The sequence below is a fragment of the Rhinolophus ferrumequinum genome, chromosome 17 (assembly GCF_004115265.2).
Source record: "Rhinolophus ferrumequinum isolate MPI-CBG mRhiFer1 chromosome 17, mRhiFer1_v1.p, whole genome shotgun sequence".
In the NCBI taxonomy this organism is placed as follows: Eukaryota; Metazoa; Chordata; class Mammalia; order Chiroptera; family Rhinolophidae; genus Rhinolophus; species Rhinolophus ferrumequinum.
This window is the reverse complement of record NC_046300.1, coordinates 18,046,100-18,156,017: the sequence shown is the minus strand read 5'-3', so window position 1 is coordinate 18,156,017 and position 109,918 is coordinate 18,046,100. Positions and strand designations below refer to the sequence as shown.

Genomic DNA, 109,918 nt, shown 5'->3' with positions numbered 1-109,918 from the left:
GTATCCTGTAGTTTTTGCAAATAGGCTAAATGGAAACTTTGTACATATATATTGATTCATTCATTATTTATTATTATTCGTTAATATAATAATAAGGTTATGTAATTGTTGGTGTATTGGCATGCTATTAATGTTTGTATATCGATCCTATATCCACCAATATTGCTGAACTATTTTGTTAATTTCAACAGCTTACCTATAAGTAGATTTTCTTGTGAGGGAATGGGAATCAGGTTATCGTCACTCACCATTTTCCTTACTATTTCTTACTGTAACAACATAGAGAAATTTGGATTTATCAGAGTTCTAGGAGGAAGCGTGGCTGAAAGCTAGAGAAACAAATGGCTTGATGGGACTGTTCCTCTTGAAAGAAGCAGCCAGTGCGGGGGGGATTGCCCACCAAAAGCTCTGTGTATAGACAGTAAGGGTGTTTGAAAGAACTGTGACCTGACGAACTGGTTGGGGCGTTATGCGAGGGCGGATGGCTGCATAATCGGTGATGTGATGCCCTCCTTTGTGTCTTAACGTGTGTTTAGTAAACATGGAAAATAATCACATGCATCGTCTCGTTAATATTTTGGCAGGAACCACTGGGGAGGTAGAGTTTTGTATCAGGACATGATGCAGGGACAATAGAACTGAAGCTGCCATGTAACCACTGGTACGAGGATCCAAACAAGCATGAGGAAGTGGAGTCTGCAATCCCGGTGAGGCACTGGAGCGGCCCAGCCTCAGGAAGGAGAAGTTAAGCCAGGTATTTTAAACCTTTAAGGGTAAGAGAGCCCCTAAGTGATATTTGGGTTTTCATTGACAGCCCTCTGATTAGCTTGTTCCCCACGTGGAGTACACACTGTCAAGACAGGATTGACTTACTTTTTCCCCAAAATTTCTCTTTTCAAGTTTTGAGTTTGCTAATTCTTTGGCTTTCCTTGAAATTAGAGTGTTTGTGATCTGAGGGGCATAAAAAAAATGTCACCTTCAAATGAGCTCCTCAGTGGCTTGTCATAAGGGCAAAATTCCTTCGTTAGCTTCATTTCCTCAGGGCCCTCTCTACATATAACAAATTATGGCCTTATGTTACCTGAGGAAGTAATCAACTAATAGTGATGACAAATTAATGTTAATTTAGATTAGTTTATCCATTAAACCCATTGCTATCAAAAAGAACACAATAGGGGAAGAGCTTGGAATCTAGGTTCAAACTACCTGGCTTGAACTCTAACTCCTCTACCTACTAACTCTGTGGGATTTGGGGCCACCACTTAACTTCTGTGTGCCTCAATTTCTTCATCTACAAAATGGAGATATGAATAATAGTACCTACCCCATAGGGTGGCTTTGAAGGTTAAATGAGTTAACCTTTGTCAGGCACTTGGAACAATGCCCGCCACATAGAAAGTGCTACTTATTATCAGCCATAGTTATTATCATTAAAGGGAAAGCAACACACTGAAGAAATGGCCCCAAGGACCGCTCATTTTGAGGGAATAATGGGATGCGGAAAATCTACCCATAAGTATAAGAATGAAATCAAACAACGGAGGGAAGGGACATTTAGAGTAAGAACATGGGCTTTAAAGAAGAGGTGCCAAATAGAAATATTTTATCTTTTGAAGTTTTACATAGAACAGTGTCTAGATGCTTGGTGTTGGTGCTTGGGGAATTAGAAAAGCTCTTCATCATACATGCTTCCACAGTGGTCAGCTTTTGCTACAAGAATGCTGTGTAAAAAGGTACTCCAAAACTCAGTGGCATATAACAGTAAGCATATATTAATTGCTGTCAGTTTGTAGGTCATCTGAAATTGGTTCCAGACTGTGGGTCTGTTCCATAGGCCTCATTCTGTGGTCTAGGCTGAGGACTAGTGGCTACCTGGGCCAAGTTCTTCTCCTGGTGGAGATCAGAAGCTTCCAGAAGCCTGAGTATAGAACTGACATGCTGCCAGCTCTGCCCGTATCCCATTGGCTAAAACAAGCCTCGTGGCCAAGCACAACATCGTGGGATGGGGAATACTATTTTCCCACAGAGGTAGAGCAGGGAAGGGGGTTCATATATACTGGACATAAATTTCGCTTTTCACACTTTCTGTCCAAGATTTTATAATTTTGACTGTGTCTCTTCTCAGCCTTTGTACTGAATAATTCCAATCTCTTTCTTCTCTCCTGATAAAGAAGTCACTCCCATCCTGCTCTGCTTTCCCCTCCTCTCTCTTTACTTTGTTAGTTGTGACCCATTTTGTTGGCTTTCTTGATTATATGTACATATTGAACTGTTGGACTTCAAAGTAAAGTTGGAAATAGATTCCAATACCCTTTTCTGGAATCCAGATGAATAAACTAAGTGGAAGGAAACTAACATTTTTGGAATCAACTACATGTCAGTCACCAAGCTAGATATTCTTCATACCATGGTAGGTATTCTTTACACACTGTCCCTTTCGATCTTCACAGATCAAATACCTCTAGGGATTAGGCAAGCAAATGAATGAAGTGAGTGGGCTATAATTTTCTCACTTCAGATATAACAACATTTCACAGCAGAACTGTTTATTTTATTCACAATCAGAAGGAACTCCTGTTGAAATTTAAGCCCCATTTTTCAGTTAATAAGTTTTTCAGCAGGCATTTTTGTTCTGTACCCATCATAATTCTTCCTATGGGCCACTTTAGAATAGCATGTTACATTCTCTTCTTTTTACACAGACACATTGTGCACATAAAACATTTAGAAATATTCTCTTCCACAAAGAACACTGCTCTCATCATTTTCTTTAAATACATAGCTCTCGTGATCTATATTTAATGTTCTCATTTTTGTTAGGGATGTGCATGCAGAGATCATTCACTTTCCTCTTGATTATAAAAAACCTATTACGTGAGAGTGACGCCAAGTGGTAAGTGACACTTAGCTGTATTGACAGGGTGTACTAGAGGAAATGGTGCAGGCTGCGATAAAATAGAGAGTTAATGTCCATCCAAGATGGGGAACCAAATGGGAAAGCTCTAGACAAACTTTGCCATTTAGGAATTTAAGCCCAGCATTGCTAGATCTTCCCTTCCTTAAGACAAGTAAGAAATCCATATTTTTCATGTAAAATTTCCCAATTTTTAATGTCACCAACTATATTAGTCTGGATAGACTAGGCTATGCTGTAGCAACAAATAAACCCAAAAATATCATTGGTTTAGCACATTGTACAAAGTCATATGCAGGTCAGCAGGGTTCTCCTCCATGTGGGGACTCTGGGAACCAGAATCCTTTTATTTTGTGATACTGTCATCACACATAGGGATTCCACAGTCACCAATGCAGGGTAAAAATTCATCAAGCTGTATATTTAAAACTAATATGCATTATACACTTTAATATATGCCTATTAATCTCGATAAAAAGGTCAAGAATATGCTTGTCAAAAATAAAATTCAAATGTTTCTACACTAATTCTAATTTTTATTTTTAGTAAGATACAGCTAACATATCTTTTATTCCCTTGCATAAATAATATCCACCAACAAAGTAATGGAAAATAAAGTTTTAGCATCCACACACCACACATTTGTGCAGGTTGGGGATATTAAAATTGCCACCATCATAAATGTGGCTCCTCATTCTGTTCATCTGGCGAGACCACGGCAGTAAGGAGTCTGGAAGTTTTTCAGAGGCTGAGGTGGAGATGGGAGGACACCTGACCATCACAATGAAACTTTTATTTCCAAGTGACCTGGGTGAATATCATCCAAGTGATCCACCTTATTGGAGCATGAAAATGTAAGGAATTTTGCCTGTTCCCAACTAATAGAAAGATCTACGTTGATTCAAATGAATGCATTTGATTAAAAAACGAAAGAACAAAAATATTAAGTAGCGCAACCAATTGTGTCTGACATTCTGTACATGGAGCATAATATCTGGAATGACGGAGATATGAATCTACTGACCTCTAAGTCATTCTCGGTCCTTGCTCTCGGTAGAGAGCTCGAGCCAATGTGTGCATCTCTTCCCAACTCCATGTTCAGCGACATCATATAGGTAGCTTGAAATTGGTGATGGTGGGAGTATTGCACAAGGGATATCAGCAAATGCCAAAAATCGGTGTGTTGTATTCAGAGAGCCAGCTTAGCAGCGTATCAATGTCTACCTGCCTCTCATGGTGGGGACATCTTGCCATACTGAATATGCTTCTAGTGTTTAAAAGTATGCATTTTTTTCATACAACATGAAGCCTAATTTCAAGTCAACTACTTGATCTTGTGCTCAGTTGAAGAAACAGCTAGCTGTTCCTACATTGCAAGGGAAGCTGGCTTAGAAAACTGGTTTTGTGTCTATAGCTCCGTAGAGTAATATGTATGTCTAAAGCTACATAGTCACTGATTTCAGGCTTTTTCCAAAGGTTAATTCAAGATAGTTCAATGGTAACTGTGATTTAAGACCATAGCTGCTGTGCAAGCTGTGGCTTCTGAGTGCACTAATTGCTGTACTGATATGCAGGTCCCACAGCAGCCAGTGATTCATTTTGCTGTTAATCAGTGGAAGTCTAGGCCAGATTTAACTAGCAACCAGCGTTGCATCTTGATACACTAATCCAAGAATATTTCTTTGCTTTGGTCAAAACATTGTTGTGATAATATGATCTGCTCAGAATTTACTGAGAATCATGGTGATATTTTAGGAGGAGTATTCACTTTCCTGGAGGTAAGGGTTTTGGGGTGCAGTCTAGAACTTGTATCTAACTAATTCTAAAATCTTGGATAAATTGTTTTACTTCTCTGGGTTTTAGAGTCTTCATCTGAGGGATGAGAGAGAGTAATAGTGGATAATCTCATGTCCCTTCCAGCTCTGGAAGGAATATTTATTGAGCCCATGTTAAATGGGAAATGGTTAAGAAATTCCTTTCCCCTGTCGGTATACAATTCCCTCCACTCTGCACTTTCTCCTCAGCTGGGTGCATCCCATGTTCTCACTAGTTTTCTGCAATTATGCAGTCTCCTGTAATGTAATGGTAGGCTTGTTCTGAAGCTCAAAATCTTCTTAGAAAGGGGTGGGTTGCAGATGGTCACAGCTAATGGATAATCTGCTTCATTTTAAACAAGCATTGAGAAGGTCTCATGCTTCCTGTGGAGGCGCTGGGCTGGTTTGGTACTCTAGTGACATCTGCATAATCTTCACTCAAAAAACTCTGTGTGACTTGAATTATAATCAACTGTGGCATCCGTGGCTTCTTCCACAAAGCTGGGGTTTTTTGACTGCATGTTAATAGATAATTCAAAAGCCTGTGTGTTTTCCAAACGCTTGTCAGTGGTCAACTCTAGGTCAGTGGTTGACACTGGTAGGTTATTGGTTAACTCTAGATCAGCGGTGGACACGAGTAAGTGGTAGTGGTAGTGGCAGTGGTAGACTCTCGATCAGTGATCAAGTCTAGATCAGCGATCAGTTCCAGGGGTAGTTTGGGAAAATCACAGACAGGAAGAACAGAGCTCTCCTGAGCCTGGTGCCGGTGGAAAGGAGAGGCGGCTCACAAATGTAAGCAGGAAGATAGACAGGCCCTGACTCTAATCCAGATTTCTACTCCTCTCTTCATCTTTTCCACTCTGCACCCCTTTCTTTCCCTCCCTGCATACATCCTCATATGTCCTGTTACGTTACCTTGAAAGCCCATCACAGAACAATGATTTACTTTGCCAAGTCGAAGAGAGCACCAAGTCATTGCATAATCTCCTCCAGCATTCAGAGTTCCTGAGCAGCTGCTCTGGAGGTGGATGAAAATAACCCACTTCGGTTTCTATAACCCTTCAGGGATGAGAATGTTATTTTTAGGGCACAATAATTTAAAAGCTCATGCCTGCCTGGGGGAAATGCCTTCATAGCTTTAGGGAAATTAAGTGTGTTCTGTCTTTTGTTTTGCTGCCAGTGTCCAAAATGAATTCTTTCTTTGTAGTAACAGGAAATAATTCACTCCTTACTGATATGAAGGGTTTTTAACTGATGTTAAACATATCCAACTTAGAGAGTTTCAAACCCAACTAAGAAGTCCTAACCACTGGACTTTTAGGGCACCTTCATGCTTTTTGGCCTGGGCAGATGAACTTAATATCCCTAATACCACCTAGGTTTAGGGGGGATAAAGGTGATGCTTTTGTTCTAAATGGCCCTAGAACATTGTCAGGTACACAAGGAGTGAGGTTCTATTAGTTTGGATTCCCCCAAAAACACACCTAAGGCAAGGATTTTGATGCAAGTAGTTTGTTCAGGACCACAGTGAGGGAATGGCTAAAGGAGAAGGAAGGGTGGGGAGCCAGTAAAGCAGATGTTAATTAGCAGTTGGGCCTTAATCCTGCTGAGGACTCTGCTGTAACATGCCTCAAAACTGTCCCACTGAGGGATGAGAGAGTTGAGGTATTCATATACCAGCTCCCATCCCTCAATGATTGAAGGTTGCTCCTGGGACATTAACTATCTGACACTTCTGGCCTCACCTCGAGGGGACTGAACAACCCTAGATCAGAGAAAGTCCTCAAACAGAGAGACATCGGAAGACCCCAGGCAGGCAAAAGACATATAAGTGGGGCCCTGACAGCAGCTGCTACAAGAGTCAAAGTCAGATTCAGAAACCAGCCATGTGTTCCTCATGTAAAATATAGAGTATGTTTTTTAGAAAGGCTATTTTTGCCTTGCAAGGTCTGTTTGCCTGTAAGTAAGGTAGCAAAAAAATCCAGCTGTAGCCATGGCTTTGGAGCAAAAGCAAATTGGAATTGAAGCCTTCACCATTCGCAATTCCCATCCCCCTTCTCCAACTGTACTCAGAGTAAATGAGGTCACCCTCTCCCTGTAGAGTCAGCACAAGTCTGGGCAGAAGATGACGCCACTGACACTCAGCAGAAAACAGAGACAGCAGTACTTGGCAAGAAACAGGAAAGAACAGGGCTCAGACTGCATCATCTACATATAGCTCATGCAGGACAATGCTGATTACCTGTGATGGCCATGACAGTTAAATCCAAGGAGGATAAGATGTCCAGCGTAGTGCTTGGTACCCACATTAGCGCTCTTGCAGACGAGGAAGGAGGCCCAACTATGTACTGTTCCAATTCTTCTCTTGAAAAGAGAGAACACTTTCGTTTTCTTTTTTTGTTTATAAAAATAATGCATACTTCTGGTAACTGTAGAAAGCTTAGAAAATACACAAAAAAAGGTAGAGAAGGAAAAATCAACTATAGTTCCATTTTCTGATCTTTTGTAAATATATAAACAAAATAGACAAATTTACAAGTATATATTAGAAATAAAATTCAGATCTTTTATCATACAGAGGGTGCCAAAAAAATGTTTACACATTTTAAGAAAGGAAAAAATTATTAAAATTGTAATAATAATCGCTTCTCGGCTTTTTGGCTAAGATCAAGTGTAAAATTATACTAATATATACCAATAACAAAAGGTGAATACAAGTCATGTGTATATATTTTTTTGGTACCCCCCGTATTCTATAGGTCATTGACAGTTCTCCAAAATGTCCTTGTCGTCTGAATCGTGTTCCATCACCTGGATATACCATAAACCATTTGGCCATTCTTCTATGAATTTGTGGTGAACACTTTTGTGCGTACCACTTGACCTCTGAGAATTTTGTCAAGATGTACTCTCAGGTGTGGGATGACAGAGTCAAAAGGGAATGAAGCCAAACGTCTGGGGACAGAGTCAAGGGGCTGCCTCCTACCAGCGCTCCCTGGTAGAAATCTGTGACACACCGAGGGAACTCTCCTTGGCTGTGAAATTGCAGCCAGGCCTGCCCACATAGAGGATCAGAGCCCTCAGGCTTGCAGGAACCCGAGATGATTTCCTCCCACACCCTCTTGGTTGTTTTTCAGATAAGCAAACCGAGTCTCAAAGAGGTTAAGTCACTTGCAGTTTTTGGCAACTATTTACCACTCCTCTTGGCACACATGTAAACAAGCCCTTGACAAGCTCTCTAAGAGCAGCACAGACGGGCCAGACTTGGTCAGGCCATCAGACTCCAGACTTAGATTGTTTTTAGAAATTAAATTACATCATGACACAGAAGATGGAATGACCAGATGATGGCTCCCCAGCCAGAAGGGAGGCGAGAGATAAAATACCTCCCTTCCTACATGTGGAAGAATCACAGGTTTGGTGGGGTGCCTAGGAGCAAAAAGAAACCAGAAGGAACATAGCCTATTGGGTCAGACTGAGTCAATGAAGACCGCACTGGGAAAGGCAAAATGCTTTTGTGAGGGCAGCTAGTTCTTTCCTTGTTTGTTGAATGGAGGCTTGGACTCCAGGTATGATGTGTATTGGACATTGTCACTTCCGCGATGAGGCCCCTCCCCAAGGACTGTTTGAGGCTCCCTTGAACTGAAGAGATTTGTGAGTAAATGACCTTTAACCCAATGAGAATCCTCCTTCTACAATCTCTGCTAATCTTTTTAGGTGTTAATATTTAGCATTACTTTGTACTATCCAGGTGCCAGTAAATGCAACTGGCCAGACTAATCAGCAAAACCTTTTTAAATACCGTGTTTCCCCAAAAATAAGACCTAACCGGAAAATATGTCCTACCATAATTTTTCAGGATGACATCTGAACATAAGCACGAATGCATCCAAAAATTAATATAAGACCCAATCTTATTTTTGGAAAAAATTAATATAAGACCCAATCTTATTTTTGGGAAAACATCCACCAAACCCTTGCTTCTTCCCCCTGCTGGTTTGGTGGAGATTTCGGTTCTGGCAAGGAGTCAGAAGTGACACCCTCTTTTCAGTAAAAGGAACCTTTTAAAAATTAAATATTTGACACAGGGCACAGAAACAGTTTCTCAGAGTTGCACTCTGCCACAGGATAATTTGCACTTTATTAAAGGCCTATAATGGACGTACCAGTGAGGAAGGTGGTCAGCCTTCTCGAACTTCAGAGGACAGATTCTAGCTCAGTAGGTCTGGGGTGGGGCCTGGGTGCCTGCGTGTTTAAGATGCTTCCAGGAGATGCTGCTGATTTGGAGACCACACTTAGCAAGGAAATGCGAAGCAGCAAGGAAGGTGGGGACAGGCTGCAGACATCTACCTTCCTGCAGCTCTAAGGGGCAGCAAACGACTCTCAGTTTTTCTAGGCTTTTCCTTGCAGTCGAGAGCCTGAGCTTTGGCATCAGTTGGAGCCGTGTTCTAATCTTTGCTCTCCACCCACTGGGTGGTCTTGGGCATATCATTTAATCTCTCTGAGGCTGTTTCCTTTGTAAAAAAGTGAGTGGGGATAATACGTGCCTCGCTGAATTGACCAGGAGATGTCGTGACACAGCGTGTGTAATGGCCTAGCAGAGTGCCTGGCATATTTAGGTCCTCAGTCAATGGTGCCATGTCTTGCTATTGCAAGGATAGAACCGACAGACCTACAGAAGCGCCTGCTGTCTTCAGCTTTTCCATATTCAAAGTGAGAACGTGGCTTTGTTTTCACAGATCAAAAGTTAATAAACGCAGTGTTAGTGGGTGTGCACCCCATGTTCAGACAGTTTCTCTGCTTTCGTGGGTACATTTGAGGCACCCTAGGGCAAAATGAGGTAATGCTTTGGCATCGTGGAGAGGCCTTTTTCTCATTCGCTTCACACCCTCGGATGTTAAGGTGTCTTTCATAGGCCATTTTTCTATTATTAAATTCATGTGACACCTTTCTCACAGATCCTTCTTAAATGATAGAAAATGAAAACATTTCAGTTTTTATGGGTTCACATCCATTTTTCTTCTCATACACACACAAAAGTATTTTCTTTGTGTCCACATGCCCCATTGCTAAGCCTCTGGCTTTCCCAGACTTCCTAATATAGTGGCAATACCTGCAAATCCTTTAAAGGGCTTATTCTGTTTGCTTGACCTTTCACCATTACTGCAAAATAACTACAGGCTGCTCTGCTGACAAGCAGGAGATAGAACTCCCCGACCTTTTTTCTCTGGGTTTCTGCCTGTTTTAACGGCTACATTTTATACTCACATGTTGCCTAACTGATGACTCAACAGAAGCCACCACCAGCAAAACCAGTTGTTTTGTGCCTGAGAACACCCTTCTGCTGGCCTGATTTTCTATGGTGATGGCAAGAGCCTGATTTCTGGAGGTGAAATGTCTGGCTTTCTCTCTCAAATACTTGGAAAGGATTGTAGCAACAGCGTGTATGGTTTTATTCATTAACTTAATATCCCCAAATTGATTTCTCCTTACTTATAGAACTGATTCATTTAAACAGTGTAAAAAAAGACTATATCTTAAGTGCAGTTAGTTTCTCTTCATTTAGGCAAAATTCTTAAACTGCAATTGCCACAATTTCTAATTTAGATCAAAATTGGGCAGTGGGAGGTGTAGAGGAGAGTTGTTCAGAAAGAAAGCAAATAAATGGAGTAAGGCTGAATAATGATTTGGGGAAATCAGAGATGGTGCCCAAATGGTTCACTTCACTAGCTGTAAATATGGGGTCACCAACCTGATAGGTGTTTTAGAGACCTCCTAAATTCAAGTTGAATTAAGGTTTTTACCTTAAAGCTATTTAACACTAATTAGTATATTAAATATTTTATATTTAGGAAACATAGACTAATTAGTTGGGAGGAAGATTTGATGAAGAAAAAGTATAAACAAAAGCAAGAGGCATTTAAATTTGTTTTTCCTCCAGAGATCACACATACCGTGTTTCCCCGAAAATAAGACCTAGCTGGACAATCAGCTCTAATGCGTCTTTTGGAGCAAAAATTAATATAAGGCTTGGTCTTACTTTACTATAAGACCGGGTATAATATAATATAATATAATATAATATAATATAATATAATATAATATAACATAATGTAATATCGGGTCTTATATTATATAAGACCGGGTCTTATATTAATTTTTGCTCCAAAAGACGCGTTAGAGCTGACTGTCCGGCTAGGTCTTATTTTCAGGAAAACACGGTACTCAGTTGATATTGAAGAAATTCAGCCAATCTTAATCAGTCTATTACCTTAATTTCCCCATTTTCAAGCCTGCTTATGTACCCAAATCATATATCCTGGGTATGCCAAAAAAATGTATACAAGTAGACCCTTTGGTTAACATTGCTCAAGCAGTAGTTCGCCATAATCAGAAGTCTCTGGACACTGATGGTAACCATTTTGAGCACCTCTTGTAATTGCAGAAGTCAAATGTGACTTGTATTCATCTTTTTTTATTGGTATATATTGCGTATTACAATTTTAATACAGTTTTCCTTTCTTAAAATGTGTATACATCATACCGTGTTTCCCCCAAAATAAAACCTAACCGGAAAATAAGCCCTAGCATGATTTTCCAGGATGATATCCCCTGAACAAAAGCCCTAATGCATCTTTTGGAGCAAACCTTAATATAAGACCTGGTCTTATTTTCAGGGAAACATGATATATACCTGATCCCATAGAAGAGCTCTGGAATGTAAGTTATGCTGCAGTTTTTTCCCATCCAGAGGCAAGGGAGCTGGGCTCTCAGGTCCCAGCACTTCTTAGGCACTGTTTAAAAGCCTCAGTGGGCAAGGATATAAATAAGTCCTCAAGCACATCTGGCTTTCTGTGCCGGTGGCTGAGCAGCTGCCGAAGAGCTACAGGTTCTGGCTACTGGAGGTGAAACCCCCGGAAAGTGGGGGTGGGAGGGAGATGGAACACTGACATTGTCTGCACCAGAGGATCTGGGGCCGTGGTTCAGAAATATTTCAACATTTTAATAACCAATACAGCCAAACCAGTGTGTGCCAGCCCTAAATATAATGCAGTGAAGAGTATGGCAACCAGAGAGGAGACTGTCTGAACAGTATTCCATTTCCTTCAACCAACTAGCTGGATGTCAGTAGAAAGCCACAGTTATCTAAGTAAGGCATTAGTTTCCATAACTATAAAAGATTTGAGCTAGATGATTTCACTTCCAATCTTCTATGGTTTCTCTCCTGATAGCATTAAAACTTCTTTATTGTGTCTAAATTGTGCCTAAATTTTCAGATTTAAATGTAAATAATACACGTATTGGACAATTGGCTTTTTCCTTTGTTTCGAGACTCTAACCTCACCTTCCTATTTGTTGATCTCTATTTGGAGGAATGCCCCACATGTTTGGTGTTGATGGAAAGTAGTGGCAGCTTCCTAAAGAGAAGATCTTCCCTGATCACCCAACACAGACAGGAGGCCTGAACATTCTGAATCAATGAGGTGTTCTTTCCTAGAGTTTGGAATTTGGAGTGAGTGACATCTGGAGGTGGAGGTGGTTTGGAGGTCATTCCTTACAGGTACCGTGTTTCCCTGAAAATAAGACCTAGCTGGACAATCAGCTCTAATGCGTCTTTTGGAGCAAACATTAATATAAGACCTGGTCTTATTTTATTATAATATAAGACCGGGTGTTATATAACATAATATAATAATATAATATAATACCAGGTTTTATATTAATTTTGGCTCCAAAAGACACATTAGAGCTGATTGTTTGACTAGGTCTTATTTTCGGGGAAACGGCAGCAGTAGCTGATACACTCTTCTGGAGTGTGGCTGCCAGTGGGGTTCCTGATGCCCAGCCCCCTGGAGGCTTTTGGGCTGTACCTTTACCATGCCTGGCCATACAGGCTTGATCCCCTGACATCCTTCTCCTACAGTACCCTTCTGTTTAGTTTCCACTGTTTGCAGCCAAGAACACTGACTAATAAAATACAACAAGTTCACACTATCAATAATATGTTTAACAACTTCAGAAAGCCTTAGGTAGTGGGCCACTCGTAATGGCACAGACAGTAAATCCTACTATTTTTACTCCAGTATCAGTAGTCAACAGTTAGAGTCTTTTTCCATCTCTAGAGGTTAAATGCCTTGAAGGTTGGGACTGTGGACTCTTCCAGGGGAGTAGACTTGTGTCTAGCAGAGATGCTTGCACAAATGAGGCTTTTGCTAATGACCAAATGAATGAAAAGTAACATGTGATGGTACAGACAAAAGAAAAATGGAGAATTAGCATGCAACTTTTTCTAAAACTCTACTGTGAGATTTGATACACAAGTACCTGAACTGACAACTGTGTTACCGCAAGGATTTTTTTTTTTCAAATATTGATGACAACACTCTTTTATGTACCCTGTTTCTTTGCCCAGCTTTTAATCCAATAATAACTTGTCTGCTTATGTGCAGTGACCTTGCTGCCAGGCATAAGGGTGAATTTCTCATGTCTATTATTTTAGGTGATGTTTATGTGCAATTTTTTCTTTAGCTCCTTGAGGATAAAATATCTTAACAACCATAAGATCATATTCTAAAACAGCTAAAAATCAGTACCTTCAGAGGTCTTTCATCCATCCCCACTTTCAGCAAGATCCAACAAAAATATCCCAAACAGATGAAAACCTACTTGCTTTGAAGACACACAACAAAGAAACTGAAAGAAAAAAAAAACAAACTGCAAAACGTGTGCCAAGTAAGAGAGAGGTAGGTTTCTGTTTATATATTTTTTAAATCATAAAAGATGAATTCATTATTATCCCATGATCTCTTACGTCAGAAACTCAGGCATCTGATTATTCTATGAAATCAAATTGATGGCATTCTTGGGGAGATAGTTGCCTGGTAACTCAGACTAAATTGTTGTCTTTAGATTTCTCTGGAATCGTGTGCCTATTTTGGTTTTTCTGTTGAGCTCATTTATTTCACTACAATAAAAAAATTGAACAATTTTGGGGTAAAAATTTCACTCATAAGAAAGACTTTTCGTCCAGAAGATATTTTTATTAGGAAGTACATCTGTATTCGTGCAATTGAATTGCTCTATTTTAAGGATTGTTACATGAACATATAAGAAAAGTAATGGAAAAAAAGGAATCAACATGTAAGGAAAGGAAAAATGCCCACTGAGAGGAGGTCTCAGATTGAGAGGTATATAATTTTGAGGCTGAAAAACACTGTCTTTCTAAGAGGAGAAACTAACCAGCATCTCATATAAGATTGAAGTATAAATTACCCAGTTAAGAGATGCTTTGTAAACTCCTACCTCTTCACTGAAGAGAAAAGCAGTGCAGGTAGGTTCTTACCTGCCAAGCTCAGAAGCCCTGAATTCTCCTGAATTAGTGATCCAGTCACAGATTTTTTTTTTTACTCTGCGCTAGACAAACGAAAGTAAGATAATGGTACTATTTATGATTCTTTAGGTTATAAGTAAAAGAACCTGAGTGAGAGACCTGACACAAAAGGGAAATTACAGGAGCACTGACAAAAGGCTAACCAAATAGCTTGGAAATGGGTAGGAACCAAGGTGTTGGAGGCTAAGAGGCAGGGACCACAGAAAGGTCGAGAAGGAGAAACAGACTGGCAGGAGCCTGTGATGTGATAAATGAACTGCAATGAGCCATTCTCTCTCTGTATTATTCACTCGACATTCCGAATCCCTGGAGAGAGTATCAAATTGGCTGAGTTTAGGTCACATGCCTGGGTCTGTTGTACCAAGGCAGTGAGAGGAAGAGTCTACTGGAAGGAGCCTCCGCAAACCCCTTTCAGTTTCCATGATGGAAGGGCAGGTACCTAGATTTACTGTCATATCAAGACTGTCCACAACAGAGTGGCGGGGAGGTCATTTCCAAAGAGAAACTCTGGAGCTATTAGGAAGGGAGAAGGAATGCTAGGAAGCCAAAAAATGTCAAATGTTCACCATTGTCTGAAATTGGGTTCCCAGAAGCAGAGACTGAGGCAAGGATTCTTAAGAGCGAGACACACTGAAGTTGTGCATTCAGGAGAAACTTCTAAGAGGGCGAGGGAAGCAGGATAGATCAGGGGAAGAGGCTCAACAAAGATGAGGTTTCAGTTGAAGTCTAATTTCAGCCTGATCCTGTAGGGAGTTCTGGAATGTGACTGATACCACAGAGCTGTTCCCTTTTGAAGCAAGGGAGCTCAGTTTTTGCATCCTTCTATCAGACAGTCACTGGCTGCATTATGCCCTGAGGGGAAATATAGCCTCCCAGATATTTCCCAGTAAGGTGGCTCCATTGACCAAGAATAATTCTCCAGAGAAAGGTACAAGTTGGAGCCATGAACAGCAACACTTGCAATAGCTGGGGATGAAGGCACCAGCATAATACAGAGGATCAGGGCAGGGCACCAACACTGGCTACACCAGCACAAAAATACAGGCAACGTACTTGGATTTGATTTACTAAGTCCAGGGCTTCCCATCTGGAGAATCATATAAGAATCCTGGGCCCACCGTTAATTCTACAACAGATCCGATGAAAGGAATTGATTATTTATTGTGTGACTATGTCACACAATAATGTAATTAACATTATTGTGTTAATTACATTGTGCTAATTAATTGTGAAAATAATGTAATTAACAGAAAGATACCAACAGACAAGCTAAGAAGAGGTAAAATTTTCTTTAAAAGAAAAAGATGTGGAAACATGGATATATTTAAAGGACAGAGGCTAAAAAGAGAGGAGATTACAGGAAGGAGATAACTGGGGGAAAAAGAAACTAATGGACAACGCATTTGAAGAAATGTATCAAAAAAAATTAAAGAAGCCTTATAGACCGAAAGGGGAATTTATGAATAAAATAATTAGTGATTTATACATGGAAAACTAAGCAAACAAAAAAAGAGGCTATTGTTAACACCAAGAAAAACAAAAGGTTGTAAAAGAAAGGAAACATAACTATGATCAACAACATTTACAACATGAGTAAACAGCATTACTCATTGCATTATAATTAAAAACATTAATATGAGTAAACATTCTACATTTTCAGTGATCTAAATATAATATGAACAAATAAAATTTGTAAGAGCTATCTATTTCTATCGATTTATCTATCTATATTTATATCATCTATATCTATATCTATATCTATCTATAGAGAGAGACAGAGACAGGGAGAGACAGAGAGAGAAGTATTAAGGGAAGTGGCCATTAAATAGAATTTGATTCTCATCTTTCATCACGGGAAGGTATGCTGGGTATTTGCCTGTTTGCTCTCTAATTCACTCCCGGCCTTTCCCCTCTTGGACTCCTATTGCACAGGGCTACTTCTGTAAACTACTCAGACCTTGATGACTGGCTTCTGGCTGAGTTCAGCTCATGGAAATGCTAGGAAATTGGAGGGTGGGAGTGAAGGAGAAGCCAGTATATGTCTTCTTCTAACTCTGTCTGCCTTGGGCAACATCTCTGGTGGTGGCTGTTTCTCCTCTATGGCTTCAGCTTCCTCTGAACAGTCTCTTCCCTCTCCTGCCAACCTCGCTTGTTGCTTCCTCTGATGGCCTCTGTGAGCACTGCATTCTCCCACTGACCTGCTGGCTCTGGAGGTGATAGTGGTTTCCTACAGTTGCCAATCTTAGGATTGCCTCCCCTTCCCCTGGTTATCCTTCCAGATCTTCTGATCCAAGGTTTCTCAACCTCAACACGATTGACATTTCAGGCTGGATGATGCTTTGTTGTGGGGGTTGTCCTGCGTATTATAAGATGATTAGCAATATTCATGGACAGACTCTACCCACTAGATACCAGTAGCCTCCACCCAGTTGTGACAACAAAATGTCTCCAGACATTGTCAGAGCGTTGGGAAACGTTCCCTGAGGAGTTAAATCACCCCCAATTGAGAACTACAGTTCCAACACCTTTACAGCTATATTACATTTTCTCTACTAAGTAATCTGATGAGGGTTTTATTTCTCTGACTTGAAACTGATTCAGACAGCTATAAATGAGGTCTAAATATGACAAATCAAATAGTAACATAATAAGCATATTATTTAGAAATATGCAACCAATAAAAGAATAAACAAATAAAAGTACTGAATGCAGTTGTTTCTAGAGAATAGGATCAGAGGGCAATAGGATTTTGAACATTTTACTATTATTTTGCTATATATATATATATATGGCTGATAAAAACAATATATAGCTGATAAAAACAAAATACTAGGAAAAGAGAACATGAAAGATTTGGCCATTCTATTACCAGGTAGAAAGTTCCAGAGAGAGGCTCAAAATTCTTATTCTCAGAAGAAATTAAAGACATGCTTATTCTGATCATTTGTTTCTAATCTCATCTAAACCATGTTCCCTTTTATTTTACCCAGGGGCAAGTGTGGCAGTCATCTAGCTTGAATCATATGTTTATTTCTTTTTCAAGATTATTCCAAGCTGCCTCCTCCCTAATGGTTCTGGGTGGAGAACTGGCTTACCTGGTTGTAATTATGTAGTAGTCAGAGAAGACAGGAATAAAACATTATAATAAAGATTATGTGAACACTGAAATAACAGAGTCCCTGGATCTACATGGGTTCTCTCCCTTCAAAAAAGAAGGGGTGGAGGGAGCTCAGGTCTTGCTTTGCTGGTATGTGTCAATGCTCCTTGTTTTACTAGCATGTCTTTCCCCAATTTCCATCCGCCCCTATCTCCCACATATTATAATCTTTAGCTCCAACCCATCTTTGCCTCCCCCATCCATAGCAATTGAAACAATGTCTTAGGACTGAATCCCTGATTTACTTGACTGACTAATTGTGATTGTGTTCCAGTTGTTTTGGAAATGCATCCATCTGACATATGACCAAATAATAAAAGCCAGTTTTCCACTCTCCAAAACATAAAAAGATGGAAATATATGAGCATATAAATAAATATATATATACAAATATATTATTTTTGTATCCATATGTTTATATATTAAATACATATATGTATGTTTTAGTATACATTAGTATCACCATATATATTTCCATGTAAATAGCTTTTTTCTGACTAAAAAAGTAATAAATGCTAATCATGAAAAATCAGACAATACAAAAATATTTTTTAAAGGTAAAAACCATTAATACTTTTACAATCCAATGATGTCTACTGTATGAGTCAGAATTAATTTCAGCTGTAATTACCAGGGGATAAAATATTTTTAAATAGTAAATAAGGAAGATATTTCTCTAATATAAGATGTCCAGGGACAGACTGTCTATAGCTTTTATGGTGGCTCCAAAGTCATCACAACCCATCTATTTCTAGCTCTCCACTCCGCCATACTTAGGGTATGGCCCTCATTCTCATGGTCCAAAGTAGCTGCCAGAGCTTCAGCACTTACATTCACATTCCAGGTAGCAGATTGAGGAAGGAAACAAGAAGGGAGGAAATGGCACATACCAGGTATTTTTTAAGGTATTTTCCCCACAAGCTGTCATGCAATACTTTTTATAACTCGTTGGCCAAAACTGAGTCACACAGCCACACGTAGCTTCCAGGGAAGATGGGGAATATAGAACTTTTAGCTAGGTAAGGAAACGACATCAGTGGAAATGACAGAATAAGGACCTCTGAAAATCCACTCCTCTGTAAAAGTAAGTAATGAGAACACATGCAAAAATTATCAAAACCTTTTTCAGAATGCTGGCTATAAATCGAAGTCTTACAATAATCCGAGAAGCATTTATTCAAGAGAAGTGGCTGAATCCTGGTAAGAACAGGGAGTTTTGTGGCATGTAAATTTACCCTATTCACATCTCCCTCTCCCCACTTGGAATAAAAGAGAAAATATTACTACAGACCTAACATAAATAAAAAGAATTGGAAATACTATGAACAGTTGTATGCCAACAAATTATATAACCTAGAAGAAATGGACAAATTCCTAGAAAGACACAAGCTAATGTAACTGGCTCCAGAAGCAATGGACTATCTGAATAGAACTACAAGTAATGAGATTGAATTAGTAATCTGGGCACCAAGGAGCCAAGTTAAAGATCAGGGTTCTTACTACTAAGGAAGAAGAGAAAGATTACAGGGGGCTCCTGTCAGTCTCTGCACAGCCACTATTAACACTTGGGTGCCTTTCTCAGAATCGCATATATATGTAACTTATCACGTGGACCATTTGGTAGCCTAAGCAATTAGGTTTATTGGAAATCAAAAACATAAGAACGTTTCAAAGAAAATCTAAGTTTACTCACTCACCAAGTTTACTACCTTGACAAATTGGTGATTTGTCCATAAAGAGACAATTTTTTGTGTGGTTTTTTTTTTTTTACCTTGTTTCCACCAGGGTCATGTGAAGGCTCTCTGAGCGAGCTCATCTAATCCCTAGCTCCATTTACCAAATTGGTGCTGATTTCTCTAGAACTTCATCTCCAGCCCAAATCTTTCTCTTAAGCTCTAGAGCCTTACACCCATTAGCTCCTGAACATCCACAGTTGGATAGTCTGCAGGTTTTTCCAATCCAACATGGCTAAACTGAGCATGGTCTTTCTGATTAAATTATTAAATCCCTTTCTGAGGTACGCGTATGTGACTAAAGCTACTGACTCTGTCCATGTGCTGTAGGTGGAAGCTAACATACAATTGTTAGGTCAAACCATATGAAATTGCCAGATGTGCAGGGCAAACACTGGAATATCTGCAATTTTTCATGGTTTAACCTAATTCATCACACCCTAGGTCAAACCATTTTAAAGTAATTTATAGACATCCTGACAGATTGTCTTAGGTAATATAGAATGCCATTATACTTAAGTAAAAAGTCATTTTATTTATAAAAGATGTCATATTTATGAAGTCACTTTACTTAGAAAGCTTCATTCAGGAGTTCAGTTTGTCACTACACTTATATAATTAGAGAGATTTTATTGGTAATGTAGCCCCCAGTCAGTGACCACCCCACCAGGAGTTCTTCTTCTAGTTTCCCCTGATTCTGCCCACAGTGATTCTAATCTCTAACAGAGAACTGGAAAGAACTGAAAATGGCATGAAGAGAAAAGACAATCATGTTGATGAAATCAGTGACTTTAGTTTTTGACACAATTCGGGTCAATAGGTTTTAGTCAGATGTTGGCTATAATCTCTCAGGATAAAATATGCAAAATGTGATTTGTGATACATATTTCCCTTGTTAAAAATAACATTGAGGTGAAATTTACATTATATGAAATTATTTTAAAGTGAAAAATACAGTGGCATTTAGTACATTCATAATATTGTACAATCACTACCTCTATCAGGTTCCAAAAAATTTCCATCGTTCTAAAGAAAATTGTTCATAAGCAGTTTCTCCTTGCTCTCCTCTCCCCTGTCCCCAGCTCCTGAAAACCACCAGCCTTCATTCTGTCTATATGAATTTGTCTATTTTAGATATTTCCTATAAATAGAATCAAACAATATGTGACCTTTTGTGTCTGGCTTTTTTCACTTAGTATAATGTTTTTGAGGTCATCCATACTGTAGCATGTATAAGTACTTCATATTATTTTATGGCTGAATAAAATCTCATTGTATGTATATATCATAATTTATCTCTTGATCTGTTGGTGGATATTTGGGCTGTTTCCATTTTTTTGCTATAATGAATAGTGCTACAATGAAAGTGTACATGTATTTGTTTGAGTGCCCATTTTCAATTCTTTTGAAACAATTGTGAAATTGTAAGGTCATATGGTAATTCTATGTTTAACTTTTTGAGGAGCTGACAGTTTTCCACTATGACTGAACCATTTTGCATTCCCACCACCATGTATGAGGGTTCCAATTTCTCTATATCCTTGTCAACAACTTGTTATTTTCTGATTCTGTTTTTTGGGGGTTTTTTGGGGGTTTTTTTTAGATTTTATTGGGGAAGGGGAACAAGACTTTACTGGAGAACAGTGTGTACTTCCAGGACTTTTTCCAAGTCAAGTTGTTGTCCTTTCAGTCTTAGTTGTGGAGGGCGCAGCTCACCTCCAGGTCCAGTTGCAGTTGCTAGTTGCAGGGGGCGCAGCCCACCATCCCTTGCGGGACTTGAGGAATTGAACTGGCAACCTTGTGGTTGAGAGCCCACTGGCCCATGTGGGAATCGAACCGGCAGCCTTCGGAGTTAGGAGCATGGAGCTCTAACCGCCTGAGCCACCGGGCCGGCCCCGGGTTGTTTTTTTTTAATAATAGTCATCCTAGTGGGTGTAGAGTGGTACCTCATTGTGGTTTTGATTTGCATTTCCCTAATGACTAATGATGCTGAGCATCATTTCATGTGCTTGTTGGCCATATGTACATCTTCTTTGAAGAAATGTCTATCCAAGTCCTTTGCCCATTTTAAAATTGAGTTGTTTGTCTTTTTATTGTTGAATTGCAAGAGTTTTTAATTATATGTATATTCTGGATACTAGCTCTTTATCACGTAATTTCTCCCATTCTCTAGGTCATCTTTTGATTTTTCTGATAATGTCCTTTGATACACAGAAATGTTTTTATTTTTTTATTTTGTTAAACTTTTATTTATTTTAAGTGTGTTTTTCCAGGACCCATCAGCTCCAAGTCAAGTAGTTGTTTCAATCCAGTTGTGGAGGACACAGCTCACAGTGGCCCATGTGGGGATTGAACCAGCAACCTTGTTAAGGGCACCACGCTCTAACCAACTGAGTTAATTGGCCACCCAGAAGTGGTTTTATTTTGCTGAAGTCCAATTTATCTAATTTGTTGTTATTCGTGCTTTTGGTGTTATATTTAAGAATCCATTGCCAAATCCAAGGTCATAAGTATTAATCCCATGTTTTCTCTTAAGGGTTTTATGATTTTAGCTCTTACATTTAGGCTGTGGATCCATTTTGAGTTAATTTTTGTATGTGGTGTGAGATAGGGATCCAGATTCATTTTTTTTGCATATGGATATTCAGTGTCTCAGCACAGTTTGTGGAAGAGAATATTCTTTGCCCCACTGAATGGTCTTTACACCTTTGTTGAAAATCAATTGGCCATAAATACGTAGGTTTATTTACAGACTCTCTATTCCATTGATTTATTATCTATCCTTATGTCAATATCACACTATTTTGATTACTGTAACTTTGTAGTAAGTTTTGAAATCAGGAATTTGAATTCTCCAACTTTGTTCTTTTTCAAAATTGTTTTAATTATTCAGTGCAGGTAATTTCCCTTTTGCTCCAAAGCCAATTTCTGCTTTCATCCAAGTTTGTGACTGTTTCTGGACCATTATGGGTGCCTCTAGTCATAGCAGTATTACTTGGAATAATGCTGGACCTCCAAACAAGATATTATTCCTCTAAATAGAAAGAGGCATATCTGGGTCTTTGTGAAACCATATTTGTTTTATGAGGGGAAAAAATTAAGTCAAATGAGATTTATGTTTCCGTTTTTTTGGTTGGTATCACATAGGTGAAAACAATTCATGTATGGGCTAAAATAATTGTTTAAATAGAAGACACAGAAGTCCATTTTGTCTAGTCTAGAAACCATGCTAAGGCTAACATGGTGGACACAAAGTCAAGATTTGAACAATATCTGTGCTGTGCAAGGGTTGTAAAGGCATATGCATCTGAACAAAAATCTTATGGGTATACTTTTTGTTTCTTTTGCCCCTCCCTTTCTATTGCCCATCTTGCCTTTTCTTCCTAACTGTCTTCCTGATCCTATTCTCACACCTCCCTCTCTGAACATCTTTCCATCCTCCTTCTCATTTCTGGCCTCCTCTTGCCCTGCCTTCTCCTCCTTGCCCTTCAAAATTCCCATCCCCTCACTGACCTCTGTTTTAGGAAAACAAGTTCATTAAATTGATCCTCAGAAAATGGTGTCACCAACTCCCTCACTCTTACCACCAAAATACTCTTAGCCCAGAGTATTTATTTGTTAGCCCAACAAGTAGCCAGCAGGTGAAGTAATTACAGGTTGTCTAGGAAAGAAAGCAATTTGAGTCCCTCTGGGTTTTCTGTAAAATTGCTTCAAGGAGATATGGTGCATATATTTTGAGATGACCTCGGGCTCTGTTTCAGTTTGCTCTTTTTCTTTAGGGCAGAACCTGGTCCATCACGTCTGGCAGGAGATGTTTTAGAGGAGGCTCTAGGTTGGTTCCTTCTGGTCCCACCTTAGTCACGTGCTGAGCCTTTCCTTTTGCCTCCTTAGTGGATCCGTCTGGACACCCAAGTTTTCACTTTCTGCATAAGCTATTGTGCCAGGTGTTGTCCACACAGGGTCGTTTTCTCTGAATGATCAGCGTGTTTTGTGTTATCTGCTGCCCATGATTGGCTCCTCATCGACTCCCATAAGAAGGACTCTGACATTGATGTAGATTCCCGTCTTGTGGCTCCCCAGGGGTGAGGAGAGCTGCCTGCAGTTGGGGATTCAATTGTTTCAATTTCCTACCCAAAGCCCTGGTGGTTCACAACCAGCTGCCTGGGCTGGTTTAGGCCACTACGCCTTTTCATTTCTCAGCGACAATAACCCTTATCCACACTTATTAGGTTCCGTTTCTATTTTTTAAAATCAGTCCCTGTATATTTCTAGTAGGTATATTAAATCGTGGCCCAGTAAACACAACTCGCCTCGATTTTAAAACAGTTAATTATCTGACCTCACCTACCAAACATCACTTAACTATAAAAGGAAAGAAAAGCCTGCAGCTTTTTCTTCCCTAGAGAAGGAAAAAAACCAACAAAACCCATGATTGTAATAAATATTATAATAGCACAGCAGCAGCATTTAGGATTTTAAAAATTATATTAAAGTTTTTTCATGTCTGACTTATTTCACTTAGGATAATGTCCTCAAGGTCCATCCGTGTAGTAGCATGTATTAGCATTCCCTTTCATTTTAAGGCTGAATAATATTTCATGGTATGTATATATTGTATTTTGTTGATGGACATTTGGGTCATTTCACCTTTTGGCTATTGGGAATAATGCTGCTATGAACATGGGTGTACAAATATTTGTTAGAGTCCCTGTTTTCAATTCTTTTGGATATATCTAGAAGTGGAATTATTTGTTCATGTGCCAATTCTATGATTAACTTTTTTTTTCCTGAGGAACCACCATACTGTTTTCCACAACAGCTATGCCATTTTACATTCTCACCAGCAATGTACAAGAGTTCCAGTTTCTCCACATCTTCATCCCTTGTTATTTTCGATGTTTTGATAACGATTATAATGGGTGTGAAGTGGTGTGTCGCTGTAGTTTTGATTTGCCTTTTGCTAATGATTAGTGATACTGAGCATCTTATTGGCCATTTGTGTATCTTCTTTACAGAAATGTCTATTCGAGTCCTTTGGCCATTTTTAAATCAGTTCATTTGTTTTTAGGTTGTTAAGATGTAGGGTTTCTTTATATATTCTAGACACTAATACCTAACAGATATGATTGTCAATTATTTTCTCCCATTCCATGTGTTGCCTTTTAACTCTGACAGCGTCCTTTGATGCATGAAAGTTTAAATTTTAATGAACCAATTTATCTACTTTTTTTTCCTTTTGTTGCCTGTGCTTTTGGTACCATATCCAAGAAGTCACTGCCAATTCCATTGTCATGAAGCCTTTCCACTATGTTTTCTTCTATGAGTTTTATAGTTTTAGCTCTTACATTTAGGTTTTTGATCCATTTTTAGTTAAGTTTTGTATGTGGTGTAATGTAAGGATCTGACTCCATTCTTTTGCATGTGGATATGTAGTTTTCTTCTTCTACCTTTTTAACTTTTTATATTTAACTCTGGCTTATTTGGAAATGACTTTTAAGTTTAATATTAAGGGTTTAAACTGATTTTGTTTTCAAGTTGCTAATCCATTTTCCAAAGCAACATCTCCCCTTTCCCTAGTTATTCTGTAACATCTTTATTGAAATATATTTCATATGCCATACAATTCACACACTGAAAGTGTACAGTTCAGTGGTTTTTAGTATAGTCACAGAGTTATGCAACCATTACGACAATTTTAGAACATTTTCATTACCCCCAAAAGAAACCCTGTATCCTTTAGCAATTACCCCCACCCCAGGTTTCCCCAATCACCCTAGCCTCAGGCAACCACTAATTTTTCTGTCTCTGTAGATTTGCTGGTTCGGGACATGTCATACAATAAGAATCATGCAATATGTGGGTTTTTGGTAACTGGCTTCTTTCACTTAGCATAATGTTTTTAAAGTTCATCCATGTTGTAGCATGTGTCAATGCTTCATTCCTTTTTATAGCCAAATAATACTCCATTGTATAGATATAACACATTTTATTTAGCCATTCAGCAGTTGATGGATATTTGGGCTGTTTCCACTTTGAGGTTATTATGAAAAATGCTGCTATGAACGTTTATGTTTAAGTTTTTATGTGGACATATGTTTTCAGTTCTTTCGAGTATATACTCGGGAGTGGAACTGCTGGGTCAAATGGTAATTCTATATTTAATCTTTTGAAGAACTGCTTAGACTGTTTTCTAAAGAGGCGGTCCATTTCACATTCCCAGTCATAGTGTTATGATTTCTGCACACCCTTGCCAACATTCATTATTATCCTCTTTATTATAGACCTTCTACTGCGTGTGAAGTGGTATCTCATCATGGTTTTGATTTCCCTGATGGCCAATGATGTGGAGCATCTTTTCTGTGGTTCTTGGTCATTTGTACATCTTCTTTTACCCAATTATTTTTTATGTCTTCTTTATCATACCTACCTGTTCCATTCCATTTGGCGGTCTATTCTTTTATCAGTCCACACATTTCTTTCTTTATTTTGTATGTTTTAATATCTGATAGGACTACTCTTTGAACTCCACCCCCCTTCATTTCCTCTACTTTTTCTGAATTGTCTTGGATAGTCTCTCTTATTAATTTATTGGGAAGAACTTTAGAAATTGACACATAATCATGCTAACAAAATAAAGACAACTTTGTTTACAACGGTATTCTGATGCACTTCATATGTATTCTAAACCTCCAGTGGTGATTTATACTAGAAATGGTGCGTATGTAATTTATGATTTTAATGAAATATTGTAGTGGCTTTAGCTTTAGAATAGCAATTGACACCCATGAAAATGTTAACTTGAGTCAGCTGATGCTAGGAGATAATGCTTGATTTATAGTAAGAGGTTTCATCTAAATATTTCTCCTACTTGTCCATTAGAGTGGGTAATTGCTTACTAAACTTGTTTCTTTGCATAAATTCCAATTTTCCAGTATCTGATTAATCTTGACAATTGGGATTCTCCATGGAAACAGTGGAGCAAGATGCTACACCTTCCAAAAAACATAAAAATAATGCTCTCTTATTTGTTGCCTAGCAGCAGTACTCCTTTTTATTCACAGAAATTTATTTTTGCTGATTAGTGTGACTTTGGCAGGGAAAGGGAAAGATAATATTGTTCTCTCAACATTCAAAAATTGATAAGTCAGTTTAATCTTATTTTTTAAGACCCAAGTGAGGTTTTCATAACCCTAAAGAGCACAAAAAACATATACACAAGAGCATAACGCATATTAAATATAAAGGCAGAGTGAGTACGATCAGAAAGGAAGCTTCATTAAGGATCTTTGATGACAAAGGGTTTTTGATTAAGGGACACGCTGGATGAAGCTGCTGCAGTTCTCAGGTGGTGTGGATTCACATGGCATTTATAAGGCTCAACAGTAGGTCTCAGTCCACATTTCATTTTATCTTCCATTCTGGTTGGTCCCTGTGGTAGACAGTATTTTTTGTTCACGATTCTTCCTTCCCCACCCTTGACATGGTTTACTATGGATGGAGTACACTTCTCTACCTCATTCACTTTGGGCTGGGTCTATAGCATGTGGGTAGATATAACGTATGCCATGTCTGACCAGAGGTTTTCTATAAATTTCTGACATTTGGCTTGACCTCCCGCATTTCTGCCATTTGCCATAAAGAGAGAATGCCCCAGGTAGCCATTTCCCACCTAACCTGGCTCCAGGAAGGAGAAACAAGTGGAGCAGACCAAATTCTAAGGCCAAGACAAGCCTGGCCAACCCACATGCAGTACACAGACCAGTGAGAGAAAAATAAATGTCTGTTTGGTTGTTTGCTATGTAATATTATTGCAGAAAAACCTGACTAATATAATCATTGAGAAACTGTTTCTGTCAATGCTTACCATGAGCAATGATACAGACTTTGGATTGTGCTCTCTGGCTTCCAATTAGCTGATCTCCATCTTTCCAGCCATCAATCAGATAGAGCAAAGTCTATTTAAGAAACCTACTAGCTTATCTTGAAGATGCTAAGTGTGTTCTTGATGTTGAGTTTTTTGGGGTGTTTTTTTAAGTCTGTATTTATAAAGTAGGGACAGATATTCTAGGAATACTATTACTGGAAAACTCAGTTTACAGAACAGCTTGTAAGTTCTCAGGAAAATTTCAAAAGTGCACAATGGCAGCCCCAGAATTTCTGTATAGGTAGGCTGAATAACAATCTGGAAGGGAGCTGGGGTGAGCAAAATGCTTGACATTGCATTTGCATAAGCACTTTAATATAATTGAGAAAATTCCCAATTGGCCATATTAAAGAACCAGCTGGAGGAAAGCTGATGAAGATTTTGTGGGAATCCTAAAGCCCCAGACTCCTAGGTATTCCCTGGCTCATACTAATGTGTCTAGGGCTTATATTAGTATATCCATAAATACACAGAGAGGACGGGAAGGATAGACACCAAAATGTTCAGGGAAATGGTAAATGACAGTAGAATTCTGAAGAATCTTTACCCTCTTCTTTGTATTTTCCATATTATTTGAATCTTTTGCACTGAACCTATATCATATTTCCCACTCCCAAAGGAAGTTCTTTTCCACGAAGTAAAGAAAAAGAATCCTACTGACCTCTCCTTCTTCCTACATCTCATTGTAGTCTTCTACATGGTATTCCTCAAATCCCCAAATTTCAGTTTTCCTACTATGTCTCTTGTCTTTTCTCTTCAGTCCTTTTCTGAAAGCAACCCAATGTAAAAGAAACAACAATAGATGTTTTAGAAGGCGCCCTGGCCGGGGTGTGAAGATTCTAGTTCCAGCCCTCAGCGTCTCTGTTGGACCTCAGCCTCCTCATCTGAAAAGGGAAGGATTGGCCTAATGAGAGATTACCAACTCAAATGCCCAGAGGAGCCAGGACCAAGGAGAGAAGCAGGTAGCCTGGGGGTGGACGTGGGAGGATGGAAGGGGCTGTGTTGGACTGGAGGACACCGGTCCAGTCTAAAGGTGGTGTCACTGCCTGGGCTTGCCAGATCTTCTGATTTCTCGAGAGGCTGAAAGTCAGGTTTTTATATGAAATCTCCTGATTTTTGAATGTCGGCAAATAAATTTTAAAACATGTTGTGAATTCCTTGCAAGCCAAATTAATCTCACCTACGAAGCTATCAGGCAGCTGGTGGGCTGACGCTGGGAGGGATGCTCCTTAAGGCTTCCTGTCTCCCTCTGTCCAGGCCCCACTCCGGCGCCCCCTAGTGACGGGGAATGTCATGGTTCCCCCATAGCTGAAAAAGGGCTGTTTCTTAAAATTAAACAGATAGATTGAGGACATTCATTTGCATGCCAAAAAATGTATCTGATTAAATGTCCTCTTAGGTGTAATTAAAATACACCAAAACATGATTTACTCAAACAGCTAACTGGGAATACAGGATTACAAAAAGCAAAGAACATTTATTATTGACCCACATTCCAAGCACTGTTCTGTTTTAAAGTATTATTTCACTTAATCTTCACTGTGATCCTATGAATTAAGTAATATTACTACCCTGATTTTATTAGACAGGGGAATTGAAGCCCAGAGAGATCGTGTAACTTATACAAAATAACACAGCTCATTAGCGGTGGAGCTGGAATTCCAAAGCAGGAAGCCTTAATCAAGAAGGTATGCTCTTAAAATAATTACTCTAAATTGAAATTAGGCTTTTCCCCTAAATCCTCAGCAGAATGCAAAATGGGTCCCAATTTTGAAGCAAGAATTCATGGTTAGATTTTCACAGGATTTTTCTTTTAAAAATAAAATCTGGCTACCTGAAAATGAACAAGATTAAAATTTGAAATAAATGAGACTTTCCGGATTCTGACTTCTATACCTAAAACATCAAGGATATCTAAAATTTGTGGACTTTCCTTCCAGAAAGATGGTTTGGCATCTTTCTTGACTATTATCTTTCTCTCAGACTGCCTCCACCCCCTCAAGTCTGTCAGCAAATCCTGCTGGCTGTACATTCAGAATATATCTAAGTACAACCATTTGTTACCACTTATACTGCTATCATTCTGATCTAAACCCCCATAATCTCTCCATGAATTATTTAATTAGCCTCCTTTCTGGTCTCCCTACTTTCATTTTCGCCTCTTAAACTGTGTTCTCAACATGGCAGCCAGACTGATCACATTAAAGTCACGCTTCTGCTCAAATCCCTCCAATGACTCCCCATTTCTCTGAGTGAAAGCTCAAGTCCTTATAGTGCCCAAGAGGCTCTGTAGAATCTGGACTTTCTTTACCTAACTCATCTCCTAATACTCTCCCTTGCATACACTCCTCTCCAGACGTTCATCTTTGCTATTCCTAAAACATGCCAGTATCTTAGAGCTTTTACAACATCTATACCCCGTCCTTGAAGTGATTTCCCCCTGAGATATCTATACGGCTCACTCCCTTTTCTTCTTTAAGTTTTCACTCAACTATCACCTTCTCAAAGAGGCCTAACCTGCCTACCCCATTAAAAGTGCAGTCCCTTTCTCCCCTGAACACTTTGATCTCACTCTATGTTTTTTCCCATGGTAACTTATCACCTCTACCATACCACAGAATGGTATATCTATTATGTTTATTGTTTATTGTCTATATCCTCCCAGATAGAATGCAAGCTCTATGAGGACAGGGATTTTTGTCTATTTTGTTCTCTGATGTATCCCCACCATCTAGAAGGACCTATGTTAGGACTTTTGACATTATCTGTAGTGAATTGCACAGTTACATTGTTTGGGATCATTTTGTATTAAAATTATTAAATTCATTAAATGTAAAAACATGAAGTATAGTACAAAACATACTTCATAATATTTGTCACCTTATTTGGGCATTTCTTTGTATCTATATGTATATCCTCAAAAAATGATTGCCTGGGCCTTTCTTGATCTATGACTCTAAGAATTCTGGTGACAAATAATTATTTTGTTGTAAGCCAAGTTTATGCCCATTATAATACTTATAGTTTCCTAGACCTCAGGATAGTTTTTTAAAGTTACTTACTACCCTTTTAACTCTTCAAGTTGTGTACCATGTGTCTGAATTATCTGTTCAAAAAATAAATAACAATTGAAAAGTTGTACTGCCCCTTTGAATTCATAGGAACCTTCCAAGTCAACAAAATGAGCATCATTGATACCAATATGTTTTCGTCACTTGATTCCTGGTAGTCTTATGAACAATGCTGATGGCTTCTTTGGAAAAGTGGTCTTAGTGTAGAAATTAAATAAGAGAAAACCTCAGGTCGTGACCATGACTTATAAACAAAACTATTAGTCAACATGTAACATGCATCGGAGGGAATATAAGTGTACTGTGCAATGAATTTTTAGAAACTAAACTCACCCAAGTAACCAGCACCCAGATCAAGAAACAAGATTTCGAGCACCCCAGAGAGCCTCTTATATTTCCTTCCAGTCACTTATCCTTCTAAGTATAACCACTCTCCTGACTTCTAATTGAATAGTTTTGCCAGTTTTTATATTTTATTTAAATAGAATCATACACTATATGCTGTTTAGTTTTTTATTTATTTTGCTCAGCATTGTTTGTGAGATTCATGCATTCTGATGTCCGTAGTTGTAAATTGTTAATTTTCATTGCTTTATGGTATCGCATTGCATAAATATATCATGATTTATTTAACTATTTGACTGTTGATGAGTAGTTGAGTAGTTTTCAGTTCTCCACTATTACAGATAGTGATTTTATGAATATTGTAGCTCATGTATATTATGGATTGAATTATGTCCTCCAAAAAGATATCTGAAGTTCTAACCCCTGGAACCTGTGAATGTGAGCCTGTATGGAAATAAAGTCATACTTGATCAGGGTGGGCTTTAATCCACATGGCTGGTGTCCTTATAAGGAGAGGAGAGACACAGACAGGGCACACAGGGAGGAGATGACCATGTGAAGATAAAGGCAGAGATTGGAGCAACGCATCTACCAGCCAAGGAAAGCTAAGGATTGCTGGCCATCACTAGAAGCCAGGAGAAAGTCATGGAACAGATTCTCCCTCATGGCCCTTAGAAGGTACCAACCCTGCCTACACTTTGATTTTGGACTGCTAGCCTCCAGAACTGTGAGAAAAGAAAATTCTGTTCTTCTGTTCTACCACTTAGTTTGTGGTACTTTTTTACAAACCCTTAGGAAACTAATACAATATCTTTTGGAGAATTTACGCTAAACAGTTACCAGTGAGTGATTTTACACTGACACCAGTGTGTGTCAGTTCCAGTTGCTCCACATCTTCACCAGCACTTGGTATTATCAATCTTTTTTATTTTAGCCCTTCTAATGAATGTGTAATAGTATCACATTGTGGTTTTAATTTCCCTAATGACTAATGATATTAAGCATCTTTTCAAATGTGTGTATTTACCAACCATATATCTTTTTTAGTGAAGCGTCTGTTCAAATCTTTTGCCCAGTTTTTATTGGATAGATTGTTTCTTTATTTCTTTTTTCTTTTTTTAATTCTTCTTTTTTTTCCTAAAAATGCTATCTCTGTGGTAGTAGCGTCCAAGCTAGTCCCCAGTGATACCATCTGGTATTTATGTCTCTGTGTAATTCCCTCCCTTTGAGTGTGGGCTCTATTCTAATGAATAGTAGATGGCATAAGTGATACTGAGATGAGGTTATAAAAAAACTGTGGCTTCTGTCTTGTTTGGGTACTCTTTAGCTCTTTCTTGGGTGTGCTCTCTCTTGCTTGGTAGCTGTGTCTCTCAGTGCTTAGGCCCAATGCAAAGTTCTGGCTATCCTTCTGGGAAGCCCACTTGGGGAGAGAGGTCCTGGAAGAGGAGGGGGCATGTGAAGAAGAACTGAGGCAGCTCTGGGGATGAGTTATCTTGTAAGCATCACTTCCGAAGCCAACCAATGTTGGGTCCTCCTCCAGTTGAGTCTTGAGGTGACCCAGCCAATAGCTTGGTTGCATCCTGTGAGAAATTCTGAGTGAGAATCTCCTAGATAAGTTGCTCCCTGATTTCTAATTCACAGAAACTGTGAGATAATAAATGTTTGTTGTTTTCAGTTGCAGCATTTTGGCATAATTTGTTTACAGTAAAATTAACTAATATACTCTCCAATTTCACTCCCCAGAGGTAATCAATATTAGCAACCAGATGCTTATCATTCTATCCTTTTGCCTATTTATATGCCATAATGAAATATATGTATATATGTGTGTACATACACACACAACTTTTTTCTCATAAAAGTAGATTCACATAGTACATATTTTTGAGTAAGTTATAGTCATGTGAAAAACCATGGTCATCTCTCCATGTCAATACATATATATCTAACTCATTATTTCTGAATTGCTATATAATGTTCTATTCATTTTGGTGAACATTTAGGTTGATTCCAATTTTTACATATTTGTCTCCTTGTGTATACTTCTGTTCATTCTTTCTTCCTGAATAGGGTGTTTCTTATTATTGAGTTTGGAGAGTTCTTTATATATTCTGGATACAAGTCCTTTATCAGATAAGTGTTTTCCAAATATTTTCTCCCCAGGCTATTACTTGTGTTGTCTTTCTCTTAACAGTAGCTTTCAAAGAGAAAAATGATTTAAATTTTGATGAATTCTAATTTATCAGGTTTTTGTTGTGGATTATGCTTTTGGTTTTATAGCTAAGAAATCTTTGCCTAACCCAAGGTCAAAAGATTTTTCTCCTATGTCTTTCCTATGATCTCTTCAACTGTCAATTTCTCAAATCTTTTCCAATTATCTCAGAATGAAATCACATTTTTCAACTGCATAATGTTCTTCTGCCTTAGCCTGAAAGAAAACAAAAGAATCCAACCAAACATATAAATTCCACTACTTAGTACAAGTAAGAACATATTATGTTGACTAGAATTATAATTATAATTTGAGTCTCAGCAGGATATGAATTTAGGTCTTCTAGATAGAAGCTAAATTAGGGCATTATGGTTGTAATAATCATTTCAGTTGCAAATGACAAAAACCCAAGCAAAAATAAAAGTGGGAGGAGATTTCTGGCTTTAGAAATATCTGGAGCTCAAACAACAGCGTGTCTCCTCTCTCCACCACTCAATTCTAGTTTCTTCTGGCTTGTTTATACTGTCAAGAGGGCTCTGCCAACTCATGACAAAAATGGCACCTTCTGGCACCACAAAGCAATGGGGAAAAAGTAGTCGTTTAGTAAAAGATCTTGGAAAAACTGGCTCACATTTTGGAGAAAAATAAACTGGATCACTACCTAATACCACATACAAAGATGAGCTCCAGATGGATTAAAGACCTAAATATGAAAATTATATAAACTTAAAATGAGAAAATGTGGGCGACTGTCTATGTTGAGAAGGACTTCAATGAAACTCAAAAGCACAAAACCATAGGAAAAAATTTGACAAAACGAATTACCTATTTATGTTCAATGAAGAACACTATGGGAAAAGTTAGTGGACAAATAAAATAGGAGATCATTGTAATGTTTAAAATCAATAGGTGACTAAGATCTAAAATGTACAAAAGATTCTTGCAAATGAACAAAAAATAGAGGAACCCCAACAGGAAAATGAGCAATTTATATAAGCGACAACACCAAACAAGCTAACAGGTGTGTATATATGATGGGATGCTCAAACGCAATAGTAATTAGAGAAATACAAAATAAAACAGCGTTGAGATTTCACTCTACACCTTTTAAACTGGCAAAATTAGAAAGATGGATAATGTCAAGTGTTGGCTGGGACTGGGGGTATAGGATTGTGCAGGCCGTGCTGGCAGGAGTGGTGCAGACATTCTGGAGAGCAATCGGTCATTCCTTAGTGACATGAAGAATAGACATACCCTATGCCACAGCATATATCCCTGTTTATCTGTCCCAAAGGCATTTTCATACTGGCCCACGTGGGAGCAAGCATAAGAGTGTTTATCATAGTCTAGTTTGAGTTGACAGGTAATTGGACACAATCTGAGTGTTCACACTGTGTGAGTGAATAGGCAAAATATGGTGGAGCAGCCTGCAGCTGCCCCAGGGGAAGACAGCAAGAGAGACACAGGGCAGCTAAGGCAAGGTGGTGTCAGGTTACTCTTGCTCACAGCAGCTACTGGAAGAAAAAAATGGGTCAAGAGGAGGAAGAGCTGAACAGCCACTGCCCAGAGGGGACAGATTTAGTAACTTCAGGTGAGCTTGTTTTCATCTGTGAGAATGTACTCAGAGCTGTGGATTTTTAAAGCTTTTATTTTTAAAAGAAGCACCAGGAGCTTTTTTCCCCTAGCACGTACAAGCCTTCACAGAGAGAGCAATGATGCTATATCTGTACAGAGGCTCCAGCTTAGACCAGCTCCGCAAAGCAGGCAGTGATTCCCAGGATACCAAACCCCTGTAGCGAGTTCTTGTCTCCATAAACCAAAACACAAGTACCCGGTGACTGTCTATATCTAATTCTTTAGGGATATTGGGTTCTACCCTCCCCTCCTTGTATTTCTGGATATATTCAGAGGCAGCCTGTTGTTGAACAGCATGAACTTGCCTGAGTTTGAACCGGCTCCATCCCTTACCAGCTGGGACCTCTCTGCACCTGAGATGTCTCATCTGTGAAACAGATCATAACCCAACCTATATCATAGGCTTTCGGTGAAGAGCCATGAGTTCATGCTGTGAAGTATTTAACCAGTGCCTAGCACTAAATAAGGGCTATAAAAATGTATATATTGGCCATTATCATGGGATTTCTCCTTCTTGGTGTAGATTAACCCAGATCTATTCTATATCTACCAACATCACCTAACGTTTGGTAAGAATCCGGTTCCATTGCACATATGCAATCAAGTCCAGCTGCCTTCCTTGGATGGGAGGAAAATCTAGTGTGCATGTAGCTCTTGAGGATGTAACAAAACCAGAACTGTCGCCTTTTAAAAATTCCCCGCAGGGTGACAAAATAATAAATACCGTATTAATATTACTCATTTTTTAAAAATGGGGAAACGGAAGCACCTAAGAGTGGTATAAATAATGAAACTCACACCGCTCGTTCACCCCAGGCATTTTGCTGCTATAGCCACTCCCTCAACCATTCTCTAGAGCTAGGGTTCTGCTGCCTGTGCCCCTGTCCCTGCCGGGGCTCTGCTCTCTGAAGCAAAGCTGGACGGGGACTGTGTTCTCAGGCCTTTGCTTTGAAATTGGCAACACCTGGATCTACAAAGGCCCTCAAGCCCAAAAAGGATGAATTTAGTAGGCAGTGGTATTAAGATTTTAGGCTCGAGCACCCAGGCTGGCAGCTTCTTGTACTTTCTCCTAAAAACACTGTCACTGCAATAGCCCCAGCCCAATTAAGACTGCTCAATAATACTGATGATAATAACAAACGTTACAGAGTACTTACGAGGTGCCAACCCCCTACCAAGGGCTTCACACGTATTATCTCATTTAATCTGCTAAACAATTAGATGGATATTATTATTACCACCCCTCTTCCCATTTTTCAGATGAGGAAACAGGCTTAAAAAGCGGAAGTTAAGCACCTAAATAGCCAGGAAGTAGTGCTGCTGAGCCCCAGTCAGTGGAGTCCCAATCGCTTGCTCCTGTAGCATTTTACTTCCAGAATATCTCCTGAGCCTCTAGTTTCACCATAAGTCTGCACCCACCATCACCAGGACTACAATAAAAGGAAATCAAATGATGGGCGTAATGAAGACATTGAAAACACTGTTTTATGTTTCCAGAGCTGTACTTGTTCCAATCTGCACCCGAGTGGGAAGGAAGAAATAGTGTTAACCTCTTCATTAGTCTATCCTCCCCAACCAGACTGATTCAACCCCATAAACAATAGATATAATTACACTGAACAATTGTGTGTTTACATCTATGTCTAGACACAGAGCCTACATTTGAAAACAAAAGAGAATTTACCCTGCTATTTTCTCCTTCTTTGTGTCAAACTTTTTCTCAGCCTGAATATCTCTCTTGTGACCAGATGTATATTCAGAGTATCAGGACTTTTTTAAAAAACCTTTTTGTAGGGGAATCAGTATTAATTTAGGAGTAAGATAATAATATATTTAAACAGTCTGTAGTCTGATTAGAAACAAGTCATTTTAAACCACAGAAGATTTAGAAAATCATGAAAGGACCCTAAAACCAGTGAGTGAAAGTTTAATGAGGAATATGTTATTTACATAGTACCAGAATATCTCCCCACAAATTACATATGAATTGTAAAGGGGAAAGTAGTAACTTGACAGTGACAAGAGCTGGCAGATACCACTTTATCAAATGATCCAGGTTAACACCACCAATATCAGGACAAACTGACATCAGGAAAACTGACAGCAGGCGCCTCCTGAAATGATGCATTGAGAAAAATACAACATCATTTCAACCCCCAAGTGTTTAATCTGAATCTAATCATGAAGAAACGTCAAATAACTCAAATTGAGGAACATTTTGCAGAATAACTGACCTATATTCTCCAGAGGGGTCAATGCCATGAACACAAAGACAGACTAAAGAACTGTTTCCAGACGGAAGAAGAGCAAAGTACAATTGAATAGTCTTTAGTATGTTTGCAGAGTTGCGCAACCATCACCACACTCTGATTCCAGGGTATTTCATTACCCACCACTAGCAGTCAGTCCCCGTTCCCTTTCCTCCCAGCCCCTGGCAACCACTGATCTACTTTCTGTGCCTGTAGATTTGCCGATTCTGGACATTTCATATGAACAGAATCATACAATACATGGTCTTTTCTGACTGACTGCTTTCACTTAGCATGTTTTCAAGGCTCATCCATGTTGTCATGAGTACCGGTACTGCCTTCCTTTTTGTGGCAGAATGGTATTACACTGTATGGATAGATTACATTTGTTTATCCATTCATCAGTTGAAGCACATTTAGGTTGCTTCCATTTGGGGGCTATTAGGAATAATGCTGCTATGAACATTTATGAATAAGAATTTGGGGGAACATATGTTTTCAATTCTCTTGGGTATATACTGGGGATGCCAAAAAAATGTATACATATAACTTGTATTCATCTTTTGTTATCAGTATATATTGAGTATTACAATTTTAATACAGTTTTATTCCTTTCTTAAAATGCGTCTACATTTTTTTGGCACCCTATATATCTCGGAGTGGAACTGCTGGGTCTGGCAAACTCTATGTGTAAGTTTTTGAGGAACTGCAAAATGCTTTTGAAAGTGGCTACACCACTTTACATTTCCACTGGCAATGTATGTTTTAATTTCTCCACATCCTCACCAACATTTGCTATTGTCCATCCTTTTTTTTATTATAGCTATCCTAGTGAGTATGAAGTGGTATCTCATTATGGTTTTGATTTGCATTTCTCTAATGACTAATGATGTTATCTTTTCATGTGCTTATTGACCATTTGGATATCTTTGGAAATTTTTCCGTTCAGATCCTTTGTCCATTTTTAATTTGGGTTGTCTTTTGTTGCTGAGTTGTAAGATTTCTTTATATATTCTGGATACTAGACCTTGACCAGATATATGATTGCAAATATTTTCTCCCATTCTGTGAGTGGTCTTTTCATTTTCTTGATAGTATCTGTGGATGCACAAAAATTCTTAGTTTTGATGAAGTCCAACTTATCTGTTTTTTTCTTTGGTACGCTTTAAGTGTCATATCTAAGAAATCATTACTTAATCTAAGGTGACAAAGATGTACACCCATGTTTTCTTCTAAGTTTGATAGTTTTAGCTTCTTTGGATCTTGAAGGCAAAACTATATCATATTTGTGTGTGTTGCTCCAACCCACTTGCAATAAAGAAACCAGTTTTGAGTGGGATCCCAGAGCAATCAAATACTATACAGCATAATATTGCAATAGCTATGTATGGTGTCAGATGGTCACTAGACTTATCAAGGTGATCACTTCATAAGTTACATAAATGTCTGATCACTATGTTTTACACCTGAAACTTACATAATATTGCACGTCAGTGGTAAGTGAAAAAAATGTTTTATTTTAAAAGAAAATTCTATGCAGCAAACCCAGACTGTGGTACATGCCACCCTGCCACTTGGGCCTTTTGACACAGCATAGCATTTGAGTGTTCTTTGGTAAATAAAAGTACCAAAGACTCTGGTGAGCCCCAATAGGAAAATCATAGCATAGCAGGTATGTTTTGGGAGCAAAGCCATAGCCTCTTCTTGTACTAACTATTCTCCTTTCAAGAAAGTTTCTGGCTTGCCACTAAGCCCTGATGGAGACTGAATGCTCTGGGAAGTCAAGTGACACTATGAACTGAGTGGTCTCTGATCTGTCAACCCACAGGGACAGGCATGTGCAGCAGCAAACCATCATCAAAGGTAGTGGTATGTACCAGATCAGATTGGAGCAGGTCTAAAAGGCATATAAGCAAGGTGCATGAGCAGGTGGCTCAGACTTGTTTAGCACCTACTTCTCCTTTGACCCCCATCTGCATTGCTGTCCGTCCATCAACCCACACCCATGGAGAGGTTCTTATGACCAGCTTTGGAGGAAGAAGTTTGTACCTGGGTTACAGATAGGTCTGCACAATATGTTGATGAATGGCTGGACTGTGGAAATATAGTATATTTCCCTAATTATAGTATATTTGCCTTATTACAGGAACTTCTGTTGGCTAGTGCTGGCTAGATTTTGCTGATTGCATTCCTCATGGTATATTTAACACATTCCTCTGCCCTCTGTATGTCCTGCAGTTGGATCTAGAGGTTCAATCTGCTTTGGGTTTGTCTTTTTGGCAAGACTACCTTATGAGTCATATTGTGTTCTCCAATTAGTAGGCACATAATGGCTGGTTATCTCTCTTATGATCAGTTATTGATGATCAATGAATACTCTAGCAAAAATATGAAAAGGCGTGTGCATAAAACTACTCATTGTGGCACAAAGGATTAGAAACCACACAATGTTTATGAGAGAACACATGAGACGTCCACACAATGGAGTACTGTGCAGCTATGTAAAGGAAGGTTTCTCTAAGGGCTATGAAATGATATCTTACATATTGTTACACACAAAAAAGAAAAATGGAGAAAAGTGTGTAGAGTATGCAATATTACATCTATGTGGAAGGAGGGCCTCAAATATACATGTACAAATTATACATATGTGTGACATAATTTAAAAAATAAATATGTGGTCTCTGCCCTCAGTTCCTGACACAGAGCTCCTAAAACCCTTGTCATTTGTTGAATGATGGGAAAGTCTTTTGTTCTAAGAAGCAACTCTTGGAAGGCGCCTGGATAGCTTCAGGATGGGGGGCTGGTCCCCAGAAAGAATTAGCCATGATTAGAAGCTTGGAACTTTGAGTTCCACCAACTCCCATGCTCTGGGAGAGGAGAGGGGCTGGAGATTGAGTTAATAATCAATTATGCCTACTGGATGAAGTCTCCATAAAAATCCCTTTAGATTTGGGTTTGGAGAGCTTCCGGGTTGGTGAATGAATGAATCCACATGCCAGAAGGTGCTGCATCCCAGACTCCATGGAGACAGGAACCCCTGCACTCAGGACCCTTCCAGCTCTCGCCCTGTGTACATCTTCATCTGGCTGTTCACCTGCATCTTTTATAATATACTTTATAATAAACCAGTAAACATATTATCATAACCTGTTTCTCTGAGTTTTGTGAACCCTCCCAGCAAAGTATCAAACCTGGAGGCGGAAGGGCAGGTGGTGGAAACTCCTGACTTCATAGCCACGCTGGCCAGAGTGTGGATCACCCGGGGACCCATTACTTGTGACTGACATCTGGAGTGTCTAACTCTGAGTCGTTAGTGTCAGAACTAAATTCAATTATAGGACACCCCGTTGGTGTCTGGAGAGTTGGAAAATTTGTTGGTGTGGGGAAAAATGACTCACACATTTGGTGTCAGAGGTATTGTGAGGAGAGAAGCGATATGTCATCAGTCTATAGTCAAATCTACAGAAACCCTAGACTCCCTGCTTTCTCAGTCCTAGAACTAGTGAGAAAGAGCACCTCTCTGCTGGGGATGCCCTGCTGATAGTATGACAATTTAAAAGTTAATGGTGTCCACTTTGCTACTGTGGGGGAAGAGACTGCCTGGGAATGAAGCCCGTCAGAAGAAGACAGAGGTAAAGGATGAAAAGACATCTTCACCTATATTTTTTGAGCCACTAAATCTGGTCAGCTCCATGTCTGCATCTTTTAATCATGAAAACCAAAACAGTTCCTCTTTGCTTAAAATGCTCCAAAATCCTAAGCTAATTTGCTTTGCAGCCATGGGAATGCTGCATAATAAGGTATTGGGCAAGTCTTGGGCACGACTTCAAATCCTTTTCCAGCGGTGTTCTGGAGCTGGCGCCTGCCGGCTCATAAGGGCCCACTGTGCACATCTCTGCCCAGCTCTGTCTTCCACGACATTGTGTCGGTAGCTTGAAGTTGGCCAACGTGGCAGTATTTTTCACCATGGATATTAGCAAACGTTGCAAATCAGGACGTCTTCCCTATCTTTGAAAGCTAAGCATTTATTCACGCACCACTATCTTAGATTCCCCTTTTGTTTAAGCCTTGCTGTAGTGACCACCTACACTCACTCAGGTACCTCACCAAGCTTTTCATTTCCTGCCCTGGACTCTCTAAACCAGTTCAGCACTTATGTGTGCGGGAAGCTAATGCCTCAAGGAGCAACCTTTGATTAATAGCGAACAGGACCTGGTGGATAAATGTTCTTCTCTTTGATCCCCAAGTTGGACACTGTTTGTTTGTATGTTTGTTTGTTTGTTTGTTTGGTTGTTTGTTTGTTTTTGAGAATTTTTGTAAAAGTTTATTTGAGCCAAACTGACAACATGTGCAGGGGAGCAAGATCTCAAATGCTCCTGCAAGCTGGAGAGTTTGGATATGAATTTCATAAGGCTTCTCAGAGGATTGATCAACCAGACACCCTTAGGGATAGTCAACTTGATAATGCATCTTTGATTGGCTTTTCCTCCATCTCTGTTTTCACTCATGTCTTCTGGGATCACATTGCCAAATAAATGACTTGCGCATAAGCTTTAATGGTAAACTCTCATTTCCGGGGAACCAGGCTAAGATACTCAGCTTATATAAATATTTTTTTCTCCAGGTTATAGCATTAGCTCATCAACGACACACAGTTGTGGAAAAGGGTATCAACAGAGCCATTTCATAATGGAGCTGGAGCCACCATCCCAAAGGAAATTGCCTTGCACATCTTACTTCTCAAACTTCAAACCTTTGGAATGTTTGAACTAGGCAAAGAGCCTCTGGACTGGGCCAAACCAACATTATATTCTAAACAACTGCTTGTAAAGCTAACAGGAAAGCAGACATCCTGCGTATGAGGACTGAAAATATAGGACATTCTTGAGAATTACCATGTTTCCCCAAAAATAAGACCTCGCTGGACAATCAGCTCTAATGTGTCTTCTGGAGCAAAAATTAATATAAGATCCGGTATTATATTATATTATGTTTTATTATATTATATTATATTATATTATATTATATTATATTATATTATATTATATAAGACCAGGTCTTATATTATAGTAAAATTAAAACCGGGTGTTATATTAATCTTTGCTCCAAAAGATGCATTAGAGCTGATTATCCAGCTAGGTCTTATTTTTTGGGAAACACGGTAGCGCCACTCTCTGTAGCTAAAGAACATCTTAGTTCATTTGCACCTGTAGAAATTCCTTCCTTGGCTTATTGGCACTAATAGAAATTCCTTTCTTCTATTCACATAATTATTTCCCTGCCCTTTCTCATAAATACCCCTTGCCTTTACCTCATAATCAGAACACTGCTTGGGTTTCTGCCTGAATCAGTGCTTCCTGGATAGCTATTCTTTGATCTCAAATAAACGCCCTTTGCTTCCCACTTTGGTTTTTCCTTGTTAAAGGTATCACAGTAAAGAAAAGGAATAAGATTCATTGCAGATTTGTGAAGATCTCCTGCAGAATTCCTTCTTTCATATGTACATTTTCTCTCCAGGCTGCCCACTCCAAATCTCACTCCACCATCATTTCTTGCAATGTGGTCTTAGATGAGACCACCCCATATACTAAGCCATAGCTAATTATGTCAACTGGAAGCCCCAAGTGGACACAGAGAGCACATGACAAAATTGGAAGATCACAGGGAGAGAGAGAATTCAATTGCATTTCCACGTATCAAAATGTATTTGCATGTGTATGGACAAGAATCATTTTCATTGCTATCAGTTATCTACAATTTATAGACTGGAAAAAGAGCTCAAAGACAGTGAAAGGCAGACACTCTACAGAACTAGATAACCCAGAAGGGTATGTTTAGATAATGTCCGCCTATTTTTCCATTGGAGATACCCAGGAACCACTTTTGCTCCATTTCCGTGTCTTTCATATTTTTCTCTACATTGTCTAGTTGAACCTCTTTATTTCACAGATAAAGAGGAGGAGGCCTAGATGAAAATAGCAGTCATTATAATGTATTTGCCACAAAGAAAGGCAATCATGTGTGAAGCTCAAGACACTTGCTTCTCCAGGACAGGGCTGGACCTGTGCTTCCGATCTTTTACTACTCACATCCTCCTTTCGTCACTATATTCCTTGATTTCCGCATGGACTGTGACTTCTCCCACTGACCTGTTGCTTTTCATTTCCTAATAGCATCAATTGGCCAGACTCCTTCTTACCCTGGGTCCAGGTGACAGTCTAGTTTGCCTGGTGACGTCACATAGCTAACCTCAGTCACTGCCATTTTATTTGCCAAACTATGAATAAACCTAGAACTTTATGTTGTTTCTGCACTGTGTGTACAAGTTACTAAATACAGGTAAACCTGAGGTTTGTGATCAGAAGGCAAGAATTGTTTTGAATTCCACACATCCAAAGGAGGTTGGTTTAACACTAAGTATCTTTTCACACCTTGCTGGTTTCTCACTTTCTGCTTTTTCTCAAAAGAGTTAAACAGCATGCAAAACAGTGGGGAATTCCCATATTAGTTAGCAGGGCTGCTATGTCTCACTCACTAACCTGTCAATCCTCCCTCCACTTTCCTTACTTGAGAATTCTCTGCATCTTATAATCTGCCAGGGGCAGCAGTCCTTCACAGAGTGGCCAGTGTGCAGTACAAACAGAGGCTTTGACACGCACCGCAGGCTGAAAATGCTTGGAATCAAGAATGGCAAGGACATGAAATAAAGCAAATGCCATGACAGGAAATCAGATAGCAAGCCTCGTCAGTTTGCCCTGGGACAAGATACAGGGAGAGTGGCGTCAGATTTCCCAGCATTTGAGGCAATCAAGCAAGGTTCAGCGGCATGCGGGGTTTATGAAATATGGCTACAATCACCACAGGAAGTTAAACAGTAGCAAGCAGCCAGAATAAACAAAGTTAGCCACAGCAGATGATATCTTGATTTATTTCCATTTTCATGACTTGCTATAAATAGTGTGGCCTTGGCCTCCTTGTACCATCTAAAGAAAAGGATTTGTGGTCCTATTGTTCTTCCTTCTGTCTTATTGGTAAACGAAAGGGCAAGGTGGAAGGCATACTCCCAGTTGGCAAAGTTCTGAGATTAGACCAGCTGGACTGAGGAGGAGACACATGAGACTGGCATTTTCCTGGTGAGATAAGACGGCTCAAACAAAGGAAGCTGTCTTAACCTGCCTACCCTAAAATACAGTATAATTTGTGATAGGGTGCCACCTAGTGGTCAGTGGTAAATTTATGTTTTCAAGTTCAGGTTATAATACAGGTGAAGTCACAACGGTCTAAACTGGTATATGTCTGTAATGTGAACCACATATGTGAGAAGTGCGTGGAGAACCGGGGACCATGAAGGGCATTTCCAAGGCCAATTCTGAGGCTTAGTATGACAAGGTCTTGGGGCAGGTGGTAGCAGTGGCTATGGAAACGGGCAAAAGCCATCAGAGGCATTTCCCGAGTGTGGATAATGAAAGATGATTCTAGGCTTTGACCCTATAGCTAGGCTATTCATCTGGTCCAAGGCTCTGTTGGATGATCCAGAGACTCTGGAGCACTGAGCCTTGTTCTAGGACGCCAGCTCTGACTTCAGGAACGTTTTGGACCAGGCTGGATTTACCTGAGGTAGGGAGGGTGATGAATGAAGACTATTCATGCTGAGGGGACTTGAATGGTGCCCGATAGTACTACTGTATATTGTTTCACCCAGGTTTGATGAGGGTCACTGGCCCAGCACATATGCTGCTCTAGGCTGACATATACACATGGAAGGCTGAGCCTACGAGGGACAGTTCAGCTTCCTGAAGGCCCAAGGTGACCCAGGCTGACCCAGATGTTTCCATCTGCAACTCACCACCACCACCAACACACACACATCTGTGGTGAGGTGTTTTGTTTTTAGGTTCTGAAGCTAGCACTTCACTTTATCCCAAAGAATGTTGCAGATTGATGAACTGTTTTCTGACTCTGCTTATTTCCTTCGGGATCCCCTAGGTATATAAAATCTATTTGCTTTACCCAATGGGGTAACTGGGCGTGGCTCTCTCAGTTGGAGCCAATTGTTGACATTCACAGTTGACGGACAAGTAGAGGGTGACAATGAGGCTCCTGGAGATTCCTGTGTACCTCGGGCAGAACGGCCTCCTCTTCGTTATACTAGGTTCAGAGAATGTCAACTAGCATGGATAGTGCAGGGACATTTAAACAGTTGCTTAACCTCTTAATTTACAATGGCCCAGCAGTCCTAAACACAAAAAGAACTTGAAACAATTCACAATTTGCTTTACAGGTACAGACCTGCCTAATAAATTGGAATTCCCAAAGGAGGATGAACCAGAGTGAGAAACAGCAGGTCCTGAAAAGAAAAATGACCGTTAAGAGTGAAACCCTGTTTAATTTACCTAAAGAGTATCTGCATTTGGTTTTTCTTCCATCGGCACCTTCTATTGATGTATGTCTGCACACTTGTCATGCAATGGAAGAGAAGTTACATGAATAATGATGTTGGTTGTAACACTGTTTATAACAGCAAAAAATTGGAGAATATCTCAATCATTGTGGAGGATTGGTAATATACACCAAGACACATCCGTACCATGAACTCTTAGGTAATTATTAAGGAAAAGGTAGAGAAAACAACAAAAAAAGGACAAAAATATATGAAAAATAATAGTTTTCAAAACATTGGGCATTAGGTGATAAAGGACAGTGATCCTAAGGGGACTTTTTAATATGGCCTCTCTGCCTCATGGACCTCGCCTTGTCCCTTGTTCTCTCTGCTCAAGCCACACTGAATGTGTGTTCACCCCTCACACTCACCATGATCCCTCTCACCACAGGTCCTTTACACCTGCTCTTCCCTTTACCTTTTTAACTTCCACCCATCCTGCAGATCTCAGCTTCCTCAGGCTTTCCCTAAGGAAAGTGCATATCCTCCAAACATGTACTCTCACGACAGCTTTTTTCTGAACCTTCTACTTCTCATTTGTCATAATATATATTCAAATATATACATACACATACGTATGACTCTTTTGACAATGTCTGTAGCCTCATTGGTCTATAAGTAGACAGGGTCTATGTTCCTTTTAATTCTCTATTGAATCAACACCCAGCACAATACGTTTCACAACTATTTGTTAAATGTGTAAATTAGTGAATGCAATTCTTATTTGGGGTGATTTTCAAAATATGTAACAACTAATATGGCATGGGCTCTCTCATTTAGTACTAGAGTCAGCTGTAAACAACCAGTATGTTGATGTTCGTACATGTGAACATCAACTACATATTAGCCCTGCTATTACAATACCGAAGGTTCTGATATAAACTTAATGCTTTCATTCTGATCTATTACAGGATTTACATGGGACTTCAAAAATAAATTTAAATGACATATGCAAAAAATCAAATCATATCTATTTGCTTAGTCTGATTTAGACAGCGAACCAGTTAGGATTCATTTCAGCTGCATGTGATAGAAAATCCACATTAACAATGAACAAGCCTTGCATGTGACAAGGTTTTACTGTCACACAAACACACAAGTGCAGTCTGGAAGCGGTATGGAGCATCTAAGGTGTCATCAGGAACCCAGGCTCTTTAATCTTTCCAGTCCTCCATCCCTCTTACTCTTGTCTTCATGGTCTTGAGGGCGTTGGAGTTCCAGCCATCACATTTACATTCCAGACAGTAGAATGGAGGATTGGGTGAAAAGAGAGATGAGAAAGTATGACTTATACCCTGGGGGGGAAAATAGGCAGCAGTTGCTACATGTGAGCAGCCAGATGTCAGGTTTAACAAACAAGGCATTCAAAGCAGCCATTTGTTTTGTGTCTCAGCCTGTAGACAGTGATGCTATTGGCTAGAAATGTCTGGGAGCACTCACCATTTTCCTCAGTTTTGAGGCTGGCCCAGCCCAGTGGTGGTTATGATGTCAACAGGCCTCTCAGCAGCAACCATCAGGAAATTTTGAAATAAAAAGGTTTATGACTCATTAGTCCTGGAGAGTACTCAGCACACCTAGGGGCCACATACAAGGTCACAGTAGAGACAGAGAGCATGGACTAGGGGTTCTGCCTTTATGGGGGTTGGGGATGAGGTGCCTAGAGTTTTGTGGGTTCATTCTTTATTGGTGAGTTTAAAACATAAGAATGGGAATTAAAGTGTGAAGAGGAAAACAGGGTCACTCCAATACTAGCAAACTGAATTCAGCAACATATAAAAATTATGCACCATGGCCAAATGAGATTTACCCTAGGAATACAAGGTAGGTTTAACATCTGAAAGGCAATTCTTGTAATAGTATAATATATCATATCAATAAAATGAGAAACAAGAACCACATAATCATTTCAACAGACACAGAAAAGCATTTGGCAAAATCCAACACCTTGTCATGAAAAATACACTCAACAAACTAGGAATAGAAGGGAATTCCTTAACCTAATAAAGCACCTACAAAAAATCCCAAAACTAACAAAATATTTAAATGTAAAAGACTGGACGCTTTCCCCCTAAGATTTTTATTAGTTTCAGGTGCACAAAACAATGTAATAGAGATTTCACCCCTTCCCCAATCTATTGCCCCACTGAAGGATGTCCCCTCTTTCTATTTCTATTCAAAAATGTACTGAAAGTCCTAGCAGGGAAATTAGGCAAGGAAAAAAAAGGCATCCAGATTGGAAAGGAAGAAGTAAAACTCTCTCTATTTGCAGATGATATGATCTAGTATATAGAAAGTCCTAAGGAATTAACTGAAAAACTGTAAGACCTAGTAAACAGGTTCATCAAGGTTGCAGGATACAAGATCAGTATACAAAAATCACTTACGTTACTATCTACTTATAATGAACAATCTGAACTGACATCTGCTGACACATGCTACAACATAGATGAATCTTGAAAATATGCTAAGTGGAAAAAGCCAGTCACAAAAGGTACACATTGTATGGTAATTCTCTTTATATGAGATATACAGAATATTTAAATTCTCAAATGGTCAATTTGAGACAGAAAGCAGATTATTGATTGCCAGGGGCTGGGGGTTAGGAAGAATGGTAAATGACTAGTAATGGATACAGGGTTTCTTTTGAGTGTGATGAAAATGTTCTGGAATTAGTGGTGATGGTTGCACAACTTTGTGAATCTACTAAAACACCCCAAACTATACTCTTCAAATAGGTGAATTGTATGGTATGTGTGAATTATATGTCAATGTAGCTATTTTTTTTAAAAGGATGAGCAAGGATGAGCAAAGAAGCTGGTGAACATGAGAATATGTCTAAAACACATATACAACAACAACAGCTAAATTAGGGGATGAAAAGCATCATAGAATTAATATAATTATTGGGGTTGTGTGCTCACACACAGAATAATTTTAATTTCAAAAAGATGAAGAACTGCAGTTGATGAAAACATATTGAATATATAAAAAGCCATAAGTTCAGAGTAATTTTTTGAAAAGGAAATAGTTCTGGAGATTGCTGGAACATCAAACTTATTCCTCTGAAAACTGATAATTATAGGGAGAGGACTAAACATTCATCCTGCCTTTCTGTAAACTAAATTTCAGTGTAACCAAATATCCCTGTGGATAAGGAAAAGTTTTTCAGTACAGAAGAATTCTAGGTAGGGCTGGGAGTAGGGTAAACTGAGTGGGTGCCTAGAGAATGAAATTTAAGAAGGCACTCACATAGCCCTGATTCTAGTTAACAAATGCATGAATATCCAAATGAGAAAATTATTTCAACCATTAGTGAAATAACTGGTTCAGACAGTGGCCATTAATGCTTCTAAAACCACTAGGAGAAAGGCTGATAGAAAACGGATAAAAATCAGGCTGTCACTATCTGAATCCAAGGATCAATGTTAACGTCACAAAAAGTGAGACAACCAACCTTCTGTGCCTTCTAATGGGGTTGCAGAACGTACACCTAGGAAGAAAGCACCACCTAGGAAGAATTCTCAGGAAAAAATTTTTTGACTCATAACATAATCAAGCCTTTAGAAGTAACCTGTAGTCCACAGGAAATATTGAGCATAAAGGATGCAGTCACAAGGAAGCGATATGCCAGGGATCTTATACTGGATTCTAATTTCATCAGTAAGTCAATGTAGGGAATAATAAAAGGGGAGCGAACTGTTCTAGATTAAGAGAAACACAAGTAAAATGATCTTGCTTGATCCTGATTCTAAACAGAAATTACCCCCCAAAAAAAATTTACACTGTAGAGGTAATTTCAGTATGGTTTGGTGATTGAATGATATTAAAGAAATATTTTGAATTTTGTTAGATGTGATAATGGTATTGTAAGAAAATACTTGGATATTGCTTTTTGAGTTGCATGTCGAAGTGTTTAGAGGTGAATGATATGCTATCTGGGATTTGCTTTAAAACACTCCAGCAACAAAACATAATAAGGAGGACGGGGTAGATAAAACATGTATATGGTTAAATGATGCTAGGGAATGAACACATGGGATTTATTATACTTTCCACTTTTGAGTATGTTTGGAAGGTTTCACAATAATATTTTCCCAAAAAAATATGGGTACACCTTTATTCCAGAGAAACTCTTTTAACTGTTCACAGGTTTAAGAGTGAGCTCAGCAGCTGTGTTTGTAAAATGAAAATTGGAATTGACGTCAATGTTTGTCAATAAAAGAAGAGATAAATAGAGGTAATGTGACGAGGTTGTCTGTCAGCAGCCTTTCCCAGTTCCTCCCGTTTAATAAAATTCTGATTATATTTATTCCTCGCAGGAATGTTTTGTGGATGCATCATGATAAAGCCAAAACATGCATCGGAATCTCTTTTTGCCAGTAATTGCCTCGTGGTGGGCAGGCAACCAATTTCACGGATGAGATCTTAGGGGACATTTTGGTGAGAGGCGTCTAGGAAAGATTCACCATACTTCTTTGATTCTAAGACACAATATTTCTGTCATCTCTAAAATTGGCAGGCTTCTCACAACTGATAGCATCTCACAATCACTGTCTGACAGATGGCTGTTGTGTGTTATGTTTGTCATTCCCTGTGTATGCACGAGTTTGATCTGAAAACCTACCATTTGTGACATCTTCTGGTAAGATCTAGAAAGTGCCAGAATTAAAACCTGCAGAATGGGCCTTCTTGAGACAACACTATGTGAGGAGATGCTGTAGTGCCAGTGGTACTGAAGTCTCAAATGATATAGGCATTAATTATCTCACTGATGAGAAATCTGCAGGTAAGCTCTTCCATTGCTGAATCAGTGACTCAGCAATGCCAGGATGCAGTTCGACATTCCTGGGATTCTTTCTGTTTTCCCCAGTGGGCCCAAGATAATTGCCACAGCTCTGAGCATCATGCTCTCGCCTCACCATTTTCAAAGCAGGAAGGGGGAGAAGGGGGCAAAGATGACGGCTCTGTGACAATGTGGACAGGCCTTGAGAGTATTATGCTAAGTGAAATACTCATATGTCAGACAGAGAAAGACAAATACTGTATGATCTCTTATATGTGGAATCTTAGGGGGAAAAAAGAGCTTATAGATACAGGGAACATATTGGTGGTTGCCAGAAGCAGGAGAGGGGGTGAGGAGCACAATGGGAGCAGGTGGTCAAAAGATACAAACTTCCAGTTATAAAATAAATAAGTCATGGGGATGTAATACAGAGCATGGTGACTAGTAGTACTCTACTGCATATTTGAAAGTTGCTGAGAAAGTAAATCATAAAAGTTCTCATCACAAGAAAAAAAATATTTGGAACTATGTATGGTGATAGACATTGTGGTGATCATTTTGCAATAAATACAAGTATTGAATCATTATCTTGTACACCTGAAACTGATATAATGTTGTATGTCAATTGTACCTCAATAAAAAAAATTAGACAAATTAAAAGAAAAAAAGAATAGCCTAAGAAGACATGACGCATTCAATATAATGTGGTATCCCATTCCTGGAACAGAAAAGGAACATTGTTCAGAAAATGGAGAAGTCCCCCCGTAATAGTAATAGTACGGATCAAGGTGGTTTTTTGGATGTGACGGATGTACCATAGTAATTTAGTAACTAAGATGTTCACAACAGGGCAGACTAGATGGGGAGTATACAGGAATTATGTATCATCTTTGCAACTCTGTAAATCTAAAACTATTCTAAAATAAAACGTTTTGTTTTTAAGCGGGAACCGCAACAGTGCTTTCTCACAGAGTTGTGAGAAATCAATGAGAGACTAAAGCCAAGTGCAAGGTTCAATGCTTAGCACATAAATGTCAGGTGTGGTTATTGTGATTTTATGTAAAATAAGGAACAATTGCTTGGACACTTAAATATTTTAGTCCGGATAAGCAAAAGGCAGTGGCACGCAGGCCCCTCCCACCCTACCCAGCACATACCCAGAGGCGCAAGCGCGCGCGCACGCGCACATGCGCAGTGGGTGGGGTCGGGAGGACGCCAGCGTGGGGCGGAGCCAGCCACAGTTCCCACGCCGGCCGCGGCCCCCGGAAGTAGTGTGTACCGTGACTCGGGGTGGAGACTGTAGAAGGCGGGATGCAGTGGCGAAACCTTGGTGGAGACGGTGCTGCAGTTGCTAGACGACGTGAACCAGCCTTCGTCACTTCCTCAGCCCTCGGTCTGCCCACTCCGCTGGCCGGAACCCAGGGGCCTGGAGCAGGGGTGGGCAGAGTCGTCCTCAGAGGTCCAGGATAGCAGCCAGCCGGGCAGCTGGAGTCGAGGCCACGCCACCTGCGGGGAAGAACTCAAGCCGAGGCGGGAAGATGGCTGCAGACAAGCCTTCAGGTAAGGCGCCCGCGCCCCTCTCGCTGAGACGGCGGGACACGCGAGGGTGGGCCAGCCCTGCGCGCGGAGGCGGCGGGGCCCGGAGTGAGGACTAGGGGTAGAGGACTCGAGGGCGACTTTAATTTGGGCGTGCATTTCTCTCCCCTCTCTGGTCCCAAGGCCGTCGCTGAGGTCTGATAGCTTTTTTACCCAAGTGCAGCTACTGACCGCTTTTGCCCAGTTTCCCAGACTATCGCTGGCTGAAAAAGCTTGCATTTATTTGGCCGCTTCACAGACTTTTTCGATTTCCTAATGGGGATGGCAAAGCAAGGAAAGTTCACCCTGGAGCAAGCACACAGCTGCTCAGGCTAAGACTCACCTGGGCTGTTTTGGCCTCATCAACCTGCCTCTGGTCAGGTACATGCTATGTATAAGCTTCGTGTAAACCACTTATTTAAATAGACATGAAGTCATAGTGTGTGGCTCTGGTCTGTGCTCTCTAACATCCTGCGTTTAGAACCTGTTTTCCCTAGTTCCTCATGACTAGCTAATTTGATCTCATTGATTTTGTTTATGGATTACTGCCCTATTCCTAGAATCTTTTTCATTAAGGAATATAAAATTATTTCCAGCCTACCTCTGGGACGGTGTGGTGTATGTTTCCTAAAAGAAATTAATGTTCTCTGTGGCATCCACAAAGTTGGAAGTGGTCAACACTTAGACTTTACAGTGAAATTACTAAAAAAAAAAGGAAAAAAAAACTCAGTGTGCTGTAGGTTGTCCTAGGTCCGGATCTTAGTAACTGACAGATAAACTTGAGTTGATATTTTAGTGAGTCCATCCTAATACAAGTACAGATGAATAAAATTGGTAGAGAATCTCTTCAGTAATCAGCTGAAAAGAAAAAAAACAACAGAAAAAAGGTTTAGAAAGTTGAGGCTAATGGAGTGTGTTACAGAAGTTTAGATAGGCCGGTCAGGGAAAGCCTCTGGTGAGGTGACATTTGAGCAAACAGCTGAATGAAATGAGGAGTAAACCATAGGGAATGGGGGGGTAGGGAAAACGCTTCAGGGAATAAGCCTGACCTGCCCAAGGCTGGACCAGGGGAACCAACATCTTCATTCTTAATGAAGACAGTGTCTCTCTTCACCAGATTTGCCATTCCATACCTACTTGCCTATACCATTGCACTTGCCTGGAATGACCTTTTTAGGCCTAAAGCCCATCTAATTTTCAAGTCCTTCCTCAGTCATAAAGCGCTCTTGTACTTGTTCATTCATTCATTCGCAAAGATTGAGTGCCATGTGTTGCCTTAGATGTTGAAGAAATGAATATGACATACTCCCTGCCCTTGAGGACCTACTGTTCAGTCTGCCAGAGACACATCTAATGACACTCCCATTCAGTACAAGCTATGTAATATATCTAGGAGAAGAATAAAGTCCACAGTGACTTGTGGGCTGTTTTTTTTTTTTTAAAGATTTTATTGGGGAAGGGGAACAGGACTTTACTGGGGAACAGTGTGTACTTCCAGGCCTTTTTTCCAAGTCAAGTTGTCGTCCTTTCAATCTTAGTTGTGGAGGGTGCTGTTCAGCTTCAAGTTGTTGTCCTTTCGATCTTAGTTGTGGAGGGCGCAGCTCAGCTCCAGGTCCAGTTGCCGTTGCTAGTTGCAGGGGGCTCAGCCCACCATCCCTTGAGGGAATCGAGGAATCGAACTGGCAACCTTGTGGTTGAGAGGACGCGCTCCAATCAACTGAGCCATCTGGGAGGCAGCTCAGCTCAAGGTGCCGTGTTCAGTCCTAGTAGTAGGGGGCAGAGCCCACCATCCCTTGCGGGACTCGAGGAATTCAACTGGCAACCTTGTGGTTGAGAACCCACGGGCCTATGTGGGAATCGAACCGGCAGCCTTCGGAGTTAGGAGCGGGGAGCTCTAACCGCCTGAGCCACCGGGCCGGCCTGCGGGCTGTTTCTTTGGTTGGTTTAAGTTTATAGGCCATATTTTAGGAAACTTCCTATCTTGATAATAAGGTTGAATTCTGTGTTAAGTGGGTGAGAGTTTAGTGTGGCTCTCTTGAATCTCTCTGCTCCTCTCCATCCCCATTTCAATTGTACTAGGTCTGGCCTTTATCTCTCATTGTGATCAATTTCACATTAAGCAGCCTCTTGACTGATGTTTGTCTCTTCCTGTCCAATCCATTCTTCTTACTGCTGCCTTTTCATTTTATTTCTGAAACACTAATTGGATCATACCATTACCCTGCCTATAAACTTTCTAAGACCTTACCATCTTTTGTGCATCAAAACCTTACTCCTTAATGTCATTTGTGAGGCTCTTCACAGTCTATTTCCAGCTGAAGTTTTTATATCAACACATCTAGCTCTTCACGCCACAAATGACTCTCTTGGAAAGCATTGTGTTCCTTTGAGCTTCTGGGTAGTAATGCCCTTTTTCCTCTTCTGTGTCTGAACACTCTCCTCATTCAAAATCTAGTTTATATGCTCCTTCATCTCTGCGCTCCTGGGCCCAGGGCCCTTTTCATAGAGGGTCTTATGTGTTTGTTTTTCATTAGGTAGAAAAAAAAAGCCCATGAAAGAGTTTAGGAAGGTAAGTGACCTGACCACGCTGGCTATGGTAGAGGGTGAGTTGAAGTGAAACAAGACTGGAAACCCAGACACTAGCTAAGACTAGCTAATGTTGTCATATTTATATATTCAGTAAATATTCACCAATGGCCTGCCCTGCCAGGCACTACAAAGTCTCTGTTGTAATGGAGCTTATAATGTGGTATGAAGGACAGGTATACGTGTAAACAAAATAAGAAATAATTATGATTTCAAGTTGTGATAAATACTGTGAAGAAAAGAAAAATGAATAAGAGGATGGAGGATAACTGAGAGCAAGGACTCTATTTTGAATAGATGGGTTAGAGAAGGAAGAGCTCTCTTAGATGGGACATTTGAACAGAGACCCTAAAGAAAGAGCCAGCCATGTGGGGGAAGAATTTTCCAGATAGGAGGAGCAACACATGGGGAATGTTTGAAAACAGCGAGAAAACCCCTTGAGGAAAAGGGATTTTCGTGTTAGTTATGCTCTCTCTCCAGCGCCTAGAACAATGGCTGGCTTATAGGAGGCACTCACTACTTACAGGAGCATAAGTGAGCAACGGAAGCATGGCAAGAGATGAAGTAAGAGATGTGGCAGGGGATAGTTTATGTCAGGCCTTGTAGGCCATGGAAGAAGTTCAAATTCATTCTAACTAATGAGAAGCCACTGGGAGATTTCAGCAAGGGCATGATGTGATCTGATTTAGATTTTAACTGAGCCAGGTGACAATTGATAAGTTAGGAGATGGAGTTTGAAATCAGGCAGTCTAGGTTCATTCTAGCTTGGTATTTGTGAGACCTTGGGAACATTTTAGGAAACTTTTTAAAGTCTCGGCTTTCTGATGTGTAGAAAGAGAAGGATAATATCTACGTCACAGGATTGGTAAAGGGTTAAATGAGATCATCTCAGGCCCTGGTTTTTAAAAACGATGACTAATACTACTTTAGGGTAGTTAGTGGTAGGATGGAGAGGAAAGGCAGACGTGAGCAATGTTTAGGGAGAAAAACTGGTAGAATTTGTCACGGATTAGATGCAGTAGGTGAGCAGAACCTTTCCTTGGAAAAGGTTCTTAGTTGAGCCTCAGTTTCTTCATTTGTAAAATAGGGATCCTAATAGTTTTCTAATTCCCAATAGCCTTCTAATTTATTTACTTCACAGGGTTGTAGCTTGTGAGGATCAACTGAGGTAGGTAGAGTGTGTGTTTCAGCCCTCATCCTCTGGGAAGCAGAACCCAATTAAGGTGCTAACTTTTTATTTGGAAGGAGCAAGCCCAGGGTAGTGAAGGGAAGGAGAGAAGGAAGTAGGCAGAGCGAGCGCAATACATTCCATCCCTGGCTACTGTTTCACCTTGAGCTAGGAAGACACACAGTGGGTCACTTACATGAGGATTTTTCTGGAAGGTTTTCGAAGAGAAACTACACTTCAGAGTAGTGTAGTCCATATAAGAGAGACAGAAGGGATGATTTGTCCAGCGTCCTCCTGTTTTCTGTTTCCAGGTGGTCAAGACTCCAGGTGGGAACTAAGTTCCTTGTGCATCTAGGTTGTGTGGCTTCTCAGTGACTGTCAGCCAGCAGTTTTCACATCCTGAATTGTATATTTCTACCAAGTCTTAAAGCTAGGGGTGTCCCAGGGTGGATGGGGTGCCAACCAGAGACAAAAATTGAAGGGGTAGTGGAAGGTTCACAAGGTTTGTGTCCCTATATACTAATAACATATAAAAGTGGTATGAGACCAATATCATTTTTGACTAAGGGAATACCAGCAATGTTTTAGAATGATTTATTTGACTTTACTTTTGGTAGTTATTTGAAAGGAGAAAGTGGCTAGAGTTAGAAAACAGAATCTTACATTTGAATTTATCTGAGAATTTGCACTATGAAGATGGCAGTAACAGGCTTAATAGGAAAAGGTTGATGCTGTGCATGAGGGAAAGACAGGACCAGGTGAATAAGACATTCAGGCGAAGAGTACTTAAACAGGGCTTTGAAACTTTGAGCCAAACTGACTGTAAAAATGGTAGGAGGAACAAACAAATGGAAAAACTTGAAGCCAAGGCTATTTTTATTTTATTTAAAGCAATAAAAAACTTTTTTTTATTATTAAGCGTATATGGTAAAAAGTATGAAGTCCTCTATGTCCCCACTCTCCATGTAACCCATACTGAGTTTGTGTGTTCTTCTAGGCTTTTTCTATGCCTACCCAAGCTCACATTGACTTAAGTATATATAGATATATCTATATATCTATATATATATGTATATATAGAGAGAGATATATTTATATCTCTCTCTCTATATATATATGCAGATGAGGAAATAAACTAAGCAGTACTGTCCTACCATTTCTTTCAATGTCCAATAAGGAATCTGTCCTTTTTTTTGTTAGTGTCAATTTTACTTTTTAAAAAACATCCTTGATAGAATCACACAACTTCATGATTAGATATTATCTTTTCCAGGTCCTTGAAAAATGTTGTAAAGATTCAGTAGTATAGGTTGGTGTTTCCTGTTTTTTAAATTGAGGTATGATTGACAGTGTATTAGTTTCAGATGTACAACATAATGATTTGATATTTGTATATATTGCAAAATGATCACCACAGTAAGTCTAGTTTAGTTATCATCAATCACCATACATACACATAGTTACAAACATCTGTGCTCATTTGATAGTTTTTCAACTTTTTATCACCAATGATTTCAAACATCCAAAGAATTGAAGCAATAAAATGAATATCCATATAACCGCCACCTACTTCAACAATTGTTACATTTTGCTGTTTATTACCTCTATCTCTAGCTACAGAACCATTTCTAAATAAGGTGTACACATCATGATTCTTCATCTTTAAATATTTCATCATATATGTCTTAAAAATAAGGACATTCACCTGCATAGCCATAATACTATTATCATACTTCAGAAAATTAACACTTGAATGTATCAGATTTCCCCAGTTGAACCAAAAAATGATACTTAAAGCTTTAAAGAATCCGTGCCTTTCGAATTAAGATCCAATTAAGGTTCATCTATTTTATTTTGGTATGGCTCTTAATTCTTTTTTTTTTTCCTTTCCTTTTTTTTAATGAAATGACAGTGATTTTTTTGAAGAGACTTAAGTCACTTGACTTGTAGAACATCCCACATTCTGGATTTGTCTATTTCTTCCTGGTATCCTTGAATTGTTTATCTCCTGTATTTTTTGTAAACTGAAAGTTAATTTTACAGGCTTTGTTAGATTTAGGTTTAACATATTTGCAAGATACTTTGTAGGTAATCTGTATACTTTTTATAATGTACATATTGTCAGTTCACTATTAGTGATGCTAAATTTGATCACTTAAGACGGTGACAGGAACATCTTTTTCCATTTGCAATTAGAAATAATTATGTGGTATAGATAAATATCAAATTATTATGTTATACCCCTGAAACTAATATAATGTTATATGTCAATTATATCTCAGTTTTTTTATAAAACAAGTAATCTATGGTGTAATAATTTGGTTATCATGTAAACATTTACTATTGATGATCTTTACCTTAATCACTTATAACACTGAGTGTTGCAAAAATGTGTTTTTCCTAATTCTATTACTGTGTCTACATTTATTAGTTGGTATTCTGTAAAGAATAGATTTCTCGTATCTACTGGGGGTGAATTGTATTTTTTCCCGGAAAGGCATGTTAAATGCTAAAAATTTAATTCATCCTTTTCATTTTACCAGTTTTCAGGTTAGGGAATTGATGTAGTGATATTTGATATTTTAAGTGTTTTTAATGTTTAAAAATTTAGGGTAATATTTTGGTCTTATGATTCCAATTTAAAATGTATAATTGATTTATAATAGAAGTTGAAACCTTAATATATTTATATTATTGGGCACTGACATTATAGAGTACCTGAGTTACTGTTTTCATAAGTTTAATTTTTTAGATTTATAAGTTTTAAGAAAAATTTGTCTTTTTAAGTCAAACAATTATACTTCATATTGAATGTATTAAAATTATTTGAAGTAGTTAAAATTTATGTTTGAAAGTGTTTAACTTTGTAAATGAGATCACACATTCATCACAGCCCTTTAAAATGAAAACTCCAAATAGAATAAGATGTCTAAATTGAATGGAAAAGTTTGAGGAAAATCTAGGCTTTTTGAATTTGTAACGTTAATCAAGTATTTGAAAACCAAAGTTAATCTTTTTTCTGTACGTAAAATCTACTCTCAGAGTGAAAATAAAAATACTCATTGGTAGAGATCTGCTTGGTCTGTCTTACCCAAAGCATGCGGATATTCTTGATGCTTGATATGTTGGTCCTTTATTTCTGCCGTGCTCTACAGGGCGTTCAAGTCTGTAGTACTGCTGATCACGTTATTTCTCTGAGTTGTATAGAAATCAGCCATTAGATGTAGCGTTTTGATAAGTCAGATATACTTGTTCCAAATGATAGAAAACCACAAGTGAGGTGTGTTAGCCTTAGCTGTATGGTGACTTTGGTGAACCTGAATTATTTTTCTTTGAAATAGCATCCTTATTTAAAATTTTTCTTCACGAAGGCGTCGACACGATTTTGTGAATGTAGCAGTAAATTTCCTTAGGCCTTAGCTGTCCTTTTTTTCTTTGGAAAAAAATTTCTTGAACATCATTGGAGCTGTATTTTGAAAAGTGCAGGTTATATGGAAGCCCCCCTCCTCCAATCAGGTTTGAATTATTAATATTCTGTAATGGAATGTGTCTGTGCTTTCCGTTAACTGATTTTTTTCAGTTTGGGGAAAGCAGTATGTTTCTTCTCTCCTTCGTTCAAACCTAAAGGCAATTGTTTGGTTAGAAATGAAGACTGTTGCCTTAAAGAGCATTAAGGTTTGTGCGCCAAAGAGCTCTGTACGCCTAGAAAGTCAGCCATGTCCAATTGGCCAGGGTAGAAGGAAAGTCAAGCTTATGGATGAACGGTCATACACTCTTTCCATTGGCAATGGAGAATACTTTTGGACAAATAAAGACACATTGTGGAATTACGTGCAGACTCTCTCTGGTAAGAAGTAAGCAGTTACAAAAAAAAATGAATGTTTTAAAAACATTTTAAGAACGGGTTATAGAAAGAATACCCATTCCTTGAAGAAACTTGAAAAGTGGAAAAAGATAACAAGGAAAATAAAAATAGTAATCCCATTGAAGTTTGGGGTTTTTTTGGTTTTATCTTGATGTAAAAGAGTGTAGGTACAATAAGGGTTGGTTAACATGTAAAGGATATTATTATTGGACTCAATTCTCTGAAATGTCTGTAGAAATGGGATTTTCAGAGTCTCTTGTCAACCTTAGAGCCTAGCTTACATATTTACTTATTTATCTTAAAGCCAGTTTCCCTCCTTTTCTGCAATTTTAGGAGACTTTTACAGTTCCTAGAGGATAGCAGAGCAGTGACCATTTGAGCCAGTCTGCTTTGAGTGGAAAGTAGATAGAAGCTTAAACTCTTCATCGCTAAATTGTTGCGTTTCCCTCTGCCCTATATTTATGCTTCACTCTTTGACAGTTGGGCCCAGAAGTCCCATTAAAGCATGTCAGGGTGTATTTTAGAAGATGCAATGGGGATAGCTTGATGGCAAACTAAGAATTTTTGTCATTTGGTTTAAATCTACCTTTCTTTTAAGGGAAGATAGATTTTTTAAATACTTCATGTTTCCTAAAAAAAGTTGAAGTACTTATGTTTATTATTAAAATTTTTATGATACGTATACATAGAGCTGAGGGTTCTGCTTCACTATAAACTCATACTTTGCTTTTGGGGGTCCTGAAATCCTCTGTCCCATTTTTACACATTTTAGAGTAATGGGTCGCTAGCTGCTGTTATTGTGCAGCTGAAAGTTCTGCAAAACAGATCTACTGTGTAAACAGTAGTTTTGCAGTCAAGGTCATTGTTATTTTATTGGCTTTCTAAAGAAAAAGCTGTTTGAATACTGTCCTTTTAAACTGGTAACCTTTCTCCATTAAACTATGTATTAGTTCCTCCTCCTCCCTATCAGGACTCAGTTCTCATTTATATGTATGCGAACATGGGAATGAAATACTAATTTATCTGCTAACTTTTAAGTATCAGAAGTAGCACTTCTAATAAACCCAACTACCAAAATGCCTTTTTGTGGGGCAGATCTAAGTCTTGGATCAGTTCACTTAAACACAAGTTGGGTGCTTAGTGTGAGTGGTGATGTGCAGAGTGTACGATCCAGGGGTTCCCAGTTATCGAAGGAGCTGTCCCATAATCAGTCACCCCAAATCTAAATTCGTTGTTAATTTGTACGTTGAAAGTGCAGAAATAAGTATATTGAAAAAAATAATAATAACTGCAAGAATCCTCCGTTGTTTTGGCAAAAGGATATGGGGAAGGGAGCTAATAGTTAGCATCTCCAAGCAAATAGTTAGGTGGCCAAGGGCAGACCGGACTGCAGATGTGGCTGATTCTAAGACTTGTGCTGTTTTCATCACGGCATGTTGCCTTCTTCAGAGAGGGGGAACTTGGGCATCTTTACTTACTGCTGACACGTGCCAGGCCAGGGCTTCTCTGCTGAGGACTGGTTCCTTGAAGGCTCCTGGAATGTAGATTTCTAGGCAGTTACCAAAATGCCCACGTTGTTAAGTGTATATACAGTTAAAGGAATTCTCACACACCCAGAAGCCTCCCCTTATGCATCTTACTAGGCTCCTGAAGGTAACCATTCATTGGACTTCTAAAACCTTCTATTAGTTTTAGGTAGGCATTTAAAAATACAACTTTAAAAAAGTAATGTATGTTCAGTATAAAAATTTAAATATTAAGAGGAATATGAAGGAAAGTAAAATCTCTCCCTCCATCCTACTCCCTAGAGATAACCACTAAGAATTTGATGCCTGTCCTTCCAAACTTTATTCTGTACGTATTCAGAAATACATATCTATGTATCTATTTTTTAAAACATGGAATTCAGTTGTGTAAAGCTGTTTGCAATCTGTTTATTTTTTATGACAAGATGTAGATTTTTTTTCATATCGAAGCATGTTTACTCAACTATAACAATTCAGTGTGTCATTGTATTCCTATACTATGATTCAGTTAACAGTTTTCTTAACTGAAGGATATTTAAGTTATTTCTAGATATTCACCATTACAAATAGTGCTTCAGTGAGCATCTCCATGTACTTGTACACGTGTATTTGTAGGATGAATGCCTAGAAGTGGGACTGATTGGTCAGAGGCTATGTATGTAGCCAGTTACTTCCTAGGAGGTTGTACCAGTTTACACTCATACCCAACAGGTGTCATAATGGAGTAGTTTTAGACTCGTTCAGCTCAGATTTTTACATTTATGTTGGGGTCTGTTTTTAAATTAAAAAAGAAAAAAGAATCTAGTTCTTAAAGTAGTAATTGTGGGGCAGGAATCATTAATCTTAGAATGTATATGGACACTTACTCGTGTTAAGGAGGCTTTTGTGTTAATCTGGGCTTTTGGATTTCTAAGTTTATGAACGCTTTCTTTGCTTGGAAATTATCTGAGTTATCAATATTGTTTTCTTGTTGTTAAATGTTACTGTGTTCCAACTGGGTTATAAACTTCTAGAAGGCATTGTACATGTACATATAATCTTGTGTCTCCAGGTCCTGCTTTTGGTATATTGCTGGGTGCACAGATCTAATAGTTTTAAAAGGGTACAACATTCTCAGCCTGAATGTCCTGATGGACAGAGCTGTGATCCTTACGTAAGTAGTGGTGGGTTTTCATTGTACTACTTGTATTTGACCAGGGCTAAGGGAAACAGTTCTTTGTCAAATTTTCAGAGAGTGGCTTCTTACTCACTCATAATACTAATTAACTGTTGTAGTTGAGAGAGTTCTAACTGGCAATTTCATTAGGAAGAAGACAAGAAAACTAGGAACACATTCATCGCAAAACTATTATTTCTAAAGAACTGTGGAACTTGTATATTTGCAGATCAGGGAGCAGAGAAACAGGAAGGGACAGGTCAGTCCTCTGGGATCACTGATCAAGAGAAGGAATTGTCCACCAATGCTTTCCAGGCTTTCACGGTAAGAGATGAGGGTCTCTTAATTAATCTGTTCCATTTTTAGGATCTGTCAAGTATGAATCGTTTCACAGTGCATTTTTAAATTTATAATTTTTGTTCTGTACTAATTCAAGAGTGCAATTCAGAGAATAGGTTTAGTTTTAAAACATTTTAGAGTTTAAATACGGTGAAAGGAATGGGAGTAATTTGAGCCATTCCCAAGTTTTTATGTTTTCATAAATATATTTTAACTCTCCTCCTTCCCAAATAAAAAATAAAAAAAAAATTAAAAATAAAAAAATATATATTTTAACTCTCGGTGTTGTTTTTAAGTCATTTAAATATAGATTTGTAAGTATGAGGGTCAATATTTTCATTTCACTACTCTCTTCAGTTCTTTTTCTTGACTGCTTTAAAATAGAACGCACAGAGTTTGTCAAAACTTTAACTTTTCTGATATTAAATGATATGAAAAAAACCTTATTTGATTATCAGGTTACATACATGTAAGCAAAGAACTTGATACTTGGGTATTCGGAGTATATTTACTAGAAATTAAAATTTGGAGTAATTAATCACATTACCTGTCTTTGCTAGCCTTGGCTATTATACCCTGCTAGCCATATTTACCAATATATACTAATATACATATATGATTACAACATACATAGATAGTTTATATTTATATATATGTCTTATAGTTATGATGCCCATGTATCAGTGTTAGAGTTTGATCCTTAGGAAATAAATATCCACAGTTTCTTTTCTAGTTTTATTAAGATATGATTGACATATCACAATTTCTTAATTGATATAAATATTGCTTCATCTAGTGACTTTAGTGTATTTGGGGGAATTATGTTTGTCATTTTTTTTGAGGAATTTTGGGGAACAGTGTTTTTCCAGGGCCCAACAGCTCCAAGTCAAGTCGTTGTCCTTCAGTCTAGTTGTGGAGGGTGCAGCTCAGCTCCAAGTCCAGTCGTCATTTTCAATCTTTAGTTGCAGGGAGTGCAGCCCACCACCCCATGCAGGAATTGAACCGGCAACCATGTTGTTGAGAGAGCACGCTCTGACCAACTGAGCCATCCGGCTGCCCTGTATTTGTCTTTTTTAAGAGTTTTAAAATAAAGACAGGTGGGAAGAAAAAATTTGAGATCTTGCTTTCCTGGCAATTGTCATTAGTTTTGGCTCTAATAAACTCTTATAAAAATTTTTTAAAAATAAATAAAGATGAGTGAAGTGTATTTGGATTGTATAGTTCTTAAAGCTGGTGTGTAGTTTTATGTATGTGTGTTTTTATTTTTGTTTTAGGCTGGAAATTATGATGCCTGTCTGCAACACCTTGCTTGCCTACAAGATATAAACAAAGATGATTATAAAATAATTTTGAATACAGCAGTAGCTGAGTTTTTTAAAAGTAACCAAACAACAACAGATAGTTTGAGACAAACACTCAACCAGCTGAAGAATCAGGTAATACACAAATGAATTTAGCAATAATTGTGGTGCTCTCTATAAATTGTTAGACAAAAATAGTTAAGGAAAATTAACGTGACTGCTTGTCTAATAGCATAATTTCTAATATATCTGAAACATCTGTTAGTATTTTATTTATATAAAATTTTTTCCAGGAAATGAAAGTTATATTGTATGATTTTATTTTCTATTGGGTTTTTAACTTGAACAGAATAGATTAATATACCAAACTTGAATAAGCTTTGGAGTTTTAAGAAAGAAGTAAAGTACAAATATATGAAGAAGCGTAGCTGCTGACATTGATTTATAACTGCAAAGGTCTGATTATTAATCATGTCAGCTAGCTTTAGCGTTTCGGATCAGGAGATAAGTAAGTAAATAGAAGATATTCTATATTTGGTTTAGGACTTGTCCTTTTCATTGGTCTGATCATAATGGCAACATTTCTCGAATCACAGGGTAGACCATTGATACTCAAGAGGGCTAATGACGACGATGACGACGATGATGATAGGATCAGCTAGCAGACATTGAGAGCTTATATGTAACGCAGGCCCTGCTAAGAACCTTGTATAGAACATCTCACTTACTCTTCCCAGGAACACTATGAAGTACCTACTGTCATTTGTCTCATTTTACAGATGGGAAAGCATAGGTACAGATAGTTTGTATAAATTTTCCAAAGACAAAGCTTTTACGTCATCAGAGCTATGTGAACCCAGTTCTATTTGACTAGGGCTTGTGCTTTTTTAATTACTGTTTCGTGCTGTAGAAGGTCTTGAGACCTTTTTGAGCCCCTTTCCGGTACTCATGAGTACCACTGTGCTGTAGATACATATCTAAACTATGATGTAGTTAGATATAAGTGACCCCTTCAGACTCTTCATAAGTCTTTGTAGGAATAAAGTAATTTTTCAACCCTATTAAAATTCTTCAATGAAAATGAGAATAATAGCCAACATTTGTTCAATGCTTACTTGATTCCAAATTCCACATTAAATGCTTTTTGTGCCTTATCTCATGTAAGCCTCACATTCAACCATTGAGATAAGTACTTGTTATCTCAATTTTGAAACGGGGGTTTAGGGAACCTAATAGTTTTAATTTATACAGCCAAGAATTGGGGGGAGGACTTGAAACAGACCTTCTGACTCTTGAGCCTGTTCTTGTAACTACCTCAGTCTTAGTAAACTTGTACGTTGTTGTGTTTTATCATTACACTATTATTAGCTGTGACTTTATCTGGATCTCCAGAATCAAAGGAAAGATGATGATATACCTCGTATACATGCCCTGTGACCTCCTAGACAGTTTCTTCCAGGGAAATTCATTTGATTTTTGAGCACAAATTCATTCTTAAAACTTTTTTTTTTTTTTTTTTTTTTTTTTTAAGAATAAGAGGCTCCTACAAACTTAAGCCAAAAAAACTGCTTTTTGAAATCCTTTCACCAGCCTTTATTCTTAATAAGGTTGGTTTACTAACGCTGACCCCCAGTGCCTTCCAGCTCTTGAGTTTCCTAGAAGTGTTCGTACTTGCGTCTCCTGGCTTGCTCAAAATCATACTTCCATTCAGTCACATGCCCTGGGCATAGTGACACATCTTTTCAACCTATTCCACTTTCATTAATGTTTTTTCTCATTTACTGAGTCGGTTTTGTTCTGGCTGGAGTAATTACTAGATAATTTTGGTGACTTATAGAAAATGTGGTAAAGTTATTCATGTCATAAGTTCAACCATTGTTGAATCCAAAACTCCTTAATTTATACAAAACCCTTCTTGCTGGCTAAGAATTAACCCTTCTTTAGCTCATTTTTCTCTTTATTACATAACTACTAAAAAGTCATTCTTTGAAAATTGAGTTTCTCTACTTGAAGAGACTATTTTTAATCACTTGAAGATAGTGACTTGGTAAGTGAAGGACCCCCAAACTCATTGAGATGCACGTGCTGTTGGTTAGCGAGGACCGATTGTTAACATTGAACCCCACTGTCAAGCTCTCCACATAGGTGATTGAAATCTTCAGAAGTCAGAATACAAATCACTATGTTTCGGGAACCTTCCGGTTCCTTCCCATTAGCCAAACCAAGGTTGTTAAGTCAATCCCTGTGTATCAAAGTTCTGCTTAATTTAGGGAAATGTCAGTCTTAGAATTAATTACTTAACACTGCTCAACAATATATTGCAATCTTCATAATGGGAAAGAAAGATTAGTTTTAATACAGGTAGAATTCCAGTTTCATGTGTTACATGGAGCTACAAAATGGTTGCAAAACTTGATTAAAATTTGAATGCCAATTCACTCACTCGTTAGCCTGAAAGCGCACAGTGGGATAATTTTTTTCTTTTGGTATCATATGTGCATATTAGAGTTCTATTAAAGCCATTAAAAGCCAGTTTTCATCGTTGTGTGTGACATTGTGTATTTTTGTTGTTTATTACTTCAAAAAAACCTATTCTTTTTATTATGGGAACAAAACCTGAACATAACAGGAAAATCAGAAAATACGCTTCCTAGCCATATGGCTTTGGGCAAGATAATTAGCTTTTCATGGTGGTTTCCTTATTTATAAAATAAGAATGATAATATTATCTATGTTCTCAAGGTGAGGATTAAATGTGGTGTTTTCTGTGAAAAAGCTTAATGTACAAGGCCTGGCACATAGTTAAGTAGTTAGCTATTGTCTGGTAATGTTTAAATTTTTCTTTAGTTTTTACAAAATGCAGTAAGATTTATGTGTACATGCTGTATAACATTCTTACGCGGAAGGTCATTTTGAGTTTTGCCCACTCCCCATGTAGCCTCTTGCAGCTCATAAGGCTACAAAGTGGGAATCCAACTCAGAAACCATGTTGACAGTTAAACATTGAAGATGTCTTCACAGTGGCAAGGGAGAAAATCACCTTGCTAGGTACTTAATAAAGTCCCATCAAATTGTTTTACTAAACAGAACTTTATTATGAATAGAATAATTTTTACTGTGTGAGAGTAATTAAAATCTAGAGGTCCTGTTGAAAATGTGTAAAAATTCTTAGTAAGAAATGTTGGCCTATGGTTCGGGGGGGAGGCGGAACAAAGGGAGGGGAAGAAATGTTGGCCTGTGTTCCAGTTTATTGATACAGATTTCTTTCACTTTTGCTCTTTATTTTCTTAGTGCTGTTAGAGCGTGATCCCTGTTGATTGTTTTATAGGTCCACTCAGCTGTTGAAGAAATGGATGGATTAGATGATGTTGAAAACAGCATGTTGTATTACAATCAGGCAGTCATTCTTTATCATCTCCGGCAGTATACAGAAGCCATATCAGTTGGCGAAAAGCTTTATCAGTTTATAGAACCTTTTGGTATGTTTTCTGTCAAGTCAAAAATTTCCCTATCTTCTCATACTTACAAAGGCCTTTGGTGTTTTACCTAGATAACCTAAATCGGAGAATTACATGTCAGTAAGAAAGAAAAAGAACGGTGTCAGATTTTCTTAATCGTTAGAAAGATAAAAATTATATCACTTTTAGATGAATCCAGGTTTTCTCTTAGCACACCCCACCTCAATTTTTGGTAACTATTAGAAATGCCATTACTAATGTGAAAGACTTGCAGATTTCTTTTTTTCGTTGCTGTTTAAATACCTGATCTTTTTCGTTGCTGTTTAAATACCTGATCCTTTCTTTCTTAAGTAATATATTTATAAAGGAGTGTTTTGAAATGTCAGGGGACAGTGTAGTATTTTGTCTACTGCCTAACTGAAATAGAGTAGATAGTACAGCACTGTGTTAGCTTTTTTGTTATCTTAACTAGCTTACAATTATCATCCACAAGTGTAAGAAGAAAGGTAAGGGCAAAAGGAAAAAAGGGGAGCAAATAAAGCAGCAAAGCTGGACCCAAGAAATGGTTGTTAGAGAGGGCTGTTGGTTTCCACCCAGCAGGCAGATTTCAGTTGTGAGTCACATTTTTGTCTTTTTCTCCATGGTTATTTTAAATTCAAAACACTAATGCAGGTTCCTGATTTATAAACACTTGATTGCTGATGTGGTAGAGTGTTACGGCTCCTCTGTGATGCTTTGGGAAGAGTTACAGGGCCCCCTTTTGCTAACAGCTGGTTGGACAGCTTCCACTGCGGCTCCAGGGAGGCATTTTAAGGTGCTTCTCTTCTCTTCCCAACCATGAAGGCATGGTGGCTGGGCAGACTGGGCGGGAGAGACATCTGTGGTGGTGAAGGACTATGTAACGAATGGCCGGTTCCTTTCTTCTGAAAAGCTAGAGTCAGAATTATACTTCTAGGATGGCACAGGTGTGTTTTCCTGTAAAGCTGGTTTTTAGAATTTTCAGAACAGTTCGTGAAATCCTGTTAATCCGTACTATGGTATAACAGCATCTAGCATCCAACTAGTGTTCAAACACATTTTTCTTCTTTGAAAATTATTATTGTTAGTGTTTGTCTAACTATACTACTTGAGTTCTTACATAAAGAACTTTAAAATAAAGTTCTTACATAAAGTTCTTTATGTAAGAACTCAAGTAGTATTTATTAAGTATATATTTAGTATGGGCCAGACACTGTTTGGGAATCTGAAGATAATGCTGTGAATAAAATAGAAAAGGTCTTTACCCTTATTAAGGTTACATTCTACTAGGAGAGAGAGTGACACCATAAATATATTGTGAGGTAGTTAAATGCTCTGAAGAAAATCTAAAATTGAGTAGGGGGACAAAGCCTTGCTGGGGGTGTTATTTTTAGATAAGGTGATCAAGGAATGCCTGAGATAAGACAGTATTTAAAAAGAGATGAGGTGAGGCTTGCCAATCTTTAGAGGAAAAGCCTTCCAGCCAGAGGTAACAGTATGTGCAGAGGACCTGAGGTGATATTGACTGGTGTGTTAGAGGAATAGCAGGAGGGCCATGTGACTGGCGCTGCCTGGGGAAAATGGTAGGGAGGGAACTCAGAAGTAGCCAGGGGCCGAACAAGGAAAGCATTGTAACCTGGATAAGGACTTGCAGTGGGTGGGAAGCCCGTGGAGATGTGACCTTTGCTCATTTAACTGCATTGATTTTAGTTTTAAATAGACTCCACTCTGGCGACTGTGTAAGAGCAAGAATGGAATCAGGAGGACTTGTTAGGAGGCTCTTAAGGGCTTCTGAAATTTTCTGTTCTTGATTATAGCAGCCTTCTTTTAGACCTTATTTTTCCTTTTATCCTCTCTTTTAAAAAGAACAGAATTAGTGTTATGTCACACCAGATTACCCTTGCTCTCTTGGTTGGGCTCTTCTTCCTTTGAAGTCCTCGTCTTTATAGTTTCCTCTTGGCTATTGCAATTTTCTGATATACTCCAATCCACACCTTGCTTCTTCTGTCTCTGTAATCAGTTTGTTTCTTTTTCCCATTTCTGTGCCTAGAAAGGAAATCTATTTCCTAGAGTCATAGACCTTTTTAGAGTTAAAAGGAACCTGAAGAGATCACCTGGTCCACCCCCCTGCCTTCAGGCAGGTAAAGTATTCTCATTCTACAGGTCGGCCAGCTGAGGTCTAAAAATTAGTTCGATGATGTGGAGAAGGGCACACACCTCTAGTAAGTAGCTGAACAGTTACTGGATTTGAGGTTTCCTTCCAACTAAAGTAATACTCCTCATTTCTTGTGCCGGTGTTTGGTAGTTATTTTGCCACAGGAAGTTTGGTCACTAGAATCCCTGAAATGAGAGACTGAGAACATGCCTGATAGAATGGCATTGTTGACTTTGCAAATTGCTTCCTTTCATTACTGTAGATGATAAACATTCATTTCAGTAAAGACTTAGGCTTTGCTCTTTAGAGTTAGGCGGGTGGGGAGACGGTCTGAGCTGTTTGCTTCACTTTAAATTGTGACTTTTCCTGTTTTCTTTTTTCCCCCAGAAGAAAAATTCGCCCAAGCGGTGTGTTTTTTGCTTGTAGACTTGTATATATTAACCTACCAAGCTGAGAAAGCTTTGCATCTTCTTGCAGTCCTAGAAAAAATGATTTCACAGGGTAACAATAACAAAAATGGGAAGAATGAGGTGAGTGTCGTGCGGTGATCAGACTAAAATTTAAATAATGATTAACATTTGTAATTAAATATTTTAACAGATTTCTTGAAATATACTTCACTATACAGCATGGTGACTATAGTAATAATAATACTGTATTGCATATTTGAAAGTTGGCTTAGAGAGTAGATCTTCAAAGTCTGCATCAAACACACACAAAATTTTGTAACCTCAATTGTTTTTCCTCCCCGTCTTCCGCGTCCTCCTCCTCCCCCCCACTCTGGTTCAAGCCGTTGTTTCTTAGTCTAGTTATCCAGGACAGGCTCCCTGGCCCATGCTGGTATTATGAGCCTCGTGCTGCCCCGGCTGAGGCAGTATCCGGTAACACCCCTCCACCCCCTCAGCAGCTAACGGCAGCTCTCGCTGGCTGCTGTCCACTCATGCTGGCCATTGGCCGCTCATGGCAGCACACGGCAGCTCACGCTGGCTGCTGGCCACTCAGGGCAGCACACAGTAGCCCACAGCAGCCCATGGCCACTCATGCTGGCTGCTGGCAGCACACAGTAGCCCACGGCAGCACACAGCAGCTCACACCGACCTCTGGCTTTTCACGGCAGCCCAGCTCCAGGGAGAGCCGTTGTTCACAATCTTAGCTGTAGAGGGTGCAGCTCACTGGCCCATGTGGGAATCGAACCGGTGACCTTGGCGTTAGGAGCATGGCACTCCAACCACCACAGCCACCAGGCCGGCCGTATAACCTCAATTTTTAAAAAATTGTTTTAATAAATAAAAATCAAAAGAATTATGCCTACTCTCAGGAGGTTCCACAAGCTAGGTAGAGAAAAACAGATGGATTAAAGTTTTGATTAATGACAAGAAAGAAAGAGAAGGGAGGGAGGAAGGGAAGGAGGAGGGAAGGAAGATGGGAAGGAGAGGTATTTAATTCAGATACACAAAATGTACTGTTGTACCATTTACCTAGTGTACAGTTCAGTGGTTTTTTAGTATACTCACTGAGTTGTACAACCATCATCATGGTCTATATGCCAGAACATTTTTATCACCCCACAAAATCCTATATTCCTTAGCAGTCATTCTCTTTTCCTCCTTCCTTCAGCCCCTGGCAACCACTAATCTACTTTTTGTGGATTTGCCTACTGTAGACATTTCATATGTTATGGAATCATACCTTATGTGGCCTTTTGTGATTAGCCTCTTTCACTTAGCATAATATTTTCAGAGTTTACCATGTTGTAGCATATATACTACATTCCTTTTTATGGCTGAATAATATTCCATTGTACGGATATGCCACATTTTTTTATTCATTCATCAGTAGATGGGCATTGGGGTTGTTTTGTATTTTTGGCTGTTATAAATAATGCTGCTATAAACATTTATGTACAAATTTTTGTGGGGGCATATATTTTCAATTCTCTTGGGTGTATATATATAAGAGTAGAATTGCTGGATCATATGGTAACTACATTTAACCTTAGGAGAAGCTACCAGACTATTTTCCAAAGTACCTGCACTGTTTTGCATTTCTACCAGCAACTTGACGAGGGTTCCAGTTTCTCCAAATTCTTGCCAACGCTTGTGATTATTATTTTTTATTGTAACCATCCTGATGGGTGTGAAGTGAGATCTCGTAATAGTTTTGATTTTCCTAATGACTAAAGATGTTTGTTAGCATCTTTGCATATGTGAGATACCAGTTTTACAGAATGTAAAGGTTAGAATTAAGACAATAAAATTTTGTAATCTGGATAAACAGGGTGGCTTTCACTAGGGAAAATTTTGTCCTTAAAGTTCTTTAAAAAGAGCGCACGTTTATGACAACTGAGCTTCACCATGCTCTGATAAGAGACTTGGTGCACACTGAGAGTATATTTTAGTTATGTTTAATTTTGCTTGTGCTTCTGGTTCCCGTGGGATGGTCCTTCTTCCTGTTCCCGCCCTTTTGTTAAAAAAGGAGTATTTGTGGAAAATAGATGCTCAGTACCTTTCTATCTGTGTAAGTTCTTGAGATTTAAAAATAAACATCTAGCATTGCTTTTTTCGATTTAACAAGTATGTATATATAAGAGTTCAGTTAAATAATCTTAGCATTATTTGTAAACACTGTAGTAAAATATTTCATTTTTATATTCAGTACTTGTAGTACTTGGTGAAATACAATTCAGTCAATAGGTGAGGTGCTTGTACTAAGTGCTCTACTAGGTACTAAGGTGACCAAAAATGTAAACATTGCAGTTCTGGCTTTTCAAGGAACTCAGGTCTGTGGAAGGAGAAGGAGTAAGCAAATCTGTTCAGGGACTAGGAGGAAGGAGGTTAGGGAATGTCAGAGAAGTTTGGATGTTTGCTTTGGGCCTTCAAAGATGTAATAGTTCAACAAATCAGAAAAGAAAGGATGGAGCAGGGTAACTGTCCTGGCAGAGGAAACAGCACAGAAGGTGTGTGGGTGGTGTGCCGCAGGAATTCTGGTCATCTGAACTGAGCGATGCAGTGGACACCAGCAGGAGAGGAAATTGGCGACCCAGTCTTTGATTAAGATGATAATGCAATATCAATGTCATATTGTGAAGGGTTTTGAACACTTTTCTTGGAATTTAGAGTGTGATGTTGGCAGTGTTTATACCAGAGAAAGTTTTTAAGAAGAGAATGGCATGACCTCTTAACGGGTTTTAGAAAAAGAATCTTGAGTTTTGTCCCAGTAATAATATCCATGCTTTTTATATCTAGTCTATCATTATGCTCAACGGCAAGCTTCTCATCAATAGTTTCCTGTTACCCACTCCACACTATTAAACCAGAGTCTCTGGGAGGGGGACCTGTGATTCTGAATTTCGCAAATGCTCTCTAGGAGATTCACATTAGCTCACTTGGAGACCAGTGATTTAAATTATGGTCACAAAGACTTAATTTTGGTTAACTTTGTTTCACCACCCTATAGACTGGTAATAACACCAGCAAAGACGGATCTAATCATAAAGCTGAGAGTGGAGCTCTAATAGAAGCTGCGAAATCAAAGATACATCAGGTAGTGTAAATTTTAAGGTTATACATCACATGTGTCTACTTGTAGTTTGAATGCTGAAGAATGTGACAGATCATTGAAAGCAGTAAATCATTTAAGGCATGTATATTTATTTGGCTTGAAGTGTTGTAGTTCAAAGTACATTTAATCGTAAATATATTTTGATTAAGATGATAATGCAGTATCACTTATTTACTGTATAGAAGATTGAGAGAAATGGCCTGGGGTTGTATTTGGGTGATACAATCAGTTTGTTGGATTTTAAAATTCATTGTTATTAGGTTGGTGCAGTTTTTGCAATTATTTTTAATACTTTAAACCGCAATTATTTTTACCCCAACCTAATAATTTGCCACATGCAGGTAAGAATTGATAGGATCTTTGCTTGGAACTTAAGTATAAATTTTATTGTACCATGTTTTTAGTTTTTTAGAGTGTATTCCAAGAGTACAGTAAAAATAGACTGAAGTAAGTTTAAACTTGTTTTTGCAAATAACTGATATAACCATGTTGTACATAGATTGGGTTTAATTTCCTTAACTAGAAAGTAAAGCTACTTCAGTATGTGTAAGTCCACCATAGTTCTTACATACTAGCATTTTTCTGCCAACAGTATAAAGTAAGAGCTTATATCCAAATGAAGTCTCTGAAAGCGTGCAAAAGGGAGATCAAGTCAGTCATGAACACAGCTGGAAATGTAAGTTTCTTAACTTTTTTTTTCAATTCGTGGCTTTAATGTCCTAAAACTTTCTTATTTGGACAATATGTATTTGAATTTTAAATAATTTCTCTTAGTCTACTATAGTGTATATATACTACCAGGCATTAACCTTGATAGTGAGTTGTGAAGTCGTATTCATGTTGTGTCCTACAATTTAATGTAATATGTTTCTCACTTAAAATTATAGCAAGCATTTCCCCTTGGCATGTAGACTTCAAAACCACCATTTTAAATAGCTACTTAGTATTCTGTGAGTAGTTTATCACAATTCACTTAAAACATTCACTGTTACTAGACACTTTAGGGGTTTTTTTGGATTATACTCAAAACATTTATTAAAGATTAACAGTCAAGTGTAGCCCAAACCTGCCCTTCCAAATGATCTTTGTCTTGACAATACCTTCAGTTTGTTTCGTGCTAGAGTATTTGAGGTATAATTACTCCTTCCTCCCACTGCCTTCACCCAACCCGCCACTGAGAGATAATTTTTATGATGGTAGTGGGAAGAGAGAATTGGGAACACTCTTGAGGCTTTTCGGAAAACTATTAATTAAAAGTGTGAAATCATGAGGAGATATGGTTTGTAGTAGGAACAATTCAGGAAAATTGACCCTACAAATCTCAGGCAGGTTCCACTTCAGCCACTGGGTCAGTATTCAAGTGATTTTTTTAGAACAATTGCAGCCTGGACCTGAGGAGGAAACTTGAGGCTAAGAGGGGAAAAAAGGCTTACGTAGCCAGACAGCCATTATCAAACTTCTTTGAGATTAAAAAAAAAAAAAAAAAAAAAAAACAACACATAATCACTGCTTTAGAGGATCTCATAGTCAAGGGAAGAGACAAAAAGGAAAATAAATCATTGTAATGAAAAGTAATAATCGTACCTGAATCAGAAAGTCCTGCCACCTGGAATAAGCTTTGAAAGCCCTTATTTCCTCAGTGACCAGGAAGCTGAGTAAAGTAGAAAGGAGGATTTAGAAGGAAAGCCTGTAACTAAACTAAAAATGAATGAGACCAGGATTCCAGATGTCCTCTTGGATGATGTTTGGTCTCCAGATCTCTGCATGATCTGCCACCATGAGGATTCTTAGGACAAACGAAAGGTGTTCTGCAATCCAAAAGGTGATCTTTGTAACAAGCAGCTTAGCTCTCAAAAATAAAGCACTCTTAAAAAATTTTGGGTTCATAGAGTGACTCTTTGTTTTCTGACTTGGAAAGGTATTTGATTAATTGTATCTCTTTGTGTTCTAATGAAGGTGCATTTGTATCCTAAAAATAAGAATCTCTCTAATACCCATTAAAATGAATGCCCTAGTTTGTGTTGTCAATACAGTTTCCAGTTAGTAGTGTAATAGATACAGTTGATAAAATGCTGCAGACTATATTCTTCTAACATATATGTTGAATGTGTTTTTTGAGGTAGACCGTTAATCTGATTTATAAGGTGCAGTCTGACAGGTTCCATTGTTTTAGGTTGTGAGAGCAATGAACAATTCAGAGACTAATTTTTGTGACCATGACTTAACGGCTTCCTTTGTGCTCTTGAACTCAGGCCAGCACGACAGTATGAGTATGATCTCATTAGACATCGAAAAACAAATTAAAAGTAACTTATATTTTCTTTACAGTCTGCACCCTCTCTGTTTCTTAAAAGCAATTTTGAGTACTTAAGAGGCAATTATCGAAAAGCCGTGAAGCTACTTAATAGTTCAAACATTGCTGAACATCCAGGATTCATGAAAACAGGTAAAAGAAAATTATGACATTTTAGTGTTTTCTTCCTGGCTCTTCTGCCCTTTGTGGTTTGGTTTTATATCCATACTACTCTTCAAAACAATCTTTGCTAGTTTTTTAAATGAAAATGTTTTATTCTGCTGCAGAAAATTCCTGGAATTTTACTACTTGTTTTCACTTTAGAAGAAGCCTCACTTCTTTTACTTTTCTTTGACCTCACTTGTTCTTTCTTTCATTTTGTTTTTTAATATCAGCTTAGAAATTATGTCTGGGGCATAAGATCCTTGGACTTTTTGCTTTATATAAAATGAGCCCTTTTAAGGAAATGAGATGGTAATGTTTTTTACTTTTCCCTTTTCTCCCATAAGAGCAGTGGAAAAATATGATGATTTCTTTAGACCATTAATTATAAGAAAAATATTTCTATGAAGGTAGGAAGATAATTACTGTCAGCTATTCTTGCCTCTATTTAGAACATTTTAGCGAATTGCTTGTATTACTGGTAAAATTTGTGGCTGTCAATTAAGTTCAGATCATTGCTGTTTTGTGGGGAGGAAGGAGGAAAATCAATTTATTCAAGAAATGAGGTTAAACTATTGAAAATGTACCAAGTTTAAAATGCAAATAATGAATACATTTTTAAATTTGTCTTAATTCTATTCCATATACATGCACAGAACACACATGCAAGCATACTCAAACCTTCCCCATTTCCTCCTCCAGTTCAGTGGCGTGGTAGAGGACGGAGAAAGGCAGTTTGTCCCATTATAATTCTCTTGGGGATCCATTTGTTCTAAGTACCCATTTCTAATTCTACTAAATTTTAATTTTTGATTTTGTTATTGTCATGGCTTCCCCTCAGAGGCCCACAAACACCCAAACACTGAAACGATCTCTCTGAACAGAGAGAAAATTTTAGGATTGCCTTGACACAGATTTCAGAATTGATATTGGCAATCTCTAAATTTGGTGTCAGGAGCAGGACATGTAGTAGACTACTCAACCGTTACAATGATCTAATAGGAAAGATTTTTGTATAATAGTTGTGTATTTTATATATTGACTTTTTCATATTAATTTTAATATTTTGAATTTCCTTCCCATATATAAAGTTCAGTTTGGTTGCTGATAAAATACTAGAGAAGATGTAGGATAGCATTTTTTTTTAAATCGTTCACTATTCAGAAGCAACTTCCTTTAAATATTTTAGTGTGTTTCCTATTATCTTTTTTCCTAAGCATAGTTTTTATCTTCTTAAAATATTATCATTGCTTAATTTTAAAATATATCAAAAGCCAACCTTTAGTTTTTAGTATTAAGCATTGAATGTCCTAATTATAAATTTTGTCAATCTAGTCATACATTTTATATCATTGAGGGAAAGATGATGGACTATCAGTAAATTGTTTTAGAATGTTTGAGAAACCATTTAGAAAAAGGAAACTAAAGCTTAGATTGCTTTCATTACACCAAAATAAAATCCAGGGAAATGAAGGATTAAAATGTTAAAAAAAAAAATCATAAAAGCAACAAAAGAAAACTTAGATGAATATTTTAATTTTGTGGTGGGGAAGCCTTGATTAAACATTATCCAAATCCAAGAACCATAGCACTTAGAAAAGATTGCTAAATTTGACCACATGAAAATATAAAACATTTTATGATTAAAAACATAAATATACACACACACATTTGACAAAGTCACAAGACAGATGACAAACTGGCAGTGGGGGAAATATTTGAAACAGATGTGACAGAAGGTTTCTATAACAGGTAACCAATGGAAAAACATCTGTAACCAAATTTTTAAATGTGTAAAAAACAAAAAGGGACAGTGTACAGGATAAGAACTACAACTGCCCAACAAAGACGATAGATGCTTTGCCATAGTGATATTTAAAGTGTGAACTAAAAGAACAGGTGAGACTTACAGTTTAACAGGCAAAAGCAGGATTTTATATATCCTGCTCTCATATTCGTCATTTAATATAGTTTCACTATTTCCATATATACTTAACTTCATTCTTTCCACTTTCTACATAGTATTTTGTTATGTGGATGCAATACATGTACATTTACTCATATTTTTGGTTTTGCGTTTTTTATCTTGCCTACGGTTATTAAAAATTTTTAAAATACCAAGAAGGCTAATCAAATCATTGTGCAGGGTTGGTTTATCACCTTTAATAAAAGATTTTAAAAGAAAAGAGAGTTTACAAAATTTTTAGGTGTTTCCTAAATTTCAAATGCCTTGTAAACTGTTCTATAGGGACTAAGTGGAATTGCTTGTAGAATTAACTCATGCCACATAAACCTAATTCTTGTATGATGTACACCAACAATAAAATTTGTGGACAAATGTGTGTTTTTCTCAGGTGAATGCTTGCGATGCATGTTCTGGAATAATCTTGGTTGTATCCATTTCGCCATGAGCAAGCACAATTTGGGAATTTTCTACTTTAAAAAGGCTCTGCAGGAGAATGACAATGTCTGTGCACAGCTCAGTGCAGGTAGCACTGATCCAGGTATGCCCTTGGCTGGGGGACAGTTTGGAGTTTACTACTTGAAGCAAAGTGTGATTTAAAGGAGCAAGCGTCTGGTCAAAATGCATGCCATGCATACCTACGTACAGTTAACTCTGATGCTCCCCAACAGGTTTGACTCTCGGGGGGTTTTAGTAGATAAATTATCAAAAAGATTTAAATCACTTTTTCATGGATTTGAAAATCAGGAATCCCGTATGGTAATGTTAAAAAACAAAATATTGTGCTAAAATTTCTTGACTATGCCAAACTAGTTTTATTATAGCTTCTTTATTTTTAATTTCACCAAATATTTTAATAATTCAAGAGAACCCCCTTTGTCCCCACAATTTGTTTTTGTTGTTTTTATAGCTTCTTTTTGGGGTTTCGCATGTGGTACTGTTGACAGCACCTGACAATCTTGAAGCAAATTCCTGGAATTTGTTCCTTTAGTTTTCGTATTATGTAGATCCTTGATCCGAAATGCTTAAAATCAAGCAATCATTTAGGTTTTTAAAATAAAAAATAAAAAAACTATTTAATTGACTAAAATGTATCCAAAATCACAAGTAGTCTTATTTTATTATGGATTGTGAAACTTTGAATAAGTGAGTGAATAAGTAGTAGTTGTCATAGGTATAGTACATTAATTTTTATCTCCATAGTCAAGTTCCCTGACACCCTAACAATAATTAAATAGTTCTGGTTAAGAAAAAGCACACGATGATAAATTGATTAACCAAACTGAAAGTAGAAAGAGTGGAATCTTCTTACAGGCTCTAAAAATGGAAAGGCGGGGTAAGGTTCCGAGGAGTGGGAGTGGATCCTATCTTTTCCCTTTGCCTTCCTGGAACATTGTTGCCTGAGGAGCTTCTCATTTGTTGGCGAATGAGACGAGACATCTCTGGCCCCTCTAGCACAGGCAGCTGCAGTGACTGGAGGATATTTGTGGGGTTGGGCTGGCAGTCATCATTGGTGAGAGCTATTAAACTTCAAATTGGAGTCATTGGTATTAAACAAGGTAGTGTTTAAGTACTTAGTGGAATAAGTGTTTTCAGTGTAACTTATTTTTATGTCTAATGATTTATTCTCATCTAATGTTATCATTAGGTAAAAAATTTTCAGGAAGGCCCATGTGTACATTATTAACCAACAAGCGGTACGAGCTGCTGTATAACTGTGGAATTCAGCTTCTTCACATTGGAAGGCCTCTTGCTGCCTTCGAGTGCCTGATTGAGGCTGTTCAGGTTTATCATGCAAATCCCCGCCTCTGGCTGCGGCTGGCTGAATGCTGCATTGCTGCCAATAAGGGGGTGAGTGCTGCCTGGATATCTTTTTGAATCCACCCCCCTCTCCCACCCCCACTGTTACATGGAAAGCAAAAAAAAAAAAAAAAAAATACTTGGAAGCATACAAGACCTCATCCCCTTTTTAACTCTCAGGGAGTTTATAATCTTTGGTTCTTTAACAGTTGGATAAAAAATTTAGGTTTATAAAGTCGTTTGTTAATATTCTGCTTCTTGATAAGCATGGCACCATGTATCAGAAGTCACATTAAAGAACTGAAGCCAATAAGAAGGTCATATCTGTTGGGACAGGGGTCTGCTGGCTGCTGGGGCCGTGCCATCTACCTAGGGAGCATGGAAACAACTGCATTTCCTTCAGTGCCGGGGCTTTACTTTTGAGTCAGTAAATGGTTTAGAGTTCATGATTACCAGGCCGTTTGCCTCTGACGCGTGCTTGTCCACAGTGGCTATGACAAATAGGGCCGTTCACGTCAGTGTCTGTGCCTAGATTATCTCCAAATGGCCCTTGCTGTGCTCTTCAGGTGTGTGGAGATTGGGAAGGTATAGCATGAAATTTTGCCTGGTGTTACCTGCCATAGGTAATATAACATACTTAGGAGGAGCTCTGCTCCTGCTGCTAAACAGCACTAACTGAGACATAACTGCAAGAACTAAAGGGTTTAAAGAATTATGTTTGCCTGGCAGTTTGAGTACACCACTGCCTAAAGAGAGATGAGTGTTATCTTTGAAAGGTTTTAATGATTTATTCCATTGTGCTTTTCCTTTTACAGGACAACGTTCCTATTTGATAATTGTTAAAATAACCAACAAACAATTCTAGGCAGAAACTATACTTTTTTAAAATAAAAGGATCTCTAGGAGTTGCTATTCTCTTTAATCCATTCATGAGTATAAGTGTGGGAGGCCTTGATTTTGTACAGTTATTAGAAACCAGGGAATTACATTTTCCTGGGAGTAGACATACAGTAAGGTTTAGTATTTTCTTTTTACATTAGTAATTTTTAGAAATAGTACTTTGAGGATTGTCTTTGTTCTGTGGATATTGTTACTAGGACACACTCCCCCCATTTTCTTCTACAAAGTTCTAAATTTGTAATTTTTGAAATACGTGTAAAGATGACTTGGTGCCGTAACTTGGTGGGTATCAGATCACTCAGTCTATGCTACTAATGGAAATTTGCCTTAAGTACTCATCGTCTGTCTTTGTGTATTCTCTTCCTTCTAAAAATGATCTGAGGTGACCTAAAGGACAATGAAAACAACCCCAAAGCACTCTTGAAATAAAATCAGAGAGCAAAATCCCAATAGGAGAAATAGTAAACTCCAAATAAAATTCTATAAAACTTATTTAGTCGCCACAGAAGGGATGTTGAACAAAGCAGTTTGTACCCTGAGAAATACATTTGTTTTTGAATTAAAAGAAACAACTTGATTGTTAAATTGGTGATGCTAAGGAGATCATTTTGTCCTGTTTACCTGGTACATGTTGCTTTATACATCTTTTGGCAGAAGCAGGACTTATGCATACATACCAGGGTACTGTCTAATGTGTGAGAAAATAATCTGCTACATTATAGAAAACATAGGCTCAATTGTAGGGGGAGTATTTAACCAATTTAAGAAAAGGTTATTAAAAAAACACATAAAGGGGCGGCTGGATGGCTCATTTGGTTAGAGATTGTGCTCTTAATAAGAAGGTTGCCCGTTCAATTCCCGCATGGGATGGTGGGCTGCACCCCCTGCAACTAAGATTGAAAACGGTGACTGGACTTGGAGCTGATGGGCCCTGGAGAAACACACTGTTCTCCAACATCCCTAATAAAAAAAAAAAACAATTAAAAAAAAAAGAAAACACATAAAATCTACCATTTATTTTTCTGAGTTCTAAAAGTCAGATTTGTTAGTGCTATTACTGCCAAGGCACTATAAAATAATAACTTAATTATATATGATTCTTTCACATTAAGACTGATCTGGCACACTTTCTGGCTATTGGTGTATTATTAAATGTATGGTTTATTATCGTGGATTTTTAATTCCATTGCATCAGTGTTTTCATCTGTTGCTGCGCCAGAGCTAGCCATCTTGTCAGCTTGCATAGCCTTAAAGGTCAGCGAAGAGAGTATGGATGAATCCTTATAAACTTATCACCACCACTAGGAAAAGAAGTTGGAATGGAAGTCCTTCCAATAATGATTCAGAATATCTCCTTTTTCTTATTTTTCATTAATAATGCATGGCTGCCTCCTTGACACAAAATTGGTTCTCAGCAGAACGGTTTTACTGTATTTTTAAGCATTAAGTTACATATATTTTTAAAAATGAATATACAGTGAATCCTTGTTTTATTAAGTCATACATGGAAACACAACCATAATAAAGTTACATTAGTAAGCACTAAGTTGCAGTGCAAGAAACATTGTTTAAGAAGGACTTTTTGCGGGGCTCTTACTGCACTGGCTCTAGTTTGTTCCTATGTAGGAGAATCTGGATGACTTTATAAAATAACTAGTTGAGATTCCACCTGCAGGTAAATCAGAGGCAGATAGTTGAAGGGGGAAGATAAATGGCCCCATCAATCTTCCTATAACAAGGTAATGTATCTTAGTGAAATACCCTAAAACTAACTCTCTGCGTGTACACACACACACACACACACACACGTCACTTTTACTCTTTTTAGTTTAATGTTTACAGAGTTTGGGGATTTTAATTTCCTAGAAGGCAAAATTGTGCCCATGTAAATCTTAACATATGTAGCTTGTTAGAGTTTATATGTTGTTGACAATTTAATAAATACTTTCAATTAAAAAGGAAAAGATCTGTGTTTTCAGAAGTGGAGCTGCTTCCCTTTTTCACTGTGTTTTTATGGCTCTTTTATTTTCTTTACTCTGGTGTCAAAATGCCTGTAATATGCAGCATGGTGCCTGGGGTGTAGAATGTTCTAAAAAAATAGTTCTAAATAAATGCTTGAGTCAATCTTAAATTCTTAAATTACCTTTTTCATTAGAATTACCACATATTCATAAAATACAGCACATCAGACTTTCAGCCCTATGTACTCTTTAATGATTAATATATTTCCTTTATCATGTATTTCCTTTATTATCCACATTGATGGATCTTAAGAACTCTCTCAGAGTAACTGGAAAGGTATTAGAGCATTTTTCTTACCCTATTTTATAATTCCATTAACTTAATTGGAAATTATTTGTATTTTATAGACTTCTGAGCAAGAAACTAAAGGTCTTCCAAGTAAAAAAGGAATTGTGCAGTCTATTGTCGGTCAAGGCTATCATCGTAAAATAGTTCTAGCATCACAGTCCATACAGAACACTGTATATAAGTAAGTATTCTGCAAAGAGAACATATATACATTTAACACTTTCACATAATGTTGTTATGTATAAAAATATGCTTAAGGCTTATTTCATAGGAGGAGCTACTTTGTAACTAGGTTTTATTGCTATTTCAGCATAGGTCCATAGTGACTGTTACCCGGCATGTGATTTTGGTTTATTACATCCATGGGTGCTGAAATTGTTGGCCTAAGAAACCTTGGTCCAGTCAGTGCCATTATTCAGAATGTCCAGAAGAGGGCATCTTGATGTTTTCTGATTATAGTTTATCATTGTTACTTTTCATTTAGGTATATTCTCATAGTCCCTAAAGTGAATTCTCAGTATTAGCAGAAAAAAGGACTACCGTGTTTCCCCGAAAATAAGACCTAGCTGGACAATCTTACTATAAGACCGGGTCTTACAATAATTTTTGCTCCGAAAGATGCATTAGAGCTGATGGTCCAGCTCGGTCTTATTTTCGGGGAAACACGGTAGTACATAAAGCATCCAAAGGTACGTAAAGCTGTTATATGTAAGACCCTTCAGACAACTTTTAAATGTGAACATTTTTATCTTGTATAAGGATTCCAATTTGGAGTTGTCATTATTTTTGAAGTAGTAGGCTTTGTAAAAAAATTTACTGCTTTTTTTTTTCCTTTCTAAAAAATAAAAATTGTTCACTACCATCTATAGTTTTTCCAAAATTTTAAAATAGTATCTGGCACACAATATTTTGGTCCTAATTTATTTCAACTATAATGCAGATTTTTTTTTAAGACCAGATAAAGCATCACTTTTCCACAATTTCAAAATTGTTACTAATTTTCATATTTTTGGTTTTTTCTAATAAAGCTGACTCCGTTTGATATATCAAACCAATAAAAAGTTATATAAAATCTCAACAAAATTATAAAACTAGATAATGCTGCTCTTTCAAAACAAAAAATAAAGGCATTTTTTTAAGTAAAAAATCGACCAAAACAAGCCTTAAATATGAAAATCTACTTTCTTCCCTTGTTTCCAATTCTTATTATACCTGTCCTGGCACTCATTACAATTTTTGTTGTTTATAAATCCTCTGTTACATTAACATTGATATTACAGATAAACTTCAAGTTGTCTCCCTTCCTTGGTCCCATTGCTACGTACATGTATATAATGTATATACTTGCAATCGATACTTTTTACACCTTATACATAATATTTGGGATTTGGGTTTTTAGCATTCTCTTATAAGTACTTATATTAAAATGTCTACCTAGCACACAGAGCACAGTTTTCATTTACACTTGTACTTGTGTAAGTGTACACAAGTACACTTACTTGAACAAGTGTAAGTGTTCATTTACACTTGTACTTTATTTGTGATGATAGAAAAATATTATTCATTTTTATGTTATTAGCTAATTTGGTTTTGTTCTTTTAAGTGACGGACAGTCTTCAGCCATCCCAGTAGCCAGTATGGAGTTTGCAGCCATTTGTCTGAGAAATGCCTTGTTGCTGTTACCTGAAGAACAGCAAGATCCAAAGCAGGAAAATGGGTCTAAAAACAGTACTCAGCTAGGTGGGAATACCGAGAGCAGTGAGAGCAGTGAAACTTGCAGGTATGAGAGCAGTGAAACTTCCCATGGGACCTCAGTGGGAAGGACTTTATTAGCAGGCCTCCTCGTCCTTTGGGGGAATGTCTAAAATCTTCAGCCTGAATGGTCAAAGTTCTCTATTTTGAATAATCAGAAAGGAAAGTATGAATGTTTTAAGTATTTGTGAAAGAGAAAAATAGGTGAAGGCTAAGCCAGAGGAGAACCTTGAAACAAGAAAAGTGGAAAGTAACAGCTTTTCATTAACAGGAGGAATAGTTGCAGGAAGTCTTTAGTTGCTATCAGAGACAGCATGTTTTCACTTTTACTAAAGTAAATACTTGAATCCCAAAGCTTCTCATTTGTTATTATCATTTGCCTTTTCTCTTATACGGTAAACCACTAACCTAGAATATCTGTAGTCTTCTAGTATAAAATATTATACAAATCTATAGAAATTGGGAGATCTTATCTAGTAATAAATAAAACAAACACTATTTTATATATAAGAAGTTCTTTTTACACATGGCCCCTTTAAACTCAAGTCTCCCGTCTCAGCATTTTTTCTTGATTATAATAGAAATATGTGTTTAATATAGAAAATTTGAAACAAAATTGTGGAACTTTTTCTTCTCTACCAAGGGGTTATGTGTTACTGTAATTGATAAAAGGCAATGAGAAGAATGAGAAATGTGTAAAAATCTTGGAGTGGTTTTCTTTGTATAGTAAAGATAGTGTTTTCATTTAGAAGTTTTTAAAAGCAGTGTTGCGTACTGAGGAAAAGAACATATATAACTTTAACATGTTAGTGATGCCAAGTTATGAGCATCTTTCATTGTTTTGGCTCTTTTGCACTTTTGTCAGAAAAAATTGCATGGGTATGGGAATAGGGAAACAAAATTCTACATTTAAGTGTTTACTTGTTGCTCTTCATAATTAAGAGTCTGTCTTTATTTAGCAGTAAAAGCCATGATGGAGATAAATTCATTCCAGCTCCACCTTCTTCTCCACTAAGAAAACAGGAATTAGAAAACTTAAAGTGAGTATCTAAACAAAATGATTTGCATTGCATCTGTTAAAATAAGCACATTGTTTTTAATCTATCTTCTGTTAATATTATAAATTACATTAATGTCAAATGTGAAGCCAACTTTTCAATCTTGTGACGAACACCACTAGTCAGAATGTATTTTTTACAAATTAATTGGATTCAATTTGTTAATATTTTGTTAGGAATATTTGCTTCTAAGTTCACAAGGAAGGTTGGTCCACACTTTCTTTATGTCTTTGGTAAGGTTTTGGTTTCAAGGTTATGCTGAACATATAAATGAGTTGGGAAGTGCTTCTTCCTCTTGTTTTCTGAAAGAGTTTGTATAAGAGAAATAGTATTTCTTCTTCAAATGTTTGATAGATTCACCAGTGAAACCATCTGGCCTAAGCATTTTCTTTGTGGAAATTTCTTTTTTAATGAATTCAAATTCTTCAATAAATGTGTGCTATTCAGATTTTTTATTTCATCTCTGTCAGTTTGACTAAGTTATATTTTTATCTATGCACATTATATGCCCCATTATTGTTACTTTAAACGGTCATGTGTATGTTAAAGAAATTAAAAGGAACACAGTAGTCTTTTATGTTTAGCCACATAATTACCATTTCCTGATGATTTTAGTTTCCATAAGGTATCATTTCCCTTGAGTTTAAAGAGCTCCCTTCAGCATTTCTTATAGTACAGGTCTTGTTTTGCTAGGTTTTTGGGGTTTTTTTGTTTTTTAATCTAGAATTGTCTTTATTTCATCTTTATTTTTGGAGGATAGTTTCATTGAATACAGAATTCTAGGTCGGTAGTGGGGTTTTTTCTTCCCCTTTCAGTCTGCTGTTTCAAGATGTCACTGCATTATCTTCCGGCAGCCATTGTTTCTGATTAGAATATGTAGGTGACATTTTTCCCTCTTCAAGATAAATTGTCTCTGTTTTTCAGCAGTTAGAGTATGATGAGTCTAAGTCTGATTTGTTTTTAATCTTTCATGGGATAAGTTGACGTTTTAAGTCTATAAGTTTATCTTTCAACAAATTTGGGATATTTTTGACCATTATTTCTTCATACAGTTTTTGGAACTATGCTTGATACTTTTTAAGTATCATTAAAAAGAAGCATTACTTTTAAGAATTATTTCAATACTAGAACTGCAAATTAAAATGGAAAGAACAAGCCATTATTTCTTACGTTTTTAGGCCTATTAAGTTGCAAAAGAGTGACAAGAGTACAGTTAAAATGTTTATATATTGCTGGTAACATTACAAACTGATGCATTACTTTTGGAAAACATTTCATTTATTCACAAACATTAGTGCTAGTCCTGTGGGAGGTGCAGAGGAATCAGAGGTAAAAGGAAAAGCACTGCTCAAAAGCAGATGGCAAAAACTTAGGAGAAAATGATATTAGTTAGTAGGTTAGTTATTAGGTGGTGAGATTTGGAATGTCTTGTGATTTATGACCCTTATAAGTAGAAAATGACCTCACTTTAAAATTTTGCATTTCTCTCAATCTGCTCAAGGTACTCATTCTGATGCCATAGTTTATTGATCACCTGTATTTCTTTTTCTGTGAACTGTTTGTAGAATCTAATATTTTCATATTGGGTTTTTCATCCTTTTCATTTTTATCAGAGTTCTTACATACCGTGTTTCCCCGAAAATAAGACCTAGCCTGATAATCAGCTCTAATGCGTCTTTTGGAGCAAAAATTAATATAAGATCCAACATATTATATTATAGTATACCCGGTATTATATTATTTTATATTATATTATACCTGGTATTATATTAATTTGTTATATTATACTATACTATACTATACCCGGGTCTTATATATTAATTTTTGCTCCAAATGGCAAATTAGAGCTGATTGTCTGGCTAGGTCTTATTTTTGGGGAAACATGGTATTAAGAAAATTGGCCCGTATCATTTCCTTTACTTTTTTTTTCCACTTCATTGAGTGTTTAGAAGAAAGTCCGTCTTGCCTCTAAGATTTTAAAAATAATTTATCCGTGTTTTCATCTAACACTGTCACTGTCACACTATAACAACCACCAATCTAAATCGAATTTAGTTTATATAAGCAAATAAGATACGGATCTATCTTTATGTTGTATAATTTTTCATCATATAGTCCGTTGATTAACTTTTGATTAACTTTAACTTTCGAAAAAGCATGGAACAACTATAAAATGCTAAGATTTTGTGTCTAAGCAGTTTAAAATTACATTTTTATAAAACAGCATGTATACTTCTGTTTGCATTAAAAAAAAATCTGGAGGGATCTATATCCAAACCTTTATAGTAGTTATCCCTGAATGGTGGGAATAGCTAATACTTATTTTTTTACTGGATATCTGATTTTTCTGGTTTTTTAAAAGTGAAGATATTTTATTAATATTACTGATACCCCTCCTTACATACCGAATGTCTTTGGAGGAAAGACTGGCCAGCAGATGTGCCGTTTTCGGATCATGTATTGTCAGATCTGTGTGTTCATGACCGGGCACTGCTGTCAGTGAGCTCAGGGCTCCAAGCATCCTGCTCAACAAAGCAGCAATTTTTTATTCGTTTTATTTTATTCTGTCCAAGTATACCCTAAATTCCCACTTTGCAGTAATGCCGTCTCTATCTTGGGTGGGTGGGTGTGCATCCATCCATATCCCCACAGTGTACTATTGTCAGGAAGAAAGTAGTAATCCTCTGATTATGTAGAGGAAAATCGTAAATCTCAAATTTAGTTAGAAATGAGGAGTTGATCATTTAAGATTTTGAAAGTAGGGTTTTGGTTTCTCAAACTTGACACAGGTAATTTTTTTTTTCAGTTATTCTCAGTTATATTAATATTTCTTGAATTCTTATTTCTTGTATGAGTGAGTCATAAGATAACAAGAAAATAAAAGTAATGACAAATTACCAGTGAAACAATGGCAAAAACAAAATATACAGAAGAATATTGCTGTTGAGTGAAATAAAACTGAGTTTTTACAAAGCAATCAAATTTCACCCATATAACTAAAATACTAAATTTTTGTCCTGACTGGAAATGTGTAAAAACAAAGCAGATTAAGTAAAGCTAAACTGTATTTGGTATAAAGTGAGCTGATGAGGAAGAGGTGGATTGTAAAGCTCAGCCAGGATAATATTTGCTTGCTTTAACTTGCCAAAAAATATACCATTTCCCCCATTGTGCCTAATGTTTTCTAGAGATGTCTGTGTTTATGGAGCCAGCAACACTTCATATTTATTTAAGGGTTCATATATTTTCATAGGTAATTTTATATAAAAATCCAAGTACAGGCATGTGCCACATAACATTTTAGTCAACCACAGACTGCATATATACAGTGGTCCCATAAGTTTATAATAGAGCTGAAAAATTCCTATCACCTAGTGACATTGTAGCATAATGCATTTTTCCAGTGTTTGTGGTGCTGCTGGTGTAAACAAATCTGCACTGCCAATAGTATAAAAATACAGCACATACAATTATGTATACTACGTAACACTTGATAAAAAACTCTGTTACTGGTTTATGTATTTATTGTATTCTTTATCGTAATTTTAGAGTACTCTTTCTACTTCTTTAAAAAGAAACTTTGCTGTAAAACGTTATGCCAGCAAGAACCTCCTACATCTTGTGTTTACTGTGTCTCTTGATGGCATCATTTTCTCTTGTGCTTGATTTATTCTCACTCAAGTTGTTTTGTACAGTAACATGCTGTACAGGCTTGTAACCTAGGAGATCAAGCTGTACCATACAGCCTAGGTGTGTAGTAAGCTGTACCACCTAGGTGTGTGTAAGCACATTCTGTGATGGTCACACAACGAAATCGCCTTACGATGCATTTCTCAGAACATATCCCTGTGTTAAGCTTCGCGTGACTGTAGCACAAAAAGTTACATGGTGTAAAATAAATCTTGTCCCATCCCAGTTCTGTTTCCTCTCCCCTGACGTACAACCACTGACCATTTTTTGTCAGTGGGGGGTACCAAAAAAATGTATACACATGACTTGTATTTATCTTTTGTTACCGGTATATATTGAGTATTACAATTTTTTTTTTTTTTTAAATATTGGGGAAGGGGAGCAAGACTTTATTGGGGAACAGTGTGCACTTCCAGGACTTTTTTCCAAGTCAAGTTGTTGTCCTTTCAATCTTAGTTGTGGAGGGTGCCGTTCAGCTTCAAGTTGTTGTCCATTTAGTCTTAGCTGTGGAGGGCGAAGCTCTCAACTCCAGGTCCAGTTGCCGTTTTCTAGTTGCAGGGGGCACAGCCCACCATCCCTTGCGGGAGTCGAACCGGCAACCTTGTGGTTGAGAGGATGCGCTCCAACCAACTGAGCCATCTGGGATCTCAGATGGCAGCTCAGCTCAAGGTGCCGTATTCAATCTTAGTTGCAGGGGGCAGAGCCCACCATCCCTTGTGGGACTCAAGGAGTTTAACCAGCAACCTTGTGGTTGAGAACGCACTGGCCCATGTGGGAATCGAACCGGCAGACTTCGGAGTTAGGAGCGGGGAGCTCCAACCGCCTGAGCCACTGGGCCAGCCTGAGTATTACAATTTTAATAAGTTTTTTTCCTTTCTTAAAATGCGTATACATTTTTTTTGGCACCCTCTGTATGTTCTTCCGGTGAGATTTCCTGTGCCTATTCCAGCATATGTATTTATGGTGGGGTTTCTATTACACTAGCAATCGCATAGTGTCCACACTGCTCTGTACCTTACTTTCCCATTGGACAACACTGTATATCTTTAGAGATTGCTTGACATCGATACAAATCTCTGATTCATTCTTTCTAATGGGTGCATAGAATCCCATTATATGAATATTACGTAATTTATGTAACATTGCTTTATATTTAGCTGTTTATGTTTCAGTCTTTGCTATTACAAATCATGCTGCAGCGGATATCGTTTTACACAATTTTTAAGGGGAAGCCTTAATGAATGAAGGTATTTGAAACCATTTTTAAACTTGATTTAATTTGTTTTTAAACTTGATTTAATTTTTACAGATGTATTTGAATGAGTACTAATTTTAGGATTGCTTAATTTATGCATGCAATTTAAGAAGTATATTATCCCATAATCGTTGAACAGCTGCAGAGTTGTGTTAATTAACTTTATATTCTGAAAAATGACATGAAAGAGAAGGGTATGTGCAGCGTGGCATAACTTCTCAGAGTGTTGTACTTTTCATGGCATAACTCTTTGCTTTCCACATGTCCTAGTAGGCAGATTAGTGAGTTTCAGAGAAAATAAAATTATTTCCCCATTTTTGTGGAAAGGGGCAAAGGATCTCCATAGGGAATTCCATTATCATAAAGTGAGGCGAAGATGGGTTCGCTGGTATATATTAACCTTTTTGTCTTATGGAGCAGATGGGAGAAAGGAAATGGAACAAGATGGAAGGAGCCTTAGGGTAGGTTTATAAAAAAAAGTGCTATGCAAGACAGTAGCAACGGTGATGTGGAGACAAATGGTGCAGGGGGAAGGAGTCGTAAAAGATCTGTGTCGTAATTTTTAAAGCTATAAAAGCTCACAATGCTGTTGGGTGTGTTAAAGGGCAGCTCTGTGGCAAGGGCCAGCTGTCCCCTATAGAAGGAAGGAGCTGAGCACATTGATTCTTTGAAGATTGGGGACTTCATAGCAATTGCGTCTGTTTCTGACCTGAATTCTTTTATGTGATTGGAAATATGTGTGGTTAGTACATAGTTTCCTTTTTATGGACTATTATATTTGACCCCGTGTGCTCTATAATACCCAAGACACCGATGCAAAACCTCATTTCCTATTTCCAGCATAACTACTATGCAGTAAATTATCATGACTGTTCTGATGGCCGCTTCTCACGGAATGGGCTCACAGCCTCTTGAATATTTTCAGTTTTTTTCATGTGTACATAAATGAAGGTGGTGCCAAAAAAATATTCATTCTAACCAGGTTACAAGTATGTTTCCAGAAGGCAGATGACACCTGAAGCAATTGGGAAATTTTGTATTAAAATCAAGGTAGGTTTCAGAAAAATATTCTCCTAATTAAAACAGAAATTTGTCCCCAAATCAGGAAAATGTCTCAGAAATTAAATAGTTTAAGTCTGAGGCTCAGATTAACTTGGAGGTACTGATTTAATGAATCACGAAAGGTGTATGTGTGTGTGTGTTTTATATAATGACACTGTTAGAATATTGCTTCAGTTGCTGAACCACTCAGCTCTGCAAAGCCATCAGTTTCATTCACGTGCGAGTATTCTGCAGCCTTGAATTAAATAAGTGCTCTGATTTTGAGTTTTTAAAATAAAGGTGGTTTTATTTCTAGGTATTTACACAAGAGAAATGAGAACTTGTCCACACAAGAATTTCATAGCAGCTTTACTCATGAGAGAAAAAAAACTAGATACAGCCCAGGTATCCATTAATAGGAGCATGGATACCTAAATTGTAGTCACTCTATATATCAGGATACTAGTTAATTATAAAAAGGAACCCAAGTCAACATGTTTTGCATCTCATTTTGTGTTTCTTTCACTTAGTGTAAGGTACATACAGTATAATTCCTTTATACCATTTGTGTGACAAGCAAAACTATACAAAAATAATTTATATTGATAGAAATCAGAACACTGGTTGGGAAATTAACTGGAAGGAATCATTCTAAGGTGACAGAAATGTTCTGTATTGAGTTGGTGGTTACATATATATATATATTCAAACTCATCAAATTGTACACTTAAAATGATGTCTTTTAATGTATATAAATTACACCTCACTTAAAATTTTTAAGGTATTTTGAAATTTTACAAAATTAATACAATTCTAAATATATCCTTTTGGGAAATATAATTTAACCACTAACGACTGAAAAATGGTCAGTTTCCTTTACATATTATTTCTGAGGTGGCATGGCATTGAAAATTGGTTTCTTAAACCGCCTTCCCCCCCCAAAAAAAAGAAAACTCCTCTGCTTGTATTAAACATGTATTTCTCAGATTCTAAGGCTGCAGTCAGTTGTCAGTACCAGATCTATTCATCACACGTGGCTGCTGAACACATGTGGCTGGTATAAGGTGTGCTGTTTAAGTGTGTGATACTGGATTTCAAAACTTCCTCCCCCCAAATTGTAAAATACTTCAGTCATTTTTATATTGATTATATGTTAAAATATTTTGACATACTGGATTAATGTAAATATATAAATTAATTTTGCCTGTTTCTTTTGACATTTTTTGATTGTACCTACTAGAAGATTTAAAATTACACTTAATGGCTGCAGTTGTATTTCTGTTAGAGAGTGCTGCTCTGAGGTTTTAGAGCTATGTTTGAAGTGTTTGTATTTGTTGATACACGGTTTCTACAAATGTGTGATATTGATACTATGCCAGTTTCCTCACATGCCACAAATTTTAGCTGAATTGCTCTTCATAAAAACATTTGTCTTTAACAGGCCTGATGTCCAAATGAATCTTAGAATGTAGACGCTTGTACAGGATTGATAGTTTGGCCATATGTTTTGATTTAATTATTAATGTTGCATGCATTTGGAGATAATGATTTTCTTATACCGTGATTGATTTTAAGGGTGTACTGTTAAGATTTTATTTTTTTAAAACAGTCAAACGTTTATTGACTTGTCTACTGATACCTTCTATTTTTAAAACAGTTTTATGGAGATATAAAGTGTACAACCAGTGGTTTTTAGTGTATTCACAGATAGGTGCCACCACCACTACAGTCAACTTTAGAACATTTTCGTCACCTCAGAAAGAAACCCTGTACCTTTTAAGTGTCACTCCTTTGCCCCTAGTCCCCGGTCCTAATTAATCTACTTTCTCTATAGATTTTCCTGTTTTAGACTTTTATGTGAATAGAATCATGTAATATGTGGGCTTTTAAGACTGGCTTCTTTTATTTAGAATAATGTTTTCAACGTTCATCCAAGTTGTAGCATGTATCATATTTTAAATAATATTTCATTGTATGTGTGTATATATACACACACACACACACACACCACATTTTGTTTATTTCATTCATTGATGGATGTTTGGATTGTTTCCATCTTTAGGCTGTTATGAACAATACTGTTACAAACATTCATATACAAGTTTTTCTGTACGCATGTTTTTATTTTTCTTGGGTGTATACCTAGAAGTAGAATTGCTGGGTCATATGGTAAATCTGTTTAATTATTTAAGGAATTGTCAGACTTTTTCAAAGTGGCTGTACCATTTTACTCCTACCAGCAGTGTATGAAGCTTCCAGTTTCTTCAAATCCTCACCAGCACTGTTTATTGGCCATCTTTTTTATTGTAGTGGTTATGAAATGGTTATCTCCTTGTAGCTTTGATTTGCATTTCCTTGAAGACTAATGATGTAAGGAATCTTTTCAATTACTTATTAGGCATTTGTGTATTTAGCTTCCTTAGAGAAATGTTTATTCAAATCCTTTGCCTATTTTTTAATTGGGTTATTTATACTTTTGTTATTGAGTTGTAAGAGTTCTTTATTCTAGATAGAAGACCCTTATCAGGTATATGATTTGCAAATAGTTTCTCCCATTCTCTGGACTGTCTTTAGACTTCCTTATTTTTATTATTTTTTTTAAGTTTTATTTATTTTAAGTGTGTTTTTCCAGGACCCATCAGCTCCAAGTCAAGTAGTTGTTTCAATCTAGTTGTGGAGGGCGCAGCTCACAGTGGCCCATGTCGGGATCAAACCAGCAACCTTGTTGTTAAGAGCACCGCACTCTAACCAGCTGAGCTATCCAGCCGCCCCGTCTTTAGACTTTTTTGAAGGTGTTTTTGAATCACAGAAGTTTTTCATTTTGATGCAGTTCAGTTTATGTATTTTTTCTTTATTTGTGCTTTTCATGTTATATCTAAGAATCCTTTACAAATCCAAGGTAATGAGGGTTTACACCGATGTTTTCTTCTAAGACTTTTATACTTTTAATGCTTACATTTAGGTCTTTGATCTATTTTGAGTTAATTTTTAGATATTGTATGAGGTAAGGGCTCAACTTAATTCTTTTATATACTGTTACCTTATTAGTAATAAAGAAATATGTTCATAGGATTAATGCGGGACTACATATTAACTTTCATGGTTGCGTTGTACTTAACTGTCATGGATATGTCCTGAGTCTTCCATGTTACTTATTCTATAGGACATCTTCGTTGTTCACTCTCTAAGGTTATGATAGTAGCAGAACTTTCAATTTCTAAAACTAAAATGGAGGCTGCTCTAGAATCTGGAAGAGTGTAGCAGAACTGGTAAAGGGTAGGAAATAATGTTGAAGCCAACATGGAAAATGTCTGTATGAGAAATTAAAATCAAAGCGTACAAATAATGAAATTTCGATTTGTCTTTTTTTTAATAGGCTTAAAATGGATCAAAGGAAATGTTCAGACCAAATTTAATTAAGCCCAGTTAAGTTATTCCACAAATATAAATTATGAAACCTTAATTATTTAGTTCATTTAGACTCTGATGTGACACTCAGTAAATTATTTCCCATTCAGTTAAAAGGGACCTCCCGTGGCCCAATGTTTATAAAGTAAGATGAATATAACCAATGGTTGATAACATTATAGACAGTTTTAGTGTACTTAAGGAATCATATATCTTTTGGTACCGTGTTTCCCCGAAAATAAGACCTAGCTGGACAACCAGCTCTAATGTGTCTTTTGGAGCAAAACTTAATATAAGACCTGGCCTTACTTTACTATTTTATTTATAGTTAAAAAAAAGACCTGGTCTTATCGAATATAAGAACGGGTCTTATATTAATATTTGCTCCAAAAGATGCATTAGGCTGATTATCCAGCTAGGTCTTATTTTCGAAGAAACATGGTATTAGTCTAGTGGTTCTGTTGTAGCTCGTGAGACATACCTAAACCAGGGTTATTATTAGCCAATAATCTTTTGAATATACTGTTGTACTTGTTAGAGACCTAGTCCCATTTCAGTCTTACAACTGAATGTAGTCCTACTAAAACATGTCTGTCTAATAATAAACTCTACCATAGAAGGAACCTGCTTGTATGACATGTTATCAGCAGTTTGTTTTCACACTGGCATGATTCACATCTGCGTCTCAGGATTTCATTTAGATGAACTGGTGATCAGATTGATCACAGGCCAGGGTTAGAATAATTCTTCAGTGGTCTGCCACTCTGTGGAAACCCCACGAGGCCTCTGCTGACATTGAACAAATCATTTAAGCCCTCTGGGCCTTACTTTTCTCTTCTGTCAAATAAGTAAATTGGATTGGGTGATGTTAAGGGCCTGACCATGTATGAAATGCCACGTCTGTGACTTTATGCATTTTATTTGCTGCCTGGGGTAGGACTGGGTTCTCTGAGATGCTAGATTTACTTAAAGAGAAAAACTTTTTCACCTTCTTTGTGCTGGGCTTGTTTGTGTTGGGTTTGGGTGTGTTTGTCAGATTCTTTTTGCACAGAACTGTTATTAGAAAGCAAAACATTTTCAGAAGATATGAAGTGAAAAACTTACTAATTTAACTTTACATTTTCTTAAGAGTTGAAAGTTGACAACTTTAACGTTTTCTAGATGGTTATAGATAAATGAAAACAGCTTGAGGGGTTTTTTTTTTTGTTGTTTTTTTTTAATCCAGTCTCATATTCAGTTTGTTGGAAGAAATTCCCTTATTGGATTTTTGCAGCCAGTTTTTCAAATAATGTTTGCTATGATACTGCTTTGTAAATTTATTTTCTTTTGACAATTGGTGACTTTCTAAATTTACCTGTTTTAACCTCTTTTAATAAGGGTTAAACTATTTCAATTCTTGGTTTAAATTTATTTAATTAACAGAATATTTGGCTTGACACATTTTAATGGCCAATCTTGTATAGCTTGTTGCTGTAATTTGGTGCTTTAAGGAAAGTTGTTTGGGGTCTTTTGTGTTTTTCTTTTTTCCTTCTTTGTCTTTTTCATTTCCAAGGGTTGGTGTTCTGTGTCCCTAGAGCCAGCTCCTCCAGCATGTGGAGGAGGGAGTGTGGGTTGTGTCAGATCTTCCACTGCAGCGTGGGGGGATAGAAGGTAATGTGGCTCTTCCCTTGAGGTATAGTTCTTCCAGTCTGCTGAACTGTCAGATCCACTGAGTGGTTGATAAAGCAGATTGGACAGTGACTCGAGGAAGTAGTGGGACGGGTGGGGTGGGGGTGTCAGTATTTTAAATAGCAACTATCAACAGTAGAGTGATTTTTCCAGGGGCTTAGTAGATAAAGCCATGCATCTTTCTAGTGTTCAGTCTGTGAGAATTACCATGTTTCCCTGAAAGTAAGACCTAGCCGGACAGTCAGCTCTAATGCGTCTTTTGGAGAAAAAATTAATATAAGACCTGATCTTATTTTACTATAACATAAGACCGGGTCTTATATGATATGATATGATATGATATGATGTAATACTGGGTCTTATGTTAATTTTTGCTCCAAAAGATGCGTTAGAGCTGATTGTCCAGCTAGGTCTTATTTTGGGGGAAATACTGTATGCAGAGTGCAGGATAGTTTTCGAAAAAGAAAATGAGGATGAGTGAGAGGGTGATGAGAAGTGAGCTGGGGTAAATTGTAAGGCACTAAGGGAAGAGGAACATAAATGTTAGTCTGGGTTTCCTGCAGTGAAACTTGCTTAATCCCAATGTTTCTTGATTAGAATGCCAGCCTTAAAGTTTTGCGTTCACATATTTAAATATTTTTTTTTTTATAGGAGGAGTGTTTTATTAGCATCTTTTACCCTGCTGTGATTGGATATGGTGTCTTATGGGGAAAGAGACAGAAGTTTAGGAAAACAGATTTTTACCTTGTACATAATTATACTTTGAACTTCCCGGGACACAGAATCATGGTGCAGATCTTACATGACTGATTTCTGGACCCAAAGTGGGCTTGACAGTGGACTAGAGCAGTAATAGCCCCCCTACTGTCGGGAGAGGCCAGGGCAGGCTTTTCCCAGCCTGCCTGAGGTAAGCCTTGTCCTGGACTCGAGGACGAAGAGTGCTCAGGGTGACGCCCGTCCTGTGAGCCAGGAAGGAGTCCACTTGGTCAGCTAGGTGGCCTGCCAACAGGACATGGGGCTGCTGCCCGGAGAAGTCAGTTGAAAACCTGGAAAACTGGTCTTCAGCCAATACCTATTAAACACCTATTGCAGATGGTGAGAAATTGCTCTGGTCTTTGTGTAGGAAACAAAAGATGTGGGCTTCTGCTTTTAAGGAGCTTATGTATTTCCTCCATCTTTGGCAAAGTCATAAATGAAAATGGATATTAAACTTTGTGGTTGTCATTCATTATAGGCCCTGAGTTGATGGTCTTCTTGGGCCTCTGGAAACCTGATATTGGGCTTTAAAAGTCTTTTTTTCGTAAGCAGTACATACCTGGCTGATCAGTAAATGTACATTGCCATTTTAAAATAAGCCAAAACAGGAAATTAAATTACCCTAATCTCACTACCTGGAACTAACCACTGAAGTGCTTCTGAAAATGGGAGCTAACTAGCCAGTGCCTCCCTCCTTTGGGCCTGTGAGTCTCCTGTCAGGGCCAGAACCCACCCCAGGCCATGGCCACAGGTTGGTCTTGCTGGTAAAAGCAGCTCTTGGAGATACAGGGGAATTGGCAGTGGGCCTGTCAGGAAGATCCCTTTGGAAATGACACTACCTGCCTGCCCTTAGCATTGCTCTTCTATGAACAGGGTTCAGATCTGAAATGATGTGCTCAGCAACAGAATTTAAACTTCCGATGTTTGCTCCCTTGTTAAAAAGACAGGTGAGAGCACATGTGTATGCACAGTTACGTACATATTAGGAAAATCATATCAGAATCTTTCTACCTTATCTTTAGGCTGATCTCTTGAATTCACCGAGAAGCAGTATCACAGAATAGGAAGAGCAGTGACTGGGAGTCTGCAGGATTGAATGTTAGCCTGACTAATCACACACTGTAAGCTAGAGAAGAGTACATTTAATTACTTTGAATTGCAGTTTCTACATTAATAAAACGAGGAACCGCATGACGCAATGTTTTCAGTCTAACCGTTGTAGCCTAAGGCCATAAAATCTCTCGTTCCTTTTGTCTTCTCTGGGGTCAGTCTACTTTTCTGTATTGTTAGAAGCTGAGGGGCTGTTTTTCCTTTCGTGGATAATTTCCTAAGGTTCCAGCAACCAGGAGTGAGCCAGTGAAGAGGAAACAGCAGAGTACTTCTAACCTGGCCGCGCTCTGCTTTTACTAGAAGAGCCATTTCTAGTCGAGGATTTCAGTGTTAGAAAACGCTGATGATATGATGGGTCATATTCTTCCTTAGACTGAAATTACAGTCCAAATACACTTAATGATATACATATGTATTGTAATTTGTAAACATAACTCAAAACCCTGTATCTAAGTCAGGTCATTTGTGGCCGGCCATTCAGACCTCATTTCTATTTGACAAGGGTTTATTTTAAGATTGCTTTGTGGAGTGGTTGTTTAACATTCAAGTGATCTATTAGTGTCAAGTCTTTAGCTAGACCTATTTTTTAAATGAGCTGCCCGTTAAGCAGAAAACCAAATAGAAATTTAAGTTTCCAACCCAACTTAGCAAAATCAGTGTAATTTAAATTTTTTACCTTCCCATGTATTTTATTCAGCCTGGTTTTTTTCTTGAATATTCATTTAAGATAATAGTACCTAGGTGACTGAAATTCTTTTAGTTATTCTTGATACTGTTGCTTAGCAAGAACTACAGGCTTCTTAATAGGCTCAGAGAAGAACACTGCAGTAGCTAAGTTAAATGGATTTTTTGTAAGTTAATTGTGTTTCTTCGCAAAATCACAAAGATGTGTAGAAAGAATAACGTATGCTTCTATAGCTTTATTTCTAGGATGTTTAAAAAAATGTCCTACAGGAGTAAGTTCTCACTAGGCTATTAACCTCATTATTTTTTGAAAGGCTAAATGTATAACTCCATTTAGTTGAGATGGGCGTCAATTGGATGGAAGCTAAATATGACTCAGATAAACAGCTACACTGTGCTTCAGATGGTAGTTTTATACACATCATCCTAATTCTTAACCATTAATATTGTGGCTCCTCTCTTTTTTCCTGGTGTCCAGATTGTCACAGTTACAATTAGGGCATTCTTTCCTATTTGACAAATACAACCATTGTCAATTTTGTAATTCAGGTTTTCAGCCCTTTCTTTTTTGTGTTCCAGATGCTCTATACTGGCCTGTAGTGCTTACGTGGCCCTGGCTCTGGGTGATAACCTTATGGCTTTGAATCATGCAGATAAACTTCTTCAGCAGCCCAAGCTGTCAGGATCCCTTAAGTAAGTGCGACTCGCCCTTTGTGTCCCTGGTTTGTCTTGTGTAGAGGTTTTCAGTTTGGGTGCATGTTGCTTCTCTTTACTCCCCCAGTGGAATATATGTTATGTAGGGAAAGCAACTGATTGAAAAATGTCTTAATTTGGTAATTTTGTGTTTGACAGTGACATTTTTGCACTTGTTGCGCCTCAGGATGAATGGAGATGGCATTTGCTGCACTCAGCATTAGGAGGCAGAAACTTGGAACTCAGTGGGGTCCGCTGCTAGGTTTCACTAGAACACGTCACTGGAACATGTCACATGTTAGTCACAGCATAAGAGGGGTCCTCAGAAGACTCACATTAGAAAAGGAGTTTGGTCATCATGATAAATCTGCTTTGAGGAATGCAATTTCAATCGACAAAAAAAGAATTTTTAAATATTTTTTCAAACTGCTGTACCATTTCCTGAGTACATGAATTTTATCCAAACTCTCCAGATACCTCTTCGATATTAATGTCACTGTCATTCCAAAATTTTCAAAAGCACATCATCTTGTCTTTTATGGAATCGAATAATTTGCAGCATGCTTTGAATCTTTTTATCATGCTGATGATAGAAATTTTATCCAAAGCCACAGATACTCTGCATAATATGAAACAGGTTTTTTTTTTTTTTTCATCCATCCTGTGGGCATATCTTTATACTCAAAATCTCCAAAATAAAACTATGTACTCTTTTGCCTTTTAGTGGTATTTGTTTATAATACGCAGTGCTTAGAATAGTGAGATCATACTCTGAGGAATGATTCTGTAAATGTTTAATTATTTTTGTCTTTTAAAAGAAAAGTATTACTTTATATAAGCATCTAAAATGAACATTGATTAAGGCTGTTTCAGGCCAGCGTTCCCAAACATACCTTGTGCATCCAGTAACATAAGAGACTGTCACAATTCAAATATTAGGGAGCTCCCCTTTGAGAACAACTTGTCCAGTATTCAGGCCTGGGTGTGGTGACCCTGAGTTCCACTTCAGGGCAGTTGGGTTGCTTCTCAGGCGCCTTCCATCCTCACCACTGTCCTGCCCTGTGAAACACCATTCGGGAGCTGCAGCCGCTGCCGCTACTGGCCTTGCAGTGTTCAGATTGTGGTGTGCATGACCATTATGAGAGCAGTGTTTTGTTTTTCTTTTTAACAAAAATGAAACATAAATTCTTGCTGCTTTTTTTAATCCTTTGGTTGACATCGTGATTACTATTCTTAAATAATCCCATGTAGATTCTTTACCTGGCATTTGTTGGATGGTATTTAACTTCATCCCTCCAAATGTCAAAAGAAACGAAATTCCCAGGTTAGGGGTGATTTCTTAGCCTCCTTCTGAGGGATCGGTCAAGCCATGTCTGGTAATTTCCTTTTTAATTTTCTTAAGGAACCTATCCTAAGCATTGGTTTCTTAATCTGCCTTCTCACTGAGGATAAGCAGGGCATTTGGAAGCCTAGATACCTTAGCAGCTTTATCCCACTGCCTTCTATCTTCTATACACCTAGTCAAGGATACCTGGGCTTTGGGTGTCATGAATGCGTTCTCATTTGTTTAAAAAAAATTTTGTTTTTATAAATTCACAGAAAACAATTTGAAGTAGTTCTTTTAATTCATGTGTTTGTATTTTGTGATCATTGGTTTGTGGATATTGCTTTAATGAAATCTTTAAAATATATCAAAATATACTTTCAGTTACTGATTTTTATTTTAATGTCATTTCTGGTAGGGTGTTTGATAGGAGAGCAAAGTAAGATGTTATTGCAGTCTCAGCTAGTTAGAACAAAGAAAGAAATTGCTTAATAAAGAGCTTTGGAGTGGTTAATATGCATAAATCCCAGAAAATGTTTAAATTGAAAAGAGCCTAAGATTTGAGGACCCAAGATCCATGTGGACACTCAGTTGTGTCAGGCTAGCCAAAGATGAGTCCTGAGTTGGCCCTTTCAAAGGAGGAGTTAGATATTGGCTTGTGTAGATGAGACCTAGCTTTGAGCCCAAGAAGGCAAGGTCGCAGGGGAGCAGTGGGTGTGCTCTGCCCAGGACACTGTCTGGTACAAAGAGGCATCTGTGGGGGAGTGAGAATATTGATTGGATGTAGGAAAGTGGGACCAAATTGTGGAGAGCTTTAAATCTATGAAAGTTTTGTTCTTGTGCAGAAAGAGTCATTAAGATTTTGAGCTAGGTTGTAATATGTCTAAGTCTGTTTTAATTTTGAAAAATCAATCAGGTGATCATGAGAAAAAGGGCTTAGAGACTGGAAGAAGCAGGCTATTGGAAGCCAGAAGGATGCATGTCTGCCCAGGGCCCGTGGGCATAAAATCGCTGAAGACTCTGATTCTGAGGCCCTGCTTGGTGGGCATCCTTCCTTGAACCGGCCTCTTACCTTAGACCCTCATTACCTTCTTTTGTTAATGTTATTTTCTATAGAAATAGAATAGCATAAATTGACCAATTTTGAAGTGCTTTCTTAATTAATATGTGTAATTTGTTCCAACTTACTACTAATATAAAAATGACCATGGTATATTTTAAGGTAGTTTTAAAGAGATAAAATTTAAGTGATCCTTAATCGATCCATTTATAAACTTAGGTTTCAAATCAAGGACTTGAAACATATGAAACATACACCAAATCTTACACACCAGGTATTGTTGTGATGACCTACTTTTTAGTTTGGAATCTCTTTCATTCTAGGTTTTTGGGCCATTTATACGCTGCGGAAGCCCTCATCTCTTTGGACAGAATATCTGATGCCATTACGCACTTGAACCCGGAGAACGTCACTGATGTTTCCTTAGGGGTCTCATCAAACGAGCAGGACCAAGGTCAGTGAGGACACATTTGATCGGAACTGGTCACCATTTCCACTGCCTTCCTGTTGTATCGCAGGATGTGTGGAAATTTAAGGGCACAGTTGTGAAGGGAAGGAAGTTTTAGGTTGGCTGTCTGCATTTTTGGCTGTACTTACATTGTAGTAATTGTTTGCTGAGTAGACCTAGCAGTTGATTACCACATGCTCTAAATTCTCATGTTTGAAAGGCTGATTGATAGTGTTAGAACAATTCATTTTGATTCTTATACTGTATTTTTCTCTTTGGAGGGATTCCACAATCCAGAGGAAAAGCAAAATACTTCATTCAAAAGTTAGCTTTAAATCATGGCTAAGTTTTTTTTTTGAAGGACTGAGACTGGCATTCACTTTATTCAAGGTTATTTCTCGGGCATAAGATGGTAGGTGGTGGTAGCATTCTGCTTTTTAATAGAACCTTTTCACTACAAGAAAAGTAAATACTGTGACAGTTGCCTTGATACTAGATTTCCATTTCATAAAGAAAATTAGGTTTTTAGAATATATACTCTGTTGTCCTGTCTCAGATTTATTTTCATGTCTTTTGTAGGATCAGACAAAGGAGAAAATGAAGCAATGGAATCCTGTAAGTGAGAAGTTTTGTAAATACTTAAGTAGCCTGGCCAGCGTCCCAAAGATTTAGACGTGAGCCTTCTGTGTCCTTCATTTGTCAGCCTGAGGAGCAGTGCTGCGCTTTTTCGAGGAGGCCGTGGATTGGGTTGCTCCCTTGCCCTTGGCCCAGCCTCTTCACCAGTGTCTCTGCTCTTTCTCCCCAGCTGGGAAGCGGGCTCCCCAGTGCTACCCCAGTTCCGTCAACTCTGCCAGGACCGTGATGCTATTCAACCTTGGCAGCGCCTACTGCCTAAGGAGCGAGTATGACAAAGCCCGAAAGTGTCTGCATCAGGTGAGGCTGGAAAGGGCGGTGCCAGATCCTCTTAACAAGCAGCCAGCAAAGGGTGTGGAGTTTGGGTTTTGTTGTTTTGTTTGAGACTCCTGGTCAGTTGGTTAAACATTGCAATATTACTTTTCCAAGTTTAAAAATATCCTTGCGAGGTAAACAACTGATCAGTATTGCAAATGAACCTACGCATTTAATGGCGAGTTTTTTCTGATGATTTTAACAATTAAAATTTCAAAAGATTGGAAGCCATCTAAATAAGGGACTACTTAAATAAATAATGGTGCATCCATATAACTGAACACAATGCAGCTATCCACAACGTATTAAGTGAAAAGAGCAAGATGTAAAACAGTTTCTGTATAATCCTGTATATACATAAAGGATCACTGAAACTGCTAACACTGGTTTCAGGGGTGGCAGGATAAGTACTCTGCAGCTAGAACACTAAAATGGGAGGCTTTTCACTAGATACTCCTATACTTTTTAATTTTGAGTTGTGTGAATCTATATCTATTTGGAAAGTTACAAATACAGCTTTCAGAAAGATGGAGTTCAGAAAGCCAATACCAAATAAACTCCACATACTGACAATGTATAACTAACAAAATAGACCTCAGAATTCAACCATCATTAGCAGGTCTCAAGGAAAATTCTGATGGGGCTTCTTTAGGTCACGTGCCCATCCCTGGACCAGTCAGGGCAGGGATCCTAACCTGCAGTGGGTCACACGTCCCGTTGTGGGTAGCCCCAGAGGGGTTTCACAGAATCGTAAAGGGGTGACTCCTCCAAAGGATATTAATCCGCAGTGATCAGTAGAGCGCTCCCCGCTGTGCTCAGCTGTGGGAATAAGTAAGTGGGCATGACAGAGCCCTGCCCCCGCGGGCTCACAGTTAGGAGACACCTTCCTAAAAGGGGAATCGCAAGGTCAGAGGTGGTACAGAGTTTAAGGGCTTCTAATACAGAAAGTTTGTACCAGAGGGCACGTTCACCTGCAGCACATGAGAGAGCCCACAGCCCCATATGCTTGTCAGAGTAACTGAAATTGAAATTAAGCCTATTCTCAGGAGATAGGGTAGCTTCTGGAAATCTCCCTCCTATGAAGGCCACCGTGTGTCTCGCAGTGATGAAGCTTACGCTGTGGAAAATAACCAGGAGTGATGTTTACTCAACTTAGTGGCATCTGGTCAGCATTTCTGATCCAAATCAGAAGAGTTAAGTGATGGACTATCAAGGGAAAGACATATGATAATTATCTAGGAGTTGAGTTAGCTGGGTAAGAGTTTAAATGTTTCGCTGTTCTCAGTGGCAAGGCGAGGGTGTTTAACAGCTCTTCTGAAAGTGCTCGTGGACTCCAATGACTGTAGCAAACAAGGCTTTTGCTCTAAAGTTACAGCGTGGACGGCCTAGCTCAGGACCTGGTACAGCAGGTGGCCATGGCGGCTGCCACTCCGGGAGAGACAGATGGGGTCAGTCCTGGTTCGGAGCTGAAGGGGGTTTTGTTTTGGTCCCCTGGTTTTTAGGTTAATCCAGTGGCTGGACCTTTGTTAATTGGGAGGCCTACCCTGCCTGGGAGGGCAGAATAATGATGTATAGGCTTGGAAAGGGCTCCCAAGTAGATGTTTGAGAGCTTGTCTGCCCACCGCTCACCATTCTGAACAGCCAGTAAGCAAAATACCATGAAGTCTCATAATAGAAAAAGCTGCAGGCTGTGGTCAATGCAGAGAACAATAAGTAACATGTGTTAAGTAGCCACTTGGAGGGAAAAAATGGAGATTTTAATATTCACAAAATGCTGTAAAGGTGATCTTGCCTGTATAAAGTTAGGCCCAGAAGTATAAAATCGCGTTTTCTGAACTGAGTTGTTATACCTCACAGATGTGGTGAGAGGAATAAAAAGTTCCCTGCTTCATTCATGAGGAACTTAGGAGTATGTGCTCTAGTCTGTCAGATTTCTTCTAATGCTGCGAGGAACTGACCTTGGGCAAGTGTTTGGTCCCCCAGACCTCTCCTGCATTCACACCTCGGCCTGCAGTGCCCTTTCTCCCCATTTTCTGCCTATCAGCTATCGGCCCTGCAAGGACCAAGCAGGCTTCCCTTGCCCCAAAACTCTCTGCAGAAAGAAACTCTTTTTTCTCTCTCTCCATGTTCACAGTACTTGCCCTTTCCTCTCCCCCTAGCACTTTGGTCAATTTGTGTGGATTATTGTTAGTTGTTTGCGTGCTTGTTTATTATCAGGGTAAGTCTCCGTCTTACCCCGCACCCACCTCTGATCAATCAGTATTTGTAAAAGGACACTTTCTGGTTTGGAAGCATGAGCACCTCCAACTGGAAGCGGGGTTGGGGGAGAGACATGATTTAAAAGTAAGGTGAGGAAATAAACCTGGAACCTCAGCACCGTTGACCAAATCAGTCCAGGTTTCCTTTTCTTGGGACTGTCAGAGAGAAACTGCTGACTGGTGATTGGCTCTCAGACCTAGGAAAGGATAGCATGTTGCCTAAACAAATTATTTTATTTTATTTGACTGAATTGTACTGTTTTAGTCCTTAGAATGGAGACATTTACTAGTCGTACTTTTTTCCCGTATCGCCAACCTTTTAAGTTTCAATTCTTATTACCCACATTGGGAACTTGCAGGTTACAATACTGAGTTGTTACTTAGGAAGATGAACGGGTTACAGATTTTAATACAAGTGCAGCGGTATCTATGGAGGAAAGCCCCCGGCAGATGTGGATGGATGATTGGAGTGTAGAATCAGCAGTGTCTGACAATCCATCTCATAAACGGAATATAGCCAGGAGACAGGAAGAACCCCAGGCCGGTGAAAACCAAAAGGGAAGAAGTCTTTCCCCGTGAAGAACTCATTGTGGAGGGAAAATAAATATTTAGCTAAAAATCACGTGTTTAGTTTCGTTGGTAGGGCTCAAGGCAAAGAGGGCTGAGGGCCATCAGAGCAGAATTGCAGTGGTCCCTAGAGGTCATGTGGGAAGGAACTGGACTAAGTTGGCTAACTTGGCATTAGTAGGCTGACATACTCTGTAGTTTTCTGTTTCTTTGTTTGTTTGTTTTGTGGCATTACTTGGAGTTTGTAAGCTGTTGGGTTTCATGGGTATCTTTTTTGTTTTGAGCAAAGGCGGCTTCAATGATTCATCCTAAAGAGGTGCCGCCTGAAGCCATCTTACTGGCAGTCTACCTCGAACTGCAGAACGGTACGTAACTCTTCTCTCTTCTTCAAAGAGCCCAAGAGTTTTGGTGTTAGCTTTTTCTCTTCAAAATTGAAACTTTGCCTTCCTTGAAGATATTACCCATCAAGTTCTAAATAAAAGTGTGGCTGGGAAGTTTTTGGTATCTTACCAATTCCTACTTCTTGCAAGTTAAGCATATTTCCTTCTATCTGTGAAAATGTAGACTAGCATAATTTCTGACAATTACAATTAATTCCTACTAATTAACCTTTTGCTTAGGCAGCCAAATGACTACTTGAGAACATGAGTCAGAATGCCAGTTGCTCTGAGTTGTGCACTGGAGTGTTTTGAACACAGATGTCATTAATGAGTTTTACAGTAAGCCAGTTCTTGCTGAGAAATATTTGTCCAAACCTGAATCCAGCATATACTTCTGGGGCATATACAGCCTCCAGGATGTGGCTTACTGGAAGAAAGGCTACGGGCCTACATAAGGGGTAGCATGAAGAGATGTGATTGAATGGGAGAAATTAGAAGAGACAGAAATAGTAAGAGTTGAAAGTCATACCTTCTTGTGGCTTGTGGGAATCCTTACAAGGCTCCCCCTTGGAGCTAAAGAAGGGGCGATAAGTGTCTGGCTCCCAGCAGGCCTTGGTTTCCTGAAAGGCGTGATTAGGTTTAGTGCACGTTTCTAGATCCCTTCCGTGCATTCTCCCTGTAGACAAGTTCTCAGCCTGAGCTCTACCTTAAGATCACTGCGGAGCTTTTAAAAGTCCTGTTGCCCAGGTCACACCCTAGATGGAGGCGGTCTGTGATTCCAGTGTGTAGGGAAGGCTGTGACCACACCCTTCTAGATCGTCTTTGAGCTCCCTTGCAGGATTCTGATGGCTTGCTTTGTATGTGGTGGTGTTGCTGTAAGCTTTTTTTTAATGGGAGGTGTTTTTGTAGGTAATACCCAGCTGGCCTTACAGATCATCAAAAGGAATCAGCTGCTCCCTACAGTGAAAACACTCTCTGAAATGAGAAAGAAGCCAGTGTTTCAGCCTGTCCACCCGATCCAGCCCATCCAAATGCCGGCTTTCACTGTACAGAGAAAGTGATATTTTGCTCTTGGAAAACTTATCTGAGACCCAGGGGAGTATTTATGGACCTTTTTTAGTTGTATCACAGCAAAATGAATAAAAGACAGATGACGAAAAGGGTGCTAGTTTTGAAGACACAATTTAAAATGATTCTAACTCCTGATTTTTTTGCCGGAAGCTTACTTAAAATTAGGGATTCACAAACTCATTTTCATCTATTTTTCTTTAATCTTTGCTAGACTATTAATTTTGAGCCATTATGTATCTGTGTCACAGGCAATTAAAACATGGTCATATCAGAACAGTCTTACATAATATATTTTGTCTTTCTTGCAACTGTTATTTTGGCATCTGAGATTTAGTGTTCACGTTTTAAAACAGAGAACATCAGCAGTAGATGTGTAGCCCAGAAGCTGACCCGGAGGCAGAGCGGAGAAATTGATGTGCTTTATGCCTAGTTGTGACTGAAAGGACCAGAAAATGTGTAATAAAACCCATAGGGCTAGGTAGGAATCAGTTTGCTTAAAAATTACACATGAAGACAAACAGGGTTTCGGGCGCTGGTTGTGGGGCACCCCCCCCCAGGCCCTTATGCAGAAGGACAGATTTTGGAGTCTGTTAGTGGGAGCTCAAGGTTTATTGCTAACTTCTTTGCAAATGCAAACAAAAAAGTAAAAGCTCCTTTCTAAGAGACAGGTATGTGTTATGAGATTGACGTGACCAAAATTTGTCCATAGGGTCGATAATGCTAACTTTTAAGTAGGAAAAAAAACAGAACTAATACAGACTTGCTTTGGAAAAATTGGGTGACCTCCTAGTTAAGACCACGTTGGGCAGATTGATGAAATCTTGCCATGTAGGTGCATATCTTGCTGTCTACGTCTCTTGAGTTCCCTAATTTGGAGACCAATTTCAGATAGGGAAGTGTAACCCACTAGCCGTATCTGTTTCACAACTAAGAGAGAGGAGTGTTTGGATAAGCACATGATCTATTTAAAACTTCATCTGAATTATTCTGGCTGAAGTGAAACAAGGGTATATACCAGAACCGACTGTACATGATGAGCTCGACATTTCCCACAAGTGACTCGGAGATCGGGGGAGTTTCTGCCTGCACTTCAGCGTGGCGTGGATGTGCGCACAGGGGCTCCATTGCTCATTTGTCACATTGCAGTCATTTTATACACTGCGTAGATTCTTGTCAGGTAGATACGGAAAACAAATGTTCTAGCTTCCTTGGGCCTCTCGAAGCCTTTTCCAGCTGAGACAAGAGGAGGACCCTTAAGCTGCACTGGTGTTGGTCCACGTCTGCAGCCTCACTTTCCCGAGCCCCAGTCAAACAGCAGCTCTGAGACCCGCTCACCTGCAGGATGGTAGCAGAGTTGCTTAGCCTGGCCATTTTCTGGAGAGTGAATCCACAGACCTCATCAGTTGCTAGGGTCCCACAGTGTTGGGAAAAGCCTACAATTATACCCGAGGACAGTACATCTTTGGAGAAATCTCAGATTAGAACTTTCCCTGCTCACTGGTTGGTTTATGGAAAGCAGGAATAGCTATGAAGCAGGTTAGGTCCCATGTTACTGTGTTAAATAAGAATACATTTGGCGGCAAGTAGCAAAAAAAGGATCTGTGGTTTAAAGGAAGAGTTATTTTCCACTTGAGAAGGGGATACGTGGGCAGCTACCTGCCGGACTTGGGTCTAGTTCTCAGTGACGCCATCAGGGACTCGGCTCTGTTTCCACACCACTCTCCTTAGCATGTAGGCTTTTGTCCCCATGGTCACAGGGTGTTCCAGCATAACATCTACACTGAAGGCAAGAAAAAGAGGGCCAAGGCAGCCTGTCTTGATAGGAAACTATCAGGAGCAAAGCTTCCCCAGAAAACCCCAACAAACCTCAGTTTACATCTGTGTCAGATTAAGTCACGTAGCTATCCATAGTTGCAGAGAAGTCTGGGAAAGACAACAGGTCGCTAACTGTTCCGGCTGCAGTTGCTGGGCTAGCCCAGTTAAATGTTTTCCCAGCCTGAGGACCATAGCTGATACCTTGTCAAATAACCATCCCAGCAGCCCAGCTTCACCTTCCACAGCCCACCCTTGGGAGATCCCAGCCCTTTAAATATAAGCTTTTCCCCTCCGGGACTCTGTTCCTACTGGTCGTCTCAGCCAGGAAGACTTCTTCCCACCTATTTTTCCCACCCCCATTTGTTAATATCACCTACTAAGGTAATCCTACCATGTTTCCCTGAAAATAAGACCTAGCCATCCCATCAGCTCTAATGCGTCTTTTGGAGCAAAAATTAATATAAACCATATTATATAAATTAAATTATACAAATTATATAAGATGCGGTCTTACAGTAAAATAAGACAGATCTTATATTAATTTTTGCTCCAAAAGATGCATTAGAGCTGATTGTCCGGTTAGGTCTTATTTTCGGGGAAACAGGGTAACTATGCTAAAAGATTTTAAATGCCACTTCTCTGAAGTTTTATCTAGCTATCCCCAATTTTTCCTTCTGTGTGTCTCCTTATACATCCCTTTTCTTCTATGGTATGTGGTTTTCTGTAGTTCAACAGGTGTGGGTGCTGTGGACACCAGCCTCAAAGGAGGGTGTCTTCTTTGGTGGGGGTGTGAATTCTGAGAAGAGCCCCATTAGCTTCTGTTGGAGCTCCACTACCCATTTCGCTGCAACATCTGCAAAATGGGGCAAAATTCACCCCAGGGATCCCTACACAGCCCCATTGAGAATGTGACTGCAGGTGTCCCCAGAACCACATGGCATGAAGCCCCGGAAGAGCCAGGGTAGTCTTCCATTTTGCCCCCTGGCTCTTACCCTCTACAGGGGCCCCCCACAGAGCTCTGCCCTAGCCACGTCCTTGGCTGGCCTATCGGCCCAGCAACCTTCAGTGTCCTCTCCTGATCTCCTTCCATCTGCCTGCACGTGGGCCTCTCACCCTCCAGCACCG

General features: G+C 38.3%; 1 protein-coding gene across 3 annotated transcripts; it reads left to right on the top strand.

Annotated features, from left to right (window-relative positions):
- Nucleotides 1–50,941: 50,941 nt before the first annotated feature.
- On the top strand, nt 50,942–107,252 carry CNOT10 (CCR4-NOT transcription complex subunit 10). 3 transcript variants are annotated; one of them, XM_033133001.1, is made up of 19 exons: nt 50,942–51,231; nt 61,777–61,871; nt 63,161–63,322; nt 66,516–66,666; nt 69,206–69,348; nt 72,275–72,361; nt 72,972–73,055; nt 74,708–74,825; nt 77,189–77,338; nt 78,446–78,648; nt 81,867–81,988; nt 83,411–83,587; nt 84,519–84,599; nt 98,809–98,922; nt 101,630–101,760; nt 102,334–102,369; nt 102,560–102,687; nt 105,817–105,892; nt 106,817–107,252. In XM_033133001.1, the coding sequence occupies exons 1-19, from the start codon at nt 51,210–51,212 to the stop codon at nt 106,966–106,968; spliced, it is 2,232 nt and encodes a 743-aa protein (XP_032988892.1). In that variant the 5' UTR covers nt 50,942–51,209; the 3' UTR covers nt 106,969–107,252. The 3 variants fall into 3 exon arrangements, with proteins under 3 accessions (XP_032988892.1, XP_032988893.1, XP_032988894.1); XM_033133002.1 differs by having other exon boundaries at nt 50,953–51,231; nt 84,522–84,599; XM_033133003.1 differs by lacking the exons at nt 50,942–51,231; nt 61,777–61,871; nt 63,161–63,322; nt 66,516–66,666 and adding an exon at nt 68,846–68,885.
- The last annotated feature ends 2,666 nt before the right edge of the window (nt 107,253–109,918 follow it).

Coding starts and splice junctions, on each gene's coding strand:
- CNOT10 (XM_033133001.1), top strand. CDS start 51,210: ATGGCTGCAGACAAGCCTTCAG. Junction 73,056..74,707: donor TCATGAACACAGCTGGAAAT/GTAAGTTTCTTA, acceptor TTTTCTTTACAG/TCTGCACCCTCTCTGTTTCT. Junction 74,826..77,188: donor TCCAGGATTCATGAAAACAG/GTAAAAGAAAAT, acceptor TGTTTTTCTCAG/GTGAATGCTTGCGATGCATG.